Consider the following 142042-nt stretch of genomic DNA (forward strand, 5'->3'; position numbering starts at 1 on the left):
GGACCATAGGCAGGCTAGGGGAACTCTTATTTATGTTAGAAAACCTCATAAAGTGAGATTTTCATGCCATGGGACCTTTAATGTTTTCAGGACAACTGCTATACTTACCGACACCCCGGTGAGGGCTGCTTTCGAGGCAGAAAAGCAGGGAACCCTGAAGCAGCGTCGTCCCGCCAAGCAGCCTCCCTCCTCTCGGGCTCCCAAGAAGAGGCTGTTCTTGCCTGTTCCTGCTGCCGCCCCCCTTGCTCGAGTCACCCCTGGTTCCACCTCAGCTGCTCCTCCCACCATCACCTGGCCCGCTGATGGAGTCACCCCCACCTTATGGTGCGGCCACACCAGACGCGTATCTCGCATACTTTTTACGCGAGATACGCGCGTATAATGTTGCTTGACCATTTAGTGTCAAAAATGGTCGCATACGCGCAATACGCGCTATACCTGTCCCTGAGTGACTTCCACCTCCTGTCCACTGACAAGAACATATATACATATTAAGTTGTGTAACCTGACAAGCGGGACAGTCTGTTGTAGTAGTATCACTTAATATTACTGCTAACTGGTGCTACCGCAAACCGGCGCTAACTTTTTTCATAGTAGAACACAACCGATAGCTGAAGCCAAGCAAAATACACACACACATTATTCACTGATCTTACCAGGAACGCCAATATCCTCTGCCACGTCGACCCACGCCCTCTCTGTTTTGTTCCTGTCCCTGTACGACACCATCGTGGTGTCGTACAGGACAGGACGGCCGCACACGGCGACGATGATATTTTGATCCACCTCCATTTCTGTTTGTGTAGTGTCTGTAGTGTTGATCAGCAGAGAAATAGTCCGCCAAGACGTTGAGGTTGCTTAGTAACCAGAGACTCTGTCCATGCAAGTGAACGGAGCGTTCCCTCTTCGTCATAACTATCAAACCAAACATCCTTCACATTCACCGAGCGAACATTATGAAAGTAAAATGCACATTTCTCGCTAGAAATGTTTCCATAAAAGCATTTAATGGCGTAACTATGTTACTATTTCCACACAGAATAAAGAAAGATGTCGGCCGTATGCTTCTGTCCAAGCTCACTACTCTCTGCCAGTGACGTCGGGTCAAGTTCAACGCTGATTGGGCAATACGGCTAATCGTCATGCGTATGAGCGTAAAAAGTTCAATTTTTTGAACTCTTGAAATGTACGCGATATACGCACTTTACGCGCGTATAGCGCGTACATATACGCGCCTCATACGCGCAATACGCGCGTACAATGTTGCTTATACGCGTATTACGCGCGTAAACCAATGGTTCCCTATGGAAAAAATGGCGATTTCATACGCGAAGTACGCGAAATACGCGTCTGGTGTGGCCGCACCTTTAGGCCTAATTTGTCCTGTTCCGGATGCAGTAGAGTTTGCCACTATTGCTGCCTCGCCCTCTATTTCTCCAACTTATATAGGCCTATCCAACGAGGATGTCAGCTGCCTCGTGTGCTGCGAGCTCTTCAGTGCCTCGATGCCTGGGGATGAGTGGGTCCAGTGTGTCTTTTGCTATAAGTGGTCGTATGAGGCTTGCACCGACGGGAGTACACACTACCTGTGTCACCTGTGTGACAAAGAATAAAAATATTTAGCCTACTGTACTGTCCATGTGTCTGCACTAGTTTGCAGTGGAAATACTGTAAATGCCTACAGCACAATTCACCTAACATTATAGACTGATTAACTAACTAACTATTAGGCCTGGGTTAGGCTATGAGTGGGAGCTGGGCTATTAAATATTTTGCAGGGTAGGCCTACTTTTCGTCCATCATTGTAAAGCATCCAAAATAACAATGGCTACATTAAATTATGACAATAATAATTAAATTTAGTGGACATGCACACTTAAAAACTGCTGGCTATAAGCTATAGGCTAGCCTTCTACACCCTTGCTCTTGGTCACGACACATGGCTTGCCGATTTAGCCTTTTCTCCAGCCATTACCATCCATCAGCTAGAGTGCAATCTTAATCAAAGTTCTGCTTATTATATGATTTCAACATAATGTTCATGTAAATGTGCAGACTATTACACAATATTTATCAGATAAAATAAGTTTAGTAACTTACCTGTCCACAGAGACTCCGAATGCGTCTGTGCGCCGGGCTGAGCGCGTCGAAAAGAAATTAACCCCGTGCCGTGTGGCGCTTGGATAAATTTCAACTGTAACAGGTGTCGTGTTATCCTGTTGACCTGGTAGTTTTTGTTTAAAATAAATAAAAGGATGTTCAACTGTGTATCCCTAAACATGACTTAGGACAGGGAAATAAGTACATTTTATGGAGATTTAGTCGTCCAAAAGGAGAAAGGTGAGTTTTAATCGAAATGTGCATCTTGACAATTAATTAAAAATATATTTTGACCTATTTATATTATGCGGAATTATGTGAAATTTTAGCAATGACGAGTACACTAGTATGGTGTCCGGTATGTTGCATAAAAACAAGAGTAAGGTCAATAGTTTTCTTTTTAAAATACATATGTATTAAATTACATATGTATTAAATTACACTTGTAACTAAGAGAACCCACATGTGAGTTGTTGATCACATGTTAAAATTATTTGCATACGTAAAGTCATCTTTGAAAATGACGTTTAACGGAAAAGTGTTTCAATCTACCCGGCTCTCCCCTACACTCTCAAAAAGGATGTGTTGGAAACAACACATTTTTAACACATCAATGTGTTTAGGTAAGGACAACACATTTTGTGTTATTTTATGTGTTAAACCCATGTAACACAGTTACTGTGTTGATATTTTAACACACCTGTGTTATAGTTGACACAATTTGGTTATGGTTAACACAGTTACTGTGTTGATATTTTAACACACCTGTGTGTTATAGTTGACACAATTTGTGTCAATTTGGTTATGGTTACGCTTTTGTCCAAAGCTATACAAATACAAGACAATTTAATACTTAAATTTAACAAGGAGCAAATTAAGATGTTGGTCAGACTATTATAAGGATAGTAGCAATAATAAACAACAATGTCAATTCAATCACAGCCTATAATGAACTAAGTGCATGTTGTCGTTTTATTTATATTTTTAGTATTTTTATTGATCTTAGCAGATAAGACAATTATGAAATTATTTAAATCAAGTAATGAGTGCAATAAAGATGAATTCCTGACAGCCTAATGTGAAATTATGTATTATTTATTAAAAATATTGTACACATAAACATTACACAAGTTCATAGCGAGGGTTTACAAAAATATCATTGTTAAAAAATATCAAATGCATTGGTCTAAAATCAATTAAATCTCTTATACCAATTAGTTTAAAGTCCTCTGTTCTCTGGACTGCAATTGCATGGAAATGGTTCTGGAAAAACTTTGGAACAAGTATTCTTAAGAAAAACAGAACATTTAGATTTTCACTTTCTGGTAAAATGTGCATTACTTCTCCAAAAACCAGCTCCCCATTTTCATTGCAGTTAAGGGGTAATATACAAGTTGTTTGATATCTCTGACCAAACACAGTCACAGAGTGTGCAACATGAAAAGAGCTGCATTGTCCAACATCACGACCAATCGCCTTTAGGTTATCAATTAAGCAGACATCTTCTTTTAATGAACCAAGTAAGACTGGAAAACTGTTTGCCACAGTCATTTTATCTTTAAAAGGACTACCCAATTTCCAGTTAAACATTGCCTGTACCTGATGCTTGAAGGCTAATGTTTTTGAGATATTAATAAAATTACACACAACCTGGGCCTGCCGTTTTAGTGGAGCATGCTTACCTTCAAAGCGCATGCACCAAAGTTTACCAAGTGGTCCAAAATACACCATCATTCGCCAATAATGCATCATGAAATGGTGCTTCGGTATCAGAGGCCTGTCATATAGACTCTTGAACAAAGTGTGGTGATCAATGACTAACTGCTTCAACAACATCGCTAATCCTTTTGTTGCAACAGGTGCAAATATTATATCACAAATCTGCCTAAGTAAAAGAAATAATTGCCAATGTTTGTTTCCCTCATCAATAAAATCCCCAATAAGGAAAGGTAAAAAAAGCAACAAACACCACATCTGACTTGCATTTTGCCTAATGGGATTCTCTGATGTTAAATGAATAATGGCACTAGGTTTGCTTTTCATGTTGTTTAAACCATAGTCGAAGCCAGCTATCCGGCTGTTAAGCTGGTCTTCTGTGAATAGTTGTTCATCATATACAAAATGTCTTAGCATAAGTTTCAATTCCAGCGGGGCTACTCCCTCCAACACGTCATGCATCACGTCGCCACAAACATTTTCAGTGATATGAAAAAAATTCAAAGAGTTAAGACAAGAGTCTTCTTTAATGCCGGTTAAAGGAGGATTGTTAAGTTCAACATGTTGACTGTAATTGTCTCTATTACGTAATTCTACGAGATCATCATTAAATATATGTTGGGCATTTTGTTTATGCACCAGGCATATATGGCAGAACCTATTGGCTGAAAAACTTTCAAGGAAACCCCCCACTGAATGACAAATTATCTGCGGTAAATAAGCATAATGTACCATGTAATAAAGAGTTTTTCCCATGTATCTGTACTTCCACCCCTCTTGTTTCAAGAATGTTTAAATCCTCTAACAAAGGTTTGAATATTGAGTTAAACCCATAAACCTCCCTGTCTATGGAATTGAAAAGTAAACATAAATGAATATTTTCAAGAGAAGAGTTAAAACGAGCAGGTATGTTCCTGAGGCAAAAATACACAGCACCCAATTTATGCACCTTGGTTTTGGACCCAAGAGGGTTTGTTGTTTCTAAATCATCAAAATAAAGTTGTATTTGTAAAGCTTTTGGAAATTTGTTGTAGAATTCATTATCTCTGAATCGAATACCATCACAGTAATCAGACATTTTAGCATCACTACTTTTATTGGTTTGACAACAAAGCTCCTGCATTTGTTCATTTTCAAATAGAAACCTGAGGGTATCAATAATTGATATGTACTGAAATGTATCTGCTATTAGAGCTTGTTTTAATACACCCTGTTTTCGTTCTGTGTCACTTCGATATCCCAAGAAAACTTCTTTTGGCTTCACCAGAGACAGATTTTCTGAAAAATATTTGTTCATTTTGTAGGTGGTATCTAATCCATCAAACATATTCCTCCCACTTTCAAATTCCTCCATCAAACTTTGGACATCTGGATCATTACAAAGCATATCATGACTATTAAGTACAGATACAGTCTTTTCTTGCAACCTATCCAATACCCTGCCGAGTAACTCTTTAGAGCATGTCATGTTTCTTTGAACATCAGCAAGAGTGCAGTTGGAAGATGAGTACATTTTAGCAGCAAATTCTGCCGCACACTTTTCATAGTTATAAGTTCTGTCTTCTGAAATGTCCATATCAGTTTCAGAACAATCATCAGCATTAGAGCATGATGGTGGTGACAAGTCCGGCAAAGTCTCAGTGAAATTGGTATTTAAGCTTTGAGTATCAGGATGGTCTCTCCTGAGATGTCTGGCATATGAATTAAAGTTATGGTATGTCCGTTGGCAAAGGTTTTGACCGCAAATAATTGTGTAATCCTGTCCATCAGATAATGCATGCACATGTCTAAGATGATTGATTAGTTTTCTTACATCTTTCACTTTAATTTTACACCTGGGACAACAGTACATGTTTGTAAAACTGGCTAAATCATAGTTTGGAGCTTTGCAATGAGCTCCACAACTTTAGCTCTCTTCCCACCAGAGAGGGGCACTTCATAAAGACTCTCAAAGAAATGAAAGACAGAAGTGAGCTGGACAGGATATGCAACATTACACACCCAAATCATTTTGAAAAGTTTGTCAATGGCACAGGTCAAACCGTTATCCTTAAGAGGAATGGCAAGTTTGTCGTTTTCTGCAACAATGATGTATTGGGCGGAGGCGGAGGGATCTCCAATGCACACCAAGTGGGGCTGGCGATGTTCTACTGGTCTATCAGGAGGATTGTTCAGCACACTGGAAATGCTGGTTCCAGTCTGTTATTTTAAAGAAAGAACAAGAACATAAACAAGTCATTAGACATATGCAGGGTTTCAAGCCTCTCCTGGAACCGTCACCTTATCGTGGTGGAGAGGTTTGCGTGTCCCTGTGAACCTGAGAGCTGTGTTGTCTGGAGCCTTGTGCTCCTGGTAGGGTCTCTCATGGCAGAGTGGTCTCAGGTGAGGGGCCAGACTAAGAATGGTTCATAAAACTCCAATGAATAACGAAAAAAGAGGAGATGTGACCCGGCCCGGAGGAAGCCCGGGGCCCCCGTCTGGAGCCAGGCCCAGACGGAGGGCTCGATGGTGAGCGCCTCGTGGCCGGGTTTGACACGGAGCCCGGTCGGGCACAGCCCGAACAAACTACGTGGCACCCCCCCTCTCTTCATCCCATGGGCCCACTACCTGTGGGAAGACCCGTTGGGGTCGGGTGCGCAGCCACATGGGTGGCAGCGAAGGTCAGGGGTCTCGACGGACCAGACCCGGGCGGCAGAAGCTGGCTCTGGGGACGTGGAACGTCACCTCGCTGTGGGGAAAGGAACCGGAGCTTGTGAGGGAGGTGGAGCGCTATCAGTTAGATCTGGTGGGGCTTACCTCCACGCACAGTCTCAGCTCTGGTACCGTACTCCCGGATAAGGGTTGGACTCTATTCTTCTCCGGAGTTGCCAAGGGCGTGAGGCGCCGGGCGGGTGTGGGGATACTCATAAATCCCCGGCTGAGCGCCGCGGTGTTGGAGTTTACCCCGGTAGACGAGAGGGTCGCCTCCCTGCGCCTAAGGGTTGTAGGGGGGAAAACTCTGACTGTTGTTTGTGCGTATGCACCAAACAGCAGCTCAGAGTACTCAGCCTTCTTGGAGACCCTGAATGGAGTCCTGTATGGGGCTCCAGTAGGGGACTCCGTAGTTCTGCTGGGAGACTTCAACGCCCACGTGGGCAACGATGGAGACACCTGGAGAGGCGTGGTGGGGAGGAACGGCCTCCCTGATCTAAACCCGAGCGGTCGTTTGTTATTGGACTTCTGTGCTAGTCATGGATTATCCATAACAAACACCATGTTCGAACATAAGGGTGCTCATAAGTGTACCTGGTACCAGAGTACCCTAGGCCGAAGATCGATGATCGATTTCGTGATCGTGTCATCTGATCTGAGGCCGCATGTTTTGGACACTCGGGTAAAGAGAGGTGCGGAACTGTCAACCGACCACCATCTGGTTGTGAGTTGGATCAGGGAATGGGGGAAATTTCCGGATAGACCTGGTAAGCCCAAACGAGTAGTGCGGGTGAACTGGGAACGTCTGGAGGAGGCCCCCGTCCTAGGTATCTTCAACTCACACCTCCGGCGGAGCTTTTCTGGCATTCCTGTGGAGGTTGGGGGCATTGAGCCGGAGTGGGCGGTGTTCAAAGCCTCCATTGCTGAAGCTGCGGTGGCTAGCTGTGGCCTCAGGGTCTTAGGCTCCTCAAGGGGCGGTAACCCTCGGACACCGTGGTGGACTACGGTGGTCAGGGAAGCCGTCCGACTGAAGAAGGAGGCCTTCCGGGATATGATATCCTGGAGGACTCCTGACTCGGTTGCAGGGTACCGACAGGCTCGAAGGGCTGCAGCGGCTGCCGTGTCGGGGGCTAAGCAGCGGGTGTGGGAGAAGTTCGGAGAGGCCATGGAGAAGGACTTTCGGTCGGCACCAAAGTGTTTCTGGAAGACTATCCGGCACCTCAGGAGGGGGAAACGGGGAACCATCCAAGCTGTGTACAGTAAGGATCGGACTCTGTTGACCTCAACTGAGGAGGTCGTCGGACGTTGGAAGGAACACTTTGAGGAACTCCTGAATCCGAATAACACGCCCTCTATGTTGGAGGCAGAGCTCGAGGTTGATGGTGTTTCGTCGTCAATTTCCCTGGTGGAGGTCACTGAGGTAGTCAAACATCTCCGCAGTGGCAAAGCCCCAGGGATTGATGAGATCCAGCCAGAAATGCTAAAGGCTCTGGGTGTTGAGGGGCTGTCATGGTTGACACGCCTATTCAACATCGCGTGGGAGTCGGGTACAGTGCCAAAGGAGTGGCAAACCGGGGTGGTGGTTCCCCTGTTCAAAAAGGGGGACCAGAGGGTGTGTGCCAATTACCGGGGTATCACACTTCTCAGCCTCCCTGGTAAAGTCTACTCCAAGGTGCTGGAAAGGAGGGTTCGGCCGATCGTCGAACCTCAGATTGAAGAGGAACAATGCGGTTTTCGCCCCGGACGTGGAACTACGGACCAGCTCTTCACTCTCGCAAGGATCCTGGAGGGGGCCTGGGAGTATGCCCATCCGGTCTACATGTGTTTTGTGGATCTGGAGAAGGCGTATGACCGGGTCCCCCGGGAGAAACTGTGGGAGGTGCTGCGGGAGTATGGGGTAAGGGGGTCTATCCTCAGGGCCATCCAATCTTTGTACTCCCAAAGCGAGAGCTGTGTTCGTGTTCTCGGCAGCCAGTCAGTTTCGTTCTCAGTGGGTGCTGGTCTCCGCCAGGGCTGCGCCTTGTCACCAATCCTGTTTGTGATATACATGGACAGGATATCGAGGCGTAGTCGTGGTGAGGAGGGGTTGCAGTTCGGTGGTCTGAGGATCTCGTCACTGCTTTTTGCAGATGATGTGGTCCTCATTGGATCATCGGCCTGTGACCTTCAGCACTCACTGGATCGGCTGGCGGCCGAGTGTGAATCGGCTGGGATGAGGATCAGCACCGCTAAATCTGAGGCCATGACTCTTAGCAGGAAACCGGTGGATTGCTTACTCCGGGTAGGAAATTAGTCCTTAGCCCAAGTGAAGGAGTTCAAGTACCTCGGGGTCTTGTTCGCGAGTGAGGGTACTATGGAGCGTGAGATTGGCCGGAGAATCGGAGCAGCGGGGGCGGTATTGCGTTCGCTTTACCGCACCGTTGTAACGAAAAGAGAGCTGAGCCGCAAGGCAAAGCTCTCGATCTACCGGTCGATCTTCGTTCCTATCCTCACCTATGGTCATGAGGGCTGGGTGATGACCGAAAGGACGAGATCGCGGGTACAAGCGGCCGAGATGAGTTTTCTCAGAAGGGTGGCTGGCGTCTCCCTTAGGGATAGGGTGAGAAGCTCAGCCATCCGTGAGGAACTCGGATTAGAGCCGCTGCTCCTTTACTTAGAAAGGAGTCAGCTGAGGTGGTTCGGGCATCTGGTAACGATGCCCACTGGGCGCCTTCCTTGGGAGGTGTTTCAGGCACGTCCAGTGGGGAGGAGACCTCGGGGAAGACCCAGGACTAGGTGGAGAGATTATATCTCAACACTGGCCTGGGAACGCCTCGGGATCCCCCCGTCAGAGCTGGTCAATGTGGCCCGGGAAAGGGAAGTCTGGGGCCCCCTGCTTGAGCTGCTCCCCCCGCGACCCGACCCCGGATAAGCGGATGACGATGAGGATGAGGAGGGTTTCAAGCCATTTACAAATTGACAATACTCATTTTACATTATACCATGTAAAATGAGTATAACATTATACCATGAAAAATGATATAACATTGCACCATAAAACATACAATATAGGCGTTCCGTACTGTAAGCACACAAAATAAACATTTACTATATGAGGGGCCTACCGGCTTTATATCCAAAAGGTAGCCCAAAGCTGACTTCACACTGCATTTGGTGTTCCCTTTGCCCCTGCCTGATGCAGTGGGGGGCAGCAGATGGACAAGCTTATGAAGAGCTCTGTAACATGAAACTATAAAAACAAACACAATTTAGTAAACTCTTACTTTCTTGTTAAAATCAAATGCATTCATTCACTGTAGCACAAAAGCTTAACAGAGATAATTCCTCCAACCATCATCCTCAGGAACTGGTGTCAAGGCAGCTGCAGGTTCACTTGTGGACATTTTTAGTATCTTTGGGATGATGGTTCCCTCCCATTTTCGGATGAACATGTCAGCTTTTCCAGGAAACATCTTTCCAAATTCTGTGTCAAACTACATAAATGGACAAAATACAGTCATTTGAATAATTATAATAATATCAGATGGGTTAAAGACAATTCATCCAACTTTCATTATTTTCATCTTCATTTTACAATTGTTATTACAAATAGGTAATTTGAATAATTAGAATGATATCAGAGGGATTAAAGACAACTCATCCAACTTTCATTATTTTCATTGTCCCAACACAATATGCACTCACCATGTATGGCATGTCCACAAAGCGTGGAAACTCTGCAAAAAATTCCTCCAACGTTGGATGTCTAGCAGCAATCCACAACCTTCGGCTAGCATAGGTTTTGTCCATGGCTTCTTTGATGGTGCTGAGGTTTTCCTGACACGGTCTCATTCTTTTTATAACCGTCATCCATTCGTTGACTGAATCATCCCCTTCTGCAGGCATTTCCACCCTAATGGTTATCAGTGGACTTGACACGCTTGCGCTGATAACGGCGTTGATCATCTTGAAGATTCCTCCTTAGATTTCGGAGTCGGATCTCAAGGAATCCACTGTGGGATATGGGGTCATAGAAATGTTCCTGGAAAAGAAAAGGAACTTAAATAGTTTTCCATTCTCAAAAGTATGTAGAATACATACAAGTGTGTACAAATAATAGGAAACCCTAAATGCTTAATCTCTATGCAGATATAGTGGTCATTAAGTCTAGCTTTCAATTTTTTTCTGTCAGTTGAGTCACTCACTCTAAAGTAGATTACCAACTCACCACACTGAACCAGTATGTATGAATGATCTATATTGTACAATAGCAGTAAATATGCTTTAATTGTATAATTTCAAATCTTTTAAAATAAATTAAATTAAGTTATAAAACTCATATCAGAATTATAGTACTTTAACTTTCCCTGTTACAATAACACCACATTACATTTACATAGCGCTTTTCTTGACACTCAAAGTGCGTCACATGGAAGGGGGGACCTCACTAGCAACCACCACCAATGTGTAGCACCCACCTGGGTGATGCACGGCAGCCATTATGCACCAGAACGCTCACCACAAACACCAGCTTGAGGTGGAGTGAGGGAGTGAACGAGCCAATTACAGTGGGGAATGATTAGGGGGCCACATTGAATGAGCCAGGTTGGGAATTTAGCCAGGACACCGGGGAATCCCCTACTCTTTGCCATGGGATCTTTAATGAGCACAATGAGTCAGGACCTCGGTTTAACGTCTCATCCGAAGGACGGCATCTCCTACAGTGCAGTGTCCCCGTAACTGCACTGGGGCATTGGGATCTATCATTTTGGCCAGAGGGAAGAGTGCCACCTACTTGCCACCCACTAACACCACTTCCAGCGGCAACCTAGTTTTCCAAGGAGCTCTCTCATCCAAGTACTAACCAGGACCACACCTGCTTAGCTTCAGTAATTCAGCTAAGACAAGGTATCTGGCGGCTGGCATAACAGTTGTTATAACAATGAATGAGCACTACTTACAAATCCCTCATTCTCCTCTCCCATCTTGATTTTGAGTGACGGGAAAAGTGCTACCATAGATCTGGCCAACTTGGATTTGTCTTCACTTTGTGGATAACTGTCGATTAAAACAAATAATTCAAATCAGTGAAGTTAAAAGTTAAAAGAGTATACAGCTATCTTACAGACTTTTTAAACAGGCTTTCTTTCAGTCTATAACTATGTCACTACTTTCAAAAGTACTGATATACATTGTATTGATATTTTCAATGTACAATAGAAGTGACGTATTAATATTGAAACATTTTAAAAGAAGCGCTTTAAGTACCTATAAGCTAAAGTGAATTGTAAAATGGTGTATTAACTTACAATCCCTTCCTCTCAATCAACTCACTGACAGCGATTTTAACAAGGAGTTTCCTTGAAGACTCTGAGAGTGTTCCAGAGGCCTCATAATCTGCTAGAACACTTGCACCTTTCCTCACAAGAACTGCTCTCAGAGTTTCAACACCAATGGGATCCTGTTGATGGGAAGAAAACAAACAAATAAAATCCACATAATACATGAACCATTTCTGATGATTTCAGTGTTCATTAGTACAGAAAGTATTCACTGCATGCATTTGTTGACTACTGGATGAATGAAGTAGTTCCCAAAGACCAGTCACACAATTATGACAAGTAATGCTTATTTACTACATAGCTAAGTTCACTTGAGTGTTGACCTTCACATCACATGTTTTGTCCTGTCCAGCCATTCTGGTTCTATACTGTACATTCTAGTAGCTCTAAGTACACTTTTGTTTGCAAAGTTGCAAGCCCCATAAATATCTATTTCCAATTAGTATTTTTCATGTTATCACATTAGTTGGTGTACATACCCTGATTTGATTTGTTTCAACTGCATCCGACTGTTCAGTCTTAAAATGTTACAAGAGACAATTATTATTATCAAACATCACTTGTATTGGTCATTGTGTCTATACTAAAGCGGTAGTAGTTATTTAGAATATTCAAATCATAGTGGTACTTTTCTTGTTTCTTTGTTTAATTCGTTATATTATGTTATCACATTAGATGGTGTACATACCCTGATTTGATTTGTTGGGACTATTTCAACTGCATCCGAGTGTTCAGTCTTAAAATGTTACAAGAGACAAATTATTATTATCAAACATCCCTTGTATATATTGGTCATTGTGTCTATGCTAAGGCGGTAGTAGTTATTTAGAATATACAAATCATAGTGGTACTTTTCTTGTTTCTTTGTTTCATTCGTTATATTAAAGAATTATCATTGCAAAGATACATACCAACATTGATGCTTCACGTGTCTTGAAAAACACCTGGGGCCTCATGTACTAAGGTTGCGTACGCACAAAAACGTGGCGTACGTCCTTTTCCACGCACACGTTCAGATGTACAAAACGTGAAATGATCGTAAAAATGTGCGGTCCCCACGCCAGCTCCAGAGCTGTCGTACGCACGTTTCTACAGCTATTGTTCCTTTGGCGACACTTAGAGGTGACGCTGGGAAACTGGGAAAAAAGGTGAAAACAATGACTCAGAGTGATTTGCACATCAGAGACACACTAATGAACAATTAACACACCTTGCAATTATATGGGTGGCTATAAAAGCATGCGCAATGGATGAAGAAAATTGTTTTAAAAATGGCTGCGTTAGCGTTGTTAGAGGACATCGCAAATGGTCAAATCCGAAGGGCGCTGGAGACGCCGGGGCCGATGGAGCAATCCGTGCCCTCTCCTTGCTTGTCTATTCAAAAATAAAAAATTTAAGTTAATAAACACGAGTCAAAGTCTTTAATATCCTGGCATCTTTACGCACGACTTATGTGTATTGCAAGCAGCCAATTGTATGACCAGTATAATTACAGCATTTATGACTTCAGCATATTTACCTTGGGGATGATCGGTGTCCCCTTCATGGGCTCCCACCACTCCGGTGAGAGCTGTGTCACCGATCAAAGCGGCCACTCTCAAATCGAAGGGGGAGAGTTCCCCCACTCCCGTCCCCCCACCTGTTGCGGTCACGCTTCGGCGGTGGGCAGAAACCCTCCGCTTCACCTCCACCTTGAGGTCTGACCACTTTTTTTTAATTTCAGAGTGTGTGCGCTGCTGAGACCCCACTGCATTGACGGCCTCGCAAACACACTCCCACTCACTTCTCTTTTGTTTTGCATTTATCCCTGTTGACAGGGTTCCAATAGCATATGCTTGCGCATTTCTACCTCGTGGAGCAAAATCTCGAGCTCAGACTCCGTGAAGTTTCGTTTTTTGCCTCTGTTCATGGTGCCAGGTGATCGGATTAAGAGGTGAATCTCAGGTCCAGAGGCCTATTTAAATGAAATTGCATATTTAAATGAGGGCGTGGACAGGGAGGAGTTTGGCACCTCGGCATGTGCGCTCAATTCCACGTTGATCGAGATGTACAAAAGAAACGTGCTTGGATCCATGCGTTCGCACACTTTGATACATCTGAATTTATTTGTGCGTAAGACAGTTTCTGGGTTTTGGCGTACGCCAAGTTTCAGTATGAAATCCACGCAAGTCTTAGTACATGAGGCCCCTGGAACTTGTCCATGTGTTGAACAAAGTCATGGCAGTCTATATCAATGAATTCATTAAATTCAGGGGAGAATTTGAGAATTCTGTCACATTCAAGGAGTTCACTGTTAAGGAGTAGTGTTGCATTCGATTTGCAGTCATCTACTATCTCTTCGACAGACTCCAGCTGAAATATTTTTTTGCTGATTTCCTTGTCATCCAGAAATATGGTAACAAGCGATTTCGGCATCGCCATGTCTCCTTGTAGCTGCAACAAAATAGATTCTTTTAAATTTGATATCACACCATATTGTGAACACATAACTTATTTCAACTTCCATACTGTTTAAATTTTTAATTATTCAGCATTTCCAAAATAAGAACACACAATCTTGGTGACTAGCGAACTGGTCAGAAACTAAATGTTACTTTAGGCTATTATCAAAATGCCAGCATTGATTACCGTTTCATTAATGCGTCACATTATTGCTTAACCTACACCCCAAAAAAGCAAACTACACACTCTATAAACTATAAACGATAGCTAATCATAACGTTATGCATAGATGTAGTTCAACACTGGGTCTAACTGCATGCAATAACGTTTCATCAAACCGTGTTCACTAACGTTAGTGTCACGTTCGGAATACAAATGTGTTTTCCCTTGGCAGCGCGGTAAATGCATTGAGTTAATTCAACATCGCTAACTTGTAGATTATACAGAACATGTTCTAATGTTATGTCCTGGAGCTAGGGTGGCCATTCGTCCGGCTTTTAAATGCCCTGTCCGGCTACAGACGCAGCCTTAAGCCGGACACTCATTTGTCCTCCTTTTGAGAAAATAATAATAAAGGTCCGCCTTTTGGAAGTGTCGCGCGAACGTTCCAGATGTAAACAGGGAGCGATCGCCTCCCCCGAAATATCCCGTCTTTCAAAGGCTGTAATAGGGGCTAGAGATAGGGGCTGTAATAGGGGCTAGGGGGGGAGGAAATAACGCAATTTGCGATCAAATCGGCGATAAAATAGCCGAAATAACGATATAACGGCATATAAAAAACAGGACTACACTCACGTTACCTGACCTTAGGTTCTATGTCTGTTATGACTGTCACTTAAAGCTTGTAACCACCGATTGTTCGGAATAAAACGGTCACCGTTATCTATGCAACTAACGTTAAGTGAATTAAATCAATAACGGTGGTTATCATGATTTATAGTAGTTAGTACGTTAGATATTGTTGTAACTTATCGTAATGTGTAACGTAGATAGTAGTTTGTAGTTTTGACATCCTGAGCCCTAGCATTTCATACCTTGTTACAAGGTCATACCAGTTCCCACGAACAAAGCAACGTTTCCCGCCTGTAATGTTAGCAATCATAGCGTCTAGCGTTAGCATTCTAGCTGCTTTCCACCGAATTCGCTAGCTGAATTAGCTATCTTAAAATACATACCAATGTGGTCAGCTTGCTAACGTTAGCTGTCCATAGCTAAAACTTTACCCAAAATGCGGATTTACCCACATAGTAATACGAGTTGACATAACGTTAGAATATTTTAGTTTCTACATGTATGGCAGTGTTTTTCAAAGTGTGTTAATGTAAGGTCAGGGTTGACTTAACATGGACTAGTCTAGCATAACGATTGCTTATCAATAACCTAGCTGCTAGAGCTACTTGGCTAACAATCGATGCTGGACTTTATTTTAGTTTATTATCGTTTAACCTTTACAATATTGCAAGTTGCAACAGTCTTTAAAATAAACATAACAAATACGTCTGAAGACATGGGTCTACCTTACCTTTTATTCAGACATTTACATCCACTGTGTGCCAGTGCCACCTTCCAACTTCTTCAAGTGCGCGCCAAGATAAAATGAAGTGCTGAGAAAAATAACTTCTCTTCTCAGGGTAACGGCTCATCCAGGACACCAGGGATTGGCCAATAATTTAACACATTTTGTGTTGGGCAGTATATTCCAGTAATATAACACATTAACAACACAAAATAACACATTGTGTTAAAATTGTGATAACACAATTTTTTTTTAATTATTTAACACATCATTTTTGAGAGTGTACTACAGCAGTCAGAATGAGAACAATTATTTTAATAGATTTTTGGTGAATATTTCAAACTATTAATTGCATCCTCATTCGCTATAATGCAAAATGTCAACAAATAATGACCCGTAGTAAGTAAAAGCCGACCATTGACAAGTACTACAGCAATCAGAATGAGAAAATTTACTTTTGTTAATTTTTGGTGAATATTTTAAACTATTAATTGCATCGTGTTTCATTGTTGCACTGTCCTGCGTACTACGGTGACAGTTTCGGGCGCCCTGGCGATTGCTCCCGCGCCCCCTCCCTCCCTTCTCAGTTTGTTTCGTATATTTTAATTGACTAATTAAGGGCGCCACCAGAGGGCGCCCCCAACGCATTTGCCGGTCGCCTATGCCAAGTGCCGGCCCTGCGTATGTGCATGTCTTTGCACACTCTCGCATCCTTCGACTTCTTCCAGACGTCATCCCGCACCACTCTCATTACGAACTGGATGATGATCGCTCTCGGTGTGTTGTTGGAGGTAGCGGCGTGGGCAAGTACTACAGCAATCAGAATGAGAAATTCTATTTATATTAATTTTTGGTGAATATTTCAAACTATTAATTGCATCCTCATTCGCTATAATGCAAAATGTCAACAAATAATGACCCGTGGTAAGTAAAAGCCCACCATTGGCAAGTACTACAGCAATCAGAATGAGAACATTTATTTCTATTGATTTTTGTTGAATATTTCAAACTATTAATTGCATCCTCATTTGCTATAATGCAAAATGTCAACAAATAATGACCTGTAGTAGGTAAAAGCCCACCATCGACAAGTACTACAGCAACCAGAATGAGAAAATTTATATTTATTAGTTTTTGGTGAATATTTCAAACTATTAATTGCATCGTCATTCTCTATAATGAAAGATTTAAACAAATAATGACCCGTAGTAAGTAGAAGCCCACCATTGGCAAGTACTACAGCAACCAGAATGAGAAAATGTATATTTATTAGTTTTTGGTGAATATTTCAAACTATTAATTGCATCCTCATTCGCTATAATGCAAAATGTCAACAAATAATGACCCGTAGTAAGTAAAAGCCGACCATTGACAAGTACTACAGCAATCAGAATGAGAAAATTTACTTTTGTTAATTTTTGGTGAATATTTTAAACTATTAATTGCATCGTGTTTCATTGTTGCACTGTCCTGCGTACTACGGTGACAGTTTCGGGCGCCCTGGCGATTGCTCCCGCGCCCCCTCCCTCCCTTCTCAGTTTGTTTCGTATATTTTAATTGACTAATTAAGGGCGCCACCAGAGGGCGCCCCCAACGCATTTGCCGGTCGCCTATGCCAAGCGCCGGCCCTGCGTATGTGCATGTCTTTGCACACTCTCGCATCCTTCGACTTCTTCCAGACGTCATCCCGCACCACTCTCATTCCGAACTGGATGATGATCGCTCTTGGTGTGTTGTTGGAGGTAGCGGCGTCACCTTTTCTTCCCAGCCGGTGAACGGTGTCAACGGTGTCTCGCAGCCGCTCCACAGACATAAGGACAACTCTAGTAAGTATGCCGAGGACGATTTCTCTCGTGTCCTCTCCATGCTTCTCTGTGAGACCAATCATCCTCAGGTTCCATCTTTGTTTGTAGCGGGTGGATTGCGGAAGTATGCACTGTTCCTGGGGGCCTGGATCTGGCAGCCGAGTCCATGGACATATTATAAAACGGACAACGGATTCCAAAATTACGCCTATTCATTCCTATGTAAACTGCTCAATGGCGCAGGGCAACATCAAGGAGAGATATGCTTCCGCATCATGGGTCCATAGCCACGCCCTACTTCATGACGAACCGGATGCAGAAATATTCTTGTTACCACTCGTTTTTTAGCGAGTGGTCTGAGCGATCGCAGTCGCATTGTTTACCGACCATGGAAGTACAGGTTACTAATCCCCCGATGATTCTCTATATGTTTAACAATTATTATTTTAGATTAGTTTGCCCCTTTTTGACTTTATAAGAAAAGCACTTTGTGTATACCTTTTTGAATGTTAAAACAGAAATAATAATTACCACTTTTTAATATGTTTCTGTTTCTGAAACGAGAATCAAATGCCCAATATATACACAGAACCATCAGCTGGTGTACCCAGGGAACTCACAAGGTGTTAGGAAGCAAAGGGGTCTGAAATGACCCCACATGGTATCATGGACCTATTATGTGTGGGTGCAATAAATAAGACAGATATGATGGTGGCGGTGCCAGCCCCACGTCAGGTTTCAAAAACAAGTAATACTGAAACTGAATCTCAAACTTGATCCTGAAATGTATTTAACATGAAATATTGTACAGGGAGAGGGCTGTGGCCGCAATCGATGGAGGAGGCAGTCAGGTGTGCAGGAAGACAACAACAGGAGTATGATGGACAGGGAATTTTTTTATTTAAACATTCAGAGGAAATCATCTCATGACGATGAGATGTAGGCCTCTGTAAATAAGATTAAAGATGTCTAGGATAGTATAAATGAAAACTGTAAATGGCACTTTTCGGGGCATCCATCTCACCCACAAGTGTCTCCTCTTCAACCTCCGTGAAATTTCGCTTTTTTGCTGTTCTCAGTACTTCTGCGATTGTTTCCGACAAGACATAATACTTGCATCTGAGTCTGTTTTATATGCAGATCGCATTCATGAGGTCATTTGCATTGACCATTTATGGTTAAAAATGGGCGTGTACAGGGCGGAACGTGAAGCTGCGCACACTTGTAGGCACTCTGTGATTTATAAAGCAAAGATTGCGTACGGTGTGCGTACGCAGGGTTTTATAAATCTGAATATCTTTTGGCGCACGCAAAACTTGGCTTTTGGGCGTACGTACACTTTTAGTAACAATCCCACGCACAGTTTTATAAATGAGACCCCTGTTCTTTGTCTTTGGATCTTTTGAATAAATGGATCAATATATGGTGAATCACATGATCGCAAGCAGAGGACCGTGAGAGTTATTGAGCAGCAGCTGAACCAGTCTAAAAATCTGACACGTTAATGGAGCACTGAACTAGGCCCTCTCGGATGCCAGGTCGAAACAACATTTGTTTCACTACGACTTCTTTCAGCTGCACACCCCTCCTTCTCCGGCAAAAAATAATTAGAGAGAACGTCTAAGAAAACGCTTGAGGTGGCGTTTTGAAAAGAAAAAAAATACTTTTTTTTTAGGACATGGCATAAAGATAATTATGAGCCTTTGATTGATATCCAGACATTTTTTTACGGAGACACATTCCTGTTCCCCACTTGTATTGGAGTGAACAGAGATATCTACTTCTGGGTCCCTTGAATTGAGGGACCCGTTCACATCCCGCTTAAACAGCTGCAATACCAGGCTTGGCTGCTGAGCACTGGTGGATTGCGTAAGTATGCACTGTTCCTGGGGGCTTGGCCGAGTCGATCTGGTACCCACAGGTTCCGTGTTTGTGGGTCTGTAGTGCCGTAAAGCAATTCGGTGCTTCGTGAGACCCGAGACTCCCGCGGGAGTGGGCGGCGGGTCGCCGGCAGAAACTTGCATATTCCCTTTTTCCGCCAAGATGCGCTAGGGGGAGTCGAAACAGCGACCAATCGACCCATAAAGTGTTATAGAACCATCACAATGACTCTTAACCTGTTACGTTAATGTAAATTAAGCCAAAAAAGTTGCATAGTGCCCCTTTAAGACTGTTTTTTTGTGTGTAAGCTTTACTTTGATTGTTTCAGTGGGTATACTTAATAATTAGTAAAATAATTGCAATAATCATGTTCAAAGAGGTACAGATGAAAACCATAAGGGTTATGAATTTATACAGTTGCTTGTTCTCTGTGGTAAAACGACGCTATCAACCGCAGAGCAGGTGCTGGGGACAGGGAATGCGTCTCTGTCCCAAACACATTTCAAACCAAGCTGACGCCCATGGAAATCATGCCATTACCTTTACATAAATCCTAAATTACACAGCACACAGAAAGTCATATAAGCAGAACAAAATACAGGGAAAAAACACAGACAAACACTTACTTCCTTGGCTGCATGCTATTTGCAGAATCTTAAACCTTAATTCTTCTTAACGTTGCGCGTTTGTTCGCCTCTCTCATGCCGCATGTCGATGGGGGTTTACGCCCAAAGTCTGCAAGGGCACAATCCGCCTTCCATGTGACGCTGTTCGATAACTATTTAAACAAAGTTTTAACCTTAAATAACGTAATAACAAAGATTGAATTTGTAAATATAACCAAGAAGTAATTTCCTCTATACTTATCTTATAATATGAAAATACAAATATAATTACAACATATTTTTAATGACGACCGTAACAGTAACCATCCAAGAGGCTATTTGCATAAGTGGTTTATGAATTGATCTTGTTCAGTGTTATCGATTCATTTCAAAGAAAGTTTTTTATTTTATACTCAGATGTCAGATAGTGCTTGAGAGTGTGTTGATAGCGCTCAAGCCTCACGCAGGCCTTTTGTTTTAGCAACATGCTGCCACATAGTGGCGCTGTGGGCTCAATTTTAAACTGGAGATATCTTTTTGGCCCCTTTGATGGCGCAGAGGACAGGCAGGCTGTCCCGAGGCATTTAGCAAGCCTTTACACCCCTAAGGGAGGCTTCGCACCTATACAGCATATAGTTTGTGAATATTCACACAGTACACTATTTATGGATATACTCAGTTTGATAATAAGCAACGGTTTGCACCAATTTTATAAACCTGGCAAAGGTTACTATAAATAGCCTATATAAAGCAGGATGGTTTGTAAAGAGCCGTTCTTGGTACTAGAGCCACTAACTCACCTGTCTTCTGCTCAGGTCCAAGAGCCATGCCCCCTATGATCGCTCCCCAGGGACCGAGCTTGATTGGAAATCAAACATCCCGGTGTACATCCAATCGTCCATGGGGCCGTGACCCCTGGGTTAACCCTCATTACATTCCCAAGGTTGCAGTGGGGACCTTCACTGTGGTACCTCTCCTAGACATCTACACCTATCAGTACTGTATATCCATTCACACACACCCATCACCCATCAACCATCCATCGTTCCAACATTAGATATTCACAAATTAAAGATTGTAAGATCTATTGAATATTATTCTAAAAATACTGGGTTGTTCTGATTTAAAAAAAACACAAAAATATAGTCAATTTAGCAGCAATACACAAATTCCTGCTGTGTATTAGATGATATTGACAACAGCATATATTTACCAAGCAAGTTATGACCAAGGGCATTCCTCTACGTGTATATCACAAGGGGACGCCTCATGGAACTGATAATGAGACATTCTAGGGATGGGTCACAGGTCATCATGACAGGTGGTGAAGGCAAAAACTGATTCTTTATCCATCTGCGCAAATACTGATACTGTGTCTTACATATTTAAAGATGATGCAGTGCTTCAGACACACATTTCGAAACACGTTACTCTCTCACTTCCACAAACACACAAACACACACAAAGACTTGCGCACACACACACACACACACACACACACACACACACACACACACACACACACACACACACACACACACACAGATCCAACCTGATACTATCTAATAACAAGTAGAGTGGAGTTAATGTCTCTCCTCTAGCCTCTGCCGCTAATTATAGTCCGCGGCACCATCTGCACGAATAATTCTGGAGTCTTTATATTCCCATCAGCAGTTTACACTGGCCAGCGGGGACTTATCCCCCTCAATCTCCAATGGCCACCGCAAGAATCCCCCCCACCCAGCCACCCATCATCTCACCTCGTATTCACACTGCTAACTTCAGACCCCCCTGCCCACCCACCCCTCTCTTGCCATTCCCATCCCCACCGTCACCCCACGCCACCCCATCACACCCTAGCCCCCCCCATCCCCGGCAAAAGACCAGCTATCCGAGGGCAGGTTGGGCTTTTGCACTCTCTCCTGATTCAGGGTCCCGCCATTAGGACCAGAGGCACCGCAGGGGGATTTGAATAGGTGTGATTCCAGATCTCTCACGGAGCACAGCAGTTTTGGGGTTCTCTTGTTCTCCCACCCCTGTATTTATAGACCCTGCCTGTCAGGATAACAAAAAAGACCTGGTGAGTGCAATTGCTTCCCTTCACACTCAGTGTTCTTTCTACTAACCAATCAACACCACCGTCTTGATGTCTTACAGAGACGTGCATCGTCAACTTGTGAAAGGCTAACTAAAAGTGCCAAACACTTTTATATGGCCAGAGCAGGGGAGGCAAATAAATAGAATTGCACACGGTTAACATGGGCACTAATGCAAGAGGGGCTTTGCAACTCAACAAGTTGTTAAAAGTAAGTTTAAGAAGGTGCAAAAACTTCACAAATTATGATGCAAATCGGTTGGGTGGATCACAGTGAAATTGGGAGAATAGTGTTTGTGCCTCTGGAAGTTTATAAGTAAAGTCTTATCGTGACCAAGGGAAGTGGAAATGTACTGACAAGATGCCAGTGCGTGCGTTGCAAATGTTTTATATGCCGTTGCCAAGCTTTGGCTCAACCATTTAGGAGGAGCGAAACATGAGCACCCAAGTTGTTTCCTAGTTCCAGATTATTTTAAGAGATTTAAAATAAGGAGCGTACAATCTCAGTTTTTTTGATTTTTGTTGAAGAGCTGTTCAATCCTTCTTCTATTGAATATTTTTGTCTTTTTTCTTGTCATGAATTTGTTTCAGTTGGTCAGGGTGTCCTTTTGAGTTCATTTGATAGACCAATGACGCCATTATGCCTCAGTAAAATGTCTTGGCTTTAAATGGCATTTATAAATAGAGGTGGCGGCTTGAGTTACAGTCAGTAGATGTGACTTGATGTTGTGCTACTTGACAAGGCCTTAAAGAAAGTGTTCTGAGCTGAACACCCACACAGGCAGAATTAAGGTAAATACTGAAAAATGTGCAGATCAAATGTGTTTCAAAAATTGACAATGATCATCAGCTTTAAGTCAAGTCTTTGTATTTGTATAGACCTTAATTACAGTTACAGTCTCAATGAGCTTTACACGCCATTTATTTATGACATCCAATAACGTATGGCAAGGATGGCAGGAGAGATGACCTTGTTACAGGCCTCTTCAGAATGAGTATGTTCGGTAGTCCAACCATTGGATATTGGCATATTTTGTTTTTCAAACGCAATCCAGAGTGACAGTTCTTTTCATAAGCATTTACAAAACTACAAAAGTCTCCAGGTATGTAACATAAACGATCCACACAAATATCTGAAAACGTTCGTCGTTATGTGTGTACGTCCAGAAGATACATGATATCTATGCGTGCTACGACTATGTATACAGTATCCAGTGTCCACAGACAAAACTTTCATCTATATGTTTCGTAAGGGTGAGCCATCTGTTAGGCTGGGGAATGGGGGGAATCCGAGGGCACTGACACAACCCTTGAACCTGAAAATTGAGCTCGGGCCTCGGCCCTGCCCATCTGAAGACCTCATTGGGCGAGGTCTCATTCGTTTGGCTAATGAGGTTTCACTGTGACGATGTTGTCACTGCTTGTGGTCTTGAGTTCAAACAGCAGTGGCACTAAAAGAAAGAGACCAGGCAGGAGATTGATTATTTAGGTGACTCCCAATCTGATGTTTTAATGAGGAATTCCTCACTGACACAATAGTATTAAAAAGGTTAATGAATAAAACAAATATCATTTTCAAGAAGAAAAAAAATCGAAAACAACATAAACAATGGAAATCTGCTCTTCTCTCAAAGTACGAAAGCTAAACATTGCTATTACGTTTGGTTTATATTTTCTCATCATAATAACCTTCAAGTGGCATTTGAACGGTAAAAAGTAAATTAACCAACTGGATAGGATAGTTGAACTGTATCTTCTGCCTTCTCCAGCCATGTCGCAAGTAAAGCCTGCCCCTCCAAACAAGCGGAAAAAGGGTAATCTCTCCAAGATCATTACAGACCTGGCCCACATCACTCAAGATGGTGAGGTCCCCGCAACACCACCTGCAGAATGAGCACCAGCACCACACTATCAACATCACTTAGTTTGTTCACTGTGAATATCTCTATGAATTAAATAATTCTTGGCTCTATGGACACATGTATTTTATTGTGCCTAACTATTATGATAATTTTTACGATACAGAGAAGCTACACATACATTCCTTACCTATACATGGCCTTTTTGCTTGTGACCCCCATCATCCCCAACGTTGTGCTGTGCGAGCAGAGTTTGATTCGGAGCCCGAGGCGTCTGAGTTCGACCTGGGCAATAAGATCCGGACCCCCCGAGACATCATGCTGGAGGAGCTCTCCCTCATGAACAACAAAGGCTCCAAGATGTTCAGGATGAGGCAGAAGAGGGTGGAGAAGTTCATTTGGGAAAACAACCCAGACGTCTTCTCCAGTGAGTCTATGGTGAGAGCTGTAAATCAATCCATTCATCCCTTCATTCCTCCATCCCTCCATCCATCCCTCAATCCATCCATTCATCCCTTCATTCCTCGATCTCTCCGTCCATCAATCCCTCAATCCATCCATCCATCCCTCTATCTATCCATCCATCCATCCATCCATCCATCCGTTCATTCATCCAGTGGCAAATATAGTTGCCTATGCATGATTTACTGATTATAAATTTTGCGCATGCAGACATGCGTATACACACATGTGAGCACACACACATTGGCACAGGCCGGTATCAGAAAATGCTGGCTTTTTGCGGCCTACCATCAAGAACATTATAACAGGTTGGCACGCACACTAACATCAAGACATTTTAACAGGTTGGCACGGCAACCTTAAATCAACAACATTATAACAGGTTGGCAGGGTGACCTACCATCAAGAACATTATAATATGTTGGCACGGCGACCTATTATCAAGAACATTATAACAGGTTGGCACACAAACATCAAAACAAGATAGAATCTTTAGGCCTAAGCTCATTAGAAACCCCAAATTCCATGAAAATCATGCTAAGGCAGAGGCCCTTCTCAGGGCAAGGCCGATTCCCGTAGGCCCCTCCCAGCCCTGGGCCCTGTACACTGGCACCCCCTATGCTCACACCAGTGAATCCATCCATCCATCCATCCATCCATCCATCCATCCATCCATCCGTCCGTCCATCCATCCATCCATCCATCCATCCATCCAGCAGAATTCTTTGAAATACCAAATATCTTGTGGATACATTTGACTGCCCCTTTAAGCTTGTTGACTGCTAAACTCTCTTCCAGAATACATTATGGATGGGTTTGCTAGCCCCAGCTCCTTAAACACATAAGTGAGGACACCAGCTGTTGGAATGTGATTAATTGGATACGTTGAAATAACTTCATTGTAAGTGTTACCTATGAATGGTTAAACACAGGATAACATGCAGAAGCTGGGCCCCAGTCTGGGCGGACAGGTGGATGGATGCTACTTTGGAGGCACGCAGGCTGGGTGGCTGCTTGGGGGAGGACCCCCCGTGCCCCCACCCAAGCCAGGAATAAAAGCGGGCACAGGGGCTGGTGCAGGAGTAACTGGATTGGGAGGTGCAGCTGGAGGTGGAGCAGGAGGTGGAGCAGGAGGTGCGGCAGGAGTAACAGGTGCAGGGGGTCAAGGAGGCAATCTCCAGGATGGAACAGGCTGGACTCCCCTAAAAGGTTAGTTTGAAGGTATCCTTTTTTCATATTAAGAGTTTGGTGATAAAATGGTATATATATATATATATATATTTTTTTTTATTCGATATTTATATATATGAATATATTATAGATATATGCATATCTATATATATTTATACATTATATATTTCTCTTACAAATCGAATTAAAAAAATATATGAATATATGTGTGTATATATATATATATATATATATATATATATATATATATATATATATATATATATATATATATGGTTAAAAAAAAAATCGACCAATCCATATTTTCAAGCTTTTTGTGTTTATTGTTAATGTCTGTGTGTTTTCTCTTATCCTACATGCTCAATCCCTCAAACTATCCCTGTTGTCCATTCAGGCGGCGGAATGGATGACCCGACCAACCAATCAGTTGCGAGGACCTATCAGTCTCCATGGGAGAAGGCTATGAAGGGAGACGAGAGCCTCACCTCCACCATGAGGTCTAAGATGGCCGGGCCGGTGGCCCAGAAGGACCTTGTTCATTACAAGTCCTTCAACAGGTATTCCCCTTCCAACCCTGAGAAACACAAGAGAAACACCTCAAGTTGTATTCGTGGTAAAGGTTGAAAAATACGGTTTAACGTATGTTTCAATGCCTTGTCTGCTGTATCGCTTGTGGATGAACAAATGTGATGTATAATTACAGTTTAATAGTCGCGCAAGAGTGACAGATAGCATACAGTATGTATCCATCATCAGTGGGATCATTGCAGAAACATATCTGTGTTTTTTGATGCATATGGTGAAAGCTATCTCGCCGGAATCGATGTCCCGGTGTTAGGTCAGCTGATTCGGGGTTCTAAACCTGTTCTCCCCTGCCAGGTCTGCCATGCCCTTTGGGGGCTTTGCTAAGGCCAACATGCTGATGAAGTTCCAGCTGCCGGACAAACCGGAGGAGGAGCCAGAGCAACCGATCGTTTACCAGCACGAGATTGGCTGCAGGCCCTCGTTCAACCGCACTCCTATTGGCTGGCTGGGTAGCAGCGAGCTGAATAGCATACACATGGAGACAGAGGCAGTGCCCTATGACGTAGAAACTGATGACCTGTGAAACAGCACACTGTGACAACATCAACAACAACATTCAGACAACATCAATAAAAACCACAACAACAACATCAACAAAAATATACAAAAACATCCCTCCATATCACACACGCACACAACACACAAACATGCTTGCATGCCTACAGAGTTGCACACTTTTTAGCATGCCCACGCTTCATAGGTACGCTCAGATATTTTTACCCATGGATAGGTTTCTTTCAATGGGCAAAAAAAAGTTCTTGATGATGGTCTATAAACAAAGATATATAGGAATGTATTGTCATGTAATAAGCTACTGGGAAAGGATATTATTCAACATATAATAATCTATCTTCACTGAAATGTCACATCCTGTCCATAATCATAAGTCGGACTACATGTTGGTTACAGGGTATGTAAAAGATGGAGGAATGACCCTTGAATGAGAGGAGGTTGAAGGTAAAATGGCCTATCGTTGTGGTTGCTGGTTTGCTCTTTGTTGCTTATAATGTTATTAAGTGGATGATAGGTTATGTCAATATGTTGGAATGTGCAATGACTAATGGTCTGGATATACAATAGTGACGTTTAGTCAAATCTTCACAATAATGGTGAAATGTGATGTTTTCATTTGAAAGTAAAATGTCTTGCTACTGAGCGACTGTACCCCCACATCATTTCTCCATAATAAATTATCCCCATTTCAACTTCCTGTGTATCCTACTGCATATTTAAATGTATATATAAATAAATTACAACAGTTATAAAATATACGGCTTCACCGTTTGAGGCCATCCATTGGTTAGATGTAAGCATTAGGTTTGAGCCACAGAATAAAATGCTGTATCGTCATTTTTATATACATCCACTCATTACGTTCATGACATTGTCAAAAAGATGTGCCTGCCTTCGCAGGACATCCTGAAAAGAAAAACTATCTCAACGACAATTTAAAAAAGTTGGCAAGCTTTTATTTTGAAATATGCGGACAAGCTGTCACCGGAAGTGTGTTTCTTTTTCGACCCCACTGGAGCCGCTCTCCTACCGACGCGACGCTCTTCCTCAGTAGGAGCATTCAACAGAAAGCGTATGCCGAATTTGTCGGTCAAGTTCTGTACTCTACGGTGTGTTAATGCTTTGTGCAAAACGTTGACTGCAGTTTGGTCAATTTAGCCAAAGAACTGTCTAGAGCACGAGGCTATTGTTGAGTTGTACACTTAGGAAGGTAAGCCAAGTTGCATTCCGTCAGTGATATCAGAGATGGTTACTTATAGTGTGTGTTCTAGGAAGAGGAGACAGCCCCACCAACATCATCACTAACGTCACCTGGCCTTTGTCTCACCGGGCACTTGTATCCGGTCCTTACACAATCATAATTGCTCCTCAGGAAATACATTATCCTCAAGACAACATAAATCTCAGGTTAAAACCTCATAACTTAATATACATTTGAACATTGGCATACTTTCGAAGCAGCCACAGGGAACACCAGCCAATTTATCGCTTTTGTAGCTATGGGTATGACTTTGATATGGTGTGTGTGTGTGTGTGTGTGTGTGTGTGTGTGTGTGTGTGTGTGTGTGTGTGTGTGTGTGTGTGTGTGTGTGTGTGTGTGTGTGTGTGTGTGTGTGTGTGTGTGTGTGTGTGTGTGTGTGTGTGTGTGTGCGCGCGCACAGGTCCATGGAACCCCATGGACAGGCCTGCAGAGTGTGTGTGTATGTTTTAGGTACACTCTGATGGCTTCTGGATCAGTAAGCCGTTTGGCAGCTCTGCCACGGACAGAGATCCTCATATACTGGATACTCTCCTTTGGTTCTCATTTCTACTCTTTCTATCAACTGCACAGATTCTCCAAAGGTAAAGAAAACTAAGTACATTTGATTAAAATTTGCCTATTCTAGTTCCCCTTCCTAGGCCCAAATTAACACTTAAAGCCTTGCAATACACCCAAGACCTGTCCATCAGAACCCGCTCAGCACTAACCAATAGCAAACAACATCATCATGTTTCATCACAGAACACAAAGCAGGATTGGAGAGAGATTTGCAGCTGGAACCAGGACTTCTTCCAGGCTTAAGGAGGGTATGATGCCGTACACAAAGAGTAGTTTCAGACAGTACACACTTTAGTGCATAAAGAATAACTAGTTTGGAATTGTAAATATAATGTTAATCGATTCCTCCTTGAAAATAACAGTCTTGAGGAGACTTTTTACTTTTTACCTAAGCCTACAGCCTGATACTGAAAACATTTTGTTGGATATTGATGTCCCCCAATCAAACCCCAAATTAATTCCAAGTATTTTCTGTTTAGTGAACTGTACAGGCTGTTCAGTACACGGGATGCCTTTGTTTCTATATTAGTAATGGGCAAGTAACTGATAACTGAAGCTGTAACAATTTAACTATAAATGTAGGCCGTTATATCTATATATATATCTTGGCATTTTTATGAATGATAGTATTTAGTGTTCACGTGGATATAGTGTAGACATGACTCCTGAAGCCCACATCTGAGTGCACAGTGACGTTGGCGGTCTCTGTCAGGACCCTGCAGACTTTGAGTGGAGTTTCTGGACTGAGTGGAGCAGGAAGTCTCTGCTGTGGTCTCTGACCGGCCATGCTCTGCTCTCCATCTCCACAGGCCTCTTCATACCCAAGGTAGGCGGAGGAAACTGCCTTTCTACACCCGTCTAAAGGCATCATAGCTAGTATAAGGTGTATAATAGGTATATAATAAGGTGACCTTGGGTGTCTTGAAAGGCGCCTCTAAATTAAATGTATTATTATTATTATAATAATGCAAATGCTACATCTGAAAGTTGTACTGTAATTTCAACATTAGCTTTGCAGATTTCCTTCTCAATTTGTGTTACTTAGTTGGGCATGATGATGGTGATGATGTAAATTTTTTTGTACTCTGCAACATAGAAACCATACAAAGCCCTCCAATCAGTTTTATCATTGGCGTATCAGTATTCTTTCATATTCCAAACCTTTGCAAATATATATAAGGCATAGGCCCAGGATCTAACATGAAAACCTCCCACTGCCTATGGCAACATGACCATTTGGCAGGTAAAAAATATATAATTTTAAAACCTTTGCTTGGCAGGGAAATAAGGCAAATTCTCAAAGTTAACTTTGGACCTTGAATAGACCTACGGAACACATTATTCCATATGACAGGTTTGTAGGCAACTGCTTTTTAAATTGTATATTTATCTGATGATATTTATCTGATGATAATGCAGCTATCCCTATGACGATTTCACTTCATTTCCAGAACCTCTCTTCCCCTGGTCTCCCTCCAGCTCAGGGTGCCGGTGCTGCTGGTGTACGGCCTGCTGGCGGCCGGCGGTGTCTTGGGGCTGAAGGGTGTGTGCGTGCTGCTGCTCCACCTTGGCCTGTCCTTCACCGTGGCTCAGCTGCGGCGGCCGGCCCTGTGTTGGGCCTGCAGTCTGCTGTCACTCTCCACCCTCCACATCCCCTCACTGCTCAAGATACAGGTAGACAGGTCCTCATTACAATGTGCAGGCCATATAGAACATGAAATGTATGAAAAATAATGCACACCCATGAACTTTATAGAACAATCAGGATATATTTTTGTATAATTAGTAATATTATCTTAATATTATTATTATTTTAATTTTTTTGTACTCTAGTAAAGTAGACAATGTTCAACATTTGCACTGTCGTGGCCACTAACTACTGGGGTTTAGACCACCGGCTTGTTTAATACTCTATTCTGATTGGTCAATCATTTTCCTTGAAGGTGCATTATTTTTCATTATACCACAGCACTGTTTAATACTTGATCCTGATGGATCAATAACCTTCCACGGGTGTGCATTATTATTATCACTATACCCAAGTGTTTTTTGAATCCTTCCTGATTGTTGTATACAGTTCATGGCTGTGCATTATTCTTCAATAGTGGATCGTCGTCAATTGAACAGTTCCCAATCAATGTGCTGCAAATGCAACATCAGAAACAATGGTTGAATACAACTATTGACCAGATGTTTCCTTAAAAAACAATATGCCCACAGTCCCTGGTGGATGAGGACCGAGGTTATTTACTACCAGAGTCGGTCAACTTTTTACAATAACAGGACAGCCCTGTTAAATATATATATATATATATATATATATATATATATATATATATATATATAGCCCCAATATTGCTAGCTTTTGTTTAAGTACTGGAATTTAATGTTTAGTCTCGTATTACGTTCTATTTAAGGGTGCTTTAGAGTCATTATTTGAGTGTAATTTGTCAGAAATGGCAAAGCTATCAGCTATTAGTGAATGAAATGCTCTGTGAGAATATGTATTTCAAGTTGACATCTTGCTTTTTTCTGCCAATTTCTGGTCTCTCTCTTTACAACTCTTGAATCTAATCTACAGCACCTACAGCAACCTATTTTTCATATCTTGATACAATCAGAGAAGCCAGTCTAGGATCATTTGAATATATTGTGTTCCTCTCTTCAAATAGAAGCGGGCAGGAGCATAGTAAGTTGGCATGAATGTTGGTCTGTAATATAAAGATGTGAGCACTAGATGGTGGAAGATACTAACACGATATCAGACTGAACATTCTGAGTTTACCTCTGGTTCACTGGTATGCTATTCAGGGTATTTATTCTTCCTTATTTCATCAGGCTTCAGGCATCAAGTACAGTATTTATCATCTCAATGTATTTAGTTGATTATCTTGGTTAATTAACGAAGAAAAATAGAAAGAAAATCCATCTATCTTGGCTAAAATGTTGTGAAAGAGGCTTATGTATCCGATGGTCGGTGTGGCCCTTTTACAGCATACGTTTAAAATGTATTCTACTTACTCAACAGTTTTCTACTGAAAAGACCAAAGAAACCGCTCTTTGCGTGCTTTTATTTTCCCATGCCTTCTGGCGAAGGATAGGACTCTAATAATAGAAGTAATGAATGCATGTTCCCCCGACAGAGAGCATGGTATGACACAGAAGAGGAATACTATCTGCTGCTGTTTAGCGTGGCGGTCTGCGGCCTCCGCATCATCAGCTTCAGTCTGGAGCACTGCTGGCGCCCCCTGGAGGCCGTCGGGGTAGTGCAGCTCTTCTGGTTGCTCTCCTACTCCTTCTACCATCCCTTGTTCTACAATGGGCCGATCATCACCTTCAAGGACTACACACAGCAGGTAATCCAGGGCCTTCTCAGTATTATGTCCACTCCCACTTGCTGCACTCTCATTTTGGGCATATAGCCCGAATGTTTGATCAACGTTACCCGGAACCCATAATGGCTGGTCACGCACGTAGCAGCATGTGTTAAACTCGAAATTTGAGTCTGGATTTTTACATATTTTCCATATATACGTTTTAAAACGTTGTGCATATAGGTCGCAATTTGGACCAGGATTAGTCTGTATCATTGCTATGCAACCCACAACATCACGTTTGATCTAAAACAGAACATTTATAGTTTGGTTTTGCTTGAATGACAAAATAAACCATGTTACACATTCACCCACCCCATATACGGAGCTAGTAGCGGGCCGTAAGTCTAACACACTGTCAACGACCTGTGGCTGTTCTCTGTAGATGAGGCGCTCGGCGGGGGAGACCTTCTCCGTAGACGGCGTCCTCCGTTACCTGGTTCTCCGAACGGGAAGGATCGCCCTGTGGTGGCTGACGGCGGAGTACATGATCCACGCCATGTACATGCACGCCATCCAGGCTAATGAGTCCTACTTAGAGAGCCTCCCTCCCTGGGCCCTGGGTATGCCCCCCCCCCCCCCCCCCCTGCCGCATCATTAAGGAGGGTTTAATGTACAGGAGTCAGCTGGGTCACTTCAGACCCTTGTCTGGATACAAAGGCTGCGAGTGAGAGGAAAATGTCTCGCAAGAAATGCAAAACAATTTTTTTTGCTAACAACTCTAAGGTCTCCTCACTCTTGACAATTATCCTAAATGGTTTGGTAAACAACGTGGACTATACACATAATAAATCGTACAGGTGCACAAGGAATATCCAATTGCAATCCAATCTGAGTTGGATTTCATTGTTTCTGCAGCTTTTATCGAACATGATCGACTCGGGTTCCCCGACTGAAATTACTTCTCGTCAGCTCTTGTCTTAAGCGAAAAGGAAACACAAGCATTTACACACCGGCTCACCACCCCTGATCCCGAGGGGAGTTTCTATGTCTAAAAATGGTCCGGACAAGCGTTTTGTCCCACCTCCCTAAACCTGCTTCTAAACGTTTCTCCTTTTGTCTATGTTTGGTTTTTTCCCCGTGTGACCCCGTCCACTTGGTGTCACGCGGCAGGCGGCCTGGCGCTGGCTCTGGTCCAGTTCTTCTACGTCAAGTACCTGGTGCTGTTCGGCCTGCCCTCCATGCTGGCCACGCTGGACCGGCTGTCCCCCCCCGCGCTGCCCCGCTGCGTGAGCACCATGCACAGCTTCACAGGCATGTGGAGGTGGGTCACACGCACGCACGCACGCACGCACACACGCACACAATGGCAACCCTGTGTGGGGATTATTGTATATTTTTCAGCGTTGTATCTGCTGAGTAGAAGAATTACTATTTTGCAACACAAGGGTACAAATTCGATGGGATGATGTTGTAATAACATTTAAAAAGAGATAATGATATGATTCTATTGTGAAAAGCAGAGCTGCATTATTATGGGAACATACAAAATTGCAGACATTTATGCTGGAGAAAAGGCCTTCCTACGCAGTCTTAAAATCTATACCGTTGAATGGTACTTTGATATAAATCAAATTCCACAAAGTTGCACAGGCTTACTTTTCTCTGCAGCATTTGGAAGTGTCTATCGACATCCATCATCCTATTTGATGACTTGGGTCATTGGTTTTTCTTCAGGCAAACCCGAATACTACTACAAACTAAAATGACAAGCAGTTGAGCAATTACATGAGATGGCATACAAATAGACATTGAGGCAATTCTGTGTTCATTTGTAGCTGTTGGAAATAAGAGCTTGACTTGAGAGAGCTACGTCAGCCAGGTGAACCACAATTAGTCCAAAGTCCCTTTCTAAATTGGAATATCTTTTTTTAAAACACCCCATGCAGTCCATAGCTTCATCTCATTTACTTAGCCAATAGGGCCAAACTTGTTTCATCCTTCTCCGATAAACAGTTCTTTCTAGCTACCAAGGTCTTCCTCCTTTCCTATGATGGCCTGCACATATATAATGTTCCACATTGCTAGTTTCATCTTGCGATGTGCTGTCGGTGTTCCTGGACTTGAGGGATAGGTAAAACCCCTGTGGAGTACCTCAAGTGGTCTACTGACTGCAACAATCAGATGCTCCGATCACAGGGCTTTATCTCATCTCCTGCCATTTGTGGCAATCAGAGCAATTGGTTGGCGTAGCAACAAAACCATTTGCAGCTTTTTCTAGAGAAAACAAACCAAATAAATAAAAGCGGACCTCCCTTTCCCAATCCACTTCGGACAATAAAGTGTTTGTTAATGTTGTATAGGGGGTTGTATTCTGTATCTTTTGTATTCTTTGTGTTCCTATGTTAGAATTTTTGTGTTGTTATTTAGCGTCGGTAAGGTTATGTTGAATTGTTCGACAGATTCTTTCTTCAAAGCTGACATTTACCAGAGCAATAACTGCCATGTGAAAATAAATCCAGGGCTCAATATTCCTCCTCTCAGAATAGTACCAAAAATATTCCAAGGGACACGTTTAGTAACCAAACAGAAGTCAATCATGAGACCGGATGAACATGCTCTATTGGGTCTCACCTTGTTCTTATTGTATTTCCAAGTGGCCAGCAATCTTGCTACATTTCACCCACTGTAAAATACAAAATTAATCCAGCAAGTGCTATAATACTAATTTATGAGCTGACGTGATGTTGTTCTGAAGTGGGGGTTGTCCCTTTTAACATCAGCTCGGTATTTCCCAGGCTCCATCCAACCACTAGTCTGCGTTTCTAGCTGTAAGCATCAGGGATAACCCTCCTAGCCCGGAGAGACCCCAGTCAGTTAAGGGTGGTGGGGTTTAAGGCGTAAAGGTAGAAGGATGAAATTAATCCCAGACTGATGTGCTGACACAGAGCCCCCCCCCCCCCGCTGACTGGCCAACTGCCAACTGCCCCCACAGAGTAAAGCGGAAGGCTGCTAAGCCTCTTTATGGACGACCAGCGATGCTTTATAAGCACGGTTACGAGACGGCCTTTCAATTCCTAATGTGCCCTGAGCACACACACACACACACACACACACACACACACACACACACACACACACACACACACACACACACACACACACACACACACACACACACACACAGGTCTATTTCTATCACTGCTGAGGGTGTTCAGGTGTTTCTGAGCCTGGTCTATATCAGTATGTAAATGTCTGATTCAATAGCAATGTTTTCCCTTCCTCTTCTCATTGTAGGCACTTTGATGAGGGTCTGTACCGCTGGCTCATCAGGTGAGAGACACTTCCTTGTTCGGGGACTTCTGCATGCTCACATTCAAATGTTAATCCATTGTTTTTCACATTGATTTAAATCTTTTCAAATGGCAAAAAAATAAATAAATGGGGGGCTTCCTTTGTTTGTTAATGTGAGACAAATTTAATTTCCAGGCAGTTCATTGTTGTTGCCAAGCAGCTCATTTCCAGCGATGTAGAAAATAAAAAAAAGAATACACTCACCTTTTAAAAGGTGTCAATCTCCAACTTCCTGCAAAATAGTGCATTTTAAAGTTCATCATTATTCATAATGATAGGGGGTGACTTAGTTTTACAGTTAAAATATTTAGTTCCCATTTTTCCCCCTCCTGGTGAAATATCAGCTCGTTAAATATGCGTACAAAAAATGTGGACATAATGTATAAGTTTGGTGTGTTACTTCGTTTGAAACACATGTAATTCGTTTGTCAGCTTTTAATGACAGACGCTGGGCTAACAGACCCCATAGGAGCTGGAAGCTCATAAGAACATTAGGTGTCATACTCTATTTATTAATATTATATTCATTAGACCTATTGGTTCCTAATTGGTTGTAATTCCATCTAGCTGACATTAACTGATTATTTACTACCATTTCATGAAGGAACCATATAATAAAGATAATTTTATTTTTTTCTTTTGTCAATTTTCTTTTCTTTTTTATGTTTTCAAATTGTTCCGCACAAATATTGGTGGGAATCATTATCAACCCATCCAAGGAGGTCACATTAACATTGCAAATTCAAGTTTCCATTTCAACCGATGTCCATTCTCTCTCTCTCTCTCACTCTCTCTCTCTTTTTCTCCCCCCCCGTGGTAATTATCCCTTGTTGGATGCAGAGCGCGAGCCGTGACGCTCCGGCTCCCACGAAATGGCCGATAAAGGGCTCCTAATGCAGTTCTGAAAATGTGCTTTAATGTGTGAAGAGCCCTAGATGAGCGCGTAGGTGTGTTGGACCGAGGCCAGCCACATGAATCATTTGCCCCTGCCCCGGTCCCCTCCTCCCCCCCATCAGAGTGGCTCATTCCTCGGTCGTTTCAATAGACCCTCTCACCTGCTCTGTCTCCCGACTTAGCAGGCTTCCAAGAACAGGTTTTTTTTTGTCGAGTGGCCGTGTCCTCCATGTGAGAAGGGTCTGATAAGTTCAGAGTCTTTGAGGCTGGGAATAGTTTGGCATAAATAAAGACAGATTTATGGGTTTATTCATCAGAGTTCACTCATCTGAGCATTGCCCGGCCCATCGGCCAACACTGCTCACCAGACCGCAGCCCGTTAGATGTGAGGGTGCTTTTTAATCCTTGCTTGCATTATCTGCTGCCCCAGCTTAGTTTTCATGGCCGTTTAGTATTGGTTGAGTTTACCTGGCTGACCAGCCTAGTATCCAGGGCATGTGAAGATATTGGTTGAGTTTACCTGGTTGACCAGCCTAGTAGCCAGGGCATGGGAATAGATATCCGACCCTCATATCCTGTGAGCTGAGCCCGTTTACCAGCGTAGTTTCCAAGGCATTAAATTGAACGTGTGGTTTGCTAACCTGGTTAACCAGCTTAGTTTCCAGGGCTCTGAATGGATTTGTTGTTCGGCTGAGTGTCTGTCTGCCTCAGCAGGGCAGGGCGGGCTGCTCCCTGCCGTCCAGGGCTGCAGGAAATGCTGGCTCATCTTTCAGGAACATTGATTAGCCACAGGCTGTCCGAGATAATTAGTTCCCAGCTGGGCGACGCTGGGCTGAAAGAGATGTTGGCTTGTAAGTATGACAGAGGGATCCAGGGCGATCAGGAGGCCGCGGGCCCCGGGGGACCCAGTGAGAGGTCCTTGCGTTCACCTTTCAATAGGACGAGATATTCCCTCTGGGTCCGGGCTGTGCTCTGTGGTGAGCTTTTGTGGGAAATTAATCTTGTTTTTGACAAACGAACAACAGGTCATTGTTTGTGATCAATGCGGTACAAATCGAATAGAATGTTTCATCGTTTTTGAACCCCTTTCTTGATGCTCAAAGAATTCAGGTTTTCATATAATTTAAATGGTTGTGTACACATTATTGTCAATTCCGTTTGTGTATTTATTAAATTACCGTTTCCTTTGTTTTGGCAGTCTTTACCACCGCTAATACGCCATCCAGCACAAACAGGCCCAATTGGTTATCCTATATACAATGAACAGTTTAAAGGAGTGATTCCACCATCTGCTGCTTTGCTAGTGGGATGAGCTGTCACAGAGGAGCACTGAATACCAGGAAAATCGCAGCGCATCAACGCTCATTATGCAGCATGGAGCCGTTTGGCTCGTCCACGGTCCACATTTACACAACAGTATCCCAACCTGAATGAAAAATAAACGGAAAAAGCGGTTGAATTGACGCCACTATTCCATTGACAGGTCCTCTTTAGGTTTCATTGATCTTCCATGGTGGCGCCAGACCCTCACTGAAATACAGTATAGATTGGTAACATAGGTACATTGGTATTGGTTGCATACAAATATACGTACAAACCAGGTGTCCCGCACAGATAAAGGAAAAGGGTGATAGGACACGGTCCTTTCTGCCCAGTAATGTTGGATGGTAGCTCAGAGAGTGACTCAACCAAACCTCAGCTCTACATCAGGCTTTTTCTGTCCACTACATTATCAATCGAGGTCAATCCCGCCACACTCATGATGGTTCCCCATTATGCTGCTGTCCCCCACCTGCTCCCAGGTACATCTACGTTCCTCTGGGAGGCTCCCGCTACGGCCCTGCCTACAAAGCCCTGGCCACCGGCCTGGCCTTTGGCTTTGTGTGCCTCTGGCACGGCGGCCACGACTACCTGCAGTACTGGGCCTTAATGAACTGGGCCGGGGTGCTGGTGGAGACGGCACTCAAGGCCCTCTTTGCAACCTCCGTCGTGGAATCCTTTATTGTAAGTCACCAGTAAATACTCAGTGTTTGGGGTGGTTTGAGAATGCACAACGATGCCGGAGTGTGTAAATAAATCCCAATGTAACGTTTGGAGATGATGTTCTGTGTACTCGTCCTCTTTCATACGGAAGCATGCGTGTGCAGAGAGCATTCAGTATAACGTGAACATCTGTGTTTATTCAAACGGGGCTTTGACCTCGGCCAAGGCCATCTTCTGCTTTATGCTGGTTAGAAGAACAGGCCACTGGAGGAGGCTGTGGGGCAGGGCATGCTAGGACTTGAGCGCAGCGGAGAGTGTGGCTTGAATAATAATAATGGGTCTGGTGCCGTTCCCAGGAGCGGACCCTCTCGGCGGCCATGAAGCGGCGCGGGGTGGCCCTCCTGTCGGGCGGCTCCACCGCCATGCTCATCCTCTCTAACCTGCTCTTCCTCGGGGGGACGCACGTCGGACGCCTCTTCTGGAAGCGTGTCTTCGTCCAAGGTGAGCCGCCCCTTCCCTGGCGCGCCCATGCAGGGTTGCTACGGCCGGCCTCGGCCCAGTGGAGGAGTGTCTACAGGCGGAGCATAAGATTGTATATGGCCCTGACACTTTTTCCAAACCGTGTGTGTTTGCGTGTGTGTGTGTGCATGCAATACAAATGTGGAGGGTTTAGTGTTTAAATGTACATGTATGTGGGCAGGTAGATAGTCCTCTGTAGAATGGATGTGGACAGACAGGAACTATATTATAGAAAGAATCACAATTACGTTGATATGGAAATCCAACTGTCCCCTTTTCTCTCAGCTTGGCTTTATCTCACATCAGGATGCCTACAGGAAGACCCTGTAGGCATCCTGGTTTTGATTCCAAAGCCTTCGACTGGGAAGAAAACAACCTAACCAGTCAACTATTCGGTCCCCACCTACAATCAATGCTTTATTGTTTTGAGAGGGAGGAAATTGTATGGCTGAGGTGTTAACATAGAACCTCTCACAGGGTAGTGCACAGGCTGGAGGAAATATGCAATATTTGTGTATTTGGAGTCTGGCTATGCCAGTGCATGTCTTGCTTCATGCCTCCCTTTTTTGGCTGATCTTGTACCTTCAGCAGCAGGCCATCTGGGAGTCACAATTCCCACATTATCCAATGTTGAAGGTGATGCATATGCCAAATATTCCAAACATTGTCATCCATGCATAATTACCCATATGTTATCAAACACCCTAACAAAAAAACATGTGACCCATCTCTCTTCTACGCTGCATTGAAACGCCATTAAGTCAGCGCAGAATTTATGTGGAAAAGGGACGATTTTATTCAGGCTTCTCTGAGTCTTCGGGATTTAAAATCTGCACCAGTATCCTGTTGACTAGCGCTCCAGGGATGCAGATAGCGATGTCGCAGATCCATGCTATGAATCTCAGAATCGACTGTTTCAAAAGAGTCATCCAAGAGAAACACGTCAATCATCGGCCAGGTGTGCATACAAATATAAAAAAATTAGACATGTCGAATTGTTTAATGAGGTGTAAAGGAGAGGACGTATGGGGGGATGTGGTTTAAGTTAGTGTAGCGAGGTCCGTGCTACATGCCACCTAGGTGGCTGCCACACTCCGCCTAGGTGACTTCTGCTGTGCTTCTTTTCGCTATCACGGATATAGTGCACTATATAGGGTGCTCGCCATTTTGTAGTGGTGTTCGAATTCTCAGTGATTAATTTCATGCACTATATAGTGCACTTAAAATACCCAAAATTTGAGTGTACATACGATGTTCCCTACATGTTGCTCCCGTATACCACAATGCACTGCAGTCGTGTTTTTTCTGGAGGAGAAGAAGAAGCTGAATAATGTAACATTCAACATCAATACAACCTCCAGCTTTCCTCGTGAGTGCCCGGTTTGTTTACATGATGTGGGCGCATCTGTCTGCGTCACACAAATACCCGGCGCATTTACCGACGCAAATGACGTTCAGAAATTTTTAGCGTAACGTCCAAATTCTCGTTTGTTCCTTCCCTATATATTGCACTATGTCATGAACACTATATAGGGAATAGGTGTGTGTGTGTGTGTGTGTGTGTGTGTGTGTGTGTGTGTGTGTGTGTGTGTGTGTGTGTGTGTGTGTGTGTGTGTGTGTGTGTGTGTGTGTGCGTGCTTTTACAGCATTTGTGTTTCACTGGGCCTTCCTCTCAGGCTACAATGAACAACTGCACGGTTGGAATGAAGTTAAGATGATTTATTTTGTTAAAATGTGCAGAAGATGTCCCTCTGACTGGCGACACTATACGACTGTGATGAGTTATCACAGAGGGGACTGATTGCAGCATCTGGGATATGCTGATTAATGGCCGACTGAATATGTTAAGGAACATTGTACTCATTCTTATCCACTTGAAAAGCATATGCTGTTCTCAGTTAAATTTGGACAATCAGGCAAGAGTCCAATAGATCCAGTGTCTCCTTACTGTAACATTACATTAGACAAAGGTTTTTTGTCGTGAAACATGAATAATAACAGTTTTAAGCGAAGGGGCTGGTTTAGTACAGTCCCTGTCTTACAGGTATTGTAGGCAATATTTTGACACATACATTTTGTAAAAGTTTCTTACAACCTTGAAGCTTACAGTAGTTTGTTCCGGTGCCTCTTTGAAATGTCAAGGTAGTCAAGAAAAAACGTGTGCCATTTTCATAAAACGGAAAGGTTTTTTTCACTCTTTGGATTTTATGTGGGAACATCATGGTTTTGTGTTTTTCTCTTTTTACGTTTTTGGAACGATGATGGACACAATGAATACCTGTCGGTTGTACTGAGGATGAACTGGACAAAAGCCTCCCAGCGTCCTCCTGCGTGTATGCAGAACGCCGCGAGGGCGCATGTAAAAACGGGATTGTGAAGCACATGGGAAGAATGGGTGATTGAGATGCATTGTGGTGGCAGGTGCATGTCAGAGAGGGGCAGGCGGTGTGGGGAGCCCGCTGCAGACAGCTGCAGACAGGGGGGAATACAGAAAGGTTACAGTCAATCACGCTGCACTCACCAACTTCTCAACCAGGGAAGATTGTATGTTATTTTCACAAAGACGTCCTCCAGGATATACTGTTTGAGATATCTTTGTTTATTCAACTTCTGTGCCTTTATTTTCCATTTTATTTCAGGCTGGTCAACCATCGCTCCACCCATGTTGGCTTTCCTGTACTGCTTCGCTCAGGTCGGCCTGGAACGCGCACCCTGACCCCGCCCCACCCCGACAGTCCCCTATACAGTAACAAGGTCGACGAGAACTGCTGTTCGTCCACTCAGCAGGCTCCGGTGTCCGCGGCTCCTCGGGCCCCCAGCCAGCGTGTCGTCTGTCAGGCAGGACCCAGCCAAACTCCCCCGGACTGAAGTGGAGCCAGACACCTTACAGCGACGCTGGGCCGCTTCAGAGGGCTGACGGGGGGCTGCCTGGGCCAGCACAGCTTCAACACATTCAACCTCAGCACAGTTGCCAATCGTGATCATTTCCAATCGTTGTTTGTATTAAATTTGTTTTCTAATCCTGAAAGCGACACTGAATATCGGTTTGAACTGTTAGTTAAAGCAAAAACAAATAAAGCTGCTATAACAAAGGAAATATGAGATATATTTATGTAATGCTTAATGATGACACTAGCATTAACGCAAGTCTAGATATCCTTTATGGTTTGTTAAATGGATCATTGCAATGCTATATTTGTTCTATTGTGGAAATGTATGATGGATGTTTCGTAACAACTAATCATTTTTCAACTGTTTCTGAAATAAATGTTTTTTTAATCCCAAACCAGTAATCAGCTAAAATAAAATATAGTTTTAAACCATATGATAGAGAGGTGACATGTAAAACATTTCCATTTTCTGTCATTGACACATTTATGCAAATATCCAAAGGACAAAACCCAAAGCTTTCATACTTCAGAGTTGGTAATCAGCAGAGCCTGTGCTTGATCAGCTCTTAGGGGTTTCATGACCCGCTCGCTATTCTTGGTTAGCGGATTATTGAAGCTGTGGTATTAAGTAGGATAAGGCTGCTGGGTCACAAAGAAATCTTCTTAAATGAGCACCAAAGTCTACGGCGCAACCACCGTAAGAAGATAAGCCAACACAATACACCGGCTGATACACGCCTTGGCTAGCTTGTCAATTAGGTAACCTTATTAGGGCCAAAGATAAGACAAAAACAAAGGCAAGTTGTAAGGGTTTCATAGTGTTAACAAACGGGATAGAATATATATATTAATAAAATATTTATTATGAACAGTATCACAGTTAATGTATTCGTGTTTGTCTGTGACTTTATTAAAACATATACTCTCTCTCTTTATATATATATATATATATATATATATGTGTATATGTCTACAGGCATGTGAATATTACATATGACCGAATAATGCAGCCAAAATTATCAAATTTCGTATAAACAACTCATTCCAGTATAATCGGTGGATCCAGAAGTCTGGCAAGATAGGCACATCCTAGAGCTGACCACCAAAAAATAGAAATATCCTCTTCAACTTCCAGATTCATGCTTCCTCTCGTCTATAATAATTTACTGCAGGACTGGGCATGACTTATTAGGGGACTTTCCTGAAGGCACAGTTACATGCTTTTAAATACCAGGCAATGGTAATAGGACAGTAATAACTGACTGAATGTTGAGTGTAATACGTCAAGCAAAAGTAGTGATGGCAATGTTGTTATGATTGCAGTCATGTTATTTTTCATAATGGGACACCGTATTCAAAATAAGCAATGCTGCATTATGCAAGATGTCCCTTCTAGTTGGGACAACATTATAATGATACACAATAGTTCTAGATATTGCTTTTTAAGTTCTGGACTGAAGCTCCACCATCATGCAATACCATCCCCATGTACTGCAGGGGGAATAGTGAATGATCAACACTTTGCAGAGTTGCATTCAAGCGATTCGTTTTTTCATCGATAGATGGTGGGCAATAGACCGTTTACAAATGTGTCTTAAGAGCTACTGCAAGTTCATAGACTGACTCATCATATCCCGTTGCCTATTTCATTTCTCTTTTCAGCACCTCTTCATGCTACTTGCAAAGTACATGATAAAATAGGAATCACCTTCCGGCATACAAAACCATCCCTCTTTATTCAAGCCTTTAGTGTCATCGCTAAAAAAATGCATGTCAATTCATATGGAATAGTTCATGGACATAATATCGTTGTATGTTCGCTCATTATACTGGAAAGTGTATCACTTCTATTTCCATAATGTGGTGCATTTTGAACTTCCCAACCTGTAAAGGTTGTCAATAAACATGATGTATAGATGTTTCATTCCGTGAGCCATGGTTTCTGTTAATGTGGGTCATGCTAATTGTAGCTAAGTTCATCTACTTATCAGTGAAGTTTAATAATAATGATTATGTTAATGCTGGATTTCATAAGAGTGTAAGACACTTGTATGTATTGCCTCTTGGACTTGAGTTGCCAATGAAAAGTGATGTAAAAATAAATAAATTGCAACAGGGATTTGTGAAGGGATTATGAGACAGTTCTTGCAGATACATGTTAATACAATAAACTGTGCATATCATAGGTGTCCCGACAAACATTTGTTGTCATCAAAGTCCCAGCATTAGCACTGTCTTGTCTGTCATTTGAAATGAACAAGTAAAAATATTTTTTTCTAGTACAATTAGCAGCTAATAACCTTGTTCCATCGACGCATCATGCAAGTTGAAAGATTATATTAACATTCAGTATTATACAGAAATTGTGTAAACATTCTATTAGACGACCTGTTTCAAAACACTATTTTGTCGCACTGGTAATAAAATAACACTTAGTTGTTCGGTCGTGTGAATTGATTAGAATAAAAACTTAAAAAAGTAAACAAACAAATGTAGCACAAATACAGAACAGTCTGCATTGAGAGAAAAACGGAGGTGGTCTGGATTGTCTGTCTGGTTTAATTGAAGTACGGTCAATGGGTGGGCCGAGGTCTGTGTGTGTGTGTGTGTGTGTGTGTGTGGGGGGGGGGGGTCTCTTAACACAATAGAGAGATCCAACATTATTTATAAAATATGTTGCAAAAGGTTTTGCATTTTGTGATAAAGACTAATAACAGCAGAGCAAAATAGGAGGTAACATGAGAACGTAAGTACGTAGGACTTAATACAAATGTTAAGTCCTACGTACTGTTATCACTCTTAGTACTAATATAGGGGCCCTGCTAATGGTTATGATTGTATAACTGAACAAAGAATCCTTTGATAAACAATCTATAAATCATCAGTATATTAAATTGAAAAAATAAATTGATGATAAATGTAATACATTTATATTTCATCAAGTTGGGTTGTTATAAATGTATTTCAGTCGGAAAAATCCTAGAAGTGCATATGAAGGATATCTGATATTTTTCGATTATTCCATACATTGCAGGCAACCTTGTAGTGTATCTTATGTACAGTGACTATGATAAATATAAATGATTACAGCTGCGACATGGTACATATGAAAAAATATTAGGCAACCTGGATATTTCATGCTTTGTTTATCGTTACTTTTTGTATCTCGATACAAGAATTGATGGGTTAAAGACGTTCTGTGCTAAGCCAAATCAAAAAGGCCTTTAAATCCCTTGAAGCATACAGCTTGCACAGGGTCAAAGACATATCTGTCACACGTTCACAATCAATTAAAAAAAAAAATATATATATAATAAACAACACATTGATGTTGGCATTGCTGGGGCACTTATCGTTGTGATGTAACAGAGAGCTTGGCCAGAAATACATTATTTGTAATTACAACAATAATAATGACACTAAAACACAATGATAGCCTCATCCTGATTCAGTGCAAAGTTTTGCCAAAATGCCTTTCTTTATGAGTGTAAAAACAAATGCAAATGTTGCAAGTTGTTAATCAAAGATGCATCCTTACCGATGCACAGCTTCAAAAGTCTCTGACATGCAAGCGCTCCCTAACGATTATTGGTCAAGCTCATTTTCCATCAGTGTGCTATGGAAAATATAATTAGATTGTTTAAACAAACGTGTAGCTGTCAGCTTTCAATTGTTCAACTGTCTTTCCATTGCTCTCCTGTGCAAATCTATTCCACTCAAACATCCCTTAACAAACCTTTGTAACTCAAAGTACCTCCCCTTTGGAATTCCACTGAGGGGCACCTAATGTCAAAGCCAGCAAATCTTGAGGAAGACCATGATATTTCCAACACAAAACAGCTGGCCAGCAAAGTGTCCCAGCCCGAGTTCAATGTCCATCACTCACATGTTCCTCTCTCCACCCTCACGAGAACAGGTCGTCTTTGTCGCTGTCCAGTGACGTGGGTCTGGAGATCTCAAAAAGGGGCTTTGGGGAAGCAGCAGCTGTTCTTCTGGCCCTGAGGAGCTGGAGGGCCTCTGCGAGCTGGGCCTCCAGGCCCGACATTCGTGCGTTCAGGCTCTTGAGGTCGTCCTTGAGCTCTAGCTTGATCTCCTGCAGCGAGGCCTGCAGCGTCTGCTCGGGGATGGGGTAGAAGGCGTGCCGGGCGTCGGGCTGCACCGGGCTGCGGTCCTGGGGCGTCAGGCGCGGCTCCCCCATCTTGTCCAGGCGCAGGTCGCTCTTGGTGATGCCACTGTCGCAGGAGTCCGTCTTCTTCAGCGGCAGCGGCGGCTCGTGAGCCTTTGTCCTTTCGGGCAGAGTCTCCATGGACTCGGCCTTGGACACCTTGTTCCACTGGTCCGTCTTGGCCATGGACTCCTTGAAGCGGCCCCAGCCCTTCACCTTGGCGGGCTCGGCCGGCCGGCCCCCCATCAGGGCGATGGCCGACACCGGCGCCTGGAGCTTGGCCTTGTCGGAGGGGGCGGGGGAGGAGCCGGGGGGCAGGGAGGACGACGACGAGGGCGTGGCCGGGCTCTCCGTCACCGTGACGATACTGGTGGTGGCGACGGGCGCCTTGTTTGCCGAGGGGATCTCGGTGTACAGGGGACCCCGCTCCAGGTCGTGGTCGTCCAGGTCGGGCCGGTCGGTGTTCAGCCGCGCCTCCTTCTGCTGCCTGAAGCGCTGGAAGAGCCGGCGCACCGGGTGGTCCGGGGGCAGGTTGAGGGGCGCCTCGTTCTTACGTCGCAGCCGCTCCTCCTCCTCACGCTTCACATCGCTGATCTTACGAAAGACGATCTATGGCGTGAAAGCAAAGGGGGTCAGGGGAGGTTTTTAGCCATGGCTAGGGAATACGATGAGTATACAAGTGATTATGCAGTAGGACATTCATTTAATTCATTAAATTATTAATTGAATAATTAAATGAAAATGTCCTGAGCAGTTTGTTTGTTGGGCGCATGAAGGAAAACGATTGGCTAAGGTGTTTTTGGATTGTGTGCTGTGCAAATGTCACCCTAAAAAGGGTATTCCCATGGAAGCAGAGCTAAAGAGCATGGTGTGCCTTTGGCTTCGGTTAGCCAAGATGCTCTTGCAAACGCAAACTCCACAGTCCGTACTTTCTCTTTACATTGCATGTGGTTTTACTAGGACTAGCTGTTTATGTTGTTTTTAGAAAAAGGTTTTTTAGTCAATAATAATGTCAATAATGTTTTACTAAATAACCATCTCAGAATAAGTTTCCTAACCTTCCTGACTTTGCTATTCGCCATGAAAAAGAAGAAATTAACTTACACTAAACAATCCCATTTAAAAAGCATACATTTGAAAAGGTAGACTCCGGCCAATTCAACGTTGCTCCACCCTGATCCTATGGTGGTTTTAATCTATTGGTGGAGAGGAAACAATGTGGTCTTCATCAGCCTTCATTACCCCATTACACTTAGTTACAAACGCTTTGCTCAGCGCTTTCCCTGGAGGGCCTCACACTCCCCAGTTACTCAAACCCAGGTCATTTAGTGGAGTGCTCTGACCAACACACTGATCCATAGCTTTAAGACTCAAAATGTACTATTTGAGTGTCATTTGTTAGGACATTGCTATCCGTCAGCAATTAGTGAGTGAAATCCTCAGTGAAACATCTGTTCAGTGTGACTGCACCGCCTCTGTACGAGACATCTTGATTCCAGAACGCTTCCGGCTCTTTAATGACCAAGCAGGGGCAGCTATTCCCTGATTGGCTCAGGAAATCCATCCACATTTCCACACGTTTTCTGACTTTTTTTTAATCATACTCCCTTCTGCTCCTTTCAGGTCTCTGTCTTTACTACTCTCAAATCTTAACTGCAGCATTTAAGCTGTGAGCATCTCTGTTGACTTTGAAAAAGATTTACGGGTTGTTCACAGCCCCGGCAACTGAAGCCACCGCCCATCCACTGGAAATGATGAGGAGAGACTCATTGCTTTCAATGTGTATATATAACACACATCTCTGCTTTTCCTAATGAGACATTATAAGCAGCTACGTGTTCAAGGTATCTGCCCCAACCTGGAAGGCGCAGAGGGGAGTGTGTGTGCAGTGTGAGAACCACATGGTGTTTAGTATAGCCTATCCATTTAATCAATTCACAGATTCCCCCACTGTATGGATGCAGAAGGCCGAGGGCCCCAGTGACCAGTCCGAGGCATTAGATGAGATTGCCACTTTGTTAGCAGGCTATTGAATCCTATGCAGCCTCCCAAGAGGGGGAATGCTATTACGGATGAAAATGATTTGTAGCTATGATCATGGGGTCGCTGTGACTGTTGTAGATTTGTCATTGGAGGAGGAGGCCCGGGTTGGGATATGTATGGCGATGTCCCTGCCCACTTGGCTGGAGGTGAATCTCCATCTGGGGCTGTCCAAGCTAGGGCCACTGCTTTCTCCTTCAGGATTTGGTTGGGCCTGATTGCCATCAGGTCAAACATGAACTCACAAGGTTGTTTCAGTGGCCGTTGATAATACAGTGATTAGAACCCAAATCAATACTAGTTTAGTCGTTGTCTGTGTTTTTCTACAGTATACTCTCACTGAACACAGCTGAAGCTGTAAATTAAAGGAGCTAATCCAATTTCATACTAACCCATTTTCACTTGGCTAGTTAATTCGTGACCCCTCCATTTCCTCTGACTTAAGTGTTCTAGCAAGACAGAGGGTTAAACATTGAAACATTAATTGGGTAAACACTTTCACATTTTGCATTAGGCAGGCTGCAGCTATGCAGTGCAGACACTGCTGTGCACAAAGATCAGCCACACATTACACTATAAGCCTCTTTAAGATGCACTTCTGAAAATGTTTTGAAATAATCTCCCTAATTCCACTCTCCCAAAGAGATCTCCCACTACCTAGTAATTGGATTACAAGCTAGCTGCATCCCTTCTGTAGGCTACTAAACCAAGCGGGATGAAACAAAGCATTGCAAACCACAATGTAAACATTGCGTGAGGAGTGCCACACGTTTGGTGGATAAATATGCTGTGCTGCAGCATTCCTCTTGAAAGAAGATAAGTGGGTGAGGCATTGCATCTTGATGGCACCTTGATGACCTCTCACTGATGCTGTGACATCATGGCAGGCAAACCTGTGAGCCAGTACACTAACCCTCTTGCGAAAAAAAGAAAGAAAAAAAGAAAGAAAGCATGGCCAAGAGATAAATAAACTTGAGTTGAATGCGACCAACCCTCTTGCGGAGGTTGTAGGTGAGCAGCAGATTCCTGGAGAAGTGGTTGGAGAACGCCGTGTAGAACTCCAGCACCTTCTGCAGAGCGTCACGCTTGATGACGTGCAGGTCGCAGTAGGTCAGCGCTCGCACGTTAGCGCAGGCCTGAGCCAGGGTCACCTCCTTCCAGAACACGTCCCCAAACACGTCGCCCTTCCCTGTGCACACACAGCAGTACACAGTGAGACGTCAAAATCAAACACGCAGGGGAAAATTATCTGTTTCTGTTACTATTTTATAAATCTTTCTTTGATTGTAAAGGATGGTTTACAGCTGTTCAGCAGGGAAGATATATCTAAGAAATGTTATATTCTCTACCCTGGAAGACAAAATATGTAAATGAGGTACTTGAGTCAACAAGCAGCATCATTCTTGTTCAAAACTCCTTCACTTGCTCCATTGAAGTAGTTCCCTAATTGCAATCTTTGTTTTCTTACTGACCACCACCGCCCCCAACCTCTCAGCGAGAACACTGCCTTCCCCTCATAGTCAGCCGACACTTTGTGGAAACTTAGTAGATCAGCAGCAATAGAACACTGAACCTGGCCACTGTTGAACAAGAAATAACTCACATTACATTAAGCACAACTGATCATCACTTATTTAAACATTTCTTATTTCAGGAATATTTAATATATAATATAGAGTGTATATTGAGGGCACAACATGGAGCATGTATATCACCTCTCATGTGGGATGAAAGGCCCCGTCCACGGGCCAACCCTCCATCACCACCTCTGTCTGGTGGTAACTTGTGTAAATTAAAATTTGCTTCTCTTCTACGGTGCAATTAGGCTAATGAGAATCAGATTTACAGCAGTACAGTCTATCACCAGGCAATCTGTTGCAGTGAATCCAGCCAACAGGGCAATACTCATCTAATAGTGTATTGATTGCCTCAGAGTCACCGATAGATTACCAATGAAGTCAAAGGTTCCCCACAATAAAACTTAAATTCCAATAAACATATCCCCTGTTCAGTAGTTTTGTATGTGTGTGTGTGTGTGTTTATATATTTTTGTGTGTGTATGTGTATGTGTGTGTGTGTGTGTGTGTGTGTGTGTGTGTGTGTGTGTGTGTGTGTGTGTGTGTGTGTGTGTGTCTGTCTGTCGGTGTGTGTGTGTGTGTGTGTGTGTGTGTGTGCTTGCGTGTGTGTGTGTGCTTGTGTGTGTATGTCTGTGTGTTAACATTCAATGTGTCACTGTGACCCCTACTTTGAGGCACAAAAAACATCAATACGATGTCTAGGGTTGCTTGTTTTTGTTTTGTTTTCTTATTTATTTTTGCTTGTCATTAACTTAGAGCTATTTAAACATAGAACAGAAACTGTGATAATGTTGAAACTGCCATTTTATTTGAAACTATGGTTGATAATTCTCCAAAATGAATCTCTTTAAATGTCCTTCATGTTTTTGAAGTATTATTATTTGCTTTCTTATCATAGGAAGAAAAAACAAAACTAAAGATGACGTACTGGTGAAGCTGTGAAACATCCACACCACCTTTTTCACCACCTTTTTTAGCACCTTCTAACACACAACCTGATTTCTGCTTATCCTGCATCTCAAAGTTTCCATCTTAACTAAACTGGAACGGAAACAGGCATTCTTCAGTCTGATTCATCACGCTGTAAGAAGGAAGCTCTTTCTAAACACGTCCAGTGACAGCGCTTGAGGCCAGTTCCAGCTACAATAATACTTTTTGCTTCACTGATCTCCTGGGCCGTCTGCCTCAGCGGAGGCTCCTCTGGAGAGGGACCAGGGCTCAGCTCGGGAAAACCACTAAACTCCCTTTGTAAAGGCGGTTGATCAGGGGGACACAGGGTGCAGATAAACACACAACAATAAATACAACTGAGACGCAATCTTCTGTGTTCTGAGATCAAGATGGCACAAGATCTGACACGTTAGGGTTGTGAACGCTTAAGTTACTGAGCTGAGCATTAAACTATAGTATTTAAGATCTATTCTACTGACGTCTGCATTATTCAGAATAAAAACTGTACAGATCAACAATGCAACACTCAATGCAACTGGCACGGGTAGTAGACTCCACTTCTGAAGATAAGTCTACCTTTGGTACTTAAGAGTAGTAGACCCATCATTTTTGTTTTGAGCGCCACCTGTGTTTATCCTAATGTTGACACCTCTGTGGAAGAGCCGCTTCTGCTACAGAAGAGTGTGCATTGGCTGCCCAATCCTCCAACACAACTCATCCTCTCCAACCAATGCATCAATCAACCTGGGTCAAGATCTCACACGGCCGGCATAAGAGAGTGCAAAAGGTCAAAGCTCACCCAAGATGGCCACCACCTCGTCGTCCTGAATGACCTCGAGGGATCCGGATACCACGAAGCACAGGCTGTCCACGCTTTCCCCCGCGTGGTAGATCAGGTCTCCCGGGGCGCAGTGGATGGTCTGGAACTCCATGGCCAGCGCGCGGAGGCACCCGTCGCTGGCCAGCCGGAAGGCGGGGTGCTCCTTGAAGACCTTGCGGTTCAGATGGACACAGATGTCCGCTCGCATGTCCTTAGGGCATATCTGCAAGACCTGGAGCACAGACAGAGATGGATGGACGGTTACACCGATTGGACAGAGTGTGGTGTGATGGGATTTGGAAGTCCAGATGGGAAGTGTTGGGCAACAGAAATATGTTGTTTTAAATTGCAATCTCATGTCATTTCTCATGTCATATCTATTGATTTTCCGTTCACTCACTTACAGCGACGGTACTGTTGAATAAAGCTACAGTGTTTCATACTTTCAGGAATTATGAACAACACAAAAAATCTATGGGGCATTCAGACTGCGCCAGATGCATATTAATAAAGTTTTTGACATTTACCCTGCAAGGGTTTTGGTAAGTGTGTGGTGGAGAAGATCCCTTTGTGATATATTATGGACATTTTAAGTTTTTAGATACTGTTGTCCATCAAAGAGTATTGAATAATTTAGGTGGCAGGGAGTGAAGAATATGAATATCTGTAGAGAGCTGTTGATTGCATTTTCCATCCTGAGACTATGAACTGAACACAAAGAGAACAGGCACAATTAGAATTTGACACGGAAATTGCACACACTTTCATCTTCTTTCTGTGCTGTAAAAGTGAAAACCGACTAACACCTCATTTTAGAAAATTATATTCTGCAGAAAGCAAACGTTCTTCGTAGTGGCGTAGTGGATCGTATTTGTGGCCCCGGTGACAATTTTTCCCCTTCCCATCATTTGATTGATGACACTGTAAATTAGGGCTGAAGTTTGTCTATCTAGCTGCAGGGGTACACTGGGAACACACACAACTAGCAGAGAGGGAGAGAGAGCTGGGATACTGTCCTAATCTCTCCGAGCCCTTCTGCCGTTTCTTCAGGAGAATATAGTGTTATTGTCCAAGGACGCACACTTTAACTCCAAAACAATCCCATTAATACGATTTAATTTCTGCCCACCTGGCACAAGCCCTCCCCTTTGTAACGAAGGATCCATCTTACGTGTTCCTTCCTGATCTCATGTCCTCCCCTTCACACTGTGTCGTGTTGTGTTGGCTTATGGGGGCGGCGGTGGCAGTGGGGGGGTGTCTAATGCGAGCCTGTGAAGCCCTGCGTGACTGTAATCATGATAGAGGAGGCTACACAAATAAACTTGACCTGCTCCGCTGGACGGAGTGCGCAGGGACGTGAATGTCACTCCACAGCCACCTGGGGAGGGTCTGGGCTGCGTCAAGCACACAGGTTAAATGACAAGCAGCAGTCAACAAGGAGACACATATAATTTGTATTGAGGGTTTAGTCTTTATTTTCTTATTTTAGGAATAGTATAGTTTCAAATGCATATGTGAATCTTGAATTGGAAAAGACGGCACAAGGTTGATGGGTTGATAAGAGCACAACCCAGATTATGTATTAATAATTATTTAACTTATTAATTACCTTACAAGGGTAACAGTTAGGTAGGTCGTTCATTATTTACCTACAATGGAAAAACACATACACACACACACACCTCCCCCTGATCCTCTGCATGAAGAGATCTCCCATCTGTGACTGTTACAGTCATGCAATATAAAGTTAGTCATGCTTCTGAAAGTCTTTCACCTTCCAAAGAAACACAAACCGATATTTTTGCAAAACTGCATTTTAACATTGCCTTTTTGAAGTGGTGAACAAACATGCAGAGTGCCATTCTACCAATCAGAGAGACGTTTAACAACGGTGGGCATCTTTCAGCTAGTAACCATCCAGACCAGGATTGGTCGAACTCTTTAGCCACCGAGACCAATTGTATCCAGTTGAGTTTCAGTAGTGTGGATGTGTGGAAAAGGGGAGGGTGGGGGTGGGGGAGGTTTTAACACTAGGGCGCCAACCACTTCCATACACAGAAAACATCCACATGCATGAAGACTAAAACATAAAATAAAAATGTCCACATGCATGATTATAAAAAATATATATACCTAAATAAATTAAATAAAACGATAAATAAAACAAGACACACTGCATGCCAAACGCACAACTAGCTAAACAGACCAAAAGCTAGCTACACAGACCAAACGCTAGCTACACAAACCGAAAGCTAGATACACAGACCAAAGCTAGCTACACAGACCGAAAGCTAGCTACGCGGACCGAAAGCTAGATACACAGACCGAAGCTAGCTACACAGACCGAAAGCTAGCTACGCGGACCGAAAGCTAGCTACACAGACCAAAAGCTAGCTAAACAGAACAAACGCTAGCTACACAGACCGAAAGCTAGCTACACAGACAAAAGCTAACTACACAGACCAAGAGTTAGCTACACAGACCAAAAGCTAGCTAAACAGACCACACAACAAATTACGAAGACCACAAAGCTAACTACAGAGACTACACAGCCGACTGTACAGACCATACCGCTAGCTTAAAATACTTCACAGACCACAGTTTACAGCACAGACCAAACAGCTAGCTATAGAACACATGGCCTACTACAAGACCACACAGCTATCTACACAGCCCACATGGCTAACTACATAGACCACAGAGCTAGCTACACTGATGACCAAGTTAACTACAGCGACCAGCTAATTGTAAAGACCATACAGCTAGCTCAATCATTACACAGCTCACTAAACAGACCACTTAGCTAACTACACAGACCACTTAACTCATCAAACAGACCACACAGCTCACTAATCAGACCAGAGAGCTAACTACAGAGACCACTTTGCTCAATAAACAGACCCCTTAGCTCACTAAACAGACCACAAGGCTACCTTAACAGACCACACAGCTATTCTACACAGACCACCAAGCTAACTACACAGACCATACAGCTAGCTACCTAACCACATAGCTTACTACATGATCACAATGCTAAGTAGAGAGACCACACAGCTAACTACACAGACCACACAGCTAATTATACAGACCATACAGCTAGCTACATAATCACATAGCAGGGCTCTCAAGTTTCAGAGTGAGATTTTGTCGGCAGAGGGGGGGGGGGGGGGCAACACCAGTAGAGGCATGTACTTTTCCCTGAACTTTTAAAAGTTGCAAACGTGCAAAAACATAATTATACATTTATGTGGAATTCAGTACAATGCTTAAAATATCTGTGGCATTCAGTAGGCCAATGCTGTGGTAAAGTGTGTAAAGTATGACCAAGTGTTTCTTTCTGTTCAATAGAACTTTATCAATCCCCTGTAGGAGAGATTTGTTAATGTTTGTCCCTATAAAACAATAATGGTAAAAAAATAAATACAAAACATGACGGTAACTAAGTAAGTCAAACCGTCCAATCTGAAGGCTCTACCTAACCACCCCCCCTACTCACTTCCACCAATGCAAAGCGAACAGAACTGAGTAGGGGAGGAGTTTGTGAACGACCCAGACAAACGCAACGCAAATTCAAAGTGAACATGTATGAGGCTATAATAAAATCCTGTGTGTCTCAAAAAGAGGGCATGTCCGGGCAAAAGAGGATGTCTGGTTACCCTACGTACGGGAAACCCATTTGTTTCCTACCTGTTCCACTCTTAAATAGCGGCCCAAATGGTGTGGCGTGTGAGCGTGTGGCGTGTGGCGTGTGAGCGTGTGCATGGGTTTAATTGCGTGTGTCTCACGCCGAATGCGTGAGACTTGAGAGCCCTGCACATAGCTTACTACATGACCACAATGCTAAGTAGAGAGACCACACCGCTAAGTACACAGACCACTTTGCTCGCTAAACAGCCCACACAACTTACTACTAAGACAACACACCAAACAGACCACTTAGCTAACTACACAGTCCACACAGATCACTAAACAGACCCCAGGTCTAGTTACACAGACCACACACCTAACTAAACAGTCCACACAGATCACTAAACAGACCCCAGGTCTAGTTACACAGACCACACACCTAACTAAACAGTCCACACAGATCACTAAACAGACCACAGGTCTAACTACACAGACCACACAGGTCTAACTACACAGACCACATTTGTGCATGCAAGTGAATGAATGTCTGGCTTACAGTTCGAGATACCTTTTCAGTATCTATACCCCGGGACATGGACCAGGTGGAGGCGATGTAGTCCATGACCCTCTCGCTGAGGCCCTTGGGCACCTGGTACAGCTTGAGGAAGTCCCGCACGCTGTTCAGCATCTCGTGGTAGCGGTTGGTGTTGGCGTACATCTGCTGGAAGATGGTTGTCACGTTACCGAAGATGGTGGCGTAGAGGAGGGCTGTTTCAAAGAGAAGAGGGGGATAGTTTTTTATTTATTATATTTGAATTGATGTAAAGTGCGTTATAAATAAAATGTATTATTATTATTATTATTATTATTATTATTATTATTATTATTATTATTATTATTATAATATTTGATTTAATTTCAATGCAATGGGGGGGCATTGGGGGCAAGCAGAACTTCTCTGCTTGGTTATTGAAATATGTTTCACACAATATTTGGGGACAGAATGTGGTCTATTTTAGGAAGCCAAATTATCAAAAATGTCAAAAAGAATTGACATGGAAAGTGATTAATCCATGTGCGTGGGCAAGTGTAGAAACAGTGAGTAAAAATACGGTTAATAAAAGTATTATTTAAGATGCTATCATACAAGTGCTATTTAGAAGGGTTTCAATAAGGAAAACTGTCAAACTGGATTAGCATATTCACATATATATCAACAAAATCAACATATGCATTAAAACCTTTACCTTCCAATGTCCTTTGAGTCATGAATTATATTGATTAATATATCTATTGATAGCTGACAGATGAAACAAAGGTGTATTTAGGCTTTGACTTATTTTAAGTATAGTAGTAAAGATACCATATCCATACCCATAGCGCTCTATATTCATGGATAACAGTGTTGTGAGTTCACCTGGTGATAGAATATGAACACTAATAGAAATACCATCTAAATGTCAATATGTACAGCAGTATGTAGACAAGGTGTGTGGACGCCAACGGCACAGCACAAACAGCTGCAGAGTGTGTACAGATCAAAGACCTTAGGTGTGTGTGTGTGTGTGTGTGTGTGTGTGTGTGTGTGTGTGTGTGTGTGGTGTTCTCTTGGCAGTGAGGTCCTAATTAGCCCTTCTAGAGGGGACTGAGAGAAAACATGCCAAGCCCACATTTCAATTACCCTCAGATGATGACAGCGACCCTTGACAGTATGACTGTGCGCGCGCGCGCGTGTGTGTGTGTGTGTGTGTGTGTGTGTGTGTGTGTGTGTGTGTATGTGTGTGCGCGTGCGTGTTCCTGCCTGCATGTATGCCAGTGAGAGAGCATGTGTGTATTTGTTTGGCCTTGTGTGGCTAGTGGGTTGTGTGTGTGTGTGTTGGGGGGATAGGGATGAGTGTGGTGTGTGTGTTTTTGCATGCGTGTTTGTATTTTGTTGTTGTGTTGTTGTGTTGATGGTACATTATCAAAGGGATGCTACACTGTCCAGGGAATAATAGCTCATTAAAAAGCGCTATGAACTCCTTAGGGGCAACGATAAGTACAACTTTACTCCTTTCATCCCTGTCACTTTACAGCAGTGTCCCCAGGGCTTGCACTATCTGTTAATACGCATATACAGTACACTGACTATGATAGATGTAATAATGAATATAAGGGATGTCATATATTATGAAATCATAATTAATTATATTGATGCATGCTCTTAGGATAAGTGCACATGGTTAAAAGAAAGTGGGTACATTTTCAGCATGTGCTTACATAACCGCAGGAGGAAAGAAATCATATCACCTTACGAATCTGCAAAGTGACACCTTTAGAGGTCCACATTAACAGGTCTGAAGTTGTGTAACTAGCAAAACTAGTCAGAATATATAATTGTCAAATGTCAAATATGTCACATTTGACAAATATATAATTTTGTTGAGATTCGTATGGCAAATTCACAGGAAAAAACCTAAACCAAGATCCTTCGCAAGGTACCAAGCAAGCGTCTGTCTGACAATTAAAGAGCAATTACAACCAGAGCAGCATTTATTATCTCATAGCAGCTCATACCAATGAGGCCGTTCCCTTGCTTGGACCTTTGTATCGTATCCAGCAGCTGGCTAGTTTGAAGGTATTTACAAGACAGTTGTCACTAAATTAATAGGCTCCGGACTATCGGTTGCCATGGCAACAGGACATATGCATTCCCCCCCCCCCCCCCCTCCCCGCACACACACACAGACTACCCGACACGTCCCTGGATTCAGCTCCTCGATGCGCTACACCATGCTTGTCACGCTGTGATCTTCGGGTGCCAGTGCGGTGCACATGGTAAAAATAGAACACGGTATATCAATGCATTCATATTTCATAGAGACAGAGGAACAGTGGGACGGGGGAGATGTTCTCACCAAGCACCACTGACTTAGTGCACTGCAGGCGATCTGTTGTGCCACATATTGAGGATCTCAGATCATTTCTGAGATCTCTTCTTCGCATTGTAAAAAAAGACAATATAAAAAGAGAGCGAAAGAGAGAGACAGACGGAGAGAGACAGACGAAAGAAAGGAAGTGAGCAGGCGTGAGCGAAAGCAGAATACTGTGTGAGTAGTACAGTGTGAGCCTCCTGTGAGTGTGTGAGCTGGCTGCGAGCCCGGGGCGATTGCATTCAGAATCAGCACCAGGTGTAAAACAGCAGACAGAATACAATGCACTCATGATGGGGGGGGGGGCTGCAGTCTCAGACTAGGTTAGAGTGGTTGGTGTGTGTGTGCGTGTGTGTTTGTGTGCCTGTGCGCCTGCCTTCATGTGTGTCAGTGATAGTGTGTGTTCGTGTGTGTGTGTTTTTCGTGTGTGTGTTTGTGTGTGTGCGTGTGTGTATATGTGTGTGTGCGTGTGTGTGCTGTGCCTGTGCGCCTGCCTTCATGTGTGCCAGTGATATATAGTGTGTGTATTAGTTTCGGCTCGTGTGTATGTAGGCGTGTGTGTGTGTGTGTGTGTGTGAGCGTGGTTGTGTGTGTTTGTACATTGATCCAGCGGTCTCAGCTATTCTCTGAGGCACTGCTGCTGGTATCTGAATGCAGTCACACACAACAGCTCAGCGTAGCTCGCTGTGGAAAGAGCTGCAGCTTACTAATAAATGTTTAATGTCTTGGCTGGAGGATAGGAGGAGGAGGAGAGGAGGAGATGGAGGAGAGGAGGAAACAAAAAGCTTTCTGCGCACATCACTCTTTCATCTCTCCGCTCTCTAGACGCTTCTCTCCCCGAGTGTGGTGACACTAAAGAGTGGTTTCTTAACGCGTCGCGTGCCGTATTGGATAAACCAGCTCGTATTCTACTAGTTTTGTGGGATTTCTCTCCATTATTCAGACACTAATCTTGTGGGTGGGGTGGGGTGGTTCCCAAGGTGTCCCTGTTCCCACTTCCAGCAGGGATTATGCCCCGGAGCATCCTCCAACGTGGCCTCTTGGTACTGTGTTGGTTTTGTTTTGTACCAATGATGGGTAAAAGTGCTCTCTCCTTACAGTTCTCTTTAGAGACGTTTCAGCCTAGTTTAACAGGTGTAGTGCGTCTGTTCGCTCGCTGTAATTGGCCTGCCACCAAAGACTGCAGTGCTGCGGGAGATGCGGCGGCAACGGCAGCAGCCATTCTTACCACGTGCTCCATGCAGCGCCTTGACTTACACTTGGAATTACACAAGGGCTCCAAATGTAACTAATCAGGTAATGAGCATGGGTCGTCTGGTCCTGTGAAATGTGCCTTTCTTCTATCTCTCCCCCCCTCCCTCTCTCCCCCAACTCCCTGGCTCTCTCTCTTTCTCTCTCTCTCTGCATGTTTCTTAATAAGCTCAAAGTTGGCAAGTTATATGCGTCTTGCCAACTAAACAGAATATTTGATTCACTTCACAAAGGCAGAACTTCCAGAAGAGCGATTCAATCATAAACAAAGAGAAAATAAAGATGCCTTCCGGGTGTGCTGTGTACTTAATGTGTGCTGATATATGAACACAATCAAACCCTATTTCCTGAAGTTGTTCAACTTCTTAGCCTTGAGATAATAATGATGACTGTAATATCTGTCTTTTTCGGCGTTGTTTTATTAGTCGTGACTTTTTTCCCCGAAAGAATTAGACTGTGAGTGTACATGCTATTTATCACTTTTTAATGACTTACATTTCCTATTTCATCATTCAAATTTACAAAGTAAAAAATCGATCTCTTCTTTCATAACGTACAACATCCCCGTCTGACGAGATGTTCTGGACAGGACCATCATCATGTCATCATTTTAATACCTGACAACAATTCACAAAACACACAGAAACAGGACGGTCACACTCACATCCGATCATCATCATGGCCACGGCAAAGATCTTCTCCCCGTCGGTGGTGGGTGCGATGTTGCCGAAGCCGATGCTGGTGAGGCTGGTCATGGTGAAGTACAGCGAGGTGATGTACACCGAGTCCTTGTTGGGCCCGCCCTCCCACTTGCCCGAGCCGCTGGCGTTGAAGCGGTAGGGCGTACCCGCCGTCTCGGCCAGGATGTAGAGCCAGCTGTCCAGGCGCACGATGTTGGTGTCCTCGTCGATCACCTCGTAGTCCCCGATGCTGTACCTGACGGGAGGCGACGGAGGAGGAGGAGGACGTGTTGGGGTCGGTGTGAACCGTTTGTGAAAAGGACTCGTGGTAACAGCTGTTATCATAGCAACCGTTACTTAACATGGCTGCTGTTGTTGTGATAATAGGAGGCGGCAGGCATATGTGACGCTGCTACAACTTCAACAAACAAGCTGCCGGCAGGACTGGGTAGCCGCAATACATATCTTGGTTGAATCCGGTGTCAGTAGTAGGTATTAAAACGCAGTTTCTGCTCTCTACTGTCATAAACACAATCTCCCCTTAACTCTATTGCAAACATTACAATTTCATCTGTTCGTTTTTCAGACTTCCACTCTACACCCGTCTGCTAGTCTGAGTGCTGTACTCCTCTCTTATATTATCCATACAAGCATAGTATAGTATGGGAGCATGGGAATGTATAGTATAGTGTCATAAAGTATGGTCGTGTAGTTTAGCATATTATAAAAAGTATTACATCTTGATTTATGTAAGTATAGTATAGTGTATGCAACTATAGTATGGTAGAGCATAGTATAGCATATTATATTAGCATAGCATATTCAATTATTATAAAGTGTAGCACACTATAGGACGGTATAATATAGAATATTTACTATGCTATATTTTGCTATTCTATATTTACTATAGTATAGTACGGCATTGTATGGAATAGTATGTGATAGTATAGCATATTATACCATACTATGTTATAGCATGGTAAAGTATTAGTAGTTACGTACAGTATTGTAGAATGTTGTACAGTATAGTATAGCAGCGAAGCGTGTGGTATAGTAGTAGTAGCATCATCATAGCATCATAGGTGACCTTGGGTGTCTTGAAAGGCGCCTCTAAATTAAATGTATTATTATTATTATTATTATCATAGGGTAGACTGTAGCATAGCATAGCATACACAACGCTGTAGGATGTGGACCTGAACCCTCCATACCAGATGCAGGCGAGCCAGTGGGCCGCCAGTCCAAACACACACACCAGCAGGACCAGCACGGCGGCCCCGTACTCGATGTAGTGGTCTAGCTTGCGGGCCACTCGACCCAGACGGAGCAGGCGGACCACCTTGAGGGAGCTGAAGAGGCTGCTGATCCCCTTCATTTGGAGGGACACAGGGGGAGAACAGAGGTTAAGATGTCAGGAACACAGGACAACACTTGAATAGCCTGCCGCGGATGTTGGACTAAATAGGCAATATTGTGTTTGTTATCAAATGTTGTCACAGAGAATGTGTGTGTGTGAATGTGTGTGTGTTTTATGAATGTTGCCATGACAGCAATATAGCCCCGAATGTACTTTTGTGTAATTTAAGATTTTGTGAGTGGGCTTGTGGGTGTCTGTGTGCATGTGCTAAAAAGCCTATAATTAATAAAACATAGACGTGAAACAATTTGCAGAATATTCAATCATTCCTGAAGGCAGAACCAGGCCACATCGACAAGAACCAGTGGAGACTGGTGTGTTTTCCATTAAAAAACACAAACATTTCTATAAACTGTAAATTGTATTCCTAAAGATAACTGTCCCAACATTTACGAATTCTTCACCAACAAAACAAAATTGTAAATGAATCTACAATATGTGAATGTTTCCCACATCCTTAAGGTGAACTTAACTACAAAGCGAGTGATGATGACTGACCACTCCCAGAAGCACCATAATATGTAGTCAGTAAATGAATATTGAAACCTAAGTCTGGCTAGACCACATTTCATCATATTTCTCTCCTTTTGACAGCTATGAAAAGTAGCACGTTTAAAAGAAAAGATTTGGTTTGAATAGATAGGACCTTCAAACTACGATGATACTGTGCTTGGATCGAATTGTGTTATTCATTATATGGACAGGCTTACTGTTTATGCTACTCCGTATTGGAACCCCACAGGGTGATAAATTCATAGCGACAACAGCAATAACACCGGCCAGAGGATGGGATTTCTCTTGTGCGGTGGTATAGGTGATGTGTGTGTGTGTGTGTGTGTGTGTGTGTGTGTGTGTGTGTGTGTGTGTGTCTGCATGCATGTGTGTGTGTGCGTGCGTGCGTGTGTGTGCGAGGTGATTGATCTCAGTAATGTGCCGTGGTGAGCAGTGGGACTACTACTGCACTACTGCAGCAAATTGGTGACACTTGATCTGATGACAGTTCCCTGCCAACCCCCCTGCTCTTTACTGCTTTTCCTCAAATCAATTATCTGAGACTGGAGAGCCTCGCTCCTAGTTACATCCAGTTAAACAGAGGCTGATCTGGGACGCCCCGTTGGTTCATCGGGTAGAGCGCTAACAGATGCCTTCGACTGATCCCGCCTCTTGCTGACAGACAAGGCTCAGTGCCAATGAGCAGTGGGGGGAGGAATGCAACACATCTACCCAGACATGCAAGATGGAACAGTGGGGTGTGTACAAAAATCTTGGGGTGACAGTGGCCCAATCCCAATGTCCAGACTCAAGGACTCACAGACTTTGTTGTGCGTTCTCACGAAATTATTAAGGCTTTAGGGCTATCCCAATGTCGAATTCCAAAGGGCGAGAGGGTTTGAGTCCACACTTACCGAGCCCTTTCCGTGAGTCCGCATCAGTGCAAACTTCACCTAAGGGAATTACCCACAGTTGAAAGTGTTGTGACGTTTACCGCGGAGACCATACGGGAATCCGGAAATTAGGAAGGTAAACAACAAGACAACGCTACTGTCAATGCGCGACCAGATGGGAATTTCAAGCTTTTTTTTTTCGGATGATTTGGATCAGCTCACCAACAAGAGCCTGCTCTTTTGGCTCCCAAACGGCTCTTCATATTACTAATTATATCTTTCAGAATTCAGCCAAATGTAGCCCGTTCTGACTTATGATTAGTATGTGTAGGTCAATAATCACCTAAACTATTCAATACATCCTTTATACTGAAGTATTCAAAAGTAAAAATCATATTTTTTAATATCGATAAATTGCTGTAGCCGATTGTTTTCATTGCATTTACAACAAAACAAAAAAAAACTAAAAATGAGAATTCCCAAACCGGCAAGTGTCAGCCACATCTTTGTCAATAAACGTTGCCAAGGTAACATGTGCTCTCGTGAAGTGCTGTCCAAATCTCATATATTCCTATCTGAGCCCATGTGGCCTCACATACTCATTCCCTTGGCACCTGAGATCAATTAAGTCTGTGAGCCCTTAGTCCTTAGTCCTCAGGGCTCACTTTGGGATTTGGCCCATGTGTATCGTAGTAGTGGGCACAATGTATCAAGTATAGTGGAGCTTTGTGGCGTAGACTTCCATTATGGTCCAAAATGAAGATTGAAATCAGGGTAACCCTAACCCTTCCTTCTGTCTCTATCAACAGAAACCGACCCTCCAGGGGACTGTCTTGCTGACACCAGGAACCCCAATGCAAACGGATGTGAGGGAGCTAAAAGCAACACACTGGCCAGACTAGCACTAATCCTACACTAACACACACACACACACACACACACACACACACACACACACACACACACACACACACACACACACACACACACACAGAAATAAATTCTACCATAGCAGATTGCATTGAATGGATTGGATGGGTTCTTGACAGGGGGATTCTGCTGACCACAACGCAACGGCTCTGTATATTGGCTTTAATGAGCTGCTGGGACTCACTGCTAGCATGCGGACAAAGATAAATGCAATACATAATAACGAGACAGACAGGGGAATAGCTGGCATCGTAAACACATCAAATTCTATTTGTCTTCTGAATAAATGTTTTTGGCCTCCCACCTTATTACATCCTGGTAACTGTATTGTTTTTACTTATCTAATGTCTACTGTTAACTGCTGCTAGTTATGAATGTTCCGGTCATAATATTACTTTGCATCCGTTCTAATATGTGAAAATATCTCACAGATCTCTCTGATGCTTGGTGCCATTAATACCCCAGTATGAACACTCATTATAATATTGAAATGCCTAAAACCAACATTTTAGAAATAAAAGTATACTTTTTATGTCATGATGGATGGAAATAATATAATAAAATAGAGTAAGAAGCACAGGTAATAAAATATCGAACGATGATTAAAGTTATTACTATGTAAGCATTTGACACTGCCAAAAAAGAAAGGATGTGATACCTGTCCATGATTGTTCACAGTAACCAGGCCAGTCGTACAGCAATACTCGTGTGCTCTTTACCAAACACTGTGCGTTGATAACAACTGAGGGCATTCATGCTCCTAGAGGTAAATGGATCAAATCCTCACGGAATCGATGAGATAAAACTGGAGCCTACTTGAGTGACAGCTCCATGATTCCAATTCTTCCGTCACGTCCCATGGAAGAGCGGGAGGGGGGGCATGCAATCAAAACATACAGATGAGAAAGAAAATAAAAGGGAAATGGGAAACAATATTCAGTGATAAGCAATTAACTCAAAAGATGAGATAATCTATTATTGATTGTGTCAAATGAAAGGAAAAGTGTAGGCTTATTATCGCAAAATAATTGTTGAAGCAACATGCATTTAGCAAGCATTTCATGTGTTTGCCCATCTGCTCTGCCCACACATGCCCCTTGAGAGTCTGAAATGAGACTGAAGTCATTAATTACTGTGAAAGCCAAGTCAACAAATTATCTACGAAGTGCATAATTGTAAGTCATCTTTGCCAGATCCACTCTTGAAACAAACAAACAAACAAACAAACAAACAAACAAACAAACACTCACGAAAGAAAATAAACAGTGGGGATTGCTGTCTCACAATGGAGTTATAGTTTAGCTAGAAAACATCAGCAACCGATTTTAAATTGGATCTTCTCTGTAAACATATAAATCCTCTGGTAGTGCCCAAGCATAAAAATATGCACATGCACAGTCATCGCAATAAGTCTGAATGGTTTGTGTTTTTGTTTTTCCCATCTCCTGACCTCTCAGTATTTTGTACTTGCTTCAAGCATTCTTGCTGAAACTCTGAAAGAAGAGACTTGGTCAAAATGCTGTTGGTGCAATACAACCTGCCTTAACCCTCCCGGCAACCAGGCCTTAAAGCACAGCCATATCTTTTCATAGGGCCTGGTGTGTGTGTGTGTGTGTGTGTGTGTGTGTGTGTGTGTGTGTGTGTGTGTGTGTGTGTGTGTGTGTGTGTGTGTGTGTGTGTGTGTGTGTGTGTGTTTGTGCGTGCGTATGCGTGTGTTACTGATGGGTCTTGCTACCTCTGGTTTACACGTGGGATTTTCCAAATGCTTCAACAGCATTCTACACGCCATTTCTGCACAGTGGCAGAACCACACACACACACACACACACACACACACACACACACACACACACACACACACACACACACACACACACACACACACACACACACACACACACATACACTAGTACAGTCACAGATAGACAAACACGCAAATGTTGAGAAGTGACAATTAAGGATACATATGCATGCACACACACACTCCGACAAATATGCATACACACAATGAAAACTGCCATGCACAGGTCACAGTGGCTTCATTTAATCTGTAAATGTGTATTCTATTTTTGGTTATTCCTATGTGTGTGTGTGTGTGTGTGTGTGTGTGTGTGTGTGTGTGTGTGTGTGTGTGTGTGTGTCTGTGTCCGTGGTGCGTGTGTGTGTGCGTAAAACAGAAATCACCTCATCTCATCCCAAGGAACATTACGTCTTCAATGCATCAGAGAGAACTGAATTCCAATGAGACACTGGTGCAGACCACTGTGCCAGCGTGTAAACACTTGATCTAGTCTTCCAAAACATCAACACAACCTGCCCGCATGTACATCTATGTCTGAGAAGTGTGGACTGTTGACTGATGTACTATGAAGTCAACCGTTTTATTTTACCTTCAATTTGTGCCGTCATGAAAATGAAAACAGATGCTAATTGTAATAAATTTGTCTCACAGCTGAGTCTCCGCTCTGTTGTTCAGAAACGGCAGCGTCGCAAAATGCAACACAACCCTAATATGACAGCGAACAGAGGGAGACAGAGGCTCCCAACGGCCTCTTCTCATGACTGTCCCATCGAGCCAGCGTGTGACGAGCTGTCGAGGTGAGGGGGAGAGCGCACTGGGAATACGCTCTTTCAAGTTTGAAATTGTGTAAATGAGAAACGCATCTGGAGAGAAGAGAGGGGAGGTTGGAGACCGCCGCTGGTAAATCACAGTGCCTACGGATTTTGTCCTTTAGCACTCGGTTCAAACGCATCGTTACACAACGGACCACGTGGTTGACCCCAGTTCAGACCTTATGCCGACTTCCGTGAGGTGTTACAATGGTAGCGGCGGGGGGCGATGGTGACAAGGCGCAGGGAACAGCATGACTCCTCAGCAACACTTTGTGTAGCCCTCGCTCATTACTCTGACTGGACCACAACCTCCATGCTATGACTCCAGGGCTTTAGAGCGAGACTTATTTACCAGTATAATAAACAAATCATCAAACTTCATGGAATTTTTAACAGTTATGAAGTATACATAGCAGGCACATGCTATGGGATGCCTGCCGGCTAATGAATGCATAATTAGCACATGACATGCACACATGGGTAAGTATGTGCATCCTTTCCAATTAGGGGGTTAAAGAGACTCTAATGTCACACCAGTCAAACCTCCCCCTCCCATAGAGACCAGCTCAAGGACATAAAATATGTATTCCATCTCAAAAAAAACACTAAAGCACAGAAGGACAATTCAATGGAAAGACCCCTCCTCCCCCCCATACACACACACACACACACACACACACACACACACACACACACACACACACACACACACACACACACACACACACACACACACACACACACACACACACACATACACACACACACACACACACAGACACACACTCACTCACCTCGTCGACGTTCTCGAAGGCGTTGATGACGTCGTAGGGCAGACAGGACAGCAGGTCGATCACGAACCAGGTCTTCAGGTAGTTCATGCGGATGAGCTTGGGGTCCGAGATGACCTCGCCGGCGGGGCCCACGAAGGTGGTGTGGAAGTTGAGCACGATGTCCACCAGGAAGATGACGTCCACGATGCTGTCCACCACCAGCCATGTGACGTTGTTCTGCTTGGTCTTGAAGGACACGTTGTAGGGCACCATGATGGCCGTGTAGAAGGTGAGGATGAGGATCACCCAGTCCCACGTGGTCTTGAAGAGGCAGTAGTGCAGGATGATGTGGGGCGGGGTCTTCGGCGTCTCCTGCTTGTACTGAGGTAGGATGTCGGAGCCCAGCTGCAGCACCTGGGGAGCCGGGTGTAGGAGAACGTAGGGGTCAGAGGTCAACCAAACAAAACCAAAAGCACTCCAAAAACTTTGATCCATCATGCCACAGATTTTGTGCATCTTGGGTGTACATACATACATTTATATACATACAGTATATATATATATATATATATATATATATATATATATATATATAAATATACTGTATGTAGTTTTTGTGTCTTTTGGAATAATACAATTATATAGAGTTATAGTATAATAGTTCATTATAGTATTTGAACTATTACAGATTGGGGGAGACTTTTTTTGGACTGTATTGAATTAACCGGATGGAGCTTTATATGGTGACCCACCAGTGAAACACACACGGACCTGGGCCAACACGTTGCAAGTCTTTTATGATCGGATCTGCAGTTAAACACCATCCCTAATCTTGAGCAACAATGCATCACTGTGCATATCTTGACAGCCCCTGCTAAGGGGGATGCTGTCTCATCAATCAAAACAGCACATCCATAACACAGGGCGTTAATTCATTATATCTGTCCACGAGGCCTTTCATATGTATACAAAATCAATTTTAAAGAGGAAGCCCTAAAAATACCTTGTTTCTTGAAAGTCCCCCGCCCCCTTTCCAACCTGAGCTTGGCCCCACGCCAGCAGTCATGCTCGGGCTGCGTGAGATTCTCCAGCACTGAGCAGAGCTCAACTGGCCTGGCAGGAGCCCCAGCGCAACACAGGCTTTTGTTCATCTTCCACATGGTACGAGAAGTAAGAGCGCAATGAAATATATATGAAAAGAACGATAAAAGCCCCCTCACTGCCTCCCTGCCTCCAGGTTACTAACCCTGTCCTCGTACACTATACCCTGCTGCACATTGCTATAGGAGTATTATTTTAAGCTTTGGTGCTTGGTGCTGATGACTAAGCCAGCAATATTGGTTTAGTAATTACAATAGCAGTGTTAATAAAACAATCATCTCAGCTCTTCACAAATGTTAGAATAATTTATAATAACAGGATTTCCTATATAGAAGGGCTCAGAAGGCCAAGGTGCTGCAGTCACATCAAAGTTAGTTCTCATTATATATTAACTCATCCCTGCCCAGACTGCAGCCAGTGCTGGAGCCTGGGGTTTAAGTTCCACCGTTGCAGTAGACACTTCCACAATAATCTTTACGATTTCAAAACGGAATGAATGAATGCTTTACATCTACTCCAAGACAATGACTATACTACATCACTAAAGGGCCACGGCAATACAAGCACATTTCATTAATCATGATAGGTGTATTGATCCTGGTGTGTTGTTGGTTTGTGGATATGTGGAGAGGAGTTGGTGTGTGGGATGCCACCGTCATAAAGAGCGCAACCGTTGACCCCTTCAGGAAGTACTGGTACCTCAGCTAAGCGCGAGTGCTTGTGGACGTTCTCTCCTTTGTGGACGGTGGGTTGGAGCTGCTGCAGCACTCCTCTACTGCTGGTCAGGGCACGGGTCAAACGGGCAAACTTCCCCCAGCCTGCGGACCAGAGGATCCGGTTACTTACCTTCCCACATATGACAAGGTGGGTTTTTGAGCACACTGAGGTCAAGCTTTTGCTTATGCACGTGGCTTCTGAGGAGACAGACTGACAGGGGCTTAAATTATAAACTTTGATTCAGGAATGATACTCACTTTACTGAGAATGTGAGAAAAATTTAACAATTGTTTATAGCATGAATTCTGACATTCTTGTGGGAATAACAATAGTGATGAATTAATGAAATGGAAAGCACTCAGAACAGCTTTCCTCTAACTGACGGATGATGCCGGTTTCTAAATAAACTTGTAAAAATACTTTTTTATCCCTTTGTGATACACAGTGGTTTTATTCAGCAGCATCACACATCTGGTGGGCAGCTTTATGTATGGTTCCATAGAAACAGCTGCACTGTTATTTGCTGACCCAAACCTTTGGAAGAGTCGTCCTCGATGGGCTGTTTAAAGGCTGTGATGTCACTGAAGGTACAGAGGAATAGGACCACCTTCTCCTGCTCGTTTCGTATCGGAGCGATCTTTACGAAGAACCAGACAGGCGTTCCTGAAACATAAGCATTAACTAACAATTAACTTGAAGTTAATTAACAGATAACTTTAATGGTCTAGTTATCATTTACTAAAGGTTGCCATGTTTAATAATGGTGTTAATTATAGCTTAGGTAATGGGGTTCATGTTAACCAAAGGTATTCATTTATATATTATTTAATAGGATTAGGGTTAACCCATCTATTGTGTAATTATGTAGGTATTGGGCAAACAATATAATTTTAGTGTATTGGTAGTAATACTATTAATATTGTGTATTATCACCTTGTAGAAATAGGAGGGTGAAGCTATAGATGTTGGAATATATAAACATATCTGTGTTGAATATCCAAGGTCTGCCAATAATTAATACAGAGGTACAATACTTTTGGGTTGTCTTTGAACTCTACTTAGCCTGAATGCATTTGCTTGTAAAAGTTACCCCCCCCCCCACCCCCTCCAGACTTGGTAGTGCTACTTACTGTTCTTCTTGTACATTAGTATTTCAAAGGAATTCATCTCATAGTTCTCAAACGTTAGCCGCACTTTGTCACTCGTGTCCTTATCTGTGAGCTCCCCATACATGAAGCTGTAAAAAGGTTGAATAAGGAATGAGAAAAAAATATTTTATTTATATTTTTAACAGAAATCTTTGTTAAATCAGACAGAAAAGTATTTGTAGAATGCAACATATGTTTATACATGACAATGGTGTGTTCTTGATGTCGATTTGTGTACATTTCTATACAATCTGCTGACGGCATGTGCGAGGAGCAGGGGGGTCAAGCATCCATGAGCCTATATAACCACGTGGTGCTCACATTCGTCTCACTGTGGCTGTTACTGCCACCCTAAGAAGCTGCATGTTCTAACATGTTCTAAATATAACCCAGGAGTTTGAGATGAAATTCAGCGGGAAGGGTGCTTTTAATGAGGCCACGTTGTGACGCTGCACGCACACGCACAGAAAGGTGGTTCACGGACCTGCATGCAAACAAAGACCCTGACAAAGACAGACACACACACACTGCCGCAAGTGTGCCCACACTAACACAGCCACACACTCGTGCCTTTAAAGGCAGTGTGAGGTGATGTTAACAGTTTAGAAAGCCTAGAATGTGAAGGAATCCATTACACAGCCGGTAAGTATCCAGCAGAGGGTTAGCTGAACACCAAAACAAACAAACTAATACACGTCAAGAGACCATAACTGCACATAGACCAGCAGATGCCATCCCTGGTGGAATCACAGTAAAGTTAACATTACAGCGACGGCAAACATCAATAATAAATACAGTTTGGACAGGCTCTCTGGATCCTAGTTGCCCTTGGTTACGCACACCTAGCATGCACACAGGGGTATAAGCAAAGCACCAGGTAGCACCAAAATAAGAGCTTACAGGCCCCTGGACAACATAAATGTCACCAGAAACAGCATCCTGAAACATTTAAAACACCAGCACGGAGCAGCTATCCCATTCGCTCCACTGTTTAAACATCCTATTGACTATACCTGCAAGTGCTGCTCTTCTGCATGACCTCAGCACGATGGTAGCCAGACAGTTTGCAGAAGCCATCATTACTGTAGACAATTGGCCAGTCTACGATCTGAGCGTTTCCCAGAACAAAGTTGGTGTCTGTCATAAATAGAAAGGATATAAAAACTGTCAAAACTTGTTTTGAAGTCTATATATAAACAAGAAGGACATCATCAGTGTATTTAAAGGTCAAATAAGGGTTGCATGGAATGTGGGGATGGATTGCGTGTTAATCAATTTGAATCAATGGATGATGAGTCACCTGCTGAAGATGTAATAGGATTAAGAGCATTAAGAGCCAATTACGGTTATTCGTCAAATTGAGATTTTTTTCAGCAACACAGCCTCAGGCTTCAATGGGTTCATTTTCGGAGCTCTACTTTACATGGCCAGCAGACCTGAAACACCAGTATCCGTTTTATTGTATAAAGGTGGTCATGTGCATTCAGTTACTAAACAAGCTAGAGCATTAATGTCTTTATAAGCAAGAGCTTCAGTGTGTGGACTTGGCAAGGGGTAAAGCTGTCGTGTTTGCATACAAAACAGCAGGGGGGGTTTCTGACGGCCTTTGTATAACATACATTCTTTAACACATAAAACACATTTATACCACGATGTTTAGGATTAAACTAGACACACACACACACACACACACACACACACACACACACACACACACACACACACACACACACACACACACACACACACACACACACACACACACACACACACACACACACAGTGCTGCTGATTATAGACCAAACAAGGACACACAACAGTGAGCTAAAGGCAAGCCACTCCGCTATGATTTCTACCATCACGATTCACCACATCGATGATGACTATAAAACCACTTTAAAACATGATTAGGTAGGCGTTCCATGCAAATGTATTATTTTACAGTAATAAGGAAGCAGGTTAAGTCTGATGGCTTTGGTCAGCTTTTGACAATACATTTGGAATAAAGCATAACTATGATAATAGTAATGTGGACATTCATTTGTCATTTGTAAATGAACAGCATATGGTACAGAACATTAAGAGGAGCCACAAAGAAGAGGGTATTAGATGGGACAATATTAGAGGGAGCACTTGAAATGATAGTATGCTGAATAGTACCTGTCTGTCTATGTGACAGTGTCCAAACTGAAAGAATACACATTATAAAAAGAGAAAAAAAATGAATAAAATATTTATATGGTTAACAAATAATAAACATCATTTAAAGTCATGCAAAAGACAATGTGATGTGATTGTAGCGAAAAAAACGATACTTGGAACTTGGAAAGAGAATACTGGAAAAGCTTCAGTATCCATACAGTATAGACCCCAAAACAAACCATCAACTGAGAGCGAGAGAGAGAGAGAGAGAGAGAGAGAGAGAGAGAGAGAGAGAGAGAGAGAGAGAGAGAGAGAGAGAGAGAGAGAGAGAGAGAGAGAGAGAGAGAGAGAGAGAGAGAGAGAGAGAGAGAGAGAGAGAGAGAGAGAGAGAGAGAGAGAGAGAGAGGCCAGTGAAAACACTCAGGGCCCAAATCAAAGACTCGGGCCTAACCATCTGGTTGTTTGGTCATTATTGTCTCTCTTCACAGTCAAGTGGATGTCTGCCATTGGTATTCCTCCACTGGTCACCATAGACATCAATGGTCTACCTCAGTTTATTTAGAAGCAGCTGTGAATACAGCTGTATTTTGAGAATGCAGTATGTACTATGTGAGTGACTTGCCATCCCGTTTCGCCTGATGTTCATGTGAATATGTTACTGTTTAAAATTATTTAGAAATAACATAACACTTTCAAGATGTTGAAAAACCATAAAGCTCCAGTTGTGACTTCACAAACAGAAATATAAAGACAGCCCAAACATCATCAACACTCCTCTGTTCTATAAAAAAATCCTCTCTGATTGGGGACATACTTACTTACATCATTATAAATGTAACTGGGAAATGATTCAACATTTTAACAATGAGAGCACCTTTATTTTACCTTCAAAACAATCAAGGCAAAGTTTTCAATAAGAGTTACTTTGATGATATAGTCTCAATTCAGTGTGAAATACCCCATCACACACACACACACACACACACACACACACACACACACACACACACACACACACACACACACACACACACACACACACACACACACACACACACACACACACACACACACACACACACACACACACACGTGGAAATATACATTTTTGCAAATGTATAAAAATAATTGTACCCTGTTTTGTGTTAAATCACAAGAAAACAAAGATGCAGGCGGGGTTTGAGATGTTACCAGTGTTACGATTAAAGGACAGGGGTGAGATGGGCTCCAGTTCGTCGATCGGTACGGAAGGAAAATGGATGTAGGCCTGCGTATTCCCCAGTGAAAAGGAAAGGGAAGCCGATCGACTCACTGTACAAAGTTAGTAATTAGGTATTGAGAACAGAATTATTCACATTTCAACAATGTGCTCCCAGATACGACAAACGGAGGACCATGCTCTCACTTTAACTGATGGTTCATACAACAGCTACGTGTCAGATCCTTGGCTCTAAGATGTAATCTCCCTCTCATCACCTGCACAGCACCGAGGGAATGCTGAGCATCGTTCACAAACCATAGGTCTCCCCGATGCCTTGGTGTACTGTAGACAGTGGCCAACACAATGCTTAGGTAGAACACACGTGTGTTCATTGTGTCATAGCGTGGGCACACTATAATAAGCTTGTACCAACAAACTCCATCTCAATTAAGATGCACGAGAGATGATTGCAGCCTAATCGTGATTAGTATGAGTATCAGATTACCATCTCACATAGTGGGTCTATTTCCAGTCACTTACTAGTGATGTTTTACTCCGCAGCATCTTTATTTTCTACAAAGTGCTAGAGACGCTTACCATTTGATCGTCTGACAATATTCTCCAAAAAAGTATTTTGAGGGGCCACAAGTCCTCTCCGACCCCCTGCCATTCTGACTCCTCACTCAAGTCATCCGATGGGGGGTAGCTGTGGGTAAACCTTACTTCCCAGTCTGTTGCAATCCGTGGAGTAAACGCTCCGAACACCTGTCCTCATCATCTACCTCTGCAGACAACGAGGGGTAATCCTAGAAACGGTGGTCTGCCCCAAGCCCTGGTTGAGACATCGGTGCGGTGGTGATGCGTTGGAGGCTCCTTCTTGAGCATCAAATCCAGTGGACGAGAACACCACTTCAGCACCACCACACCACAAGCAAGAGTTGAGTTGGACGCGGTAAAGGAGGGGCTATAGCTCTACTTATTTTTATCAGCAGTTTACGCAATGATAGCTCGTGGAGCGCCACCTACCGGAGAGGACGCACGCCTGCACCCTCCGCAGAACGACTCTACCCACTCCATTGTAGTTGGCGATTATTCCGGATGCTCCGGTTTCCTCCCACGCAACAAATCCATGCACGTTAACACTGCTGCCCTGCCTATAACTACGGCAAGGGCACGCCACTACACCTAGAGTTGGTGTCCGGACACCACTCTGGAGTAGGCTAGGCCGCCCTCTGTTCCCAGCTCATACTGTAGGATGGGTTTGGTAAATAATTTATTTTCTGATTTCCCAATGGTAGTATCTTTATCGTGGACCACAGACAGTGTTAGTCAAATATGCTCTTGTGGTAATAATTTACTTAGCAATTGATTTAGGCTCACCCACATACATTTATCATATATAGCAATTAGAGGGAACCATGCTAAATTAATGTTCACAAAAAAAGGAAAACTTATCAAAGATGAATAGGTTTCAGCCATCGTTTTAAAAAACAATAACATATTATTCAAACACTTGTGTTGCATGGTGTGATAACCCCACACAACACAACACAACAGATAAGAGACAACTTCAAAATAATGATCATGTCGCAGGGAGATTTGAATCGAACGGGATTAACTACAAACACATTCACCAATCTATACACAAAACAGAGGTTTAATTTACAGTTATCACCCATAGAACATGAGGGGGAAAAAAACAAGTTCATTGTTCCAATTAACTTGACCACGTTTTGGTGGTGTTGAGGTGGCTGAGGTGATCTGCAATGTATTTGTGTTCAGGAAACTTGGAGAATCTGCTCTCCTTAATTTTGAGCCAGCTCTGGGCTCTGCGCTCTGCTGCGTGGCAGAACTCCTGCTCAGCGGTCATGTAGGGCCGGCTGATCCAGTACTCGTTCTCCGCCTCGCGCTCCAGCTGGTTCACCATGTTGCGCTTCATCTGCCAGGTGATGGCCCTCGGTCGGCGGTACTTTCCGATCCACTGCTTCCCGGGGATCCCTTTCCTCAGTAGCGCCATGGTGAGAAACATGGCTGGGCCCTACAGCGAGAAACCAGAACTGCAAACAAAGACACATCGTTAGCCTCACAGCATAAATACCCCATTAAAATTATTTATATTTTTTGATTAGTATTAGTCACAATTCCTTGCGTGGAATGCCCCACTAATCAAATTCTTAGTGCAAGTCTTATCCGATTGTATTCAATGGCGGTAAACTGACAAGCTGGGGACATTGTGTGTACGTGTGTCCCAATAACCAACCGTGGTCCTGTATTAGCACATTTGTCAATTATGAAGCGTTCAATCACTTGCATTACAAACGTACATTGTTATGAAACCAAAGGCACGTTACAAGGACGTCCCTATGTGGGCAATATTGGTGATCACAAATTGTTTAAATGCATAACTTTCATTAAATAACATGTTGTTTTTCTCGTGTGTCTTATTCGGCTCTTTTATCCCCAAAACAATAATGCTTCGGGCAATATGAGTGAAAGTCGAAGTACGTTTTGGTCCCCTTGAGTTCCCGTAGTTGGTTGGTTCTGTTTAAGCTAAAGACTATTATTCCATTTCCATATGGTCCTACATTAATATAAATATAATTTTTTTTCACAAAGAATATATAGAATATACAGATAAAATGGTTAATAATTACTTTCACATTAATGTCGCCGAAACGCATATTAGCCGAGATACCATTGGCTAAATTAGCTGTGTGCGCTCTGTGGACATCTGGCTAAAACTTTAAGGCCAAGGATCTGGTGTTATATCAGAATGTGAAGTGTAGGGACTTTTCCTATTCCATACCTGATAAGTGTGGGATGATGAGTTGTTATTTACAATCCGACAGCCCGAAACAGCAGCAAGGTCGTCGTCAGGTTTAAATTCTCGGTGTGTCCTGAAGAGTCAGGTCTTCTTCTTCTTACCCGGCTCCAAGAGCCGGCGATCACAGCTCCAAGGTCCTATCGCCCCCTTCTGGACTGATACCGCCCCCTACTAGTGGGAGGAAAGGGTTCTGTTTTACCGCCACCGACGGGCATGAAAAATTATCATTTAAATCCACAAACAACATAGTGTAATCCAGGGCATGTAAAGACTGGGACCAGAAAATAATTATTTTCTCTCCATTGACACCCATTCATATTTTTCGATCTCATAGGTCCCATGAGCCCTACCGGAAGGGGCGTGACTTCGCCACTCTATTGGACTGATACTGGTAGGAGGATCCAATGTCTTACCGCCCTCTAACGGACTGATACCGGTCCATGATACCAGTAGGAGGATTCAAGGTCTTACCGCCCCCTATTGGACTACGAGGCAAGGCAAGGCAACTTTATACAAGTACCCCTGACTGCAGCCCGCAGACATGGAGGGGGCGGGCACTCAGTCCACATCGGGCGGGCACTCCGACCACATTGACGATTGAGCAGATTTACGCTGCTCTTGTTAATGCAAGACTAAGAGTAAACGGTAATACTATGTTAAGCTAGCGGGAGCCCATGCTGTCAATTAAATTATACAAACAGATGGTACGGGAGTATTGTGACTGGGTATCTTTCTTACTGCGTACCATGGAACTATTATAAAGTTAAGCATAGCCTAAACGACTTGCAAATACATTTTCTCTTGTTTATTTTTTTTTTCGCTTAACTGTTCCACTCATGGACCTATTAAGGTTCCACTTAAGAGTTCACGTTACTACCGTTCGCCGTTGCTCAATGTTTAAATCACAGTGCCTTGTTCGTGACCTGTCTCAAATTCACTAAGTGAAATAGTGCCCCCTAGTGATCTTTTTTTTTTTCACTCAGTATTAATAGCCCTACTATTGCCGTTTTCGCTTGAATTTTTGTATTTCTCTACTGATTGCTTTGACAATGCAACATTAAAAGTTACTAACAGCGACTTCACACAGAAGCTCTGGCTTAGGGCCGCCCTTGGGCCCCTGGGCATGTGCCCGGTGTGCCCGTGCGGTAATCCACCCTTGCCTGTAAACAATGCAACGTGTCCGAACTCCTGTACCCGTCTGTCTGTGAGAGTTACAGGCCCAGTAAGAGCCAAAATAAGATTTGGGGAACTATGAAGACTGGGACCCACAGGTATGACCTTAACAGATGTAATGTGAGGAATAACGAAGTGACCACATCTAAGGGCAAAAAATGTACCTCAATAGACTGTCTAGACATAATGAAAAGCTACATGTGTGAAGCACATTAAGTTACACACTAACACACTTTTTATTCAACAGAACAATTAAAAAATAACAACTACAAAAAATAGATTGTAAACTATTAACATAAAAGATAAATCAATAAAGAGTAGAACAAACAAAGTCTCAACGGGGGGGGGGGGAACACACTGACGCCTTCCTCAGTGAGGTGGACGCCACTCTTGCTTCACGCTCTGTCGCCCGACATCGCCGTCACCGCCGCCATAGCTGCCAAGCGCCGCCATTATGCTGCATCATCAGACTACATTGGAGTCGTGTGGCGCAGGCATCACGGGGAGGGGGACGGGGAGGGGGAGAGGTGTTTGACTCAAAAGAGGCAAACACCTTCAGGTTTCTCCTGTCCATCATCTCCACACAGAACAGTTCATAGTCAGTATGTAATCTGAATGAGAATTGGAATGGTTTCCACGTTTCTTCCTCATCCCCGCCGTCATGGGATTTGCGCTGTGTTGATGCTGCCATCTGCTCCCAACCTTCCATCCCAATGACCTCTGGGAGAGAAACGCTGTCCTTGAAGGACTGTAACTGGCACCATGCTGCTGCCTGAATTGTGTCCTTCAGGACAACATAATCTTCCTTGAACAAGAAAGAAAAATTGTTTGTGTCTGTACTTGACACCCTACTCTCCCAAAACCACAAAATGGTATGCAAACAAAGGCTACTACTACTGATGAGTTTTCAGTGATAAAAAACACTAGTCATCAGACTATTTCATCTGGCTATACATACAACCTCCAGCATTACACACATATTACATACCAGGTTCCCAGGTTCCAGTTCCTGGTCTTCAGTTTTGTCTGGAAATAAAACAGATTGTTGTCTGTAATGTTGAGTAGGCCAATACAATGGAATAATAAAAGTAGGCCCTAGTAATAATAATAATAATAATACATTTTTATTTATAATGCACTTTATATTCAAGAATCTCAAAGTGCTTCAGAGAAAAAAAAATGCAATATGTAATATGTAGTATGCAATAGATCAGCAATGGAGTAGGCTATAACTTGTATATTGATGGAGATATGTGTACAACTTAATTTGGAAGTAGAAGCCTAATAGAATCAATCATATCTCACAAATACTCTGAATATGTGTAGGCCTACATGGATTCACCTGGATTGACAGTCTATACATGACCTGATCCTTCAGAGCTGGATGCTGTTGGAGCAACTCTAGCCCTTTTTGTGCAGAGATCTTTATCCTGAAATGTATTAGTGGTGGAAGGGTGGTAAGACTATAGTCTTTCACAATTGCTCAAGACAACATCACACATTACAGTATATGACACGTACCTGTAGCTTTTTTTCCTCCCGTCTTCTCTTCCTGCTTCCTGAAAGCTCCTCTGCAGACCTTGGTGAGTAAACAGCATACATTACATACAAATATATAATAACAATAATAATATAAATAATAATAATAATAAAAAATTAAGAAAATGTACCTCTGTATTTAACCGAGGCATGGCATTTAATGTGATGGTCGATATCACATTTTGACCCTTTGTATCTGCAGAAGGGGCAGTGATGTAGACCGCTGCTGTCCAGCTGTATTTCAGGGCTCTCGCCATCCACAATTACACTGACGTGTCTCTAAAAGTCAAAGAAAACCAGTATAAACATAAAAGCAGTTTTCTACAAAAAAACATTGCAGCGTTTCGGTTTTCTATTTTTCGGCTGCTTTGTATAAGATGGCTTGTGCATATACACAATGTAATTAGACTAAAATAATATTGATATTCGATTTCTGTGGACTCTTATGAACATTTCAAGACCCAACATGAAGTATCAACTCATTGCTAAGGATATCCACAACGACGATAAAGTTAGAATGGACCAAGGGAGGAGGAGGGTGAGGGGGGCTATTTTGACCTAAGACACTAGGATATATTTGATCTATATTCACTAAACATATTTATTCCGCCGAATGGTTGACATTGGTTGACATTCCTGAGATTCTAAGCTTTCAAACGGTGTATGACATGACTATATCACTCAACCTTAAAGGCACCCAGTGCAACTTTCGAGGCTTAAAAATAAACATTAAATTTCTAGTCTTTTTTACACGTAGTAAGTTTCAATAACTCCATACCATTACATACCGACATTCAAGCAGCAAAGATGAGACGTCGTTGTGTGGTGAGAACTAATAGAAAATCGATAACAACAACAATGCCGCCATTTTCTTTATTTTTTGTAACCTACAATAAATAAAGCAGGCTTCCAGTCAATGGAAAAATGGCTTCTCCCCACCGGCGATTGTTGTTGTTTACGATTTTCTATCAGTTCTCACCACACAACGACGTCTCATCTTTGCTCCTTGAATGTCGATATGTAATGGTATGGAGTTATTGAAACTTACTACGTGTAAAAAAGACTAGAAATTGAATGTTTATTTTTCATTGAATGTTTACATAAAGTTGCACTGGGTGCCTTTAAGGCTCGCTTGTTGCTGCGCACTGTTCTGCGCGTTGGACTGAGCGCTTGTTGCGCAGAATCATAACCAATGATTCAATGGCCCACAAAAAAGGCCACGATAACGATAAATTCCACAAAATCAGATATGAATAATAACACTTCCTTTTACAAACTCAGTCAAAGCAATTCATGATCTAATATTTCTCGGAAATCCTAGATCCCCCCAATATCAAACAGCCTACAATAGGCCTACAGACAACCAATCATATAGTGCTGCTGTCAGATGCATACTCATCTATTGGCTTTTCATTTATAAGTATTCCTGGTCAGTTTCATGTCACCACATTAAAATACACTTTCTCTAAGTGAGAGCTTCAAGAGCCTGGCCTACCTGTTCCGCATGCTGTTTAAAGTATGTAATCCAGTTTCAAAGGTTGACTGAAAAATGTGTGCTCCCGTGCCTAATGAAGCAGTCATCAAAAACTAAAACTGCGCATGACAGCATCACATCAATTAAATAGAACATCTGGCTTAATAATGTTCAGCATAAGATACAGTTTAGATCAAATGTTAGATCTTAATAATGTATAGATTGTAAATTATTAGGAATTATAAAAACATAAAACTTGCAAAAATATAAATAAATTATTTATTATGCATAGCCTATGTTATATAACTGCAAAAGTTTCGGTAAACGAAAAGCGAAACAAATATATACAAAAATAAAATATATAGGCCTACATTAAAATATAAATAAAATAATAAATAAATGTACATCAAATCTATACAAAAATCCATATAATCAGTGCCTTCATAAAAAGTTATAAAACCTCGAGATGAAAATGAGATCATTAGATCAATCAGAGCACAGTAGCGCAAGTGTAACCATTGAACGGATCCGGAATTCTGCGACCCACCGAAAAGTGTGACCCCAGGAGGCGCTGTTGCACATTTTCTGCAACATGCACGAAGCACGAGTTTGAAGTAGACAGGCATGAAGTCGAAAAGACGGTGTGCATTATAACAAAAACATAAATAAAACATAACATCTCCCCCAACCCCTCACCTGGCTTCCCTTTTTTAGCAGCAGCGCTTACGCTCAAGCTAATTAATATCGGTTGTTAATTACATTTCTTGTGAAGGCAGTGTTCTCGCTCCTGCTCCCGGTAATGCCGTCTTTGGCCTTTTTTGTTGACAATTAGTAGCAGCGTTCAAACTTCACGCTCAGGCTAATTAGTTTTCTGTTTTCAATTCGCTGGCGAGGGAAGTGCTCTCACTTCCGCCTCCAGTGATGCTGCCTGTGGCTGCCTCCGTGATGGCCCACCTATGTGTCGCCTGTGCGGATCCTCTTGAGCCTGAGGACGGCCACGACAGCTGCCCTCCTTGCCTCGGTCTCGAGCATTTAAGGGAGGGCCTCACTGACGGCGCCTGCATGAATGCAGTCTCCTGCCTTGGGCGCTTAGAGTGGCTAGGCTGGCAGAGATGGAGAATCGGGCAACAGCCAACGACCCCTCTGCCTTAATGGGTCTCCCTCCCAATCAGCCCGGTCGTTCTAGGCGGCATCGGCATGATGGAGCTGTGGCTATGGGTGCCCCCCCCAAAAGAGAAGGCCAGGGGGCGGGCTGGCCTCCAAGGTTGACGGATTGGTGGCCGACATGGCCGACAATTGTGGTCGCTCCTCCTGGCCCTTCAGCCTGGGACTGGTCGGGGGCTGGCTGGACTGCTGCCTGACCCTCCCTCGTCTCAGTTTGACGATGCCCTCTCTCTTGTAGCTTCGGCTAACCTCTTTAACGAGGTTATGATAGAGGGTGATCCCTCCCACATATTGGATGAGGCCTCCTGCTCCTCTGCACAAAGCTCTCTGCAAGGGGCAACAGACACCTCCGGCGGCGGCGGTCATGCGGATGGCTCTGGCTCGCCTACAGCTCGATACTCCGCAGACTGAGTCGGCCCAGGCCAGCGCCTTCTCAGGCGCAACCCTGCCCCGGCTACATTCACCGTCCCGATCCTTCAGAGGAGTACTTGAAGGAGCCTCATGCTTGTTGGAGGGACACCAGGGCGTTTTCCCATTCAACGTCGAATGCCCGGATCTTGGCTGCCATTAGGTGTTAAAATTTACTTTTTTTCACCACCGTCCCGGAAACGTCCCGAAAGACATTTTGAACCGTCCCGAATCGTCCCGAATTTTTCCCATAAATCTTTTTTACATTTTGAGTTGTTACTTACTGATAATATAATAAAAACAATACATTATGTTGATACAATTATATATTTATTTCCAGATGACAAGCAACACCCTCTGTAACTGGGGGTGTTGCTCAGTCGCAGAACTGTGGTCTGCGACTGAGCGGCAAGCAGGCTCTCGCACTGCTTGCCGCTCGAGCAGCGCGAAACTGCCTAATATGCCATCTTATGCACGCCTTTTTCGCGCCACGGTCCACGCGTTTACACTGCCCGAGGTAAATTGCCTGGTTGAGCTAGAACCCCATTTTACCCTCCCGGACCCTACAAACATTGGTGGTTTATTGGGTTTCATTCTGATGTAAATGCGACGCCTCCGCGGTTCCAGGGGGGGCTTGGGTAGAGGTGTTGCCTCTCAACGCCGCACATCATCATGAGCAGTTCTAACTGAAACGAAAGGAATCCACGAGCTGCTGATCATGCAAGGGAAGGAGATGCAGTCACATTAAACAAAGACGTTGAAAGATGGTGCAATCTACGAGAGAGACCAGAGGAACTTTCCTTACGAGGCTTTTGTCAGGATAAAAAACAAGTGGTCAGCAAAATAAATAATATGTTGTATTTTTGCACTTGTAAATAATTAATCTTGTAGCCTACACACAGACGTGAACTCATTCTTGCATGCGGGTGTCTTCATTCACAAAAACATTCGGGAGCAGTGTTTCCCATACGTAGAACCATGTGTGGCGCAGCGCCACAGAATCAACACCGAGCACCACAAATTGATTCTGCTGTTTTTTTTTTTAAGCGAGTTTGAAATTATAAATATCGTTCCGTTCATTCATCTCCGCGTAGCACTCTTTCCCCCTGTCATTCTCGTTCACACACGCACACAGAGACAAGCGAGCATACATGCCAATGGTGCGTGGGTACACTACCACTTATTGGATAAACCTGCGTGTCATACATGCACACGCACTGACAGCGGATTCGCCCGCTCCTCCTCTCAATGCGCCTACAAAGGAAAACCCAAAGCAGCGGGATATGCAAGGGATAATGTATAGAAAGCCGGTCATTATCGGGAAAATATTTTTTCGATCATGACCGGTGATGTTCTCTACATTATTCCGCTAATTACACGGGTACTTGTCAAAAAGAAAAAATTACTTCACATGGTGTGTCTTTTTACAATTTATTTAATGCCAGCATTCGTAGTGTTGATCGGCAGAGAAATAGTCTGCCAAAGACATTGACGTCACGCTGGGGTTGACAAGTTACCGGTACTTACTGTAGTATGGTCTGGCTTTGCGAGACTACTTGCGGAGTGATACCAAAGACGTCATTAGAGGCGAAAAATCTGTTGTTTTCATTGACAGCGGTCTATTATATTCATGATTATACTTAGCAACGGTGAATTATCAAATATAATTCACCGCCGGAGGTTGTGAAGGGCCCATGCAAGTGAACGGAGCGTTCCATGGCATTAAGAAGTGTCATAATTGTGATAATGAGAAATGCGGTTATAGTTTATATATATTACGGGGTTAGACCCCAAGGCCGTTCTGCCGGCGATTTTAATTCACTCTGCAGCAGAGGCTTGAGATTGGGAAGATCGGGAGGTCTCCCGGTGGGCCGGTCCACTTTGAAAATGATTGTAAAGAGGTCTAGACTCCGTGCGCAGCCCCACCTTCTCCAGTGAACCAAGAAAGCCCACACCATGACGAACGGGGGATTTTACCCCCTCAGTCTCAATGAACAACGCAAACGCGAGCGCGCCAGCCAATTGAACGAAGCTCAGTCCTTTTTCCATTAAATAAGTATTTTCCACCAACGCAAACACGTTCTGGTTCGCAGAAAATGTTGAAAACTTAAAACAGAAAAATGAAGTCAGTGCCCACAAAATTCTCTTCGTCCCGAGGTCGACCCGAGAGAGTATAAAAATCCTCCCGATGACAATTAATTACATCCCAGGGACGATGGGACGTCGTTAATATTAATATGGCAATATTAATATTGCCAACTGCATGGCAATATTAATATTGCCATGCAGTTGGGCTAGGCCGCATGTCACCATGCGGCCGGTTTGGAGCACGGTTTGGCAGGGCAGGACTGCCCAGGGGCAGTGGCCGGCCCAGAAGCACGCACACATCAACGTGCTAGAGCTCAGAGCGGTACAACTAGCACTCAACCACTTTCTTCCTCAATTGAGAGGCAAGCATGTGCTAGTTCGATCAGACAAGAGCTCTGCTGTTGCCCAGATCAACCACCAAGGCGGAACCCGGTCTTCCCGGCTACTTCGGGTATCTCGGAGCCTGTTGACCTGGGCATATCCCCGCCTGGCCAGAATGCGGGTGGTCTTCAAACCGGGGAACGGAATCAGGTCGCAGATTTCCTATTGCGGCAGAAGCCCCCACCGGGGGAGTGGCGGCTTCATCCGGAGGTGGTGGAGACGGTGTGGGGTCTCTTTGGCAGGGCGGAGGTGGACCTCTTTGCCTCAGAGGAATCCGCACATTACCCCCCCTGGTTCACCTGGACGGAGGTGACCGGCCCCCTCGGACCGGATGCCTTAGCTCACGACTGGCCATAGAGTCCTCTGTATGCCTTCCCACCACTGCCCCTGATTCTTCCCATACTCCATAGGGTGTTTCTGCGAGGACACAGGCTTCTTCTGGTGCCCCCCTACTGGTCAGGGAGACTCTGGTTTCCACTGCTGCAGCTCTCCATGGCGCCTCCCTTACAGGAAGGGCCTCCTTTCGCAGCTCGGGGGTCAGATTTGGCACCCAGATCCCCGTCGCCTCCAGCTCTGGGGCCGGTTTCACTAAAGTAGTTTAGACTGGTCTTTGGGGTAAGATGGGTCTTAAGTTCATTTATAGACCAGTCTTATGCAAGTAAGTCAGTTTCACAAAAGTTAAGACCAACTAATTTTAGACTTAAAAAGTTAGCCACCTCACCCCAGACTAACATAGGTCTAAAGTGCTATGTAACCATGGTAACCAAAAGTCTGTTAAAGTCAACGTTACAGTGCTAAGAGAAAAAAAGAGAGATGGCACATAATTTGTGGTTTGCTGATGAAATTATGGCGAGAGCTGTTAGGCGAGAAAGAATATTCAGGGATCGCACTAACCCGCCGGAAATGTATAACCAAGATGAATTTATCAATCGGTTTCGTTTGCCCAAAGAAGCCATCCTTAGGCTGACCGATGACTTGTCAGACTCACTGGGGCCTACAACAGCAAGGAGTCACAGCATTCCAGCTCTGCTACAGGTTTGCACTGCAGTAAGATTTTATGCAACAGGCAGTTTTTTAAATACTGTTGGTGATACTCTGGGTTTAAGCAAAGCCTCCGAGTGGTGCACAGGGTGTCAAGTACCCTCTCAGATAAGCTTCCAAAATTCCCAACACAACCTGCAGAGTTGAACAGCATTAAGAGGGGATTCTTCAATGTTGCAAGGTTCCCCAACGTAATAGGGGCCATTGACGGGACACATGTCCGAATCCAGGCACCATCGGACCATGAACATTTGTTTGTGAACAGGAAGGGATATCACAGCCTCAACATTCAAGCTGTTTGCGATTCAAACCTAAAGTTTCTTAATTGTGTGGCCCGCTGGCCTGGATCGTGTCATGATTCGAGAGTCCTACAAAATTCTCAGCTTTACCAGGCATTCGAGGATGGCATTATTGATGGAATCTTGTTGGGTGATTCTGGATACCCGCTGAAGCCATGGCTCCTTACTTCCTTCTTGAATCCTACCACACCAGCACAGAGGAATTACAATGCAGCTCACTGTTCTACTCAAAACACAGTTGAGAGGGCATTTGGGGTTCTCAAAAGGCGGTTCCACTGTCTCCATGGGGAACTGAGGATGATACCTCAGAGAGTGTGCAACATTGTCTGTTCGGCTGTTGTTCTACACAACATTGCAAGGTAGGCCTACCTAACCAAACATAACATTTTCAGACACTGGCCTTCCATAAACATATTTAACTAACCACACAAAAGCCAATCATTTTTGTTTGATTTGTCATTTATAAGGGATCTCAAGCTACCTGATCCTGAAGAAGAGGAGGGAGTTGATGAACACAATAGAGAAGAAGATAACAGAGAAGATGAAGAGAACCAGCAAGGAGCTGGTCGATTTGTTCGTCAAATGTATGTTGAGAGGATCTTCAATGCACGATACTGATATAACTAAAAACTTAATGAACAACACTTGAACCGTTTATGTCATTATTCAGTTGCTCGATTTCCTTTATTTCTTTCTGTTACAAATGTTATTAAATACAAGCACATAAAGAGTGCATATATATTTTTTTTTTGTTCATTTTAGTTTTAAGGCAGTGAAGTGCAAAAAATAAATAAACAACAGTAACAACAGCATTTCAGAAGTATTTGTTCAATAAATATCCGTATAAATATATTCTACATTGTATTCTGTGTATCTGTGTAATTCATAAATAGAAATAGAAAATCACTCCTCCAACCGCCTCAGCCTCTGCAATTGTCCATGGAGGTGTTCTTTTTGAAGCTGTAGGACTTCAACCTCCAGAAGGAGTTTTTTCTCTTCAAGCTGCAGATTCGAATACTGCTTTTCAAGGACCATGGACATGGTAGCCTTAATAGTTGATGATCTCGGATGCTGTTCCTCCTCCTCCTCCACCACCATGATCTCGCCAGGGGTCATGGATGCTAAAAAAAGGTATCAGACCAATGTTTTAATGAACAAGTAAATTGCAGGAAGGTTTTCCCATATCACACAAACTACTTCTCGTCTTGCACTATGATCACTAGCGTCCCTCTGCACATTTATATCACTGTCAGTGACATATATGGCCAGAAAACGTTTGCCTGTAAATAATTTCTTAAACAGTTAATCAGTAATAGCTTACAAATCTCAACTAATTTCAACTAAGCAACCACAAGTCCGGGTGTTCAGGTGTCTCACTGGGTGTCCCCCAGGGGTCAGTCTTGGGTCCACTCCTCTTCACCACTTACCTCCTCCCGCTGGGCACACTCCTCCGTCACCATGGGGTCCATTTTCACTGCTACGCTGACGACACACAGGTCTACATCTCCACCAAACCCACCGCTGCCATCCCCCCCACTTCCCTCATCACGTGCCTGGAAGAGATCCGGAGCTGGTTGAGCAGGAACTTCCTGAAACTCAATGGAAACAAGACCGAGGCCCTGCTCATCGGATCCAAATCCACCCTCACTAAATCACAACACACCCCAGCTCCACTCATAATTATCGATGGATTCCCAGTACCCTTCTCCTCCAAAGTCAAGAGCCTCGGCGTCATCCTGGACAACACCCTCTCATTCGCACCCCATATTCACAACATCACCCGGACTGCATTCTTCCACCTCCGCAACATTGCCAGACTCCGCCCATCACTGACCCAATCCAGCACTGAAATCCTAGTTCACTCATTTGTCACATCACGCATAGACTACTGCAACGCCCTCCTCACCGGACTCCCCACCAAACTCATCAACAGACTGCAGATCATTCAGAACTCAGCCGCCCGGATCATCACCCGCACCAAATCATCTGACCACATCACCCCTGTCCTCATTCAACTTCACTGGCTCCCAGTACACTACCGCATCCAATACAAAACCCTACTCCTCACCTACAAAGCTCTCCACAACCTAGCCCCCAGTTACCTCTGCGACCTCCTCCAAGAATACACTCCCTCCCGCTCCCTCCGCTCAACCTCTGCTGGACTACTATGTATCCCCACATCACGACTCACTTCAATGGGTGCCCGGTCATTCAGCTGTTCAGCACCCAGGCTCTGGAACTCCCTCCCCCCACACATAAAACAGTCAGACACCATTACAACCTTCAAGTCACAACTCAAAACTCACCTGTTCAAACTCGCACACAACGTCTAACTGATCACTGTTTTGATTGTTTATTAGTTTTGTCCTGTTTTTGTTTTATTTATTTCTTATTGCTTATGTTTATTTATTTATTTATTTATCTTTTTCCACAATGTCTTGTTTTTTAAAAAATTGTATGATGACTATATGCTCTGTAAGGTGACCTTGGGTGTTTTGAAAGGCGCCTCTAAATTAAATGTATTATTATTATTATTATTAAATATCACTTCTTGTGGAGACCGTTTGTAATGAACCGAAGTTTGTTTACTTTGATGAATATGCTAATCGGTCTCTATGGAGACTCCCCTATAAGCTAGCGTAGTTTCTATCACACAGTTAAACATGTAGCCTAATGTTAAGTGATGTTTTTAGATCGTTGTTATGCGATAAGATTACTAAAATGTATTCTTTACGTCTGCTCAGTTTTACAGTGTACTGAGTAAAGGTTTGAAAAGAACTTCAAGCTTCAAACTTTCTCTTGGGGAAACTGTTAACTATCTGCCGAGCCAATGTATCGGTGTGACGGTGCAACAGAGTGACAACGCCACACACACACACACACACACACACACACACACACACACACACACACACACACACACACACACACACACACACACACACACACACACACAGAGAGAAGTGGGGGCAGAACTGTCAGATAATACCAGGCTTACCTGTGTTTACATCTTCGTGGTCTACGGTCTCTTCGTGTGGCGTTTGCTGTTCCGATCGACCCGTCAGGGCAGACAACAGGTTACGGGGGGATGAGGTGATCTCGCCGTCAGTAGAGTTGCAAACGCTAGGTCTGAGGACGCCGCTAACCCCACTTTCCCTGCCGCCTTGGATCCCCCAGAACATGGGCGACTCCTCTCCATAAATCTCAATTACCATTTCGGTAGTGACTTTAAGTTTCGGGAAACTTCCTCCTCCCGTTGGCGGATTTTTACGTTTAAAAATCTCCTTCTTTGCCTCTTGGACCATATTTTTGAAACGCTTCTGCACAGCACCGACATCTCTGGTAACAGCTGGATTTACGCTGTTTACAGATGTGGCTATTTTTTTCCAAATCTCTTTTTTTTTTTTTTCGGTTACTACATTCCTCCGAGAATTTCCCTAGCAGGGTGTCTTTGTACGAGTTGAACTCGTCCAAAATGCATACATTTTCGGAATGGGTGAAAGGTGCAGAACGGTTCGACTCGACTCGGTCCGCCATCTTTTTTGTTTTGAAAAGAGTCTTAAATTACCCACAATTACCCACAATTCTTTGCACTTAGTACAACTTAGCATAGTCGGTGTCTTAACTGTATAGTGCAACAGTATTATTTAGACGTCTATGTCAAGTCCGACTATATCCTACAGATAGACTATAGTCACAGTCTATCTTTGTGAAACCGGCCCCTGGGCGTCGCCGCTGCAGGGCCTGACCCACTGCTGAGGGTTTGCACTGCCACCATCAGGGATTGAGTGCCAGTGCCACCATCTACCAGAGCACAGTATGCCAATAGATGGAAGTTGTTCTCTGAGTGGTGTAGGGGTAAGGCAGTAGACCCAGTACGTTGCTCCGTGGCCATCGTTCTGCAAATTCTGCAGTCCCTCCTGGATGGTGGCGCTCTCATTCCACCTTGAGGGTCCATGTGGATGCTATTTCTGAGATGGTTGACGGAGCCACAGTGGGGTGCCACAGGTTGTTGTCCCTCCTCCTTAGGGGGGCCCTGAGGCTGCGTCCCCCTAAGACTCTGAGGGCTCCAGCTTGGGACCTGCCCCTGGTGCTGCAGCCGATTTCATCACCTCCTTTTGAGCCTCTGACCCAGATAGGGTTGAAGTGGCTGTCCATGAAGGTGGCTTTTCTGCTCGCCATTACCATTGCGAAGCGGGTCGGGGAGTTGCATGCCCTATCCGTGGCAGAAACTTGCCTGCGGAGGAACCCTGATGGCTCAGGTGTGGTTTTATGGCCAAATGTGGCGTTCCTGCCCAAGGTGCTTTCACGCACCCATTTTAACCAACCTATCCAGCTTGCACGCTTTGACTCCCCATCTGAGGAGAATGAGTCCGAGATGCTGTGCTCGGTACGGGCGCTTAGGGCTTACATTGCTGCTACTGCCGGTACACGGCAGTCTGAGCAACTGTTTCTGTCCCACAGTGGCCCTAACAGAGGTTGTGCGCTTTCCAAACAGAGGGTGTCCCACTGGGTCGTCGACGCCATCAAACAAGCCTATGGGGCCAGTGGCCGCCCCCCGCCATCAGGGTTGAGGTGCCACTCCACCAGAAGCGTGTCGACATCATTGGCTGCACTAACGATGTACCCCTTGAGTCGATCTGTGCCGCGGCATCATGGACGTCGCCTGGCACATTCTGGAGGTTTTACTGTGTCAACGTCGCCACTCCCCATCCGATGGGTGTGGTCCTTCTTCCAAGCTCTGCTGCCTCCAATGAGTGAGGTTGGTGTTGGATTCTTTGTGAACCTTTTGGTATGGGTCATCCAGTGCTTTAAGCACCGCCTCTGGCGGTCAGTAGGGATGAAATAGAACGAGAGTTACGAATGTAACTACGGCTCTATGAATCCTGGATGACAGCCAGAGTGTTTAGTCAATCAGAATCCTTGTGTTTTCGCGAGAAGGTTTTAGGAACAGATCCTTTGACGACACCGGAAGATATCGTCAAAAGTCCTTCCCGGTGTCACGTGGGGGTCACAGTCGACTATGTTGGCATTTGGTACTCGAAATGCGCAAGGTGGAGATATCCAGTGCTTTTATCACAGCCTCTTGCGGTCATGTGGTACAAATACAAGAAAAAAAACTCTCTTCACGGGCGCAGCCATTTTGTTCAGAGCGTCATCACTGCTCTCGTAGACCTTTCACTCCGCCGCAAAATCTGAGCCCGTTCCGGGCTAGTTCGGAGCTAGAGCTAGTGTTATGGTTTCACAACGCCAGAGAACCGGTTCAACTCCAACCCCAGGATTGAGCTGGGCTAGAACGAGAACTGCCTTTACACCAGGGGCAGGGGGGGGGCGGGGTTATCCTTACCTTCATAAACACGAAGACCAATGAAGACCGGCATTTTTTAAAACACAGAAGTAAACAATGGACGTGGAGACAAAAACGCAGTGGACCGTGGAGGAGACAACCCGTCTCCTTGGATTCTGGTCTTCTTCCAAGGTCCAGAACAAGTTATAGGGAGCAACCCGGACAAAGGCTATCTTCGAGCAGCTGCAGTGGGAGATGACGTCATGCCGTTGATCTCGCCGGCTCCATGGCTGGCTCTGGCCGGTGTGAAACCAACTGGTTTATAACTGGGATAAGGCTGGAACCAGTTTTGAACTGGCCCTAGCACCAGCCCGGAACTGGCTCTTGGTTCTTTTTGGTGCGAAAGGCCTATCGGTCTACTCTCAGATTTTCGAAAGATGAAGACAAAAAGGGGGCGTGCCTTCGAGAAATTCCGCAAGAAAGCTAGGAGATCTTCGACTTTCAACTCGGAAGTCTGGCGTTCGAGGATTCAGGAACACACCATAACCTACTACTACCTACTGGACTGATACCGCCCCCTATGCTGGACTGATACTAGCGGGAGGAAAGGGTCCTACTGGACTGATGCCGCCCGTCCACCCCCCACTAAACTGATATCATACTAGTGGAGGAAAGGGTGGATTCCTCTGGCTAACGATCGGTATTATGGTATTAAAACAGTTATATACACTATGTAGATCCCTACATGTTGTAGGCCCACTTTATTTTTTTATAAAATATACGGGAAGAAAATGGTTTCGTCATTCATACTGTCTCCATCAAATAAGATAATTCCGGTAATAGTTAGGATTCATGTCTGTCTGTCTGTCTGTCTGTCTGTCTGTCTGTCTGTCTGTCTGTCTGTCTGTCTGTCTGTCTGTCTGTCTGTCTGTCTGTCTGTCTGTCTGTCTGCCTGTCTGTCTGTTTCGGAGATTGCTGCTAGTAAATGCATTAGTTAATGCAGTAATAAGCATTATTATATATATAGCATTAGGGGTTATGGTTAGGGTTGGTGGGTTAGGGTTGAACCTTACCATAAAGCAATTAAATAATACCTTGAAAATGAACACCAAATGATTACTAGAACAATTAACTAATTGTCATTAAACAGTTGTCATCAGTTGCATAACAGTTTTTCAACTGTTATCAATCCCCCTTACTGAAGTTGTAGCTCCTCCCACATGTTCTCCAAACCAAGATCCGCACTTTGAACCATCTCCGGTGCGCACATGATTATACTTCCTCGATTAAAACGCAGCAGAATCGGTGTTTTAACTCCGAAAACATGTTTTTCTTACCGTTTTTCTCGGCAACGACATGGACTCTTATTGTTCTCGCCTTAACCCTATTGCTGTTGTAAGTAAAATAGCCTAATGTAGGCTACTAGTTTTCTGTGTAATTTCTTCTGTTTGTGTATTGCATTTAATACGATAGCATAAGGGCATAAGACGCTGTGATTGACAGCGTCTCCATTGGATGCTTGTGGGGGCATAAAGAGCTAATGCTTATATTACTCAACCTATTGTTTTATGTCTTTCTACTTTGCAGGTATGGCATTTGGCCGTTTACATTTTTTACAAAGATGGGTGTTGATGGGCCGAGACCTTTGCCTTTTTTGGGAACAATGCCTTACTATATAGTGAGTAGAACCAAATCACTGTTACTAACAAATAACCAATAAAAATAAGCCTATCCAGCCTTAATGAACAGGTTAAACAAATATTGTATTTAACAGGTGCACACGCACAAGCACGCCCCCGAAAGTAATATATATGTTAATCATTATTGCAGAGAAGTCCGAATTTTTCCTTTGAATGCAGTAAGAAGTATGGAGATGTCTGGGGGTACGTTGTTCTAACATCATTTGCCATTCAAAGTTGTATCAAGTTTATTTTAAAGGTGACATATTATGATGTTCTTCAAACAAGTAAATATATGATGATATTAGTTCCAGAAAACATGCCAAATAACATTAGATGCTAGCTTTTATGAAATAAATTCTCACCTACTGCTATTCTTCTCTGTTTAAGTCCCTTCAGAATGTGCTGTTTCTGGTGTCTGTAGCTTTAATGCAAATGAGCTGCTTCCCTTTGCATACAAATGAGCTGTCAGAGTGAACCGCTGCATTGAGGAGAAGTGATTGTTGCCGTTTGCGGATCCCTGGAGATCTATATCAATTAGGGGTGTAACGGTACACAAAAGTCACGGTTCGGTACGTACCTCGGTTTTGAAGTCACGGTCCGGTACAGGACGGTACGGTTCATAGTTAAGGGGAAAATTTAACGGAGAATGGCCGTAGATCAGCAGCAATGAAAACACCAATAAACTTGGTTATGGCATTTGCATTTCTGAATTCCCAGACAGGGGTTGTTGAAATAGTGTCGTGAGCTGGGTTTGCACAGCTTGTTTTTTTTTCACAGCAACGGTGATAGTAACACCTGGATGGTGCCTTTTCAAATGCTTGTGAATGTTAAAGTGCTGTACGTAGACACGGAGAGCCCCCTCCATAGCCGGAGAGCTTGACGGAGACCCTCTCCGTAGCTTACGTGTGAATCCAATATTTTTTAACTATCCGTTGACGCTATGGATCGATTGGTCGACGCAACGGAGACGGCAAGGGCTGTGATTGGTCCTCTAACAAAATCATTTCTGGAATCACTTCTCCGGTTTGACTTTGCACCTTAATTACTTTGTACATTGTTTACTTTGCACCTTAAGGACCAATAAAACACCAAATAAGATTTGAATAACTTTGGAAGTTTATTTACAACACTGCTTACATGGTTTATAGTCAACATATAAGATCGATTGGGCGGCGAATTGCATTGCGTATCCGACATCCTGACGGAGAGCTGCTGAGGGGTCTCCTTAGTTACGGAGTTGGATTACAGAGTCGGAGTAGTATACTTTGGCCAAACGGTCCGGGGGGGAACTCCGACTTCAAGTTTTAAATTCTGCATCGCAAAACTAGCCTTTACATTCGCCATATTAACGCTATGTACGCAGCGCGGTTCACCACGGTAACCACCCCGAAGTGCCTGTACCGCAACGATTCGATACAAATGCATGTATCGCACCCCTAATATCAATATTATATTATATTAAATAATATTGATTATTATCAATATTATATAATACATAAGAATCAGCTATTTAAATTTCCAGTAAAATTGTTCATTTTATAGTTACTATGCTGAAAAATAGCATAGCATAATTTGTATATAAATATTTTTTATTTTTTTATTTTAATGCTTTATAATAGAGTGGAAGGTATGGGAGATAGTGGGGAGGACATGCAGCAAATGACCACAGGCAGGACTCGAACCCAGGTCACTACGTTTTAGGACTGAGCCTATATGGTACGCGCTCTACCCGGTGAGCCACCGGGGAGCCCCGAGGAAATTTTGTAACATTATGTGGTAAGCAGAGTTTTATCTTGTTTATGGACAGGCAGTTTGAAGGACGTTCCCCCTTATTAATGGTAACAGATCCTGACATGCTAAAGGTTATTTTAGTGAAGGAGTGTTATTCAACCTTTACCAACCGATCGGTAAGAGAGCCTTTCTTATTTCAGAATGTGTTGTTTATGATCAAATGATTCCCTTTCAAACTTATTTCTCAATGAAATATCCAAATAAAAAGCATTTACCTAATTAATGTACCTTGTCCAGATGTCAGATGATATAAGGCTGTGTTTAGGATATTAACAACAAATCAACCCATGTTCACAGACCTTTGCTAAAGAACTTTTCGGACCATTGAAAGATGGACTTACCGTGGTTGAAGATGACAGGTGGAAAAGAATCCGGAGTACCATATCGCCATCGTTTACTAGTGGAAGGCTGAGACAGGTAGTGCATCTTACATGTTTCAGTAAAGAACAAGCAATGTTTATTTTCCAGTAAATGTGAAGCCTGATTTACAAAATGGTGGGTCAATATTGTACAATCCCTAATTTACTTTCTGCTCTCTTCTTCATTAAGGTCTTTCCCATTGTTGAACGCTATGCTGACCGACTTGTTAAAACCCTAGACACTGAAAAGCCGGACCAATCTGTGGATGTAAAAAAGTAAAAAAAGAAACTTGTTTTTGTAGTTATTTGTTATTTAACTTATACACAAGTTCAACAACAAACATACACAGGTTTTATTTAACACTTTTGCCTTTACATGAATCCATGTACTATACCCATTTAAAATATGAGTTTGGTGTTTGACAGTGTTGGAATATATCTATAGTTTAGGGATATAACACACTGACACACACTACTACACACATCACTACTTTACAGTAGTGTAATGGTGTTACCTTCTAGTGAGTACAGTTCTCCCTGTACAGTGTTTGTAGTCAATTCATTCAAAATTAATTGCAAAATGATTGAAAAAGAAATGTGGGTAATTGTGGGTAGTCGGTAGGAAGGGAAATGAGAATAAGACGATCATAGAAGTGTGTTATTTTGGTGAAGCCTTTTGATACGTATTGAACAGAAGGTGGATTTACAGGAAAGTCACATTTCAAACTATTTCCCTTTAGGTTTGTCAGCCCTTACTGCTTGGATGTAATAACCAGCGCTTCCTTCAGCATTGACAGCGACACCACAGTCAATCCAGATGCTCCTCTCAGCGTTCAACTCAGAAATCTCCTGAAGATGAAAATCTGGCCTTTTTTTGTAATCAGTATGTTTTCTCTATCAAACTATTCCTAATATTGGTGATGGTAATACGACGAGCAAGCAAATGCTGTCATATTATCTGCAAAACACTTGGTTTGTTACATTCCTATTATGTATTTTTCTCTTTCAGTTGCCTTGCCGATTACTCAATACTTTTTTAGGTTGATTGGCTTTTCAATAGTCAACAAAGCAAGTGTGGATTACTTTCAGAACCTACTTAAAAGCTTCAAACATGACCACAAGGAAGATAAATCTGTAAGCCCTTGTTTTTTTCCACATTTCTTGTGCAGACATTACAATTGTAGGCAGAGTGGGAGCTCGTAGGGGCAGTACTGAGACAGGACTTAAATGCTCTCCATAGAATGAAGCATCTTCTGTGTTAACCTTTCCCGTTTTGAGTTTGTGTTCTGTTCTGTTTAGAGACACAGTGATTTCCTTCAGCTGATGATTGATAGTGAGATCAAAGAGTCTGACATTAAGGACGGAGTGGAGCCAAGTAAAGGTACGATGATGACGTGAAACTACTAGACTACTTAATTAAATACTAAAAGTACATTTAAAAAATGAATGCAGGTACCTGTCTCTGCCCTGTCCACATATCAGCAGTTCAGCCAGAAAAGTAGATCTTGAACTGAGGGGAAAATGTGGGGAGGACTACCAAAATACATTTTCTGTTCTCTTGGAGAAGGAGAACATTTAGGGCATTTAGTAGACGCTTTTATCCAAAGCGACTTACAATAAGTACATTTGTCAGAAGAAAGAGAAACAATACATCGCTGCCGGTACAGTAAGGATAGTCATAGAACCAAGTGCCAATCACTAACAATTATTAGGTTAACCCCTTCCCTGTTTAAGACAAAGATAGCTAGGATAAGATGCTACACAATGCTAAGTACTATTAATTGCAAGGACGTACAACATACAATAAGTGCACACATTAAGTGAGAGGGCCAGTAAGTCCATGTGGGGGCAATCTTTCCCTGGCGTAAGGGGAAGGTCAGTCTTGTTAAAGTTAAGCTTCAGGTGATGGGCAGTCGTCCAAGTGCTGATGTCTGACAGACATTCTGAGAAGCGTGTTGCAAACAGGGTGATGTCAGAGGAGGGAAAGAGAGGAAAAGCTGAGTGTCATCAGCGTAGCAGCGATAGGATAAACCATGTGATGTGATAACAGAGCCTAATGATCTAGTTACAGTACATAGGGAGAAAATAAGGGGCCCTAGTACAGAGCCTTGAGGGACACCAGTGTCGAGAGTGCATGATTTGCACAAGGAGCTATTCCATGTGACCTGATTGGTGCGATTTGTCAGGTAGGATGTAAACCGGGAGATGGGGTCCGGGTCAAGGGGGCAGGTGCTGGCATGGTTAGACGTAACAATTTTTTTGAATATTGTAAACAATTATTCAAGACAAACAGAACAAAAACAAAGACCTTGACCTCCTTCTCTCTCGCCATGTAACTGTTGATACCAGTACTTCTGAAGCATGCTCCCGCCTTCTCTCGTCGTTATAGGAACATTGAACACCCAATTCCAGACGTTTCGTCTTTAGGTTAGTAGGCCTAGGACAAGGTTACCTGACGTTCAGTGTGCTAGCTGTGGAGTGTCTGAATCCGCTGAGCCAATAAGTTTGTTGGCTCATTGGTTATATGGAGCTGTACGTTGCCGACCGCAGGTTTTCCGCAAAAAGTGAATGAATATATGCTTGCTGAAGTCTGATCAGCGATTGTTATTTTGGTTGATTTTATGGCATGGTCCCATATGAATAGTGAATCCCAACGTCATTAATGGCCTAGCCATCCGTCAGTTTCGGTTGAGTATGCGTTTTAATTCTATCTTAAACTGATACTTCATCTCATTATGTAGCTGAGCAAAGGTTGGATTTGGGTTGAGGGTGCATCTTAGTTCATGTGGCAGAATAACACATAGGTGGCGCTATAACAAGGCCTGGAAGTTCAGCATTTCAACAGACAATATGCATGAAACTTGTTATACTTTCAGCACTATTCGTCATAGGCTTAGGGTCATACGGTCATACTGTCGGTCATACTGTCGGTCATACAGTCATACTGTCGGTCATACAGTCATGCAGTCATACTGTCGGTCTTACAGTCATACGGTCATACAGTTGGACCCCGTCATGGTTGCTTGCTTACTATATTTTGTCTGTTTTCGTCTCTGTCCAGGTTTGACTGAACCTGAAATACTCTCCCAGGCATTAATGTTCATATTTGGTGGCTATGACATTACCAGTGCCACGCTGTCTTACATCCTGTACAACCTGGCCTTGAACCCTGATGCTCAGCAAACCCTGCAGCAAAAGATCGACGTGCACTTTCCAAAACATGTAATATGCTCCAATATTTCTCAGGTTTGGTGCACAAGTGTACAGTTTACAGCCAGTTTCATCATTGTGAGGATATTAAATGCAATATGTTCAACATGAAGAGTTTAAATGCCAAAACACTGTGATGCACAATTCTGCAGATAAAAGTTTCAAATGGAGTATGAACTTCGCTTCAGTCTTTATAAGACTTGGGGAAGTTACAAATATGAATTTAACCGCAAGTGGTGATTAACGGGGTCCGAGCAAAATTAAAAGTCAAGAACACACTAATGGAAGATATACAAATATGACATATAATCATAAAGGAAAGATGCTGATGAAGATGTTTCACTTGATGCAATACTATGCCTCGGCTTTTAGGTGAAACCCTAAAAGCCTAACCTCTCAACCTAAGGATCACCTGTACATGGCATTATCCCATTGAGCCACTTATAAACCTGAACTTCAGCCTCATTCACATTGCCAAAATGTCTATTGATAAGCACACAACATCCAGAAAACTCCAAGCACACATTTCTCAAGTTAATTAAGGACTTTCTTAAAAGTGTACAGATCTGAAAATGTGCACTGTTAATGGTATCCACCTAATGATAGCCATATGGTAGTTGCACAATATCAAAATGGTCATATTGGCAATATGGGTTGAGACTGTGGACGTTTGGCTTTTCTATGAAATTGTGGGAAAAGATAAAAATTTTAAGAGCAGAAGTACAGGGTGAAAAAGATGCATCAGATTTTAGTGATTAATATGATGAAAGAATTTTGAGTCCAGGTCAATCTGGTAAGGAGAAATAAGGCTAGTTCATAAAAAAAATGCATAGTGCCACCTTTGGGTGCAGTATCACAATTTGGGTTTATGGGTAGTGGGGGGTATTGGTATCCACTAGGGATGGGCAAAACGATTATTTTCATGGAATCGGTTCTTTCAGTTCCATTCACTATCACGATTCGTTCCTTAGGTCAGATGGTCTGTTACGTCATTTGCTAGGGAATCGGAAATTTTGGAATAAATGTTAATCAACATGCATGTAGCCTACTAGTATCTAATGTTCTGCCGAAATTACCCAGGTTAAGTGTAAATATTAAGCATATCTATAAAGCACATACGTGCCTTTTTTTAATAAATATCCGTAATAAATAATGGGGTGCAGTAAGAATTAAATGGCGTCTTCCAAGTAGTGCTAATAAGCAGTGAAGCACGTTAGCAACTAGACCAAAAGAGACTCGTAATGGTAGGTAAAAACAATACTTTATTAAATCAGCAATTGTGATGTAGAACAAAATAAAAATAAAACATAAAGTGCTTGCATGATATTGAAGCCTACAGCGATCGTTAGTGAACTTGTGTGGTGGTGCCTTATCATTTGTTTACCCATGGGCCATGGCAATTCGATTGCTACCTGCTCTCATTGGCTGATTCGATGAGAATGTTTTAGACTCAATCAATATAAGGTCGCGGGGAGACGAAGCTCTGTTCGTTTGTATATTTTATTTATGTGACCATATATTTGTTATATATATATATGTTTAAAAAAAAAAATGGAATCAGTTCCCTTGTTTTGGGAATCAGTTGTTGTCGTTCACCTTCGGGATTCATTGGTTCTGACCGAATCGTTCACGACCCATCACTAGTATCCACCTAATAATACCGGTAGTCGTATGTTTTATTATATGTTTTTATAACAAAATGGTCATATAAGAAAAATTGGCTAACTGCTCCAAATTGATTAGCCAATATTTCTCAAATGGAACATAAAACCCAGGGTTTTATAGATGAATCTGATTCTAGAGAATTTTGATTGAGAAATAAGCCTAATTCAAGTTTTTTTTTCAATAGCGCCACCTTTGGGTGCAGTACCAAATTTGGGTTTATGGGTAGTGGGGGTTACTGGTAACCATACCTGAAAATGTCAAGAGCTTTCGACTTACGGTATAGGAGGCAGTATGACAGAATTTGAGAAAAAAAAAAAACGTTACAGAAACAATAGGGGACCAAGCAGCTTCGCCGCTCGGACCCCCAAATATACTAATTTCAATTCCCTAATGAAAAACGTATTTTAGTTAAATTTCTATTCGTTTTGAGACTGATCGTACACACTGAATCAAAATTGAGCAATGCCTTTCACCCTAGTTTATAGGTCTTCTGTTTCACTTCTTTGAAAACCATTTTCTTTATGAACTTGGTATAAAGTGACTCTAAGGATGGTCTGCCCCTCAAGGTTGGTGGACTAGAACCCTGTGGAACTGTCAGTTACAGTTAGTAAGGATGTGATGATATCATTCTGTTTGGCCCTAGAGTCCTGTTTCCTATGAGGACCTGGTGAATCTGGAGTACCTGGACAATGTGATTTCTGAGTCTATGCGGTTGCTGCCAACCGCCCCTCGAATTGACAGAATGTGCAAAAAAACCATCCAAATCAATGGACTCACCATCCCTGAAGGGACAGCGGTGGGGGTCCCTTTGACAAACCTCCACCGAGACCCCCGCTTCTGGACTTCCCCTGAGCTCTTCAAACCAGAACGGTATTTAGAAAATAACCACCTTTAGGATTTTCTATTTTCTATGCAATAGTTTACATTGATGTATCTGTATCAATTAATTTGCCCTGGTTTGGGTGGTAGTTAACAATTTCATCTTTACTGATAACTAACATTAGTTGACATGTTAAAGTGTGTGTATATTGTGTAATATATTGTCATAGGATCATACTATATGCAAACCAAAAAATTACTACAAACCGGGTTCACATTCTTAAGGTTTTGAAATGTAGTTCTGCTCAAATATACCATGCAATTCATTCATCCGCCGACAAGCGGTCTGACGGCTATTTGACAACACGATGTTCCAGCTTAAGTTTGCTATAGGCCTACCTTCCTTCCATTATTTAACAAACACAAAAGCAAACCTGTCAGTAAGTGCTCCTGTGTTTTGTGTTTCTTAGATTCAGTAAAGACCACCGGGAGGACATCCACCCCTATGCCTACATGCCCTTTGGCCTGGGTCCACGGAACTGTGTGGGGATGCGCTTCGCTGTGATGGTCATGAAGATGGTTCTGGTGCGCCTTCTGCAGGATCACTACGTGGAGACCTGCAAGGACACCGTTGTAAGACACACTTCTTTCCTGACTGATGCTGATATCTGGTTGATAGGGGAACTGGGTCACACTAAGTGTTTCTAATTTCAACAATCAACTTGTTGTTGATTTGGATAAAGTGTCTGCCATATTTAGAAACGTTACATTTCTTTCATTCTTTCTTTCTGCAGGTTCCTCTGGAATTTAATATGTTGTTTCAGCCCAAGGAGCCGATCAAGCTTATGCTTAGTCGAAGGGAACTCTAATCCTCGATCAATGAAAAAATCGCCCAACAATCCTATCTCTTATCTTAATTATAGTAAGTAAGTAAGTAAAATGTATTTATAAGGCACATTTAAAAACAGTTTTCACTGGTCAAAGTGCTGTACATGGTGAAAATATAGGCATATACTGTAAAAGAACACGATTAATTATATCTCAGAAATTCTATTCTGTTCGACTTTTGATTCACTTACAACACTTCACTTATTTTATCTTATCAAAGTAAATGGGAGTCTGTTGAGTTCCTATATAAATATAGGCTTTTGGTATTTCATCTGATGCAATAAATACTGAGTTAAGATAAGTAAAACCGTACCAACGGATTTTGGAGAGAGACACAATTGAAGAGAGACATAATTTAATTTGTTGTGCTGTAGAACATTGGCTTTAATTTTGATCATGTTGCATAGCTTTAACGCCTTTCTATAGTGGAATAGTTTGCATGCTATCCACTGTTGATTCAAGACAGTTAGAAAGATATGTTTATTTTACAATCCCATTTATTTTTGGTGATTCTAAAACATGTTGTAATAATAATACATTTGATCTTAGATTGTTTAAACCATGTGTATGTATATTGTATTTTGATTTGGGTATGTTGTAAATTATTAGTGACCGATAATACACGCAGAATAAAAACATGTTTCCCTTGCTCTTGAGTTGTGTCAGAGCCTGAATGACTCGGCAGTAAGGATTGTAATCTTAACTGCAGATAATGACCACAGTAAATGACCACACACGCGATGCAAAGTGTTTTGACCCTACAGATCTGAACTGAGCTGTTAAGAAATCAACATTATCTTCTATAGTTTGACAAGATACACATCTGCTCCTTATGACCTGAACTGAGCTGTTAAACTATTCATCACGAACTTGTGCAAGCCTGTAAGGGTCAGTGATGACTAGCACTCTCTGGCTTGCTGACTGGCGTAATCTCATTGAGTAAGTTGATTGCCTATTTCTCCTTGAACTCGATATTTTCCTCTCCATATTGGCTGATACCTATTTATAACAGCTGATTTTATGGAGTTTGTGATCTCAGCTGCTTTGATCAGAGAAAAAAACCTCATTGTTAATCAATTTCTTCGCAATTAAGGAGAAATAGGGAGAGAGAAACTGCTTTATGAATGGTAAGGGCAGTGTCCCCGTTTTAGTTTTTCAAAGACAAAAACACTACTTCTTTTGGAGGTTTTTCGATTCTGAACCGAAAATGTCCCCGCATTTTGCCTCAGAAATCTGATCACTAGGGTTAAACCTTATACCTAACACAATAAAATAATGGATCACTTAATACCTTAGTTAACATGCACACCATTAGCAAATGATTAGGCCTACTATAATCAATAATTAAGATTAGTTAGTTCATGATTACTGCATTGGCTTACGTTTATGAATGGTTAAATTAATGTACCTGTTTTGTAAGCTACATAAATTTCCATGCACAAAATCCAATGGGTTTTATATTTGAAACCTCTAAAAACATCCACAATTTATTTTTTGACCGTTTTTCAACCGTTACCAACCCCCATCACTAAACATGTAGCTCCTCCCACATGTTTTTATATCTCCAAACCAAGACGTCTTCCGCACCGGGGACTCTCTAAATCGACGCCACTTCGCCCGGGGCGGGACTTTACGTCCTACGTCACTCGCTATGGGTTTGCATGTGTGCGCGTAGCCGTCACTCGCGATCGGTGTGCATGTGAGAAAGGTTTTGGCTTTTAGTGTCTATGGGTTGGTAATAACGGTTCTGATGATTTTTCTGATGGAAAAGTGGTCTTTTATTTCCATAATCTTTGTTCAGTGAACGCATAAACCCGTTTGTTAGTTAGCAGTTAAACAAAATGCGATCTCATTGTTTACAGTTACCAACGACCAACGTTTAAAGACTGATAATTGGGGGTTCGATTCCCTAGTGATGCAAGGTTTTTTCTTTCATTTTGGACTGCACACACATCGCGAGTGACGGATACGTGCACAGTACACACATCACTGTCTTTACAATTTCTAGGCAACCGAAGTTTAAAGATTGTCAAGTGGTTAACTCTTGAATCACATGTACTAAGTAAGCCCTGTTAGTGGTCAGAGAACAACTCATTAACGCGGGGATAAGGTGTTCGATTCCTTAATGAAGCTAGCTTTTTTCTTTCAAATTGGACTGGATGTTTACATGCCATTTTGCGTAACTTGTAGTTTATGATGGATAAATGTTATTGGGGTTAAGGTTAGGTTAGGGTAACGGTAAGGGTAAGACACAAAGTGTTTTTACAACACAATATTTCTTACAATAACACAAAGTCAAAAGTTTTGATGACTCCAGTAGGAAACTTAAGATACCTAGAGAAATGCGTGAGTGCTCACAAAACTTCAACAAGTCAGCAGTGTGGTACAGGGTGATCATTTCTGATACACAGTGCAAAAGCTGAAACTATTAGCCAGGAGTGGGAAAGATGCAGACGTACGCAGACGTGGGAAGCAATAAGACACACCAACACACAGTTGCCTGTTGCAAAATGGTTCAGTTTAATAGAAAGTCAGGGTTAGCTAGGGATTTTTTTCGAAGAACAGAGAACAGTAGGCCTACACACTGTGCACCCCACTGCCGAGCTCCATGGCATCCTTCCCCACTTCGCCACTTCATACCTGCTTGGTATGGGGTTATCTGGTATGGCTATAGTCTAATGTTAGCTTAGTTCGTGTTGTTTCGTCATGTTAATCGCTAGTAATACTAAGTCATTTGTTGAAATATAGCCTATCATCACAGACTGTAGGAATGTCACCCACCCTCCATCGCGAACGACGCTGACGCTCGTAATCCTGTAGTGTAGTGCAAGGGAGTTCGTGTGCACAGATCCCTGAGACAAACGGCTACGCGCACACATGCACACACCCATAGCGAGTGACGTAGGACGTAAAGTCCCGCCCCAGGCGAAGTGGCGTCGATCTAGAGAGTCCCGTGCACACCGTCTCCGTGGGAACCTGATTATACTTCCTCGTTTCAAAGGCAGCAGATTCGTTGTTTCAACTCCGAAAACATGTTTTTCTTACCGTTTTTCTCAGCAACGACATGGACTCTAATTGTTCTCACCTTAACCCTATTGTTGTTGTAAGTAAAATACTTGAGCTTAATAGTACTAGAGTTTTCTGTGTGTTACATGTAATACAATAGTGTGCGTGAGACGCTGTGATTGACAGCGTCTCCATTTGATGCTTTTGGGGGCATATATTAATCAACTTATTGTTTTGTTTCTTTCTATTTTGCAGGTATGGCATTTGGCCATTCAACCATTTTAAAAAGATGGGCGTTCGTGGGCCAAGACCCTTTCCTTTTATGGGAACATTGCCTTACTTTATGAAAGTGAGTACTGTTACGTATTTTAAGAACCTAAGCAACCCACACATATATGGAGGTAGATTTGTGTCTTTATTATGCAATCAAAAAATAGGTTTGAGAGCAAGACTTTCCACACTGCAATCAAAAAATAGATTTGAGAGCAAAACTATCGACACTGCAATCAAAAAATGTTTTATTGCAAGATAAATTAATGTGATAAACAAATTATTAATGGGAATCCAAAAGTTTTGTTTGCAAATCCAGAAGTTTTGTTTGCGAATCAAAAAGTTTTGCTTGCGAATCCAAAAGCTTTGCTTGCGAATCCAAAAGCTTTGCTTGCTGTTGAGCTGAATCTCGTGGGCGGGACCTACGCCGAAAGATGTAAGACACGTCTCTATTGGCCAGTCTCGATCGGAGTGACAGCTTGGCAACATCCACAGTTATGCCGCGTTTCCACTGCAGGGTGTGGAACGGATCGGATCGCAAAGGGGCGGTAGGGAGGGGGCAGTATAGCCCAGCTCAGTTCCGAGGTCGCGTTTCCACTGCCGACAGTACCCTTGGTGGTAGGCCGGATGTCAATCGCCGCGGCAGCTACGTAAACATCGTAAACAACGTCTTCCTCCGCAAGAATGCAGACGAACGTCTCCACCTCCTTGTTCGCCCAAGCAAGCTTTTTACGCGACATGTTAATTGTAAAGAATAATACCTCGAGGCTACTGTTTGTTTGTTTTTATCCCCGCGTCACCCGGAAGTGACGATTCTGTCGACCAATCAACGGAGGGGGGGTGTAGCTAGAATTCCAGGGTACCCTTTCAGGCGTCTGGTCTCGTTTTGGGTACTGCAACGGAGGAGTCCCTAGAATGGGGTCGGAACGGGTACGGCAAAGTCCGGGTCACGCCCACTTTTGGCGGTGGAAACGCGATCCGACCCGCACCTTTGCGATCCGATCCGTTCCGCACCCTGCAGTGGAAATGCGCCATTAGTAACGAGAGAGGGAGCTCCCGATTCCCGCTCTGTCTCATCATGGACTTCAAAACTCCCTCTCTCGTAAATAAAAATGTCAATTTTGGCTGTCTATCTTGAAACTTCTCCAGTGCGTTCACACCAAACGCGACGGGGCAACAAGATCCCATACAAAGTGAACGTATAGACGCGTATCGGGCGAATTTTTTGGATTTGTTTTGATTTGTCGCGCCACACTTTCGCCGTGCACAGGCGAGCGCGTTCACGAGGATTTGTGGCGCGACAAATTCGCTCGAGTTGAAATATTTGAACTTTGACACGAATTTCGCGTGATGACAGCCAATCAGCGTTCAACAGCGTGGCCACTGAGTGACATGTGTAACGTAACAGCCAATCAGCGTTCAACCGTCAAACTCAGTGCAGAGCAGTCCGGGGTGAACTGCAGCATGGAGGAGAAAGTGATTGTTGCCGTTTGCGACTCTCGGAGCTCTATATATAATAGTATATCATATAATATAATTGTATATATAACATCATGGCAAAAAGCTCTGTGCGCCTCCGGATGGCCGTAGCGCGGGGAGCTCATAGGGATTGGGCTTCTCGGGAGTCTGGGTTTGTTTACCGGCATTGCTATGGGTTCTGGTCGTGTGTGTTCCAACGGTTTATTAGGTAGGTCTATCTAATAAATGATGTCTTCCTGCGTGCCTATCGCATGATTTTAGACTCGACGAATTCGGTTGAGTATGTGGGGATTTTTTCAGTCGCAATTGGTTTGCACATTTTTAAAAGTGGTGGGGACAAAATTTGTATTTCAAATAGTGGGGGGGACATGTCCCCCCCGTCCCCCCCGTAATCGACGCCTATGGGCTCCTCCCACTCTTTCCGGGTCTTGCGGACCAGACGATAACACTGCGAACACGGGGCAGAGGTCTCCAGAATCTTCTTTGCAGCTATTAGACATACAAGGTTTAATGTTTATGATCAGCTAGGAGACGCTCGGCACGTGTTAAGATATGCTTCAACCTCCTTTTGCTCCGTAGTATCAGTTTTTACCATACCTAAAAATACTTTATACCAAATAAAGTCTCTTAAAAGCTATCCTTTGGATTTGACCACTTTCCTTGAAGAACTCTGCAGTACCAGTAGAAACGATTCACAATTGCAAACCAATAACCAATATGAATAAGCCCATCCAGCCTTATGGATAAACAGGTTAAACAAATATTGTATTCAAAATGTGCACACGCACAAGCGCGCGCACAAAATATTACAACCCCAATTCCAATGTAGGTGGGACGATGTGTAAAACGTAAATGAAACAGAATAGGCATACAATGATTTGCAAATCCTTTTAAACTTATATAAAATTGAATAGACTACAAAGACAAGATAGTTAATGTTCAAACTAACTGATAAACAATCACAGATGCTGGCTTTTGAACTATGCACTGATAAATCCACTGATAAATGTTCTTTTTAATTTATTTTTTTATTGTTTTACATGTTGCTCTTTGGTCCGGAGGACACAAAGTCCATCCTTGTTTTCAGGGACAGCTGGTATAAATGGGCTAACAGGGCTACCTTTTACAGTAAAAATGAAAAAATATTATTATAAACCTTAGAACATATTGTTTTATATTTTGGTAGAACCTAAAGCAGCAACAGCACCAAAAAGTGACAGAAAAACCCAGGATAGATGATATATCTTGGGTTTTTTCTAGTGCTGTCAGTTAAACGCGTTATTAACGGCGTTAACTCAAACCAATTGTAACGGCGTTAATTTTTTTTATTCTACTTCATTTAAGAATGCTAGATTCTGATTGGCTGGGAGGGGTGCATTAATCCGGCATATTGCCCACGGACTTGTCGGTTCTACTTGCTGCTGACTGAGCACAGTAGATCAATACGCCGCTTGTATCGTTTTCTATCACATACATTTCAAACATGAGGTCCATTGTAAAAATAAACCAAGGAGTGCATGTTTGATCGATCGTCATTAAAGCTGACTTGATACGAATGTAGCAACTACGTTATTAAACTAGTGATCAGATCCAGCCTTGTGTGGTTGCTATAGAAACGAGTTACCTACTGCTGAGCTAACGTTATTCACCGTAGTTCTAAAGGGAACTTCTTTTCGAGGGAGATGAACTTAAACAGAGTATACATTTAATAAGCATGCAATACTAATAAGAAAAAGGCTAATTATTAAAGTATTTGAATTGTTTTATTATGTTGGCCGGCGCGAAGTAGAATAAACTGAATAATCACCTCAAGGCAGGGCAATAAACAGTTTGATATGCCCGGCTCGTGGACGGCTTACCGCCCGAGACGAAGTCGAGGGCGGTAAGCCGTCCACGAGCCGGGCATATCAAACTGTTTATTGCCCGGCCTCTCGGTGATTATTCCTTACCTATCGCGCGATTAACGCAATTTATTATAATTTTTTTTTTGATTTTTTTTATATATATATTTTTTTCTTTGGCGCAAAACAAAGAAGCAGTAGCCTGACTGCTATGTTCAAGGCAGTATGTTTGTATGTTCATCGTTTAATTGCACAATAGGCTTTTTTTTTGTATCGTCCTGTTTTGATCAGTGTATGCCAATGTTGTTATCAATAAAAAAACATTTGCACAAGGCAAGCCGAGGCACTTCTCCATGTTGATAAGAGCATTGAAATGAGAATAATTAATGGGACAAAGAAATCAAGGGATATTTAGCATAGAATTTTTTTGGCGATTAATTTCGATTACTCACGATTAATCGTGAGTTAACTATGACATTGATAGATAGATAGATAGATAGATAGATAGATAGATAGATAAATACTTTAATAATCCCAGAGGGAAATTATTTAAATTAATGCGATTAATCGAAATTAAATATTTTAATCAATTGACAGCACTAGTTTTTTCCTGTGAATGGGCTAAATTTATTCAGCCCAAGCGGAGTAGCAGCTTCCATTCGATTTTGATTGACAGGTATCGTGACACGCCCCCTTCATATGCTCCCCATTTGGGCTAGTCATTCAGCCCAAGCGGCCATTTCATTGTGATTGACAGGTGTCGTGACACACCCCCATTTGGGCTTATTTCATTTAGCCCAAGCACAGTAGCGTAAGCTTCCATTGACGTTTGTTTGACAGGTGCCCTGACACGCCCCCTTCATATGCTTCCCATTTGGGCTTAATTAGTTTAGCCCAAAGGCTGACCTTGGACTTACAGCTAGCACAGTAGCTACAGTACAGTGACCTTCGACCAATCACAGCACAGTAGCGCAATTATGGGTATGTATAGTATGTGTTTTTAAACGTTTCTATCATCATTTATTTATTTAAATAAATGAATAAACTTTAAATGTATCCATGAAATTTAATTGTTTCTGTCACACAAATTAATTAAATGCTGACTCATCTATCTAACATTTTATTATTACGCAGTGCATTACGGAACACATTGCTTTTACTGTCAGGAGTGCGGTCAGAATATGGCCGGTAATAGTGCATTTGTAAGCGGGTCACCAACGTTTCGTATTATACATTTAAAAAGCATATGTCTAAATAACCCAACATGATGTGACAAGTGTGTAGAGAAAGTGGCCCCTCTCCTGCATTTCAGCGACAGGCAGTAACAATAAGGTTCTCTAAGGAATCGGAAATGATCAAATTTAATGTTGCATACAACATTGCCAAAGAGGAGTTGCCATTCACCAAATTTAAATCCGAAATTATTCTCATGAAGAAAAATTGATTAAACGTCAACCCGACGTATAGCAATGAAATGGCATTTGCAGAATTCATTGCGATAATAGGCGACACCTTAAAGGGGACCTATTATGCTTTTTCGACTTTTATGACCTATCAACGTTGTTATAATGATTGATAGTCATGTTTAACCATACTAAAGTGTCAAATAATGACGTACATGCATTTCGACGTATTCCCTGCTGACAGTCTGGGGTGGAGAGCGCTAAACACCCGGGACAACGTTTGCGATTCACTTGTTCACATTCCCGGGAAATCATCCACGTAGAGGCACTCCTGCCGTGCCCCCATATGCCTGGTCAAATCTGCCCGCGAGCGCGCTTCAAGGAAGGTAACCAATCACAACGGAGTTGGGTTGGCAGGAGGGGGGCGAGGGGGCGGAGAAGGACGAAATCGAGCGTTGACAGAGAATGCTGAAAGCGCCCAGATGAGAGGAAGAGTTTCCCGAAAATCGACATTGTTTTTTGTTTATGGTTAAACATGACTGAATCATTATAACAACGTTTATAGGTCATAAAAGTCGAAAAACATAATAGGTCCCCTTTAAAGCAAAAGACAGCTGCGGACGTCGGAAATGCCGCATAGGCCTACATGTCCTTCATGATTGACGGCGACAAAGACGTCTCTACCAAAGATTGTGTGATCGTCTGCAGCCGGATTTTGGCCAAAGGGAGACCGGTCAACATTTTAATCATTTAATACTTTAAGCACAAAAAAAGTTTTATTTTGCTTGATGGTTTAGTTCGAAATGTTCAATTTCCGCTCAGTGAAGCACTTTAAACACCTTATTTTTATTTTTATTTATAATTGTGCTTCAAATAAAGACACGCATTTCTCTACACCATATTCTTGTTTAAAAATCATTCACATTATATGAAAGTTATGAACAGAGATATAAAGGTGACCCCATGTCGTCTGGAGCCCTGTGAAGTATTGATAAATGTAATGCATTCGTTAGCCCACCCACCCAAAATCACCACCAGCCGTCACTGCTTGTGTTACACCGAATTCTGCGACCCACCGAAAAGTGTGACCCCAGGGGGCGCTGTTGCACATTTTCTGCATCATGCACGTTTGCATTATAACAAAAACCTAAATAAATCATAAGATCTCCCCCCACCGGTGGGTCTTTCTTTTCTTGATACAAAAAATAATTCTAAACAGCGTTTTACAAAGTAGCCTATAATAAGAAATGCTCAAAGGTAAATCAGCGTAATTTAACACTGACTGTAGCTTTCTTTGGTTAAAGAAGCAACGGGGAATGACCGTACTAAACACCCTATCTGGGTCTGTGAAATGCTAATCAAATCAAAACAAATGTATTTATCAAGCACCTTTTAATAAAAAGGTAATTGGTTGGGGAGAGATCTTATGTTTTATTTATGTTTTTGTCATGCCTGTCTACGCTTCAATCTCGTGCATATTGCAAAAAATATGCAACCGCGCCCCCTGTGGTCTCACTTTTCGGTTTGTCGCAGAATTCGTTGTAACACCGGCTAAGGAATCGAAGGTCACGCATTCAATGTTGGTTTTCGGCCTTGCCGCCTAGGTGCAGAGATTTCTCCAGATTCTCTGAATCTTTTGATGATATTATGGACCGTAGATTATGAAATCCATAAATTCCTTGCAATTGTACGTTGAGAAACTATTTTCTTAAACTGTTTGGCAACTTGTTCACGCCGTTGTTCACAAAGTGGTGAACCTCGCCCCATCCTTGCTTGTGAATGACTGAGCCTTTCGGGGATGCATCTTTTATACCCAATCATGACACTGACCTGTTTCCAATAACCTGTTCCCCTGTGGAATGTTCCAAACAGGAGTTTTTTGAGCATTCCTCAACTTTCCCAGTCGTAAGTTGCTCCTTTTTTGAAACATGTTGCAGGCATGAAATTCAAAGTGAGTGAATATTTACAAAAAAACAACAAAGTTGATCAGTTTGAAAATTAAATATCTTGTCTTTGTAATGTATTCAATTGAATATAGGTTGAAAAGGATTAGCAAATCATTGTATCCTGTTTTTATTTACGTTTTACATAATGTCCCAACTTCATTGGAATTGGGGTTGTATATTGTGGCGAGCAGCATGGGAAGGACAAGATGGGAGCCACGGTTTAGCAGTATACAACTCTCGCGCCCGTACACCACACGACTGCGAGAGTTTGCTTTATTAACTCACAACCATTACACACAGGAACACACTCCACCTGAAAAATCAACATGAACCTCTCAGTGGCAATGTCGGACACGCCAACAACACAAATACACCACCTAGGCATACCCCAACAGTGTGGTTCCGGAAGTCAAAATCCCATTAATTTTCTCCATAGAGGTTTTGATTAAAAGCCATAATGTCGTAACCATCCAAAGTATTGTAATGACCACGGGAGAGGCAGTGAATGAAGTCATGCTTAGACAGTGATTTTTTTTTAGTTACCTCAGCTCAAAAACCGTTGGAACACACAAGAACAATCCCCGCCAAGCAGAATCCCCACTAGAGCCCCCTCCGAGAAGGCCCGCCCCCATCTCCCAATCCCTGTGACGCTACAGTATACGTACCACGCGCCGTTATGTTGTGAATCGATGGTAATATGCTCCTGTAGAAGCCACAAGTTAAATGGGCAACATCTAGTTTTTTAGAAAAATAAGTTTCATTTGCGATGTCACTTGAAACCACTGCCCTACCCATAAAAAAAATTACACAACTTCTTTGATTGGTGGAGCTAACTCTTACCATGGAAACGTTAAACCCATGGACCTATTAAAGAAGGTTTGACCGCACCCGCGAAAGTCAAGTCGTCGATGATGCAGTCATTGCAGTCAGCAGCAAAGGAACGAATCATGTCGATGACAACGCTATACACTATTTGAAACAGTATACATACACACACACGCACAAACAGAATATATGACACAACTTGCATTAGAAATATAAACAATATAATAATGACAAAGGTTATAAGATGCAAGAAACGTGCTATACTATTGAGTTTGAACCATTGCAAAAAAGTTTGCAATGGTATATGGCATGAGTAGTAAGAGGAAAACAGTCTTGCACCTTTGCCTTTACTTTAATTTATTTTTTAACCCGAATCAAACGTTTTATGGTCATGACTACCTTGACGAATGATTGGCTTGGTTCCAGCTTTAAAACTCTATATACCGATTTTATGAAAAGTAAACTGAAAAATTAATCGGAAATTTACTTCCGGAACAAGAGCTGTTCTAAAAGGGGGCGGTCACTGTTACGCTCTATAGTCTGAACCCCCCCAGGATCCCTTTGTTGCGGCACACTGAACACGGCGACCACGCCCATGGTTGACACGATATCTAATGTTAATTCTTATTACAGAAAGGTCAACATTTTACCCTTGAATGCAATAAGAAATATGGAGATGTTTGGGGGTAAGTTGTTCTGACATAAATTCCTGTTCAAAGTTGTATCATATATATTTTAAGATTGTATTGAACTTTCATAATCTCAGAAACAAAGCACCACCCTAATGCGTAATATTATTTGGACTACATAACATAATGGAGAAGAAAATAGTATTCTGGCTTGATTCAGCTATTTCAATCACCAGTAAATAAGTTTATTTTCTAGAGTTGCTGAAAATAGAATAGCAGAGCATTTGATAATTTGTAAATTTAGTGACAAAACAAGTAATGAGAAATAAAATTCCAATATTTCTCAAACATTTGGTAACATTATGTGGTAAGCAGCGTTTTATGTTGTTTATGGACAGGCAGTTTGATGGACTTTCCCCCTTGTTAATGGTGGCCGATCCTGAAATGCTAAAGGTTATTTTAGTGAAGGAGTGTTATTCCACCTTCACCAACCGAAGGGTAAGAGAGGCTTTCTTATTTTTAGAATGTGTTGTTTAGGATCAAATGTTTCCCTTTCACACTTGTTTCTCAAGTTTAGACTAATTAATGCGCTTCGTCCAGATGTCAGATGACTTAAGGCTGAGATTTAGGATATTAACAACACATTAACCGATGTTCACAGATCTTTGCTAAAGACATTTTCGGACCATTGAAAGATGGACTTACCCTGGTTAAAGATGACAGGTGGAAAAGAATTCGGAGTACCATATCGCCATCGTTTACCAGTGGAAGGCTGAAACAGGTTGTGTAACTTTGTTTTCAGTAAAGAACAAGCAATGTTTCCTTTCCAGTGAATTGTAAAGCCTGAATTACATGATGGTGGTTCAAGCGTGTAAAATCTCTCATTAAATTTATTTTTTCTTCTTCATTAAGGTCTTTCCCATTGTTGAACGCTATGCTGACCGACTTGTTAAAACCCTTGACACTGAAAAGCCGGACCAATCTGTGGATGTAAAAAAGTAAGTTTGTTTTTAAAGTGGCACTTGTACTCAAGTTCAACAACAAACATACACACAATGTTACATTTTATTTAACACAGCGGTTACATGAATCCATGTACTAAACCCATTTAAAAATATGAGTTAGGTGTTTGATAGTGTTGGAATATCTGTATAGTTTATAACACACAGACACACACTGCTACACACCACTACTTTACAGAAGTGTAATGGTGTTCCCTTTTTGTGAGTACAGATTTGCAACTTCTTGTGAGTTGCAAATAAATGTGGGTAATTGTGGGTAATCGGTAGGAAGGGAAATGAGAATAAGACGATCATAGAACTGTGTTATTTTGATGAAGCCTTTAATACGGAGTGAACAGAAGTTGGAATTACTGGAAAAGTCACATTTCAATCACTTTCTTTTTAGATTTGTCGGCCCCTACAGCTTGGATGTAATGACCAGCGCTTCCTTCAGCATTGACACCGACACCACAGTCAATCCAGATGCTCCTCTCAGCGTTCATCTCAGAAATCTCTTGAAGTTCAAAATATGGCCTTTTTTTGTAATAAGTACGTTTTCTCTATTCAACTATTCCTAATATTGGTGATGGAAAGAAAATGAGCAAGCGGACGCTGCCATATTATCTGCAAAACACTGGGTTTGATAAGTCACTATTATGTATTTCTCTTTCAGTGGTCTTGCCGTTTACACAACACCTTTTTAGGCTGACTGGCATCTCAGTATTGAACAAAACCAGTGTGGATTACTTCTATAACCTCGTTAAGCGCGTCCAGCATGACCACAAGGAAGATAAATCTGTAAGCCCCTTGTTTTTTTCTACAGTTTGTACAAGTGCAGACATTACAATTGTAGGCTGAGTGGGAGGTGGTAGGGGCAGTATTGGGACAGGACTTAATTGCTCTCCATAGGATGAAGCATCTTGTGTTAAAGGTCCCATGACATGAAAATCTCAATTTATGAGGTTTTCTAACATAAATATGAGTTCCCCTAGCCTGCCTATGGTCCCCCAGTGGCTAAAACTTGCGTTTGGTGTAAAACGAGCACTAGCTGTTCTGCTCGCCTTTGAAAAAACGGAGGCTCAAGCGCGCTGATTTGGAAATCTGTGCTCATGACGTCATGAGGAATCTCAGCTCCTCCCCTTACTCTGCCTGGCCCGCCCAGAGACGTTGGCCCGCCAATGAGACTCGACCGTGCGAGCGCCACATGTGTGTGTGTGAATACACACACTGTAACACAAGTGTTTCTTGTCGGTTCTTTGACGTGTCTTGTATTTCCACAACGAGACTGTCGTGGGGGTTATCTAAGCCATGGTTGAGAAGGAATTGGGGGAAAGGAACTTTGGTTTGACTCGCTGAAGTACATGAACTGCGACATGCCGCCGGTTGCCGCGAGGCACCATCGCCCGGCAGCGGGCAGCCGGCCGCAGGCAGCGCGCGGTTCAGTCGACTTCAGGTTGATGTGAAAGTGGAAGAACCAGAGACGTCGCAGAACCCGACAAAGTCGTTTGTGATTCATAATATCGTCTGGAGGCGCACACAATATGTTATATGATATAGATATCTATGTATTATATGATATTATTTAGATATAGAGCTCCAGGACTGTAACGCAAGTGTTGTACACTTCCTTGTTATTTGGATAACCGTTCTGCTGTTGGTGTGATGGCGCATAACACGTCGGACTCTCGTATCTGGTATTTCTACAACGAGACTCGTATTGGGGGTTATCTCAGCCAAGGTTGAGAATGAATTGGGGGGAAGGAACTTTGGCTTTGACTCCCTCAAGAACATGAACCCACGACAAGGAGGAGAAAGGGATCTTTGCCGGGCAGCGCTTATGCACCTCCGCCTCCGGCAGTGGTCCCTCAGCGGGGCTCAAGCGGGAGACATTCGCCGCCAACAATCCCTTTCTCCTCCATGTCGTGGTTCATGTTCTTGAGGGAGTCAAAGCCAAAGTTCCTTTTATGAATATTATGAATCACAAACGACTTTGTCGGGTTCTGCGACGTCTCTGGTTCTTCCACTTTCACATCAACCTGAAGTCGACTGAACCGCGCGCTGCCTGCTGCCGGCTGCCCGCTGCCGGCTGCCCGCTGCCGGGCGATGGTGCCTCGCGGCAACCGGCGGCATGTCGCAGTTCATGTACTTCAGCGAGTCAAATCAAAGTTCCTTTCCCCCAATTCCTTCTCAACCATGGCTCAGATAACCCCCACGACAGTCTCGTTGTGAAAATACAAGACACGTCAAAGAACCGACAAGAAACACTTGCGTTACAGTGTGTGTATTCACATTGATGTGGACGTTGAAGAACCAGGAACGTCGGAGAACCCAACGCGGTCGTTTGAGATTCATAATATCGGCTCACACAGCTTTTGGCCGTGATAATATATATTATATGATATAGATATCTGTGTAGGCTATATGATAATATTTAGATATAGAGCTCCAGGACTCCCGTGTGTTCTAGAATATTTACAGAACACGGCTAAAGGATGTGTGCGGCTCGCCATTGCGATATATCCACTGTAAACAGAGCGCATGGTGGCTGCAAGCTGCTCAGGGCCACACCCCCACCCTCCTCCTTGACACGCCCACCGAAACAGCGCATTTGGGGGAAGCTCAATGTGCGACTGGCTCGGAGTGGCTGTAACTCTGCACCACGGCTGAATTTAGGGAACGTCTTTGAATACTGTGTTAGTTGCCCACTAATACCTATATTAAAGAATACATAAAATAGCATGTCATGGGACCTTTAACTTTTCCCGTTTTGAGTTGTTTCTGTTCTGTTTAGGGACACAGTGATTTCCTTCAGCTGATGATTGAAAGTGAGATCCAGGAGTCTGATATTAAGGACGGAGTAGAGCCAAGTAAAGGTACGATGATGGCCGATGATGACGTGAAATTACAAGACTACTTAATTAAGTACTAAAGAAAATGTAAAAATTTAATGCAGGTTGACACAAGAATGTGGGGAGCCCTTAACCCTCTAAAAGGTCAAGGAAAACTCACCTAATTAGCAGGGAAGAAACCTTGAAAGGGAACAGAGAAAGAGGGGTCATGAGCGTTATAGGATTTCTGGACTACCAAAGCACATTTTCTGTTATTTTGGAGATGGAGAACATTTAGGGCATTTAGCAGACACTTTGTCCAAAGTGCCTTAAAATTAGTACATACAGAAGAAAAAAGAAACAATATATTGCTGTCGGTACAGTAAGGATGGTAATAGAACCAAGTACCAAGCACTTACAATTTATAGGTTAACCCATTCCCCGTATGCAACAAAGATAGCTAGGATAAGATGCTACACAATGCTAAGTATTATTTTTAAGTGCAAGGGCGTACAACATACAATAAGTGCATACATTAAGTGACAGGAAGTACACCATACATTAAGGGGTTTACTGCAATGTACTCGACAGTGACCAGTAAGTCCATGTAAGGGCAATCTTTCCCTGGCATAAGGAGGAGCTCAGTCTTTTTTTTATTTTTTTATGATTTATTTCTGGAAATTACAATACAACCTCCCACCCTCCCCTTCCCAAAACAAACAGAAAACTAAAGCAAATTAATGCAGACATAAAAAAACAGTACAAAACAAACACACAACTGTCTGTTAAATGCTTGCAGTGGCAGATAATATTGTAACAAAACACAGGCTTAAACACACACACAACACAACAATATGAATAAGTCACGTTGATGTGGGCTTTTTTGTAAGATATCGAAATAATAGTACAAAAGTATTAAGTCCATCCATATGGGCAGAAATTTCACTGTAACGCCCACATTTCCCTCATGGGTTTAATGAATGTCATTAGTTATCTTATGCATGAAACCCAGCTTACTACAGATATACGGTACACACAAGGAAGAGCTCAGTCTTGTTAAGCTTCAGGTGAGTGCTGATGTCTGGCAGACATTCTGAGATGCGTGTTGCGATCAGGGTGCTGTTAGAGGAGGGGAAAGAGACGAATAGAGTGTCATCCGCGTAGCAGTGATGGCAAAAAAACATGTGATGCGATTACAAAGCCCAATGATCTAGTACATAGGGAGAACAGAAGGGGCCCCAGTATAGAGACTTGAGGGACACCAGTGTCGAGATTGCAGGGTTCGGACAAGGTGTGACCTGATTGGTGCTATTTGTCAGGAAGGATGTGAACTGAGGGAGTAGTTGATAAGGGTGGTGAGGAATGGCAGGATGTCGCTCGAGGCGGCCTGGAGGAGGGAGGAGGGGTTCGGGTCAAGGGTGCAGGTGGTGGCTTGGTCAAACGTAACTATTCTGTTGACACCTTCGGAGGAGAGAGGGATAAAGTGGGTAAAAACAGCTGAGGATATAGGGGAGGGAGGATTGGGGCAGTGGTAAAAGAGGAGCTGATGTCCTTCACCTTCTTGGTGAACTAAGTAACAAAGTGAGGCTGGAGGGAGGAAGGAAGTGTAGTTGGAGGTTGGGGGTGCTGCGTTCTTTTAGAAAAGGTAATCGAGTCAGGATCGCTTGTAACTCACTTTATTTGGTATAGGTTTGCTATTATATCTATGAAGCAAAAGGAGAAGAATTTTATATGGATGCGTGGAGATACACTTTGTAGGACATCTGATGGATGCTTTATCTGGAGCGTTCTGGCCCCCTGGGCTATGTGTTGTGACTTTAATAATGGGAAGGCGTGGACTCTGTTTGGCTAAGCATTGGTTATGTGCTCTGTTTGGCTAAGCATGGTGCTGAACTCCCGCCTCCTGGATACCCGTATGTGTACTCGGTGCTGATCCCTTGTGGCTATGTGCGGGAATTGCACTGGTTTTTGTGGCCTTGAGTGTCTGAGTTTCTCGAACACCCTGTACCGCTTTTATCTCTAGAATTGATACATTAGAAAGAAGCCTCTCTAGTCGCCAAGGACATATGTGGCCTGTTGGTATGAATGCGTGAATTTTTGTCACAGGGGGTTGGAGTTTGGAGTTGATTTTGATCTAGTAGATTTGGGTAGATTTGGCTGTTGACACAATGGAGGTGAAGTCTGAGAGGAGGTGAAGGTATTGAGAGATATCGTCAGGGCAGTCTGATCTCACACTGATGATCGCACTGGTCTGGAGTGGAAAGAACAGAGGGAGTCCAAAGAGGAGGAGAGGGAGGGTGGCAGGTTGTTGGAGGCTTCCTCGGTGGGCAGTACAAGGAGAATTGTTTGAGAGATGGTAGTGAAGACAGGACAGTTGAATAAGTGTGTGTGGAGTAACACAAACTAGCCTTCAGCATAACTTTCTGGTTGCTTAAATTTAAACACGTCTTACAATTGCAAAACGAGATTGACACAGAAAAAAAACTGAAAACTTCCTAAATAATGTAATGAATCAACAAGAAATATGTTTTCCATCTAAAATTGACATTAAACAGCTGATTAAAATGTAACACTAATTCATGTTACATTTGTAACATTAATATTCTTAAATTCATAATGCTATTTATTTTGCCTGTTTTCGTCTGTGTCCAGGTATGACTGATCCAGAGATAGTCTCCCAGGCGTTTCTCTTCATATTTGGCGGTTTTGACACCACCAGTACCACTCTGACTTACATCCTGTACAACCTGGCCTTGAACCCTGACGCTCAGCAAACCCTACAGCAAAAGATCGACGTGCACTTTTCAAAAGATGTAATTGGTTTGCTCCAATATTTCTCATGTTTTGGTGCTTGAGAAGTTTACAGTTTACAGTCAGTTTCATCATTGGTGAGGATAATAAATGCAACATGTTGTTCCACATGAAAAGGTTAAGTAGTCTTCATAGTCTTCATAAGACTTGGGGAAGTTACAAATATGAATATATTAATTTCATTCCCCTACGATAAATGTATTTTAGTTGAGTTTCTCTTAGTTTTGAGACTGATGGTACACATGGAATCAAATGGAGTTATGCCTTGTCACCAGCCTAGTTTATAGTTCTTCTGTTTCACTTCTTTGAAAACCATTTTCTCTATGAACTAGTTATAAAGTGACTCTAAGGATGGTCTGCCCCTCAAGGTTGGTGGACTAGAACCCTGTGGAACTGTCAGTTACAGTTAGTAAGGATGTGATGATATCATTCTGTTTGGCCCTAGAGTCCTGTTTCCTATGAGGACCTGATGAATCTGGAGTACCTGGACAATGTGATTTCTGAGTCCATGCGGTTGCTGCCCACTGCCCCTCTAATTGACAGAGTGTGCAAAAAAACCTTCCAAATCAATGGACTCACCATCCCTGAAGGGACAGCGGTGGGGGTCCCTCTGTCAAACATTCACCGAGACCCCCGCTTCTGGACTTCCCCTGAGCTCTTCAAACCAGAACGGTATTTAGAAACTAACCGCCTATGGGATTCTCTATACAATAGTTTATATGAGATTGATGTATCTCTATCAATTAATTTGCCCTAGTTCGGGATATCTAGGCTAGTTAACAATTTGAACTTGATAGCTAACATTAGTTGACATGTATAGTGTGTGTATGGTGTGCAGAGCATGTGAGCGGAGCGTGGAGCGGGTGGTGGAGCGGAGCGGAAGAAATCGGTTGGAGCGGGTTGGAGCGCAGAGCGGTTTTAAATTCAAAGGCCGGAGCGGGGATTACACCGCTCCAGTCTGCTCCGATTTTAACTGCTTCTAGCGGCTTACATGTAGGTGGTTCACGTAGAATATAATGGGTTTCAATGGGAGCATCCAAGCAACCTGATTGGATAAAACGCGTCACGTGAGACCCTTCCACCCCCCCCCGCAACACTGGCTCGTGTGCCCGCGAGAGTAGCAAGATGGAGTTTGGGAAGTACTTCGAAAAGCAAGGTGATAGGTCATATAAATGCAAAATTAAGGTCAAAAAGCGAGAGGAAGATGTAGAGCATGAGGAAGAATGTGGCGACATCATCGCTGTGGGCAAAGATTCGTATTTTAACCTTCGAAGGCATATCATGAGAAAACACGAGGAGGTGCTCCGCAAACACCAGGATGCAACAATTTGAGCGGAGCGTGGAGCGATTTCGCCGGAGCGGCAGGAAATTTAAGATGAGCGCGGAGCGGTTTTGAGCGGAGCGCCCTGGCACAACGTTGAGCGGCAGAGCGAATGAGCGGACATCCTCCTGAGCGGGGAGCGGGAATTGCGCGGCGCTCTGCTCCGCTCACATGCTCTGATGGTGTGTAATATATTGTCATAGGGTCATACTATATGCCAACAAAAAATATTACTATTACCCTAGTTCCCATTCTTAAGGTTGTTAAATGTAGTTCTGCTCAATTATACCAAGCAATTCCTTCATCTGCTGGAATAAAGAAGTGGTCTGATGGCTGACAACACGATGTTCCAGCTTTAGTTTGCTATACCTTCCTTCCATTATTTAACAGACACAAAAGCAAACCTGTCAGTAAGTGCTCCTGTGTTTTGTGTTTCTCAGATTCAGTAAAGACCACGGGGAGGACATCCACCCCTATGCCTACATGCCCTTTGGCCTGGGTCCACGAAACTGTGTGGGGATGCGCTTCGCTGTGATGGTCATGAAGATGGTTCTGGTGCGCCTTCTGCGGGATCACTACGTGGAGACCTGCAAGGACACCGTTGTAAGACACACTTCTTTCCTGACTGATGCTGACACCTGGTTGATTGTGGAAAATAGGTCACACCATGTTTCTAATTGCTTCAATATCAACTTGTTGTTGATTTGGATAAAGTATCTGCCATATTTAAACATGTTACATTTCTTTCTTTCTTTCTTCCTTCAGGTACCTCTGGAGTTTAATTCGATTTTTCAGCCCAAGGAGCCGATCAAGCTTACGTTTAGTCGAAGGGAACTGTAATCCTCCATCAACGATAAAATCTGCCCAACAATTCTACCTCTTATCTTAATTTTATCTCAAAAATACTAAATATGAATTTGTGATTGTTCGACTTAATTTTCACTTCTTTTATCTTATCGATTATATTGGACTTCAATAAGAAGTCCAATAGACAAGGACTGCGCTGCAACTATATAAATATAGGCTTGGTGTTTCATATGATGCAATTAACACTGAGTTAAGATAAGGAAAACAGTACAAACAAGATTTTTCTCTTCAAACACATTAGAAGAGAGACATCATTTAATTTCGTTGTGCTTTTGCCCATATTAATTGGCTTTCATTTTGATCATGTTGCATAGCTTTACCACCTTTCTATATTGGAATAGTTTGCATGCTATCCACTGTTTTTTGTTCAAGACCAGTTGGAAAGATGCGTTTATTTTACAATCCCATATATTTTTTGGAGTCTAAAACATATATGCATTATAATTGATTGTTTAAACCATGTGTGTACATAAATTATGTATTTTAATTTGAATAAGTGGTAAATCATTAGTGACCGAAAATGCACACAGCCGGATAAAAACATGTTTCCCTTGCTCTTGAGTTGTGTCAAAGCCTGTATGACTCAGCAGTAAGGACTGTAATCTTACCTGCAGATAATGGGAAATGACCAAACACATGGTACAAAGTGTGTGCCAAAGTGTGACCCTACAGATCTGAACTGCATTAAACTATTATTAACACTGTACCAAAAATGTATCATGTTGAAATTTGTGTTTGCTGATATTTGTGTGACTGAAAGGAACGGTGATGAGATTCTCAAATTCGTGTCATGTCGTGTCACACATCACATTCTGCGATCTGACCTGAAGAGCTATTGGAGCAGTACCCCAGTAAATGTCCACTAGATAGAGCCAGATAAGAAAAATAGAAACTGGAATTTTGGCTACATTGAGTGTGTAAACTAAATATGTCGTATAATCGTCTAAACCACGGTGGTGACATAATTTAAAACCAGACGAACAGCTCTCGAGACATTGAACTTCGCAGAGGTCACTTTGGTCTTGCATTAGTGCTTCATGTCGCTTTTTATACCACAAATGTCGAGATCATGACATGCACACAGACTCATTGAAAACTGCCATTAGTCTGGAATAGAGCATGGAAACCCGACCCAAGCCCGACGGTACCCGACGGGCCGGGTCGGGTTCGGACAAATATTTAGAAATTATGGTCGCGTTTGGGTCAGGCCCTGTCACATCTGCGCAATAAGGCGTTGGAGTTGGCATGGTGTTGCTTTTGTGTTGACGTTCATTTTACTTTGGTGTTGACGTTAATTTTACTCTTGCGTCATTTTGTGGAATTTATCGTTATCGTGGCCTTTTTTGTGGGCCTATGTGAATTTCAATTGGTCATGATTCTGCGCAACAAGCGTGCGTTGACAGCGAGCCCAAAAGTGTTTAACGTGTGCTTGTTGCGCTCATCTCAATAAAGGCGTGCTTTCATACACACAAACGTAAACGTTTCATTAGTAAAAATGCGGCCTGTTCTGCGCTCTAGTATGGAACCTACTTTCAGTTTCGATTTCCGAAGGGCGTCACCAACGGGCGCAGAGCAAAAAACCTCTGGACGGGATTGGAAAGACCTACAACCAATCAGCAACGAAAAGGGTGACGTAGAACTGATAAAAAAACGAACCGATTTCTTCTCGACAAAATGTGCAGTCGTCTGTTCTTCTTTTAGTGGAAATATCCCGTCCAGTTAGGTTAATACTGTCTAGATAGTGTTATTAACAGACCGTTCTACATCTGCTGCAGCCATCTTTGTTGTTGAAAATGCCTGTACAGCGCAGCGTATTTATCCTACCTCATTTAAGACGCACGGTTGTGATTGGTCGGTATATTTTGTACCGAGCAGAAATCTTTTTGCTCGGGAGGCCATACCTTAAAGCCAGATGTTAAATTATGTGTTCTCATGTTATTTAATTTGTTAATAATATACCCCTATATTATGTGGATTACGACCTATTTTTGTATCCAACTTTATAGTACACCGATGTGATTGGTTGTTTCATTTGTTTCTGTAGAAGTGCAAGCAAGCACAAGCTAAGCACATGCCATGGCTGCTGATGATGTACCGAGCTGTGAAGAAATTAATAAACAGAAAAAGGAGGAGATGTAAGACGTGATTCTTTATCAACATGACAGACGAACATGAAAACGCAACAGGTTATGGGCCCAGACGTGATACAAGAGGAGGAAGATGGCAAAGGTTAGTCTTCAACGGAGATGAAAATAACTTCGAACTGTGGGAAGTGAGGTTTCTCGGCCACATGCGAATGCTCGGCTTGAAGGGCACAATACTCTCAACGGATGATCCAGATCCAGAAAAGAACGAAGAATGCTACGCGGAACTAATTCAATTCCTGGATGATAAAAGCCTATCGTTGGTGATGAGAGAGGCGGCCGATGACGGCAGTAAAGCCTTGCAAATATTAAGGAGCCATTACGCCAGTCAGGGTAAGCCCAGAATTATTGCCCTATACACAGAACTAACTTCATTAAAAAAGGAGTCGGGAGAAACTGTGACAGACTACATCATCCGAGCTGAAAAGACAGTCACTTCGCTAAGAAATGCAAAAGAGGTGATAATAGCCATGATTCTGAAGGGACTTCCAGAATCATATAAACCGTTCGCCATTCATACGACGCAGAGCAGCGAGGAATTAACGTTTATCCAGTTTAAAAGTAAACTACGAAGCTATGAAGAGACAGAAAAGTTTGACACTAAAACAAAATCGGACAATGTAATGAAAGCAGACATGTCGTCTATCGTTTGCTATGGATGTGGAAACCGTGGCCATATGTAGAAAGAGTGCCGCCAAAGAAGTGCGCCAAAATGGTGCAACTACCACAGAAGCTCCACACACAGTGACGAGACATGCAGGAGAAAAACAAATCACAAAGATGATGTCAAACAAATCGCGGATGGACAAAAAGACCAAGAGGAAGAACAAACATTCGTATTCAAGGTCAGTCAAAAATTCCTCCCGGACAATATTAAAAGTAACGGACTAATGGTCGATTGTGGAGCAACATCAGACATCATCACTGAGGAAGACGCATTTGCAAAATTTGACGAGACTTTTAATTCAAATGCACACTACATTGAGCTAGCTGATGGAACCAGGATGAACAACGTGGCATTGAAACGAGGGGACGCAGAGGTGTGTTTGCAGGACAGAGAAGGAAGATGCAGCAAGGTCACACTGAAGAAGGCCTTATTCATTCCGTCATATCCACAGGACATATTCTCTGAAAGCAGCTACTACTAATGGAGCCACGGTGACATTCCAAGAGGGACGGGATGAACTGATTCACAAAGATGGGACTGTTTTCCCCATAGAGGTGCACGAGAGACTGTACTACTTGAAAATGGTAAATAACAAACGATGTGTTACAAATTCAGTTAATGATATGATGTCCACTGACATAGTGAGTTTATCTTGTGATGTCAAAACATGGCAGGAGATTTTGGGACACTGCAATATTAATGATGCGTTAAAATCACCAAATGTGCTAGAGGGTATGAAGATCACAGGTAACACCAAGATAGACTGCAATGTGTGCACTGAGGGAAAATTCAGCCAAAGCAAAAATTAGAGAGCCGGTGCAAAAGCTAGTGCGCCCCTGGAGCTGGTACATACAGACTTAGCAGGCCCCATTGAACCAACTTCCCGAGATGGATATAAGTATGCTATTTCATTCACAGATGATTTTTCAGGAGCTGTGTCGGTTTACTTCCTTAAAACCAAAAGTGACACGACCCTAGCTACAAAGAAATTCCTTGCAGACAGTGCGCCATATGGCAGGGTCAAGTGTATAAGATCAGATAATGGCACTGAATACACAAGCGATATTTTTCAGTCACTGTTAAGGGAAAAGGGTATAAGACATGAAACGTCATCCCCATACTCTCCCCACCAAAACGGTACAGCCGAGAGACAGTGGAGAACCCTGTTTGAGATGGGGAGATGTCTCTTATTAGAGAAAGGCATAGGCGTTGAATACGTCGGGGACGCGTCCCCACCAGATTTCGTCAAGATTCATTTTGTACCCACCACCACCAAAAAAATTAAATATTGAATTATTATGGATTGCTACACGGGTGCACAATACTGTGGAACGCTCCGTTAACTTGTATGGGCTCTTCACAACTTCCGGCGGTGAATGCTAGGTATAAATTGACTGTCAAGGAAAACAAAGGACTTTTTGCCTATGACGTCTTTGGTATCACTCCTCAAGTAGTCCGGTAACTTTTCAACCCTGCGTCTTCGGTTGCTAAGCGACGTCAACGTCTTTGGCGGACTATTTCTCTGCTGATCAACACTACGAATGCTGGTAACAAATAAATTGTAACAAGCCACACCATGTGAAGTCATTTTTTCGTTTTGGCATGTAGCCGTGTAATAAGCGGGATGATGTATAGAACGTCGCCGGTCGAAATTAAAGGGCAACTTCACCCATTTCACTTAAGCTTTGTATCGTTAGAAACCCACTCATATTTTTGAATGGTCGAGCATCATTCCCTTATTTTCTGGAGAGACTGGAGAGATCCGTATCAATCTCCAACACTTCCTGTTTACAATGACGCAATATGACGATTTCTGCGTGCAAGAAAATAGGAAGTGTAAGAGGGGATGATTCTCGTAAGACCACAACCACTAGTCCCACCCCCCACTAGGGCCCACTGACGCTACAGACCTATTAGAGCAGTGCCAGTGGGTGGGACTTCACCAGCAGAAACTAACATCCACAGCGTCTAAAGCTAAGCTAACAGAGGCTGTTGATAAAACTGAAGTACAATGGCGGAGGGTACTGGATCTGACATAGAAGATGGCACCATGCAAAAGTTCACCATTTCGAAAGAAATACAAACAAGGACTACCGTATTTTCCGCACTATAAAGCCCAGTTCAGACCAAAGATTCACCTTGCGTTTTTAGAACGTGGCAGGGGCGGTGTGAACAGGTCGTTGCAAGGAGTCGCAAGGAGTTGCAAGGAGTCGCCAGAGATTGAACATGTCAAATTGCAAGGTCCAATTTTAGAACGCGGCGATTTAACTATTTCTCTTCAGCCAATCACAGCACAGAACAACTTGTGCGTCACAGCCTTACTCTGTCCCGGTACCGTACTGTCCACTCCAGCATAATAATATCAGATTGAAATATCCGATATCCGGTGAATGACAAAACACAGTAACTCTAGCCTATTCTCAAGCAAAATAAAAATAAAACTAATTGCAAACCTAACTAATCGCAAACCTAACTAATCCAACCTAACCTACACAAATGATGCTGTTGAGGCTCTCAGCTGTGCCAGAGCGTTCACAGTTGCTAGGGAAACCACCTAGCGTCGCAGCCCGTTGCAGCGCGTTGCAGCCAGTGTGAACGGCCCAGTTTTAGAACGTCGCAGCCCGTCTCGTCGCAAGGAGTTGCGAGTTGCAAGCCGTTGCAAGGTGAATCTTTGGTCTGAACTGGGCTTTAGGCGCACCGGATTATAAGGCGCACCTTCAATGAATGGCCTATTTTAGAACTGTTTTCATATATAGGGCGCACCGGATTATAAGGCGCATAGAATAGAAGATACTGCAGTCAAACGTTTGACTGGGGTTGCGTTATGCATCGACTAGATGGAGCTGTGCTAAAGGGAATGTCAACAGTCAGATAAAGTCAAACTTTATTAAGCGTTCTGACAACTCCGTTCACTCCCATGGTAACGATGTTCAAACGTTAATGTGCATATTAACAATATCTCCCAGCCTTGTTCAGTTGTAAACACGTAAAAGAAACACAGTCTGATACCGCTAATTCAAACTTTAGTGCATAACTCAACATTGTTCAGTTACGTATAACACGTAAAGCTCACTTTTTCAGTTCATTCGTTCAGCACGAATCCCTCGAATTCTTCTTCTTCAGTGTCCGAATTGAACAGTTAGGCGATTACGGCATCCAACATGCCCGGCTCCCTCTCGTCATTATCCGAGTCAGTGTCGCTGCTGTTGCCTGGCAGTTCAGTGATTATTCCTGCCTTCGTGAAAGCTTGGACCACAGTTGAGACTGTTATATCAGCCCAGGCATCCAAGATCCATTGGCAGATAGCGGCGTAAGTCGCCCGGCGCTGTCTCCCCGTCTTGGTGAACGTGTGTTTGCCTTCTAAGGCCCCGTCCACACAAAGCCGATTTTTTTGGTGAAACCGCATAAGTCTTGTCCGTTCGGCCGACCGTCCAGACGGAGCCGGCGAATCCGGTGCCCGAAACCGCACATTTCTGAAAGCACCCTCGGAGGTGGTTTTAAATCTATCCGGACCTATGCGGTTTCGTGTTAGGATTCGTGTGGACGTCTGTAATGCTTGATGGCAGTGGCTCCCCACCAGCTGGGGGACGTCAGAGTTGCGTTGAATTTTTTATTTATTATTTTATTTTAGAGCTGTCAAGCGATTAAAATATTTAATCGTGATTAATCGCATTAATGTCATAGTTAACTCACATTAATCGCGATTAATCGCAAATTAGTTTTCTATGCTAAATATCCCTTGATTTCTGTGTCCCATTAATTCTTCTCGTTTTAATTCTCTTATCAACATGGTGAAGTGCATCGGCTTGCCTTGTGCAAATGATTTTTTATTGATAACAACATTGGCATATACTGATCAAAACAGGAAGATACAAAAAAAGTAGTGCAATCAAAATCTAAGCAGTCCTTTAGACTGCTTTGAACAAATGTCATTTGAACATAGCAGTCAGGCTACTGCTTCTTTGTTTTGAGCCAAAGAAAAAAAAAAAATATTATTATTATTTTTTTTAATAAAAGATTTGCGTTAATCGCACGATAAAAAAATTGACGCCGTTAAAATTGGTTTGCGTTAACGCCGTTAATAACGCGTTTAACTGACAGCTCTATTTTATTTGTATTCTTTTTGTAGCTTTAAATAAAGCCCCTTGATAAATGTAATTACTAACTGTACATTAAATAGTATTTCTGCTCAATTTAAAAGGTTGAGTCTCCTCGTGACTGAATGTTTGTATACAGCGCGCAGGCTTGATGCGCTCCACTTTTTTCTGTGGAGAACGAGCCCCTTGAATATTTACTACAGCGTTTCTACAGCTCGATGCGGTTTCGAAATGACTCCGGCTTTACGGAGTGCGCCTTATAGTCTTTACGAAGTGCGCCTTACAGTGCGTAAAATACGGTAATTCACTGAGTTCACCAACTAATACCCCTCGCTAGAAATGTTGTGTGAAATGATTTTCAAGCAGTCTTGCAATATCAGCTTGGTAGATGGAACAGCGAGGTGTCCGATAGGCGGAGATCTAGATCAGCGGGAGTGGCCAGCGAAGCTGTGCATCGTGGTGCATGGTGGGAGTTGTTGTCTTCAATCCACAAGCACCAAAAAGTCACTTTCTGCCTTTTTTCAGTCAAGACGGCACCAAATTAGAATTTTATTTTATTATTTGACTACATATAGGACCCAATTTCAATACATATTCATGAAACTGGAATATGTATTTAAGAAACTGGAATATGGAATATGTTGGCATCAAACTTGCATCTGTGTCAATGATAGCATTGCCACGTCATGGACACAGGCTGATAATACCCAAGCGGAGGGAGCCCCAGCCCCCCCCCCCCCTGTACTGATAGTAGTCCTGAGTATTACTGAGACAAAAAAGGGTTCAGCCGTAGACAAAGTATAAAGGACGTTTCGCATAATCTGCTGAACCCAAGGTTGCCTACGTCAAAACATGGCAACTTTTGCATTCCTGCTGTAACCACTAAGAGAGTAAACAAAGGGAAACTTAGACACACTGCTAACCTCACAAATCTCATACATATTGCCTCCAAACCAAAAACAACCTTAAAGCCTATCAACAACACCATCAGGATGGGTCTACTTAATGTTAGGTCTCTTAATAACAAATCATTTTTAATTAATGATTTTATTACCACCTCTAAACTGGATTTTATGTTTTTAACTGAAACATTGCTGGAACAAAATAACAGTGCAACCGTTCTGATAGAGACAGCTCCTCCCAACTATAACTTTTTTGATGCATGTAGATCTGAAAAAAGAGGTGGAGGGGTTGCTGTTATATTTAAAAATGTTTTTCTGGGGAAACAGATGTTATTTGGTGATTTTCCATCATTCGAATACCTTTGTGCTGTATTGAAATGCTCCCCCAGAGTTCTATTGATTATTTACAGGCCACCCACATACTCTGCAAATTTTTTCGATGACTTCACAGAATTATTGTCTAGCATCTCCACAGACTTTGACTGTCTAGTTATAACTGGTGACTTCAATTTTCATACTGATGATTTGAATGACAAGTGTGCAAAAAAACTTTTTTACCATTTTGGACACATTTGAACTGTCTCAACATGTGAAAGAGACTACTCATTGTAAGGGGCACACTCTAGACCTGGTTATCACAAAGGGCCTCAATGTTTCTGATCTCTCTGTGACTGATCCTTCCTTGTCTGACCACTTTTGTGTTTTCTTTAATATATCTTTTATTCCCGACATTTCCGACATGCAGACAAAATCAAATACTGTCAAAAAACGGGATATCAATGAAGAATCTTATGTACTTTTTAAAAAGGCCATCTCCTTACTACCACCTCTCAACCCATGTCTTGCTGATGATCTTGTAGAAAACTTTGATTTGAAAATGTTGAAAGTCATGGATGTCATTGCACCTTATAAGGTTAAAACGATTTCTGGAAAGCAAAAGGCACCCTGGAGAAAAGCTGCTTCTGTAACAGCACAGAAAAAAGAATGCAGGAAGGTGGAACGCATCTGGCGTAAATCAAAACTTCATATTCACCATGATATCTACTAGTGATGCGCAGGTCAGTTTTTTTTTAACACCCGCCCCAACCCAACCAGTTAGGAGATCTGAACCGCCCGCAAAAATATGCGCCGATAATGACCCAAACCCGACCCAACCCGAGAAAAAAAAAAAAAAAACCTTAATGCAGGCATTAAGGGTTGTTCTGAATGAGCTTGTGTGGAGGAAGGCTTGTTAGGCTGTGGAGCCGACCCACGGCATGAATGCCGAAGTAGGTTCGATGTACCTGTTTTATGCCCGTCGTATTTGTACAGAATCTCACACTCAAAGCAGACAACGTAGTCTGTAACGGTGTCATCGGACAAGACGACACTTCCAAATTCTTCCCAAACCTTGCTTTTTTGGCTTTTTTTTAAACTTTTCTCTAATCAAGTTAGCCATGTCTTCATCTGAGATCTTTAAGAGGTTTTGGCGGTGAAAACAACTACGGATACCATATAGGGAAAAACAATTTGATTAAGCAGGTGGAACGCTGCCGCCTGGTGGTCGTTGATTGAGAATTAGTGATTTCAGACTTTGACCCAAACCCGCCCGCAACCGCAATATTTTATAAATATCAAACCCAAACCCGCCCGACCCACGGGTGACCCGCGGGTGTCCGCGGGTCACGGGTCGACCCGCGCATCACTAATATCTACAAAGAGAGCCTCCGTGCATACAATTTAGACTTAAAAAGTGCTAGAGAAACATTTTTCTCCAATATCATTAAAACCAATACTAATAATGCAAAAACCCTATTTGCAACTGTTGACAGACTGACCAACCCCCCAACACAAATTCCACCTGATCTCCATCCACGCAGAAATGCAATGAGTTTGCAGCTTTTTATACTGATAAAATTGGAGGCATCAGACGCGCCATCAATATCTCCACTTCAAACAAAAATGTTGGACTACCACCCTGTTCAGGCAAAAGTAATGTGGCAGGGATGGCATGCTTTAATGTTATAGACTAAAACTCTTGTGGAAACTATTACACAACTAAAGCCATCCACCTGTTGCCTTGATTATTTACCTACCAACCTCTTTAAGAATGTTTTTGACTGCCTAGCAATAGACATATTGCAGATAGTTAACAACTCTCTCCAGTCAGGCAACTTCCCAAAAGCCCTGAAAACTGCAGTTATTAAACCCCTTTTAAAAAAGCGGAGCCTAGCTACCTCTATTATTAACAACTACAGACCAATATCAAATCTACCCTTCATAAGTAAAATCATTGAGAAAGTTCAGCAACTTGATCACTTCCTGGCATCAACTGGTTGTTATGACACCTTCCAATCAGGATTTCGACCCCTGCACATCACTGAGACCGCCCTCATTAAAGTTGTAAACGACATCCGTCTTAACACAGACTCTGGCAAAACCTCAATACTAATGCTACTAGACCTCAGTGCTGCATTCGACACTGTGTAGACCATACAATACTTTTGGACAGGTTAGAAAACTGGGTGGGGTTGGTTCAGATCCTACCTACAAAATAGGAACTACTTTGTTTCCATTGGCGACTTTGTATCAGAATCAACCAACGTGATGTGTGGAGTCCCACAAGGTTCGATCTTAGGACCCTCTTTATTCAACATCTACATGCTCCCACTAGGGCAAAACATGCAAAATAACAATATTGACCATCATTGCTATGCTGATGACATGCAAATCTATGTATCGCTATCACCAAATGACTATCGGCCCATAGATCTGCTGTGCCAGTGCATTGAGCAAGTGAAAGATTGGATGTGCTGAAATTTCCTTCAGCTAAATGAGGATAAAACAGAGATAATTGTATTTGGTGCTAAAACGGAAAGGCTTAAAGTAACCCAACCCCTTCACTCTCTGTCCCTGAAAACCTCAATCAAAGCCAGAAATCTAGGGGTTATCATGGATTCTGATTTACATTTCGACAGTCACATCAAATCAGTTACAAAATCTGCATGTTATCACCTTAAAAATTTAGCAAGCTTATGCCCAAAATATTTAACTGATATGCTTCCACTACATAAGCCTTCTAGAACACTAAGATCTTCTGAGACCAATCTGCTAATTATCCCCAGAGTAAACACGAAACATGGGAAAGCAGGATTTAGTTACTATGCAACAAATAGCTGGAATAAACTCCCTGAGGATTTAAGACTTGCCCCAACTCTGAGCATCTTTAAAACAAGATTGAAGACTTTTATGTTTGCTTTAGCTTTCTGCTAAATCTTAAATGCTTTGCCTTTATTTTACTAAAATGCCTTTTTAACTTTCCCTTTATTTTCTATTTTTACCAGAAAGATACATGATCTGATACCAGAGAGAAAGGATAAGGGTTTGAGACCCAAGTTCTGTCTGGGTTAGAGTCCTAGAATCTGGGTTGGAGTCCCAGAGAAAGGACCAAGTTCCTTAGGTCGGGTTGGAGTCCCAGAGAAAGGACCAAGTTCCTTTAGGTCGGGTTGGAGTCCCAGAGAAAGGACCTAGTTCCTTTAGGTCGGGTTGGAGTCCCAGAGAAAAGACCAAGTTCCTTTAGGTCGGGTTGGAGTCTCAGAGAAAGGACCAAGTTCCTTTAGGTCGGGTTGGAGTCCCGACGTGGGTTCCTTTAGTTCGTGGTTAGAGTTATGTTGTTTTGATTCCCGCCGTGGAATCACAGATATTGGTTGTGTTGAATCTGAGAGGAAAAAAAGTGAGCCATCATCTGGTGAGGGCATATCGAGCTCCATGGGAGACGTTTCCAAGTTCTGTCTGGGTTAGAGTCCTAGAATCTGGGTTGGAGTCCCAGAGAAAGGACCAAGTTCCTTAGGTCGGGTTGGAGTCCCAGAGAAAGGACCAAGTTCCTTTAGGTTGGGTTGGAGTCCCAGAGAAAGGACCTAGTTCCTTTAGGTCGGGTTGGAGTCCCAGAGAAAGGACCAAGTTCCTTTAGGTCGGGTTGGAGTCTCAGAGAAAGGACCAAGTTCCTTTAGGTCGGGTTGGAGTCCCGACGTGGGTTCCTTTAGTTCGTGGTTAGAGTTATGTTGTTTTGATTCCCGCCGTGGAATCACAGATATTGGTTGTGTTGAATCTGAGAGGAAAAAAAGTGAGCCATCATCTGGTGTTGGCATACCGAGCTCCATGGGAGACGTTTCCAAGTTCTGTCTGGGTTAGAGTCCTAGAATCTGGATTGGAGTCCCAGAGAAAGGACCAAGTTCCTTTAGGTCGGGTTGGAGTCCCGACTTGGGTTCCAGAGAGACTGTTGACCTGGGGCCGTATTCACAAAGCATTTTATCTTACCGCTAGGAGTGCTCCTAACTCGCGCTAAAACATTTTACGTAGGAGTTTTTTCTTAAAAGTTATTCACAAAGCCGCTGAGACCTACTCTTACTAAGGATAAATCACAAAGACTGAACTAAGAGTGACGCGCCGTTGCTATGGATTACGTCAACTCTCGTGCACGAGTTTAGAAGCAGTCAGTTCGGTGATTGGTTGTTCAGACGAGCCCACTGAATCACCGAAAAACAAGGAAATAGCCTAGGCTAGAAATGAATTCCTATTAAGTAGTTATAGTGCAGTTAGCAGAATACACGCATGATGACAATTTTGTGCAGACCACGATAATGACGTTGTAGCCTGCACGTTCAAGAGAGAGAGAAAGCAAACAATAAAAATACGTAAAATTTAAAAGAAAATAAATGTTATGAACTACACAAGTGTTGACTGATTTGTGCCAAGGTGTATACCTAAAATGTGTTTTCAAAGTGATCCCTAAATGCCGGTCCATTCGGTTCCACACGGCCAAATTCATTGTCATGTTGATCGCCATCATCATCATCATCATCATCATCATCATCATCATCGTCTGGCTGTGGAATGTTCCTCCGCTTGCAGAGGTTGTGTAGAATGGCACATACAGTAATGACTGTGCTTGCCCTCTCTGGGGTGAGGCGTATTTCGCCGTGGAGGACATGAACTGACGTTTCATCTGCCCAATTCCTCTCTCCATAACATTTCGTGTATGTTTGTGTGCTCTAGCATATATGGAAGAAATCAGTAAACAATAATAAATATGGATTCAACAAATAAAAGGCGTCAAAGAGCCAATACGATGTGTTTTACACGTAGGACTAAGCGTAATATGCGTAATCACTTATATGTTATACTTTAACTGTGCTCCCGGTTGTGGATTGAGGTAGGGTGTCTAGAGCCACGTCTTGCATGGATAGTCTCCCAGCAAGTGACACCCAACTGATACATCTCAAAAAGCTGCCTCAGACCGCTCTCCATTAAAATGCGCGAATCATGGGTAGCTGAAGATCCAGGCCACTTTGCAACAACATCCAGTAGGCTATGTTAAAATTTGCATCAAAAACAACCTGCGTGTTGATGGAATGCACTTTCTTCCTATTGACGAACACGTCCTCGTCTTTTGATGGCGCAATTATTTTTATGTGCGTCCCGTCAATAGCACCGACCACACCGGGCATACCTGCAATTGACATGAAGTTGGCTTTGATCCTGTGTAATTGTTGAATGTCCAAAGGAAAGTTTATGGCACGGCTGACTGATGGTTGCGATATTTTTAAATCGTCGGCATTGCAAAGTTACATTTCCCCTGTTGCTAAATAACGTAGTGTGGCCAAACATTTTATTTCGGGACTAATCGGATTATTCCTGTTAGTCGGACTCGGGGATGTTATTGCATTGCGATTAACTCCACAACAAGTTTAATACCCTAACATTTCGTCTCGCAGGCATTTACGATTCTTTGTGAATAGGTCTTACTGAGTTAGGAGTCCTCTTGAGGACTTTTAAGCTCTCCTAGACTTAGGTGCTACTTTTAGGCCTAAAATACTTTGTGAATTGCTCTTAGTGAAAAAAGTTAGGAGTCCTAAATTTAAGAGTGACACGCCCATTATTTTTAGGAGTTACTCCTAAATTCGCCAGTTAGGACCTACTTTTTGTCGTATATCCTATTTGAGGAATATTAATTCAGCGCGGACAACTGTGTCTTGACATTACAGGCACTTTATTAAACTAACATGAAGACGCACGAACCCAGCATCATGTGACCACACACACACAATCCTATTGGTCTACTGTAACGTAACCTGCGTAATACATTAACCCTTAATGTACTGCATTCAGATACACCACATCTCCCTTTTTACGAACATGTGAAACACATTTTTTTCAAAGTCCATCAAAACCTGTGGAAGAAAACAGGGTTAAACAAATCCTGGTAAACTGATACTCTTTCTAAACATAACATTTTCCAACTTATTTTCTGAAGTAAATATCTCCCCTGTAAAACTGGTACATTGGAAAAACATTTTCTGCTCAGCATAAACATATGACAAAATCTTTTTTTTCACATTGAACATTTTTTTTCCTTTTCTCAGCCACTTATAAGTTCAGTCTAGTGGGCTGTATGATTGCTCTCCCAGACCTGGTTCTGGGAGTGGAAACCCCAGGAGAGGGAACAGGAGACCCCAAAGCAGGTGGAGTGTCACCCTGCTCTAGGACCGGCAGTGGCTCCTGTTGCTGCTGTCCAGCCTCGTCTCGTGACGGAGACTGGAGTGGTATAAGATGCAGGCGGTTGCGTCTTACCACCCCATGTGGCGCATCCACAAGGTAAGATCTCGGCGAGGTGTGACTCTGGATCACAGTCCCTGGTGTTTTTGTGTCAGTCACCCACACCTCCTGACCTGGAGACAGGCTGCTGACAGGCTCTTTCTGGAACAGAGTGCTGCGGTCGGGCAGTGCAGGTTGCAGCTCAGAGGAATGTGTCGGCACTGTGGTGCGGAGACGTCGACCCATGAGCAACTGGGCCGGGCTGTATCCATTCTGAAGAGGTGTGGCTCTGTATGCAAGCAGAGCCATGTACGGATCAGTTGCCTTTTTCAGCAGACCCTTTATGGTCTGTACTGCTCGCTCAGCCTCGCCATTGCTTTGTGGGAATTTTGGGCTACTGGTAAGGTGTTTGAACCCATATGCAGAGGCGAAGGAAGCAAATGCCTGGCCGGAGAATTGAGGGCCGTTGTCAGACATGAGCACCTCCGGGATGCCGTGTCTGGCAAACATCGATTTCAGATGGTTAATCACATCATTGCATTTTGTGTGTGTCAGCAGGGCAAGTTCGACGTACCTGGAGAGGTAATCAACGACGAGCAGGTACGTTTTTCCCCCCAGTTCAAAGAGATCGGCCCCCAGCTTTTGCCATGGGCGCTCGGGGCAGTCTGACGGCATGAGTGGCTCACTGTGATTGCGGCGCTCTTGCAGACACGTTCTGCATTTGAGCACCATCTCTGTGATTTGATGTCCCAGCCCAGGCCACCACACAGTCTGACGGGCACGTGCTTTGCACTTCACGACCCCTTGATGGCCCTCGTGCAGTCTGTCCAGCACATCGTTCCGCATTGCTGCTGGAATGACCAGACGTGTGTCTTTCAGCAACAGTCCATCTTGTACTGTGAGTGTAGCCTGCTCGGGCCAGAAGTGTTTCAGGAGTGGTTCCTGCTGTGCGTGATCTGGCCATCCGTCTGCACACATTTTCATGACACGAGAGCATACACTGTCAGCTTCCAGCTGTGCTTTGAGTGTGTCCATGAACGTGGGACTGACAGGTAGGTTGTTGACAATGCAGTCCACGTAAATGTTCGTGCTCTCCATCAGTTCAGTGTCATTTGCGGTCATTTGTTTCTGTACAGGTGAACGTGACAATGTGTCAGCAGTCCAGAGTGACTTTCCAGGAACGTGCACGATGTCATAGGAGTAGCGCATGAGCCGCATTCGAAAGCGCTGTATCCTTGGTGGCAACAGGTCGAGTGCTTGTGCGCCTAGTAAGGAGAGGAGCGGCTTATGGTCAGTCTCTAGGCAGAAGTGCTTTCCTAACAAAAAGTCCCGGAAGCGCTCGCATGCCCAGGTTAGACCCAGGGCCTCCTTTTCTACTTGCGCGTAGCGTTGCTCAGTGGGTGAGAGTGAGCGGGATGCGTAAGCTACCGGCCTCCATTCGCTGTCCCATTTCTGGAGGAGCACGACCCCCAGTCCATAAGATGAAGCGTCTGCCGATACTTTGGTGTCCCTGCTCGTGTCATACATGGCCAGGACCGGTGGAGAGATTAGTGCTTCCTTCAGCACCCTGAAAGCCGCCACCTGGTCGACACCCCACAGCCAGCAGTTCTTCTTTGAGAGAAGGTCACGGAGAGCTTTGTCTTTCTCTGATAGCTGGGGTATGAATTTTCCCACCTGGTTTACCATCCCCAGGAAACTCCTGAACTCGCTCACGTTTGTAGGCTCTTTCATGTCCCTGATGGCCTCTGTCTTTTCTGGATCGGGGCTGATGCCTGACGTGGTGATGACATGCCCGAGGAACACCACCTCACTCCTGGAGAGCTCGCACTTGTCTGCATTCAAAGTCACCCCTGCTTGTTCAAGCTTTTTCAACAAGGCATGGAGACGAGCGTCGTGCTGTTCTTGGTCTTTTCCCCACACCAGCAGGTCATCGATGTGGCAGACCACCCCGTCGAGTCCATCTATCACCTCCGCCATGACACGCTGGAAGTGCTCGGGCGCAGAGTTGATCCCAAACGGAAGACGCTGGAAGTGATACCGTCCGAAGGGTGTTATAAATGTTGTGTATTTGGCTGACTCCTCAGCTAAAGGAATCTGCCAGAATCCCATGTTTGCGTCTAGTTTACTGAAGATTCTGGCTCCAGCTAGCATTCCTAGACTCTGGTCGACTGATGGCAGGACATACTTCTCTCGACACACATACTGGTTCAAGCCCGTGAAGTCCACACACAGGCGTAGTTGCTGGCTGTTCTTCTTTGGGACGACGACGATGCCGGCGCACCACTCCGTTGGCTCCTCGACGCGCCTGATGACCCCCATCTCTTCCATCCGCTGGAGCTCCTCCTTCACCTTTCCTATCAGAGGCAGGGGAATTCTCCGTGGAGTCTTTAAAGAGAATGGCACGGCCTCTGGCTTGAGCTGGATGTGGTATGGACGCCTGATGTCGCCTAGGCCCTTGCAGAGTTTTGGGTAGGTTGCCTTTAAAGAGTCCATGGTGACGCTGTCGACTCGAATGAGTAGACCCAGGGCAGTAATGGCCGGTAGCCCGAGCAAAGGTGTGCTCAGGTTTTTGATCACATAGACCTTCTCCTCCGTCTGCTTGGCTTTGTAAATCAGCTGCATTTTTGCATAGCCAGCTACCTCCAGCTGAATCTTTCCTGGACCCAGCAAGGGTTTCTCTGGCTTGTGGAGGACAGGCATTTGTGCCCCCGGGAACAAGTCTTTCAGGTCACTGTCCGAAATGGCGGTTACATCTGCTCCGGTGTCAAGTTTGAATTTCATCACTTTCCCTTTTATCTGCACATCAGCCGCCCACATGTTGTTTTCACATGACACAAAGCCCAAGAAGAAACTTTTCCCCTCTTCTTCCTCAATGCACGCTACCACAGACTTGCTTCTGCAGACACGCTGGTAATGGCCTTTTTTTCCGCAGCCCCGACAGGTTGCATCGTTGGCGGGACACTTGGCGGGACACTCGTGAGAAGGCCCCCCACACTTATAGCACTGGGCGCTGTGCTGCATGCCTTTGTCTCCGCCTTGCGTGTGTTGGCGGGAATGTGCGCCGCTGCTTTTCCAGTTGGTATATTGCTGTCCCTTTTTTATCAGTCTGTCTATGGAGCTCCCCTCCATCTGCATCACACTGCTAGCGTCACCCCTAAGTGTGCTCTGTTGCTTTTTGACTTCTTCAGACTGTCTTGCCATATCAATGGCTTTTTGCAAAGTCAGTTTTTCCTCCATCTGCAAGCGTTCAGAAAGTCTGGTGTTTGCAAGCCCCACTACGATCCGATCTCGTATGAGTTCATCATGCAAGTCCCCATATTGACAGTGTTCTGCTAAAGCATGCAGGGCAGTGACAAATGCCTCGACAGTCTCATTTGGTTCTTGTTTTCGCATATTGAAGCATGCACGTTCAAACACAATATTCTTTTTCACAACAAAGAAATCCCGGAATCCGTCTTTTACTTTGTCATACATTTTCATGTCTGCATCACTCAGTTTTAATCCTCTCAATACATCGTCGGCTTCATCCCCCATACAATATATCAGAGTGTTAACCTGAGTTTCCTCGGAGTTCGTAGTCAAGTTGCTCGCTTGCCGAAACCTCTCGAACCTCCGGATCCATTTTGTCCAATCGAGCGGTTTGTTGAAATCGAAGGGCTCCGGTGGCTGGATGTTGAATGTAGCAGTTGGTGCACTAGCCGCCATGCTCGCTTGTTGCACGTTAACGTTTCCCTCACGTTGTTCGCTCTTAACATCCACCAATGTCTCTCCCTCCGTCTCTGTCGCCGTGGACCGTTGTGTCCTGTGCTTTTTCTTTCGGGTCATAGACACAGCACTTCTGACACCATGTCGTATATCCTATTTGAGGAATATTAATTCAGCGCGGACAACTGTGTCTTGACATTACAGGCACTTTATTAAACTAACATGAAGACGCACAAACCCAGCATCATGTGACCACACACACACAATCCTATTGGTCTACTGTAACGTAACCCGCGTAATACATTAACCCTTAATGTACTGCATTCAGATACACCACACTTTTAGCCCTAAAATCCTTTGTGAATACGGCCCCTGATCATAAATACATTGCACTTTCTATTTTACTAATTTCTTTGCATATGTTTTCTTTTACTTATTTATTATTTTATTTTATTGTATGACAATGTTTATATGTGAAGCACTTTGAGTCTGCCTTGTGTATGAAAAGTGCTATATAAATAAAGTTGCCTTGCCTTGCCTCCACCGGTGAAATGCTCCTTTAAGCCCCTTCAGTGGGAAGCAAGACACCTTCGCTGCGCGTCGCTGTACTGTTCGCCCTATCGGGGCTTATTTTCCCAATAATGACCGGCATTCTATACATTATCCCGTACTTATTACACGGCTCTTCTCAGTGCTGTTGACTACATTCGTATTCGGTTGCTAAGCGACTTCAACGACTTTGGCGAATTATTTCTCTACTGATCAACGCTACGAATGATAACAAATACATTGGAAAAAGACACACTGTGTGAAGTTATTTTTTGATTTGGCAAGTAGCAATTACTAATAATACCAATACTCATTGGCAGGGATGATGAGGCATCAGACAATCAAGTCATTTTAGCCTGAATACATAGGTAAGAAACACCAGAGCAGGTTGCTAGTAGGCCTACCATGGACAGTATCAGAACGATAACCTGTTTAACTAAATGGATGTGGTAGGCTACACCACGGGATACATCTGCAGACCACTGCCACATAAATAAAGGTAAGACGCGATATTTATTGCTTAAGATTTGCTGGTGCTGTGGCGAGGTCTTTTGTGTTTTCTGCACTCAAGTCGTCGGCTGTTTTAACTTGCAATTGATAGTCGGTGGAGTCAGTCTCTTGTTGACACAAAGTGACTTTTGTGAAAATTATATAAAAAAAAAAACATGAATGAGACATAGAGAGTAAGCAAGTGGTATAAATATTGGTTGGATGTTTTCGAGACATGTATTGTTTATTTCGGGGATTTTCACAGCGTCTTGACGGGGAATAAATTATGCTCAGGGCCGGCTTGCAGACGCCTCTCACAACTGTGGGCCGGTCCAACTGACTTCGCAGGCCGCTACACAATTGTGGGCCGGTCCACCTGAACTCGCTGGCCGGCCGGCCGACCAATCTCGCGATCGTCGCGACGGCCACTCCTCTGCGCCCCACTACATATGTTTCATTCACATTAGAGTGGAGGTCATTCAACCGCAAAGCGCATATCTAACCTAAATTGTTTGGCTATCGGGCTTGCCTGCATGGTTTGCGCTCGGGCCAAGTCCTCCCATCAACCTCCTTCTGGTCTGTTACGCCCCCTTCCTGTTCCTGGTCGGCCCTGGTCTCACATTGGCCTTGATTTTGTGACTGGTCTTTCTCCCTCTATAGAGGGAGAAAGACAACCTCTCTCTCTCTGACAGCAGCTGCTTGCTCCACCTTCCCTCTGTCGCCTGGAATTTATTAGATTTTAATGGCTAAATCAGATTTCCCAGAAGGATAAATAGCATGGCAACAACCTCTGAGGACTCATTACTCAACCAAGCTACAAAGACAATCATCCATCTAAAAAATGAAATTAAAAAACTCACTGACACGCTGCGAGAAAAATAAGCTCTCCTGTCCGGCCTCATGGATGTAGCTGCCAGGCAATCCAAGCGGCTGGCATCCTTCACTGCTAGCATGCAGGACACGGTACACTGGGATCCCGCCAACTATTCCCAGTCCTGTTCCCCACCGCACATACGTGGGCATCCAAGGAAATTAGCGGAGGCTAGTGAGGCATCACCACCTAGCCTGGAAACCTTAAACCTCTTTGCACCGCTACCTATTGATGATCCTCCGGCGCCATCCTCTTCCCGGGCTGTTGGCTCCACGGATGGTGACCTTTCCGGCCTGGCCCTCCAGGCTGACGACGCCTCGCCTCCATCAACTCAGCCGGGCACATCGAGTGCCGTTGCAACGATGATTGCCCCTCCACTGCCCACCCTGGATTGAGCGACTTCAAAGTCCGCTACACAGCCAGTGAAACCACCATCCGGCTTCCGACCCTCGCTGCAACTCACGGCTGGACAAGCTGACACCTGTCCAGGTGCCAGTGTGAACCCCTTTTCCACTGGGTCTGCAGCAAATCGGTCATCCTCTCGCCGGTCGCTCCTGAAGGAGGCCGTCAGGCGTTCGCAAGCTCTCTCTGCATCAGATGCCGCTGAGCACATCACCAGCCAGCCAGCCAGAGACCCCAACCGGGGTCCTCCTCAATCGGGATCAACTGGTGTTCGGTGTGGGGAGTCCTCCACCCAGCAGCTGGCCGTGCCTTCTCTGT

The 142042-nt window shown here is 43.3% G+C and overlaps 9 protein-coding genes across 24 annotated transcripts; 5 read left to right on the forward strand and 4 right to left on the reverse strand.

The window, feature by feature from the left end:
• Positions 1–2665: 2665 nt before the first annotated feature.
• On the reverse strand, positions 2666–16066 carry LOC132473095 (uncharacterized). Of its 7 annotated transcripts, XM_060073056.1 has the most exons (5): positions 14023–16066; positions 11796–12779; positions 11448–11544; positions 9612–10528; positions 2666–6015 (listed from the first exon to the last, which is right to left on the reverse strand). In XM_060073056.1, the coding sequence occupies exon 5, from the start codon at positions 4570–4572 to the stop codon at positions 3223–3225; it is 1350 nt and encodes a 449-aa protein (XP_059929039.1). In that variant the 5' UTR covers positions 4573–6015; positions 9612–10528; positions 11448–11544; positions 11796–12779; positions 14023–16066; the 3' UTR covers positions 2666–3222. The 7 variants fall into 7 exon arrangements, with proteins under 7 accessions (XP_059929039.1, XP_059929040.1, XP_059929037.1 ...); XM_060073057.1 differs by having other exon boundaries at positions 9612–11947; positions 12308–12779; XM_060073054.1 differs by having other exon boundaries at positions 9612–11544.
• A 5884-nt stretch (positions 16067–21950) lies between these two features.
• Positions 21951–27474, forward strand: myoz1a (myozenin 1a). Of its 2 annotated transcripts, none has more exons than XM_060073957.1 (6): positions 21951–22157; positions 23942–24034; positions 24282–24469; positions 25426–25702; positions 26079–26241; positions 26564–27474. In XM_060073957.1, the coding sequence occupies exons 2-6, from the start codon at positions 23944–23946 to the stop codon at positions 26790–26792; spliced, it is 948 nt and encodes a 315-aa protein (XP_059929940.1). In that variant the 5' UTR covers positions 21951–22157; positions 23942–23943; the 3' UTR covers positions 26793–27474. The 2 variants fall into 2 exon arrangements, with proteins under 2 accessions (XP_059929940.1, XP_059929941.1); XM_060073958.1 differs by lacking the exon at positions 21951–22157 and adding an exon at positions 22885–22964.
• Positions 27475–27561: 87 nt separating this feature from the next.
• hhat (hedgehog acyltransferase) lies at positions 27562–42425 on the forward strand. 4 transcript variants are annotated; one of them, XM_060073951.1, is made up of 12 exons: positions 27562–27992; positions 28444–28624; positions 28785–28849; positions 29314–29427; positions 30081–30275; positions 31745–31957; positions 32361–32538; positions 33089–33239; positions 35213–35248; positions 37966–38167; positions 38503–38647; positions 41305–42425. In XM_060073951.1, the coding sequence occupies exons 2-12, from the start codon at positions 28504–28506 to the stop codon at positions 41379–41381; spliced, it is 1497 nt and encodes a 498-aa protein (XP_059929934.1). In that variant the 5' UTR covers positions 27562–27992; positions 28444–28503; the 3' UTR covers positions 41382–42425. The 4 variants fall into 4 exon arrangements, with proteins under 4 accessions (XP_059929934.1, XP_059929935.1, XP_059929936.1 ...); XM_060073952.1 differs by having other exon boundaries at positions 27562–27891; XM_060073953.1 differs by lacking the exons at positions 27562–27992; positions 28444–28624 and having other exon boundaries at positions 30053–30275.
• A 36-nt stretch (positions 42426–42461) lies between these two features.
• On the reverse strand, positions 42462–74196 carry kcnh1a (potassium voltage-gated channel, subfamily H (eag-related), member 1a). Of its 3 annotated transcripts, XM_060073936.1 has the most exons (13): positions 73604–74196; positions 71824–71850; positions 70677–70800; positions 69646–69752; positions 69050–69178; positions 68498–68616; positions 66719–67111; positions 60791–60948; positions 59564–59835; positions 55305–55504; positions 51089–51341; positions 48754–48950; positions 42462–46330 (listed from the first exon to the last, which is right to left on the reverse strand). In XM_060073936.1, exons 1-13 carry the CDS (start codon positions 73674–73676, stop codon positions 45461–45463), a joined length of 2922 nt encoding a protein of 973 aa, XP_059929919.1. In that variant the 5' UTR covers positions 73677–74196; the 3' UTR covers positions 42462–45460. The 3 variants fall into 3 exon arrangements, with proteins under 3 accessions (XP_059929919.1, XP_059929921.1, XP_059929920.1); XM_060073938.1 differs by lacking the exon at positions 71824–71850 and having other exon boundaries at positions 55293–55504; positions 73604–73676; XM_060073937.1 differs by lacking the exon at positions 71824–71850 and having other exon boundaries at positions 42463–46330.
• Positions 74197–74645: 449 nt separating this feature from the next.
• Positions 74646–75035, reverse strand: mrpl57 (mitochondrial ribosomal protein L57). Its single transcript, XM_060073960.1, has one exon. It carries the CDS (start codon positions 75033–75035, stop codon positions 74724–74726), a length of 312 nt encoding a protein of 103 aa, XP_059929943.1. The 3' UTR covers positions 74646–74723.
• A 2253-nt stretch (positions 75036–77288) lies between these two features.
• LOC132473321 (uncharacterized) lies at positions 77289–78813 on the reverse strand. Of its 3 annotated transcripts, none has more exons than XR_009529320.1 (5): positions 78674–78813; positions 78525–78582; positions 78346–78433; positions 77992–78029; positions 77289–77808 (listed from the first exon to the last, which is right to left on the reverse strand). XR_009529320.1 is itself a non-coding variant. In XM_060073390.1 (4 exons), the coding sequence occupies exons 1-4, from the start codon at positions 78797–78799 to the stop codon at positions 77425–77427; spliced, it is 606 nt and encodes a 201-aa protein (XP_059929373.1). In that variant the 5' UTR covers positions 78800–78813; the 3' UTR covers positions 77295–77424. The 3 variants fall into 3 exon arrangements, 1 of the variants encoding a protein (XP_059929373.1); XR_009529321.1 differs by having other exon boundaries at positions 77292–77808; positions 78370–78433; XM_060073390.1 differs by lacking the exon at positions 78346–78433 and having other exon boundaries at positions 77295–77808.
• Positions 78814–84960: 6147 nt separating this feature from the next.
• On the forward strand, positions 84961–85783 carry LOC132473676 (putative nuclease HARBI1). Its single transcript, XM_060073886.1, is given in 2 exon segments — positions 84961–85171; positions 85174–85783. Coding segments are annotated over 2 exon segments (798 nt in total). The 3' UTR covers positions 85761–85783.
• Positions 85784–91913: 6130 nt separating this feature from the next.
• LOC132473716 (cytochrome P450 3A27-like) lies at positions 91914–101224 on the forward strand. Of its 2 annotated transcripts, XM_060073948.1 has the most exons (13): positions 91914–92079; positions 92272–92362; positions 92515–92567; positions 94174–94273; positions 94455–94574; positions 94707–94792; positions 95257–95399; positions 95526–95650; positions 95816–95897; positions 97578–97738; positions 100035–100261; positions 100681–100843; positions 101005–101224. In XM_060073948.1, the coding sequence occupies exons 1-13, from the start codon at positions 92009–92011 to the stop codon at positions 101077–101079; spliced, it is 1497 nt and encodes a 498-aa protein (XP_059929931.1). In that variant the 5' UTR covers positions 91914–92008; the 3' UTR covers positions 101080–101224. The 2 variants fall into 2 exon arrangements, with proteins under 2 accessions (XP_059929931.1, XP_059929932.1); XM_060073949.1 differs by lacking the exons at positions 92515–92567; positions 94174–94273.
• Positions 101225–104014: 2790 nt separating this feature from the next.
• Positions 104015–122038, forward strand: LOC132473715 (cytochrome P450 3A27-like). Its single transcript, XM_060073947.1, has 13 exons — positions 104015–104201; positions 104360–104453; positions 112502–112554; positions 112896–112995; positions 113159–113278; positions 113410–113495; positions 113905–114047; positions 114172–114296; positions 116290–116371; positions 118979–119139; positions 119583–119809; positions 120899–121061; positions 121224–122038. Exons 1-13 carry the CDS (start codon positions 104131–104133, stop codon positions 121296–121298), a joined length of 1500 nt encoding a protein of 499 aa, XP_059929930.1. The 5' UTR covers positions 104015–104130; the 3' UTR covers positions 121299–122038.
• The last annotated feature ends 20004 nt before the right edge of the window (positions 122039–142042 follow it).

Source organism: Gadus macrocephalus, chromosome 15 (genome assembly GCF_031168955.1).
Source record: "Gadus macrocephalus chromosome 15, ASM3116895v1".
NCBI classification, from domain to species: Eukaryota; Metazoa; Chordata; class Actinopteri; order Gadiformes; family Gadidae; genus Gadus; species Gadus macrocephalus.

Coding starts and splice junctions, on each gene's coding strand:
- hhat (XM_060073951.1), top strand. CDS start 28,504: ATGGCTTCTGGATCAGTAAGCCGTTTGGCAGCTCTGCCACGGACAGAG. Junction 33,240..35,212: donor AGCTTCACAGGCATGTGGAG/GTGGGTCACACG, acceptor TTCTCATTGTAG/GCACTTTGATGAGGGTCTGT. Junction 38,168..38,502: donor CCGTCGTGGAATCCTTTATT/GTAAGTCACCAG, acceptor TGCCGTTCCCAG/GAGCGGACCCTCTCGGCGGC.
- LOC132473716 (XM_060073948.1), top strand. CDS start 92,009: ATGTTTTTCTTACCGTTTTTCTCGGCAACGACATGGACTCTTATTGTT. Junction 92,568..94,173: donor AAGTATGGAGATGTCTGGGG/GTACGTTGTTCT, acceptor GTTTATGGACAG/GCAGTTTGAAGGACGTTCCC. Junction 97,739..100,034: donor ACGTGCACTTTCCAAAACAT/GTAATATGCTCC, acceptor GTTTGGCCCTAG/AGTCCTGTTTCCTATGAGGA.
- LOC132473321 (XM_060073390.1), bottom strand. CDS start 78,799: ATGGCGAGAGCCCTGAAATACAGCTGGACAGCAGCGGTCTACATCACT. Junction 78,030..78,524: donor GGGAGGAAAAAAAGCTACAG/GTACGTGTCATA, acceptor TTTTATTTCCAG/ACAAAACTGAAGACCAGGAA. Junction 77,809..77,991: donor AACTGGAACCTGGGAACCTG/GTATGTAATATG, acceptor TTCTTGTTCAAG/GAAGATTATGTTGTCCTGAA.
- LOC132473715 (XM_060073947.1), top strand. CDS start 104,131: ATGTTTTTCTTACCGTTTTTCTCAGCAACGACATGGACTCTAATTGTT. Junction 104,202..104,359: donor ACCTTAACCCTATTGTTGTT/GTAAGTAAAATA, acceptor TCTATTTTGCAG/GTATGGCATTTGGCCATTCA. Junction 121,062..121,223: donor AGACCTGCAAGGACACCGTT/GTAAGACACACT, acceptor TTCTTCCTTCAG/GTACCTCTGGAGTTTAATTC.
- kcnh1a (XM_060073936.1), bottom strand. CDS start 73,676: ATGGCAGGGGGTCGGAGAGGACTTGTGGCCCCTCAAAATACTTTTTTG. Junction 71,851..73,603: donor TATTGTCAGACGATCAAATG/GTAAGCGTCTCT, acceptor GTATTCTTTCAG/TTTGGACACTGTCACATAGA. Junction 67,112..68,497: donor AGCACTCGCGCTTAGCTGAG/GTACCAGTACTT, acceptor CCGGCTCCCCAG/GTGCTGCAGCTGGGCTCCGA.
- mrpl57 (XM_060073960.1), bottom strand. CDS start 75,035: ATGTTTCTCACCATGGCGCTACTGAGGAAAGGGATCCCCGGGAAGCAG.
- myoz1a (XM_060073957.1), top strand. CDS start 23,944: ATGTCGCAAGTAAAGCCTGCCCCTCCAAACAAGCGGAAAAAGGGTAAT. Junction 24,470..25,425: donor TCTTCTCCAGTGAGTCTATG/GTGAGAGCTGTA, acceptor GGTTAAACACAG/GATAACATGCAGAAGCTGGG. Junction 25,703..26,078: donor AGGCTGGACTCCCCTAAAAG/GTTAGTTTGAAG, acceptor TTGTCCATTCAG/GCGGCGGAATGGATGACCCG.
- LOC132473095 (XM_060073057.1), bottom strand. CDS start 4,572: ATGGGAAAAACTCTTTATTACATGGTACATTATGCTTATTTACCGCAG.